At 47.1% G+C, this 144,179-nt stretch overlaps 4 protein-coding genes and 1 pseudogene across 4 annotated transcripts; 3 read left to right on the top strand and 2 right to left on the bottom strand.

Moving 5' to 3' along the window:
* Positions 1-42,465: 42,465 nt before the first annotated feature.
* On the bottom strand, positions 42,466-43,933 carry LOC123131160 (protein PELOTA 1-like). The gene has a single exon (XM_044550895.1). The coding sequence runs from the start codon at positions 43,778-43,780 to the stop codon at positions 42,635-42,637; it is 1,146 nt and encodes a 381-aa protein (XP_044406830.1). The 5' UTR covers positions 43,781-43,933; the 3' UTR covers positions 42,466-42,634.
* Positions 43,934-69,866: 25,933 nt separating this feature from the next.
* Positions 69,867-93,404, bottom strand: LOC123129750 (sugar transport protein MST4-like; annotated as a pseudogene).
* A 1,809-nt stretch (positions 93,405-95,213) lies between these two features.
* LOC123131158 (uncharacterized) lies at positions 95,214-105,285 on the top strand. The gene is made up of 2 exons (XM_044550892.1): positions 95,214-95,430; positions 105,011-105,285. The coding sequence occupies exons 1-2, from the start codon at positions 95,265-95,267 to the stop codon at positions 105,253-105,255; spliced, it is 411 nt and encodes a 136-aa protein (XP_044406827.1). The 5' UTR covers positions 95,214-95,264; the 3' UTR covers positions 105,256-105,285.
* Positions 105,286-105,766: 481 nt separating this feature from the next.
* On the top strand, positions 105,767-106,456 carry LOC123131159 (phylloplanin-like). Its single transcript, XM_044550894.1, has one exon. It carries the CDS (start codon positions 105,775-105,777, stop codon positions 106,099-106,101), a length of 327 nt encoding a protein of 108 aa, XP_044406829.1. The 5' UTR covers positions 105,767-105,774; the 3' UTR covers positions 106,102-106,456.
* Positions 106,457-128,482: 22,026 nt separating this feature from the next.
* On the top strand, positions 128,483-129,648 carry LOC123131157 (phylloplanin-like). The gene is made up of 2 exons (XM_044550891.1): positions 128,483-128,701; positions 128,828-129,648. Exons 1-2 carry the CDS (start codon positions 128,536-128,538, stop codon positions 129,166-129,168), a joined length of 507 nt encoding a protein of 168 aa, XP_044406826.1. The 5' UTR covers positions 128,483-128,535; the 3' UTR covers positions 129,169-129,648.
* The last annotated feature ends 14,531 nt before the right edge of the window (positions 129,649-144,179 follow it).

The following is a 144,179-nucleotide window of genomic DNA, read 5'->3' as shown; positions in this document are numbered from 1 at the left end:
AAAAGAGTAGCCATCTCGAATTAAACGAGATCCCGATACAATGTTCATGCTCAAAGCTGGCACTAAATAACAATTATTAAGGTTTAAAACTAATCCCGAAGGGAGATGCAGAGGTAGCGTGCCGACGGCGATCACATTGACCTTGGAACCATTCCCGACGCGCATCGTCACCTCGTCCTTTGCCAGTTTCCGCTTATTCCGCAGCCCCTGCTTTGAGTTACAAATGTGAGCAACTGCACCGGTATCAAATACCCAGGAGCTACTACGGGCACTAGTAAGGTACACATCAATTACATGTATATCACATATACCTTTTGTTTTGCCGGCCTTCTTATCCGCTAAGTACTTAGGGCAGTTCCGCTTCCAGTGACCGCTTCCCTTGCAATAAAAGCACTCAGTCTCGGGCTTGGGTCCATTCTTTGGCTTCTTCCCGGCAGCTTGCTTGCCGGGCGCGGCAACCTCCTTGCCGTCCTTCTTGAAGTTCTTTTTACCCTTGCCTTTCTTGAACTTAGTGGTTTTATTGACCATCAACACTTGATGTTCCTTCCTGACTTCTACCTCTGCTGATTTCAGCATAGCAAATACTTCAGGAATGGTCTTTTCCATCCCCTGCATATTGAAGTTCATCACAAAGCTCTTGTAGCTTGGTGGAAGCGACTGGAGGATTCTGTCAATGACCGCATCATCCGGGAGATTAACTCCCAGCTGAGTCAAGCGGTTATGCAACCCAGACATAGTGAGTATGTGCTCACTGACAGAACTGTTTTCCTCCATCTTACAGCTGAAGAATTTGTCGGAGACTTCATATCTCTCGACCCGGGCATGAGCTTGGAAAACCATTTTCAGCTCTTCGAACATCTCATATGCTCCATGTCTCTCAAAACGCTTTTGGAGCCCCGGCTCTAGGCTGTAAAGCATGCCGCACTGAACGAGGGAGTAGTCATCGAAACGTGCCTGCCAAGCGTTCATAACGTCTTGTTCCGCAGGGAGAACGGGTGCGTCACCAAGCGGTGCTTGTAGGACATAATCTTTCTTGGCAGCTATGAGGATGATCCTCAGGTTCCGGACCCAGTCCGTATAGTTGCTGCCATCGTCTTTCAGCTTAGTTTTCTCTAGGAACGCGTTGAAGTTGAGGACTACGTTGGCCATTTGATCTACAAGACATATTGCAAAGATTTTAGACTAAGTTCATGATAATTAAGTTCAACTAATCAAATTATTAGTGAACTCCCACTTAGATTAGACATCCCTCTAGTCATCTAAGTATTACATGATCCGAGTTAAACTAGACCGTGTCCGATCATCACGTGAGACGGACTAGTCAACATCGGTGAACATCTTCATGTTGATCGTATCTTCTATACGACTCATGCTCGACCTTTCGGTCTTCTGTGTTCCGAGGCCATGTCTGTACATGCTAGGCTCGTCAAGTCAACCTAAGTGTTTGCATGTGTAAATCTGTCTTACACCCGTTGTATGTGAACGTCTGAATAAAACACCCGATCATCACGTGGTGTTTTGAAACAGCGAACTGTCGCAACGGTGCACAGTTAGGGGGAACACTTCTTGAAATTATTGTGAGGGATCATCTTATTTACTACCGTCGTTCTAAGTAAACAAGATGCAAAACATGATAAACATCACATGCAATCAAATAATAAACGTGACATGATATGGCCAATATCACACAGCTCCTTTGATCTCCATCTTGGGGCTCCATGATCATCTTGTCACCGGCTTGACACCATGATCTCCATCATCATGATCTCCATCATCGTGTCTCCATGAAGTTGCTCGCCAACTATTACTTCTACTACTATGGCTAACGCGTTTAGCAATAAAGTAAAGTAATTTACATGGCGTTTCTTGATGACACGCAGGTCATATAAAAGAATAAAGACAACTCCTATGGCTCCTGCCGGTTGTCATACTCATCGACATGCAAGTCGTGATTCCTATTACAATAGCATGAACATCTCATACATCACATATAGATCATTCATCATTCATCACAACTTTGGCCATATCATATCACAAACCACTTGCTGCAAAAACAAGTTAGACGTCCTCTAATTGTTGTTGCAAGTTTTACGTGGCTGAATTAGGGTTCTAGCAAGAACGTTTTCTTACCTACGTTAAAGCCACAACGTGATTTGTCAACTTCTATTTACCCTTCATAAGGACCCTGTTCATCGATTCCGCTCCAACTAAAGTAGGAGAGACAGACACCCGCCAGCCACCTTATGCAACTAGTGCATGTTAGTCGGTGGAACCGGTCTCACGTAAGCGTACGTGTAAGGTTGGTCCGGGCCGCTTCATCCCACAATACCGCTGAAGCAAGAAAGGACTAGTAACGGCAAGAAAGTTGACAAATCTACGCCCACAACAAATTGTGTTCTACTCGCGCAAGAAGAACTACGCATAGACCTAGCTCATGATGCCACTGTTGGGGAACGTTGCAGAAAACAAAAATTTTCCTACTCGTTTCACCAAGATCATCTAGGAGTTCATCTAGCAACGAGTGATTAGATGCATCTACATACCTTTGTAGATCGCGCACGGAAGCGTTCAAAAGAACGGTGATGATGTAGTCGTAATCAACGTGATCCAAATCACCGATGACCAGCGCCGAACGGACGGCACCTCCGCGTTCAACACACGTACGGAACAGCCACGTCTCCTCCTTCTTGATCCAGCAAGGGAGGGAGGAGAGGTTGAGGGAGATGGCACCAGCAGCAGCACGACGGCGTGGTGTTGATGGAGCTGCAGTACTCCGGCAGAGCTTCGCTAAGCACTATGGAGGAGGAGGAGGTGTTGGGGAGGGAGAAGGAGGCAACCAAAGGCCAAGGCGTTCAGGTATGAAGTCCCTCCTCTCCCCCACTATATATAGGGGTGCCAAGGGGGGTGGCCGGCCCTAGGAGATCCAATCTCCTAGGGGGTGCGGCGGCCAAGGGGGGTTTCCCTCCCCCCAAGGCACCTAGGAGGTGCCTTCCCCTCCTAGGACTCTTTCCCCTTTAAACCCTAGGCGCATGGGCCTATGTGGGGCTGGTGCCCTTGGCCCATTAGGCCAAGGCGCACCCCCTACAGCCCATGTGGCCCCCCGGGACAGGTGGACCCACCCGGTGGACCCCGGGACCCTTCCGGTGGTCCCGGTACAATACCGATAACCCCGAAACTTGTCCCGATGCCCGAAACAGGACTTCCCATATATAAATCTTTACCTCCGGACCATTCCGGAACTCCTCGTGACGTCCGGGATCTCATCCGGGACTCCGAACAACATTCGGGTTACTGCATATACATATCCCTACAACCCTAGCGTAACCGAACCTTAAGTGTGTAGACCCTACGGGTTCGGGAGACAAGCAGACATGACCGAGACGACTCTCCGGTCAATAACCAACAGCGGGATCTGGATACCCATGTTGGCTCCCACATGCTCCACGATGATCTCATCGGATGAACCACGATGTCGAGGATTCAATCAACCCCGTACGCTATTCCCTTTGTCTATCGATATGTTACTTGCCCGAGATTCGATCGTCGGTATCCCAATACCTCGTTCAATCTCGTTACTGGCAAGTCACTTTACTCGTACCGTAATGCATGATCCCGTGACCAGACACTTGGTCACTCTGAGCTCATTATGATGATGCATTACCGAGTGGGCCCAGTGATACCTCTCCGTCATACGGAGTGACAAATCCCAGTCTTGATCCATGTCACCCAACAGACACTTTCGGAGATACCCGTAGTCTACCTTTATAGTCACCCAGTTACGTTGTGACGTTTGGCATACCCAAAGCACTCCTACGGTATCCGGGAGTTACACGATCTCATGGTCTAAGGAAAAGATACTTGACATTGGAAAACTCTAGCAAACGAACTATACGATCTTGTGCTATGTTTAGGATTGGGTCTTGTCCATCACATCATTCTCCTAATGATGTGATCTCGTTATCAATGACATCCAGTGTCCATAGTCAGGAAACCATGACTATCTGTTGATCAACGAGCTAGTCAACTAGAGGCTCACTAGGGACACGTTGGTGTCTGTTATTCACACATGTATTACGATTTCCGGATAACACAATTATAGCATGAATAAAGACAATTATCATGAACAAGGAAATATAATAATAATGCTTTTATTATTGCCTCTAGGGCATATTTCCAACAGGCACCTCTTTTCACCGGCAAGTTTAAAATCATAGTTGATCTCTTTAATAGCCCAGTATGCCTTATGTTCTAGTTCGAGAGGTAGGTGACATGCTTTTCCATAGACCATTTTATACGGAGACATACCCATAGGATTTTAGTATGCAGTTCTATAAGCCCATAATGCATCATCAAGTTTCTTAGACCAATTCTTTCTAGACCTATTAACAGTCTTTTGCAAAATTAATTTGAGCTCTCTATTGCTCAACTCTACTTGACCACTAGACTGAGGGTGATAAGGAGATGCAATTCTATGATTAACATCATATTTAGCAAGCATTTTATGGAAAGCACCATGAATAAAGTGTGAACACCATCAGTCATTAAATATCTAGGGACTCCAAACCTCGGGAAAATAACTTCCTTAAGCATTTTAATAGACGTGTTATGATCAACACTACTAGTTGGAATAGCTTCTACCCACTTAGTAACGTAATCAACAGCAACTAAAATATGTGTGTATCCATTAGAGGCAGGAAAAGGTCCCATATAATCAAAACCCCAAACATCAAACGGTTCAATAACAAGTGAATAATTCATAGGCATTTCTTGACGTCTACTAATATTACCAATTCTTTGACATTCATCACAAGACAAGACAAACTTACGGCAAGGTTTACATCAGGTCTGGTACACAGCATGGCATACATAATAGAACCTATGGCTGAGGCATAGGGGATGACACTCATCTCTTCTATCTCTGCTGCCGTGGTCGGACATTGAGTTGAGCTCAATTTCACACCTTGCAAAACAGGCAAGAATCCTTTCTTGGACTGATCCATTTTGAACTTCTTCAAAATCTTATCAAGATATGTGCTTTGTGAAAGACCTATGAGGCGTCTTGATCTATCCCTATAGATCTTGATGCCTAATATATAAGCAGCTTCTCCAAGGTCCTTCATTGAAAAACTCTTATTCAAGTAGGCCTTAATGCTGTCCAAAAGTTCTATATCATTTCCCATCAAAAGTATGTCATCTACATATAGTATGAGAAATGCTATAGAGCTCCCACTCACTTTCTTGTAAACACAGGCTTCTCCATAAGTCTGTGTAAACCCAAACGCTTTGATCATCTCATCAAAACGAATGTTCCAACTCCGAGATGCTTGCACCAGCCCATAAATCGAGCGTTGGAGCTTGCACACCTTGTCAGCATTTTTAGGATCGACAAAACCTTCCGGCTGCATCATATACAATTCTTCCTTAAGGAAACCATTAAGGAATGCCGTTTTGACGTCCATTTGCCAAATTTCATAATCATAAAATGAGGCAATTGCTAACATGATTCGAACGGACTTCAGCTTCGCTACCGGTGAGAAAGTCTCATCATAGTCAATCCCTTGAACTTGTCGATAACCCTTAGCGACAAGCCGAGCTTTATAGATGGTCACATTACCATCCGCGTCTGTCTTCTTCTTAAAGATCCATTTATTTTCTATGGCTCGCCGTTCTACGGGCAAGTCAGTCAAAGTCCATACTTCGTTTTCATACATGGATCCTATCTCGGATTTCATGGCTTCTAGCCATTTGTCGGAATCCGGACCCGCCATCGCTTCTTCATAGTTCGAAGGTTCACCATTGTCTAACAACATGATTTCCAAGACAGGGTTGCCGTACCACTCTGGTGCGGAACGTGTCCTCGTGGACCTTCGAATTTCAGTAGGAGCTTGATCAGAAGTATCTTGATCATTATCATTAACTTCCTCTTTAGTCGGTGCAGGTGTTGGGTAACGTTGCAGAAAACAAAAAATTTCCTACTCGTTTCACCAAGATCATCTAGGAGTTCATCTAGCAATGAGTCATTGGATGCATCTACGTACCTTGTAGATCGCGAGCGGAAGCGTTCAAAGAACGGGGATGATGTAGTCGAACACGACGTGATTCGAATCACCGGAGATCCTAGCACCGAACGGACGGCACCTCCGCGTTCAACACACGTACGGAACAGCCACGTCTCCTCCTTCTTGATCCAGCAAGGGAGGGAGGAGAGGTTGAGGGAGATGGCACCAGCAGCAGCACGACGGCGTGGTGTTGATGGAGCTGCAGTACTCCGGCAGAGCTTCGCTAAGCAATAAGGAGATGGATGAGGTGTTGGGGAGGGAGAAGGAGGCAACCAAAGGCCAAGGACTCAAGGTATGAAGTCCCTCCTCTCCCCCACTATATATAGGGGTGCCAAGGGGGGGTGGCCGGCCCTAGGAGATCCAATCTCCTAGGGGGTGCGGCGGCCAAGGGGGGTTTCCCTCCCCCCCAAGGCACCTAGGAGGTGCCTTACCCTCCTAGGACTCTTGCCCCCTTGAACCCTAGGCGCATGGGCCTATGTGGGGCTGGTGCCCTTGGCCCAAGCAGGCCAAGGCGCACCCCCTACAGCCCATGTGGCCCCCGGGGATGGGTGGCCCCACCCGGTGGGCCCCCGGGACCCCTCCGGTGGTCCCGGTACAATACCGATAACCCCGAAACTTGTCCCGATGCCCGAAACAGGACTTCCCATATATAAATCTTTACCTCCGGACCATTCCGGAACTCCTCGTGCCGTCCGGGATCTCATCCGGGACTCCGAACAACATTCGGGTTACTGCATATACATATCCCTACAACCCTAGCGTAACCGAACCTTAAGTGTGTAGACCCTACGGGTTCGGGAAACAAGCAGACATGACCGAGACGACTCTTCGGTCAATAACCAACAGCGGGATCTGGATACCCATGTTGGCTCCCACATGCTCCACGATGATCTCATCGGATGAACCACGATGTCGAGGATTCAATCAACCCCGTACGCTATTCCCTTTGTCTATCGATATGTTACTTGCCCGAGATTCGATCGTCGGTATCCCAATACCTCGTTCAATCTCGTTACCGGCAAGTCACTTTACTCGTACCGTAATGCATGATCCCGTGACCAGACACTTGGTCACTCTGAGCTCATTATGATGATGCATTACCGAGTGGGCCCAGTGATACCTCTCCGTCATACGGAGTGACAAATCCTAGTCTTGATCCATGTCACCCAACAGACACTTTCGGAGATACCCGTAGTCTACCTTTATAGTCACCCAGTTACGTTGTGACGTTTGGCATACCCAAAGCACTCCTACGGTATCCGGGAGTTACACGATCTCATGGTCTAAGGAAAAGATACTTGACATTGGAAAACTCTAGCAAACGAACTATACGATCTTGTGCTATGTTTAGGATTGGGTCTTGTCCATCACATCATTCTCCTAATGATGTGATCTCGTTATCAATGACATCCAGTGTCCATAGTCAGGAAACCATGACTATCTGTTGATCAACGAGCTAGTCAACTAGAGGCTCACTAGGGACACGTTGGTGTCTGTTATTCACACATGTATTACGATTTCCGGATAACACAATTATAGCATGAATAAAGACAATTATCATGAACAAGGAAATATAATAATAATGCTTTTATTATTGCCTCTAGGGCATATTTCCAACAGGCACCTCTTTTCACCGGCAAGTTTAAAATCATAGTTGATCTCTTTAATAGCCCAGTATGCCTTATGTTCTAGTTCGAGAGGTAGGTGACATGCTTTTCCATAGACCATTTTATACGGAGACATACCCATAGGATTTTAGTATGCAGTTCTATAAGCCCATAATGCATCATCAAGTTTCTTAGACCAATTCTTTCTAGACCTATTAACAGTCTTTTGCAAAATTAATTTGAGCTCTCTATTGCTCAACTCTACTTGACCACTAGACTGAGGGTGATAAGGAGATGCAATTCTATGATTAACATCATATTTAGCAAGCATTTTATGGAAAGCACCATGAATAAAGTGTGAACACCATCAGTCATTAAATATCTAGGGACTCCAAACCTCGGGAAAATAACTTCCTTAAGCATTTTAATAGACGTGTTATGATCAACACTACTAGTTGGAATAGCTTCTACCCACTTAGTAACGTAATCAACAGCAACTAAAATATGTGTGTATCCATTAGAGGCAGGAAAAGGTCCCATATAATCAAAACCCCAAACATCAAACGGTTCAATAACAAGTGAATAATTCATAGGCATTTCTTGACGTCTACTAATATTACCAATTCTTTGACATTCATCACAAGACAAGACAAACTTACGGGAATCCTTGAAGAGAGTAGGCCAATAGAAACCAGATTGCAATACCTTATGTGCAGTTCTATCTCCAGCATGGTGTCCTCCATAAGACTCGGAATGACACTTGCGCAGGATCTGTTCCTGTTCATGCTCAGGTACATAACGTCTAATAACACCATCTACTCCTTCTTTATAAAGATGTGGGTCATCCCAAAAGTAATGTCTCAAATCATAGAAGAACTTTTTCTTTTGCTGGTATGTGAAGCTAGGTGGTATAAATCTAGGAACAATATAATTAGCGTAATCAGCATACCATGGAGTACTACGAGAAGTACTTATAACATTTAATTGTTCATCAGGAAAGTTATCATTAATAGGTAGTGGGTCATCAAGAATATTTTCTAACCTAGACAGGTTGTCTGCAACGGGGTTCTCAGCTCCCTTTCTATCAACAATATGCAAATAAAATTCTTGAAGCAAGAGAACCCATCTAATAAGTCTAGGTTTAGCATCTTTCTTTTTCATAAGATATTTAATAGCAGCATGATCAGTTTGAATAGTTACTTTAGAATCAACAATATAAGATCTGAACTTATCACAAGCAAATACAACTGCTAAGAGTTCTTTTTCAGTAGTAGCATAATTTCTTTGAGCATTGTCTAGAGTCTTACTAGCATAATGAATAACATTTAATTTCTTATCAACTCTTTGCCCTAGAACAACACCTACAGCATAATCACTAGCATCACACATAATTTCAAAGGGTAGGTTCCAATCAGGTGGCTGAACAACAGGTGCAGAGACTAATGCTTTCTTAAGTATTTCAAATGCTTCTACACAATCATCATCAAAGACAAATGGTATATCTTTTTGCAATAAATTAGTCAGAGGCCGAGAAATTTTTGATAAGTCCTTAATGAACCTCCTATAAAATCCAGCGTCACCAAGGAAACTTCTTATACCTTTGATGTCCTTGGGACACGACATCTTTTCAATAGCATCAACCTTGGCTTTATCAACTTCAATACCTCTTTCAGAAACTTTGTGCCCCAAGACAATACCTTCATTAACCATAAAGTGGCACTTTTCCCAATTCAAGAGAAGATTAGTTTCTTCACATCTCTGCAAAACTCGATCGAGATTGCTCAAGCAATCATCAAAAGAGGAACCATAGACGGAAAATTCGTCCATGAAAACCTCACAAATCTTTTCACAAAAGTCAGAGAATATAGCCATCATGCATCTTTGAAAGGTAGCAGGTGCATTACATAAACCAAAAGGCATATGTCTATAAGCAAAAGTACCAAAAGGGCATGTAAAAGTAGTCTTTGATTGATCTCTAGCCGACACTAGTATTTGGGAGAAACCAGAATAACCATCTAGAAAGCAATAGTGTGTATGTTTGCATAATCTTTCTAGCATTTGATCAATAAAAGGTAAGGGATACTGATCTTTCTTAGTAGCTTTATTTAATTTGCGGAAATCAATTACCATCCTATAACCTGTGATAATTCTTTGTGTAATCAATTCATATTTATCATTAGGAACAACAGTAATACCTCCCTTCTTAGGGACACAATGGACAGGACTTACCCACTCACTATCAGCAACGGGATAGATTATACCTGCCTCCAGAAGCTTTAGTATTTCTTTTCTTACCACTTCTTTCATTTTAGGATGCAGACGTCGTTGAGGATCACGAACTGGTTTGGCATCTGCTTCCAAATTTATTTTATGTTGACATAGAGTGGGACTAATGCCCTTAAGATAATCAAGAGTATATCCATTAGCAGCACAGTGCTTCTTCAGAGTTTTCAATAATCTTTCTTCTTCATGCTCTGAAAGGTTAGCACTAATAATAACATGATATATCTTCTTTTCATCAAGATAAGCATATTTAAGATTATCAGGCAAGGGTTTGAGCTCAAACACGGGATCACCCTTGGGTGGAGGAGGATCCCCTAAAATTTCAACAGGCAAGTTGTGATGCAGAATAGGTTCCTGTTTAAAGAATACTTCATCTATTTCCCTTCTTTCATTCATGAATATATCATTTTCATGGTCTAGCAAATAGTGTTCTAAAGGATCACTAGGAGGTACGACAACAGAAGCAAGACCAATAATTTCATCCTTACTAGGTAATTCTTCCTCACGATGTTGTTTACTAAATTTAGAGAAATTAAACTCATGAACCATATCATCCAAACCAACAGTAACAATATTCTTAGTGCAGTCTATGGTAGCATTGACAGTATTTAAGAAGGGTCTACCAAATATAATTGGACAAAAGCTATCTTGCGGAGAAGTAAGAACAAGAAAATCAGCAGGATATTTAGTTTTCCCACAGAAGACTTCAACATCTCTAACAATTCCAATTGGTGCAATAGTATCTCTATTAGCAAGTTTAATAGTAACATCAATATCTTCTAACTCAACATGTGCAATTTCATTCTTAATTTCTTTGTATAAGTCATGAGGTATAACACTAGCACTAGAACCCATATCACATAAGCCATGATAACAATGATCTCCTATTTTAACAGAAATAACATGCACGCCTACCACAGGTCTATGTTTATCCTTATCACAAGGTTTAGCAATTCTAGCAGTTTCACCTTCGAACTGAATAACATGCCCATCAATATTATCAGACAAGAGATCTTTAACAATAGCAATATTATGTTCTACTTTAACTTGCTCAGGAGGTGTATAAGTTCTAATATTGCTTTTACGAACAACAGTTGAAGCTTTAGCATGATCCTTTATTCTAACAGGGAAAGGTGGTTTCTCAATGTAAGAAGTAGGAACAATAGGATCATTATAAGTGACAGTCTTTTCTTCAACTCTAATAGGTGTAGCTACTTTTACTTCTATGGGAGGATGATATTTAAACCACTTCTCCTTAGGGAGATCAACATAAGTAGCAAAAGATTCACAGAAAGAAGCTACTATCTCAGAGTCAAGTCCATATTTAGTGCTAAACTTATGGAAAATATCAGTATCCATAAAAGATTTAACCCAATCAAACTTAGGTGTCATACCTGACTCCTTACCTTCGTCGAGGTCCCAATCTTCAGAGTTGCGTTTAATTCTATCCAATAAATCCCATCTGAATTCAATAGTCTTCATCATAAAAGAGCCAACACAAGAAGTATCGATCATGGTGCGATTGTTTTCAGAAAGCCGAGCATAAAAACTTTGCATAATTATTTCTCTTGAGAGCTCATGATTGGGGCATGAATATAACATTGATTTAAGCCTCCCCCAAGCTTGAGCGATGCTTTTGAAGGAAATATGCCCTAGAGGCAATAATAAAGTTATTATTTATTTCCTTATATCATGATAAATGTTTATTATTCATGCTAGAATTGTATTAACTGGAAACATAATACATGTGTGAATACATAGACAAACTAAGTGTCACTAGTATGCCTCTACTTGACTAGCTCGTTAATCAAAGATGCTTGTGTTTCCTAACCATAGGCAAAGAGTTGTTATTTGATTAACGGGATCACATCATTAGTTGAATGATCTGATTGACATGACCCATTCCATTAGCTTAGCACCCGATCGTTTAGTATGTTGCTATTGCTTTCTTCATGACTTATACATGTTCCTATGACTATGAGATTATGCAACTCCCGTTTACCGGAGGAACACTTTGTGTGCTACCAAACGTCACAACATAACTGGGTGATTATAAAGGAGCTCTACAGGTGTCTCCAAAGGTACATGCTGGGTTGGCGTATTTCGAGATTAGGATTTGTCACTCCGTTTGACGGAGAGGTATCTCTGGGCCCTCTCGGTAATACACATCACATAAGCCTTGCAAGCATTGCAACTAATGTGTTAGTTGTGAGATGATGTATTATGGAACGAGTAAAGAGACTTGCCGATAACGAGATTGAACTAGGTATTGGATACCGACGATCGAATCTCGGGCAAGTAACATAATGATGACAAAGGGAACAACGTATGTAGTTATGCGGTCTGACTGATAAAGATCTTCGTAGAATATGTAGGAGCCAATATGGGCATCCAGGTCCCGCTATTGGTTATTGACCGGAGACGTGTCTCAGTCATGTCTACATTGTTCTCGAACCGTAGGGTCCGCACGCTTAAAGTTACGATGACAGTTTCATTATGAGTTTATGTATTTTGATGTACCGAAGGTTGTTCGGAGTCCCGGATATGATCACGGACATAACGAGGAGTCTCGAAATGGTCGAGACATAAATATTGATATATTGGACGGCTATATTCGGACACCGGAAGTGTTCCGGGGTAGTTTCGGATAAAACCGGAGAACCGGGGGGGGGGTTACCGGAACCCCCCGGGGGTTTAATGGGCCCCATGGGCCTAAAGTGGAGAAGAGGAAAGGCAGCCAGGGCAGGCCGCGCGCCCCCTCTCCCCCTAGTCCGAATTGGACAAGGAGGGAGGGGCGGCGCCCCCCTTTCCTTCCTCTCCTCTCTTCCTTCCTTCCCCCTCTCCTACTTGGACAAGGAAAGGGAGGGGAGTCCTACTCCCGGTAGGAGTAGGACTCCTCCTACGCGCCTCCTACTAGGGCCGGCCGCACCCCCCTTGGCTCCTTTATATACGGGGGCAGGGGGGCACCCTAGAACACATAAGTTGATTTTCGTGATCGTTCCTTAGCCGTGTGCGGTGCCCCCCTCCACGATATTACACCTCGATCATATTGTAGCGGTGCTTAGGCGAAGCCCTGCGATGGTTAAACATCAAGATCGTCACCACGCCGTCGTGCTGACGAAACTCCTCCCCGAAGCTTTGCTGGATCGGAGCCCGGGGTGCGTCATCGAGCTGTACGTGTGCCAAGAACTCGGAGGTGCCGGAGTAACAGTGCTTGGATCGGTTGGACCGGGAAGACGTACGACTACTTCCTCTACGTTGCGTCAACGCTTCCGCTTCGGTCTACGAGGGTACGTAGACAACACTCTCCCCTCTCGTTGCTATGCATCACCATGATCTTGCATGTGCGTAAGATTTTTTTTGAAATTACTACGTTCCCCAACAGCTTTCTCCTTCGCGAGGCCAGAAATTATATATATAATTGCGATCACGATGAACAAGATGCATAGGGTAATACTTTTGATGAAATTCCAGCTTCAATCTTTTATAGTCCCATGATCTCATATCATCACATAGCCTATACCATATCAATGCGTCTCCCTTCAAAGATAAAGGGAAGACCTTCTTCTTAGCAACATCATCGGGTATACCTGCAAGCTTAAATAATCCACAAACTTCATCCACATATATTAAGTGCTCATCACGATGCTTTGTTCCATCTCCTGTAAAAGGATTAGCTAGCAGTTTTTCTATCATACCCGAAGGATACTCGTAAGGAATTTCATTTTCAAAAGGTTCAGTAGGTTGAGGAGCAACTCTTTGCTCTACTGGACGGGGTGAAGATACCCCGAACAAGCCCCTCAGAGAATTACTTTCCATAGTAACAAGTGACAGTAAATTTCAGCACACTATATAAATTTTTCCTTACCAAATTCCACCTACCAAAGGCGCTACACTCCCCGGCAACGGTGCCAGAAAAGAGTCTTGATGACCCACGAGTATAGGGGATCTATCGTAGTCCTTTCGATAAGTAAGAGTGTCGAACCCAACGAGGAGCAGAAGGAAATGATAAGCGGTTTTCAGCAAGGTATTCTCTGCAAGTAATGAAATAAGTGGTAACAGATAGTTTTGTGATAAGATAGATTGTAACGAGCAACAAGTAACAAAAGTAAATAAAGTGCAGCAAGATGGCCCAATCCTTTTGTAGCAAAGGACAAGCCGGAACAAACTCTTATAATAGGAAAAGCGCTCCCGAGGACACATGGGAATATCGTCAAGCTAGTTTTCATCACGTTCATATGATTTGCGTTTGATACTTTGATAATTTGATATGTGGGTGGACCGGTGCTTGGGTGCTGTTCTTACTTGAACAAGCATCCCACCTATGATTAACCTCTATTGCAAGCATCTGCAACTACAACAAAAGTATTAAGGTAAACCTAACCATATCATGAAACATATGGATCCAAATCAGCCCCTTACAAAGCAACGCATAAATTGGGTTTTAAGCTTCTGTCACTCTAGCAACCCATCATATACTTATTACTTCCCAATGCCTTCCTCTAGGCCCAAATAATGGTGAAGTGTTATGTAGTCGACGTTCACATAACACCACTAGAGGCTAGACAACATACATCTTATCAAAATATCAAACGAATACCAAATTCACATGACTACTCATAGCAAGACTTCTCCCTTGTCCTCAGGAACGAACATAATTACTCACAAGCATATTCATGTTCATAATCAGAGGGGTAATAATATGCATATAGGATCTGAACATATGATCTTCCACCAATTAAACCAACTAGCATCAACTACAAAGAGTAATCAACACTATTAGCAACCTACTAGCACCAATCCCAGACTTTGAGACAAGAATTGGATACAAGAGATGAACTAGGGTTTGGAGATGAGATGGTGCTGGTGAAGATGTTGACGGAGATTGCCCTCTTCTGATGAGAGGAGCATTGGTGATGACGATGGTGATGATTTCCCCCTCCGGGAGGGAAGTTTCCCCGGCAGAACAGCTCTGCCAGAGCTCTAGATTGGATCCGCCAAGGTTCCGCCTCGTGGCGGCGGAGTCTCGTCCCGAAAAGTTCCTTCCTATTTTTTTCTCATCGAAAGACCTCATATAGGAGAAGATGGGCATCGGAGAGCCACCAGGGGGCCCACGAGGGAGGGGGGCATGCCCTAGGGGGGGGGGGCGCCCCCCACCCTCGTGAGAAGGGTGTGGGCCCCCTGGCCTTCATCTTTGGCGTGGATTTTTCTTTATTTCTTTTAAGACATTCCATGGAGTTTCAGGACTTTTGGAGTTGCGCAGAATAGGTCTCTAATATTTGCTCCTTTTCCAGACCAGAATTCCAGCAGCCAGCATTCTCCCTCTTTATGTTGTAAAATAGGAGAAAATAGCCATAAGTATTGTGACATAAAGTGAAATAATAGTCCATAATGCGATAAATATCGATATAAAAGGATGATGCAAAATGGACGTATCACCCCCGAGACTTAAAGGAGTTGAAACAACTGATTTAAGGATCAATGTACAACCAGGTGCTTACGGAGAAGAACGCCTAACTAGCTCAGGAACTAGAAAAGTACCAGTGCCAGCTGCTTGCTGCCAATGCCGAACTGGAGAAATATAAGGCATCTCCCGGTAATATTTCCCTCTATCAAAAATTAATAATGATACACCGATAGTGTGAATCTGGGTGCTTATCTTTGTGTTGGGTCGTTAGACCAAGTACGAGGGCAGCTGGACGCCGCTCGAAGCGAAGAACATGGAGCCAAAAAGCTACCAGCAGTGGGCGAGCGTGTATTGACAAAAGTCGTTCAAGATAAAAAGAAACTCCAGGATTCGAACACCGAACTGGGCGAAGAACTGAAAGATGGGCGAGCTCAGCTAGCCGACTCTATGAAGGAGAACAAGAAGCTGCGAGGCGGCATATTCAGTACGTGACCGCTTTTATCTTATAGCAGTTTGGAGGTAACGGTAGCTGATATAGCTGTAATTGCAGGTGTATTGACGAACCGCCCCAAAGAGGAGGTGTCCGGATCATCAAGTGATCTTCTGCAAGGGCTGTCGCAGTTGCACGAGCAAGCTCGGCAGGCGATGCGGAGTGTAGCCAAGGCTTTATGTCCATCCGACTCCCCTCCAGGAAGCATGGAGAAGCTGGTAGAGCTGTTCAAGGGAGCGTGATGGCGTATCCGGCTGTGGAAGATATCGGCCTGCTGAGAGGGTGCGCGAGAGGCCTGGGCCATGGTGAAGATGCAATATACCAAGCTGGATCCTAATCACATGGCTCGTGTCGGACCGCTAGGGCCAAATGGGGAAGAAATTCCCATTAGTTTAGTATATGACCAAGTAGAGGTGGCTGCCAAATATTCCTAACAGGATTGTAAGTTAGACTGCATGTTGGAAGGTGTAGAGGAGGAGGAGGTGTTCGAGTCCAAGTGACCGTGTACTTCCCTCATCTAGCTGAATTGTATATCATTTGTCATGGCAGACCTTTTCGCTTCAACCTCTGGACCCGAAGGTGCGGAGTGTTTCCGAATACTGTCGCGGCCGAATAGGCCGGGGTATGCCTGGAAAACTAGGCGTAGGGGTCATAGTTGCTTGAACAGACAAGTTGTATCCGGCTAGCTATGTTATATTACATTGATATCGTAAGAAACATCTTCCAGAGAGAATAGTTCCGTTAAGGGTTCCTTTCCCTGGGTGTGCATGCATTTAATGCGCATGTCCGAATTGTGATGTGAGCACCACAGTTGGTATAACTTCTGAGGGTGCACAATGGAGTGAGTTTAAAAACATCTTTAATTCATCGACTGAATATTCCCTTAAGAACGCTAGCTTTCGGCTTCACCCAGTCTGAGGTACACATCCGGATGACCCAGCAGTAACAATCGCAGAGGTGCTCCCTTTATGCCCTAGCCGAACTAATGGGAACGTAGGGCATAAGCATAGGAGCCAGGCAACCCAGCTTGGCCAAAACTTAAGTCATCTCGATGCATATAGTGGTAAATAAAAGGTACATATGGAAAAACTCATATGTGAGGAGCTTGATGCTCAAGGAATGACAAGAAACTCTATCCAAGAAGCCCCCAGGTACAAGTGGCGTACGCATTTAAAGATGTATGTGCCAATGGTGTGTGGTCTAGCCGTACCAAAGCTTTAAAGCAAGAAAGAATAAAGTTATCAGAAAGGAGAGAAAAAATAATGGAAATTACAGGGGAGGAGGAGACGAACAAGGGGTTTGGCGCTAGGCATAGAATCTTCGGAGTCTGGCCGCGTTCCAGGGGTTCGGCTTGAGGCGGTTGTCTGATGCATCACGAAGACGGTATGCTCCTCCAGTGAGAACTTCATCAATTATGAAGGGACCCTCCCATTTGGGCTTGAGTTTGTCCTTTTTCTTCTCCGACAGGCGTAGAACGAGTTCGCCAACGTTGTAAGTCTTGGCCCGTACTTCTCTGCTTTGATATCTTCGAGCCTACTGTTGGTAAAATGCTGAACGGGCTTTTGCGACATCGCGTTCCTCCTCCAGGGCATCTAGGCTGTCCTGCTGATCAAGCTCGGCTTCTCTCTCTTTGTACATATGCACTCGAGGTGAGTCGTGAATAATATCACAGGGCAATACGGCCTCTGCGCCATACACCATGAAGAAAGGTGTGTATCCGATAGTATGGTTGGGTGTGGTCCGTAGCCCCCAGAGTACGGAGTCGAGCTCCTCAACCCAGTGCTTGTCTGATTCTTTCAAAGACCACACTAGTCTGGGCTTGATGCCGCTCATAATAAGACCATTGGCTCGTTCGACTTGACTGTTGGTTTGTGGGTGGTAGACGGAGGCGTAACCGAGTTTAATACCCAGATTAGTGCACCAGGTTTTTACCTCCTCGGCTGTGAAATTGGAGCCGTTGTCAGTGATGATGCTGTGTGGGACACCATAATGGTGCACAACACCGGATATGAAGTCTATCACCGGGCCAGACTCAGCCGTTTTGACTGGTTTAGCCTCTATCCACTTAGTGAATTTGTCCACCATAACCAGCAGATATTTTTTCATATGGCTTCCCCTTTTAAGGGCTCCAACCATATCGAGTCCCCAAACCGCAAAAGGCCAAGTGATGGGGATTGTTTGTAAGGCAGTGGGGCCATATGGCTTTGATTGGCAAAGAGTTGGCATCCAACACAATGTTGGAAAAGGTCCTGTGCATCTGCTCAGGCGGTCGGCCAATAAAACCCTGTACGGAAGGCCTTGCTAACAAGGGCCCGAGCTGCGGCGTGGTGACCGCCGAGTCCGGCATGAATTTCAGCCAAGAGCTGCCGCCCCTCTTCCTCGGATATACATCGTTGAAGGACTCCGGTGGCGCTTTTCTTGTAGAGCTCTCCATCATGAACCTTGTAGGCCTTTGAATGCCGGACAATGCAGCGGGCCTCATTCTGGTCCTCAGGAAGCTCTTTCCTGTTAAGGTAGGCCAGGAAGGGTTCGGTCCATGCGGCAATGACTGCCATGATGAGATGCGCCGATGGTGTGATTTCGGTGGCTGAGCCCTCGACGACGTCGGTGTTTCCGGGATCTGATGTTATGTTTGGATCTGGACTAGTATTGTCGTTTTCCCCCTGCCACACCACGAATGGCTTAAAGAGCCTTTCCAGGAAGAGATTAGGTGGGATGGGGTCACGCTTAGTACCGATACGAGCAAGAGCATCCGCCGCTTGATTACTTTCTCGAGCCACATGATGGAACTCGAGCCCCTCGAACCGGGCTAACATTTTTATGACTGCGTTATGATACGCTGCCATCTTTGGATCTTTAGCGTCAAAATCTCCATTTATTTGAGATATTGCAAGGTTTGAGTCCTCGCGTACTTCTAGGCGTTGTATGCCCATGGAGACAGCCATCCGAAGACCATGCAATAAGGCCTCGTATTCGGCTGCGTTATTGGAGTCTATGTATAGTATTTGGAGAACATACTGGATGATGTCTCTAGTAGGGGATGTTAAAACAACACCCGCTCCTAACCCTGCCAGCATTTTGGAGCCGTCGAAGTACATGACCCAATTGGAGTATGTGCCGTACTCTTTAGGGAGTTCGGCCTCTGTCCATTCGGCGACGAAGTCGGCCAGTACTTGGGATTTGATAGCTCGACGTGGTTTATATGTAATGTCAAATGGGAGGAGCTCAATGGGCCATTTGGCAATCCAGCCCGTAGCATCGCGGTTGTTTATTATGTCATTGAGTGGTACTTCGGAGGCCACCATGATCGAACACTCCTGGAAGTAGTGACGGAGCTTTCGGGATGCCATGAAGACTACGTATGCTATTTTTTGATAATGAGGGTACCGGGATTTGCATGGTGTAAGGACAGTAGATACGTAGTATACTGGCTTCTGAAGCGGGAATTTATGTCCGTCCTGTTCTCGTTCAACGACGAGTATGGCGCTCACCACCTGATGTGTTGCCGATATGTATAATAAAATCGGTTTGCCAGCGTTTGGTGCAGCCAGGATTGGATTGCTCGCAAGAAGGGTTTTTATTTCCTCTAGTGCGGTTGTTCCCGCGTCCGTCCACTCTAAGTGGTCAGTTCGCCGTAGAAGGCGATAGAGTGGCAGTGCCTTTTCTCCCAATTTGGAGATAAAGCGGCTTAGAGCTGCTACGCAACCCACGAGCTTTTGAACTTATTTAAGGTCTGTTGGCTTAGCCAATTGTGACAAAGCTCGGATTTTGGCTGGGATTGCTTCAATTCCTCTATTGGAAATGATAAAGCCCAGTAGTTTTCCAGCGGGGATGCCGAAGACACATTTTTCCGGGTTGAGCTTAATGTCATACGCTCGGAGGTTGTCAAATGTAAGACGTAAGTCATCTATTAGTGTTTCGACGTGCCTAGTTTTGATGACGACGTCATCGATGTAAGCTTCTACTGTTTCGCCAATCTGTTTCTCTAGGCATGTTTGAACCATGCGTTGGTATGTGGCGCCAGCGTTCTTGAGCCCAAAGGGCATGGTGTTGAAGCAGAATAGCCCATATGGGGTGATAAATGCTATTGCGGCTTGATCGGACTCCTTCATTTTGATTTGATGGTATCCAGAGTATGCATCGAGGAAACATAGTGAGTCGTGTCCTACGGTGGCGTCGATAATTTGATCAATGCGGGGGAGGGGGAAGGGATCCGTAGGGCAAGCCTTGTTGAGGTCTTTGAAATTGATGCACAGGCACCAGGATTTGTCCTTTTTTGGTACCGTCACCAGGTTTGCCAGCCAGTCCGGATGTTTGTTTCTCTAATGAATCTGGCCTCGATGAGTTTGGCCAGCTCCTCCCCCATGGCTTGTCGCTTGGGTTTGGAAAAGCACCGCAGTGTTTTCTTAACCGGTTTAAACCCCTTTAATATATTGAGGCTATGTTCGGCCAGCTCGCGTGGGATCCCTGGCATATCTGAAGGGTGCCAGGCGAATATTTCCCAGTTTTCCGCAGCAATTCTCGTAGTGTGGTGTCAACTGTTGGGTTCAGTTGAGCTCCGATAGATGCTGTCTTCTTGGGGTCCGTTGGGTGGACCTGGAATTTGACTATTTCTTCTGTTGGTTTGAAGGAGGTGGATTTAGGGCGTTTGTCGAGGATCACGTCATCCCTGTCCACCGTGGAGCGCAGTGCAGTTAATTCTTCAGCCGCGAGGGCTTCGGATAGTGCCTCCAGGGCCAGAGATGCTGCTACCTCTTTTAGCACTGCGTTGGTTTTCCCCGAAGAGGAAGGGGTGATGCAGCAAAGTAGCGTAAGTATTTCCCTTAGTTTTTGAGAACCAAGGTATCAATCCAGTAGGAGGCTACGCGCGAGTCCCTCGCACCTGCACAAAACAAATAAATCCTCGCAACCAACGCAAATAGGGGCTATCAATCCCTATAGGGCCACTTACGGGAGTGAGATCTGATAGATATGATAAAGATAATATTTTTGATATTTTTATGATAAAGATGCAAAGTAAAATAAAGGCAAAGTAAATAACTAAGTAGTAGGAGATTGATATGATAAATATAGACCCAGGGGCCATAGGTTTCACTAGTGGTTTGTCTCGAGAGCATAAGTATTCTACGGTGGGTGAACAAATTACTGTTGAGCAATTGACAGAATTGAGCATAGTTATGAGAATATCTAGGCATGATCATGTATATAGGCATCACGTCCGAGACAAGTAGACCGACTCCTGCCTGCATCTACTACTATTACTCCACTCATCGACCGCTATCCAGCATGCATCTAGAGTATTAAGTTAAAAACAGAGTAACGCCTTAAGCAAGATGGCATGATGTAGAGGGATAGACTCATGCAATATGAAGAAAACCCCATCTTGTTATCCTCGATGGCAACAATACAATACGTGCCTTGCTGCCCTTACTGTCACCAGGAAAGGACACAACAAGATTGAACCCAAAGCTAAGCACTTCTCCCATTGCAAGAAATATCAATCTAGTAGGCCAAACCAAACTGATAATTCGAAGAGACTTGCAAAGATAACCAATCATACATAAAAGAATTCAGAGAAGATTCAAATATTATTCATAGATAGACTTGATCATAGACCCACAATTCATCGGTCTCAACAAACACACTGCAAAAATAAGATTACATCGAATAGATCTCCACAAGAGAGGGCTAGAACATTGTATTGAGATCCAAAAAGAGAGAATAAGCCATCTAGATACTAACTATGGACCAGTAGGTCTGAGGTAAACTACTCACACTTCATCGGAGGGGCTATGGTGTTGTTGAAGAAGCCCTCCGTGATCGATGCCCCCTCCAGCGGAGCTTCGGAACAGGCCCCAAGATGGGATCTCATGGATACAGAAAGTTGCGGCGGTGGAATTAGGGTTTTGGCTCCGTATCTGATCGTTTGGGGGTACGTGGGTATATATAGGAGGAAGAAGTACGTCGGTGGAGCAATAGGGGGCCCACAAGGGTGGAGGGCGTGCCTAGGGGGGGTGGCGCGCCCCCTACCTCATGGCCTCCTGTTACGTGTCTTGATGTAGGGTCCAAGTCTCCTGAGTTGTATTCGATGAGAAAATCACGTTCCTGAAGGTTTCATTCCGTTTGGACTCCGTTTGATATTCCTTTTCTTCGAAACCCTAAAACAGGCAAAAAAAACAGCAATTCTGGGTTGGGCCTCCAGTTAATAGGTTAGTCCCAAAAATAATATAAAAGTGGATAATAAAGCCCACTAATGTCCAAAACAGTAGATTATATAGCATGGAGAAATAAAAAATTATAGATACGTTGGAGATGTATCAAGCATCCCCAAGCTTAATTCCTGCTCGTCCTCGAGTAGGTAAATGATAAAAAGAAATTTTTTGATGCGGAGTGCTACTTGGCATAATTTTAATGTAATTCTTCTTAATTGTGGTATAAATATTCAGATCCGAAAGATTCAAGACAAAAGTTCATATTGACATAAAAATGATAATACTTCAAGCATACTAACAAAGCAATTATGTCTTCTCAAAATAACATGGCTAACGAAAGTTATCCCTACAAAATCATATAGTTTGGCTATGCTCAATCTTTACCACACAAAATATTTAAATCATGCGCAACCCCGATGACAAGCCAAGCAATTGTTTCATACTTTTGTCATTCTCAAAACTTTTTCAATCTTCACGCAATACATGAGCGTGAGCCATGGATATATCACTATAGGTGGAATAGAGTGGTGGTTGTGGAGAAGACAAAAAGGAGAAGATAGTCTCACATCAACTAGGCGTATCAACGGGCTATGGAGATGCCCATCAATAGATATCAATGTGAGTGAGTAGGGATTTCCATGCAACGGATGCACTAGAGCTATAAGTATATGAAAGCTCAAAAAGAAACTAAGTGGGTGTGCATCCAACTTGCTTGCTCATGAAGACCTAGGGCAATTTGAGGAAGCCCATCATTGGAATATACAAGCCAAGTTCTATAATGAAAAATTCCCACTAGTATATGAAAGTGATAACATGAGACTCTCTACTATGAAGATCATGGTGCTACTTTGAAGCACAAGTGTGGTAAAAAGATAGTAACATTGTCCCTTCTCTCTTTTTCTCTCATTTTTTTATTTTTTTATTTGGGCCTTTTCTCTTTTTTTATGGCCTCTTTTCTTTCTCTTTTTTTATTTTTCGTCCAGAGTCTCATCCCGACTTGTGGGGGAATCATAGTCTCCATCATCCTTTCCTCACTGGGACAATGCTCTAATAATGATGATCATCACACTTATATTTTTCTTACAACTCAACAATTACAACTCAATACTTAGAACAAAATATGACTCTATGTGAATGCCTCCGGCGGTGTACCGGGATATGCAATGATGCATGAGTGACAAGTATGAAAGAATTATGAACGGTGGCTTTGCCACAAATACTATGTCAACTACATGATCATGCTAAGCAATATGACAATGATGGAGTGTGTCATAAACGGAACGGTGGAAAGTTGCATGGCAATATATCTCGGAATGGCTATGGAAATGCCATAATAGGTAGGTATGCTGGCTGTTTTGAGGAAGGTATATGGTGGGTGTATGAAACCGGCGAAAGGTGTGCGGTATTAGAGAGGCTAGCAAAGGTGGAAGGATGAGAGTGCGTATAATCCATGGACTCAACATTACTCATAAAGAACTCATATACTTATTGAAAAAATCTACAAGTTATCAAAGCAAAGTATTACGCGCATGCTCCTAGGGGGATAGATTGGTAGGAAAAGACCATCGCTCGTCCCCGACCGCCACTCATAAGGAAGACAATCAATAAATAAATCATGCTCCAACTTCATCACATAACGGTTCACCATACGCGCATGCTACGGGAATCACAAGCTTCAACACAAGTATTTCTCAAATTCACAACTACTCAACTAGCATGACTTTAATATCACCATCTCCATATCTCAAAACAATTATCAAGTATCAAACTTCTCATAGTATTCAACATACTCATAAGAGAGTTTTATTATTAATCTTGCATACCAAGCATATTAGGATTTTAAGAAAATTACCATGCTATTAAGACTCTCAAAATAATCTAAGTGAAGCATGAGAGATCAATAGTTTTTATAAAACAAATCCACCACCGTGCTCTAAAAGATATAAGTGAAGCACTAGAGCAAAATTATATAACTCAAAAGATATAAGCGAAGCACATAGAGTATTCTAACAAATTCCAAATCATGTATGGCTATTTCAAAAGGTGTGCAAAGCAATTATGATTGTGGTAAACTAACAAGCAAAGACTCAAATCATACAAGACGCTCCAAGCAAAACACATATCATGTGGTAAATAAAAATATAGCTCCAAGTAAAGTTACCGATAGAAGTAGACGAAAGAGGGGATGCCTTCCGGGGCATCCCCAAGCTTTGGCTGTTAGGTGTCCTTAGATTATCTTGGGTGTGCCATGGGAATCCCCAAGCTTAGACTCTTTCCACTCCTTGTTCCATAATCCATCAAATCTTTACCCAAAACTTGGAAACTTCACAACACAAAACTTAAAGTAGAAAATCTCGTGAGCTCCGTTAGCGAAAGAAAACAAAAGACCACTTCAAGGTACTGTAATGAACTCATTCTTTATTTATATGGGTGTTATACCTACTTTATTCCAACTTCTCTATGGTTTATAAACTATTTTACTAGCCATAGATTCATCAAAATAAGCAAACAACACACGAAAAACAGAATCTGTCAAAAACAAAACAGTCTGTAGTAATCTGTAGCTAGCGCAAGATCTGGAACCCCAAAAATTCTAAAATAAATTTCTGGATGTGAGGAATTTATCTATTAATCATATGAAAAAAATAATTAACTAAATATCACTTTCCAAATAAAAATTACATCAGTTCTCGTGAGCGCTAAAGTTTCTGTTTTTTACAGCAAGTTCAACAAGACTTCCCCCAAGTCTTCCCAACGGTTCTACTTGGCACACACACTAATTAAACACAAAAAACACAACCAAAACAGTGGCTAGATAATTTATTTATTACTAAAAAGGAGCAAAAAGCAAGGAATAAAAATAAAATTGGGTTTCCTCCCAACAAGCGTTATCGTTTAACGCCCCTAGCTAGGCATAACAAGCAAGAATAGATCTAGGTATTTCCATCTTTGGTAGGCAATCCATAAGTGGCTCTAATAATAGATTTATAAGGTAATTTAATTTTCTTTCTAGGAAAGTGTTCCATGCCTTTCCTTAATGGAAATTGGAATCTAATATTTCCTTCCTTCATATCAATAATTGCACCAATCGTTCTAAGGAAAGGTCTACCAAGAATAATAGGACATGAAGGATTGCAATCTATGTCAAGAACAATAAAATCTATGGGCACATAATTCCTATTTGCAGCAATAAGAACATCATTAATTCTTCCCATAGGTTTCTTAATAGTGGAATCCGCAAGGTGCAAGTTTAGAGAGCAATCATCAAAATCACGGAAACCTAACAAATCACACAAAGTCTTTGGAATCATGGAAACACTAGCACCCAAATCACATAAAGCATAGAATTCATGATCTTTAATTTTAATTTTAATAGTTGGTTCCCACTCATCATAAAGTTTTCTAGGGATAGAAACTTCCAATTCAAGTTTTCTTCATAAGACTGCATCAAGGCATCACCGATATGTTTAGTAAACGCTTTATTTTGACTATAAGCGTGAGGAGAATTTAGCACGGATTGCAACAAGGAAATGCAATCAATAAAAGAGCAATTTTCATAGTTAAATTCCTTGAAATCCATAATAGTGGGTTTAGCAACATCTAGGGTTTTAATTTCTTCAATCCCACTTTTATCAAATTTAGCATCAAGATCAAAAGATTCAGAATTCTTGGAACGCCTTCTAGGTAAAGGTGGATCATATTCAGTCCCATCATTATAAAGATTCATATTGCAAAACAAAGATTTAAGAGGGGACACATCAATAACTTTTAGATCTTCATCATTATTTTCGTAGGAACTAGAAGAACACGCTTTTATAAAGGCATCTTTCTTAGCACGCATCCTAGCGGTTCTTTCTTTGCACTCATCAATGGAAATTCTCATGGCCTTGAGAGACTCATTGATATCATGCTTAGGTGGAATAGATCTAAGTTTCAAATAATCAACATCAAGAGCAATTCTATCAACGTTCCTAGCCAAATCGTCAATCTTAAGCAATTTTTCTTCAATCATAGCATTAAAATTCTTTTGCGAAGTAATAAATTCTTTAATATTAGAATCAAAATCAGAGGGCATCTTATTATAATTTCCATAAGAGTTGTTGTAGGAATTACCATAATTATTAGAGGGATTACTAGGATAAGGCCTAGGATTGAAATTTCCTTTATACGCGTTGTTACCAAAATTGTTCCTACCAACAAAATTCAAATCCATAGATTCATTATTATTCTCAATCAAAGTAGACAAGGGCATATCATCAGGATCAGAAGAAATACTCTTATTAGCAAATAATTTCATAAGTTCATCCATCTTTCCACTCAAAACATTTTCTATCGCATGCACCTTTTTAGTAGATCTTTTAGTATGCCATTGAGAATAACTAACCATAATATTATCTAGGAGTTTAGTTGCTTCTCCTAAAGTGATTTCCATAAAAGTGCCTCCAGCGGCCGAATCTAAAATATTTCTAGAAGCAAAATTTAATCCGGCATAAATTTTTTGTATAATCATCCATAAATTTAAACCATGAGTAGAGCAATTACATATCATTAATTTCATTCTCTCCCAAGCTTGTGAAACACTCATGACCAAGTTGCTTAAAGTTCATAATATCGTTTCTAAGAGAGATGATCTTAGCGGGAGGAAAATACTTAGAGATAAAAGCATCTTTGCACTTGTTCCATGAATCAATACTATTTTTAGGCAAAGATGAAAACAAAGCTCTAGCACGATCTCTAAGCGAAAAAGGAAATAGCTTCAATTTAACAATATCATTATCCACATCTTTCTTCTTTTGCATGTCACACAAATCAACGAAGCTATTTAGATGGGTAGTGGCTTCTTCACTAGGAAGGCCGGAGAATGGATCTTTCATAACAAGATTCAGCAAAGCAACATTAATTTCACAAGATTCAACATCGGTAAGAGGAGCAATCGGAGTGCTAATAAAATCATTGTTGTCGGTATTGGTGAAGTCACACAATTTAGTATTACCTTGAGCCATCGTGACAAGCAAGCAAACTAGCACACAAGCAAACAAAAAGCAAGCGTACAAAAAGAGGCAAATAGAGAAGGAGAGGGAGGATAGAGAGAGAGGGCGAATAAAACGGCAAGGGTGAAGTGGGGGAGAGGAAAATGAGAGGCAAATGGAAAATAATGTAATGCGGGAGATAAGGGTATGTCATGGGTACTTGGTATGTTGACTTTTGCGTAGACCTCCAAGGCAACGGCGCAAGAAATCCTTCTTGCTACCTCTTTTAGCACTGCGTTGGTTTTCCCCGAAGAGAAAGGGATGATGCAGCAAAGTAGCGTAAGTATTTCCCTCAGTTTTTGAGAACCAACGTATCAATCCAGTAGGAGGCTACGCGCGAGTCCCTCGTGTTGGAAATATGCCCTAGAGGCAATAATAAAATGGTTATTATTATATTCCTTTGTTCATTATAATTGTCTATTGTTCATGCTATAATTGTGTTATCCGGAAATCGTAATACATGTGTGAATACATAGACCACAACACGTCCCTTGTGAGCCTCTAGTTGACTAGCTTGTTGATCAAAAGATAGTCATGGTTTCCTGACTATGGACATTGGATATCATTGATAACGGGATCGCATCATTAGGAGAATGATGTGATGGACAAGACCCAATCCTAAGCATAGCTCAAAGATCGTGTAGTTCGTTTGCTATCGCTTTTCTGAATGTCAAGTATCATTTCCTTAGACCATGAGATTGTGCAACTCCCGGATACCGTAGGAGTGCTTTGGGTGTGCCAAACATCACAACGTAACTGGGTGACTATAAAGGTACACTACAGGTATCTCCGAAAGTGTCTGTTGGGTTGGCATGAATCGAGACTGGGATTTGTCACTCCGTATGACGGAGAGGTATCTCTGGGCCCACTCGGTAATGCATCATCATAATGAGCTCAATGTGACCAAGTGGTTGATCACGGGATCATGCATTACGGTACGAGTAAAGTGACTTGCCGGTAACGAGATTGAACGAGGTATTGGGATACCGACGATCGAGTCTCGGGCAAGTAACGTACCGATTGACAAATGGAATTGTATACGGATTGATTGAATCCTCGACATTGTGGTTCATCCGATGACATCATCGAGGAGCATGTGGGAGCCAACATGGGTATCCAGATCCCGCAGTTGGTTATTGACCGGAGAGTCGTCTCGGTCATGTCTGCGTGTCTCCCGAACCCGTAGGGTCTACACACTTAAGGTTCGGTGGCGCTAGGGTTGTTGAGATATTAGTATACGGTAACCCGAAAGTTGTTCGGAGTCCCGGATGAGATCCCGAACGTCACGAGTAGTTCCATAATGGTCCGTAGGTGAAGATTTATATATAGGAAGTCAAGTTTCGGCCATCAGGAAAGTTTCGGGGGTAATCGGTATTGTACCGGGACCACCGGGAGTCCACCGGGTGGGGCCACCTATCCCGGAGGGCCCCATGGGCTAAAGTGGGAGGGAAACCAGCCCCTAGTGGGCTGGTCCACCCCCCTTGGGCCTCCCCCTATGCCTAGGGTTGGAAACCCTAGCGGTGGGGGGCGCCCCACTTGGCTTGGGAGGAAGCCACCCCCTTGGCCGCCGCCCCCCTTGGAGATTGGATCTCCTAGGGCCGGCGCCCCCCTAGGGACCCTATATATAGTGGGGGGAGGGAGGGCAGCCGCACCCTAGCCCCTGGCGTCTCCCTCTCCCTCCCGTGACACTCCTCCCTCTCCCTGAGCTTGGAGAAGCCCTGCCGAGATCACTGTTGCTTCCACCACCACGCCGTCGTGTTGCTGGATCTTCATCAACCTCTCCTTCCCCCTTGCTGGATCAAGTTGGAGGAGACGTCTTACCAACCGTATGTGTGTTGAACGCGGAGGTGTCGTCCGTTCGGCACTACGTCATTGGTGATTTGGATCACGACGAGTACGACTCCATAAACCCCGTTCTCTTGAACGCTTCCACGCGCGATCTACAAGGGTATGTAGATGCACTCCCCTCTCCCTCGTTGCCTGATGACTCCATAGATTGATCTTGGTGATGCGTAGAAAATTTTAAAATTCTGCTACGTTCCCCAACAGTGGCATCATGAGCTAGGTCTATGCATAGTTTCTATGCACGAGTAGAACACAAAGCAGTTGTGGGCGTCAATATTGTCAATTTGCTTGCCATTACTAGTCTTATCTTGATTCGGCGGCATCGTGGGATGAAGCGGCCCGGACCGACCTTACACGCACGCTTACATGAGACTGGTTCCACTGATTGACATGCACTAGTTGCATAAGGTGGCTGGCGGGTGTCTGTCTCTCCCACTTTAGTCGGATCGGATTCGATGAAAAGGGTCCTTATGAAGGGTAAATAGAAATTGGCATATCACGTTGTGGTTTTGGCGTAGGTAAGAAACATTCTTGCTAGAAACCTATAGCAGCCACGTAAAAGCTTGCAACAACAATTAGAGGATGTCTAACTTGTTTTTGCAGCATGTGCCGTGTGATGTGATATGGCCAAAAGGATGTGATGAATGATATATGTGATGTATGAGATTGATCATGTTCTTGTAATAGGAATCACGACTTGCATGTTGATGAGTATGACAACCGGCAGGAGCCATAGGAGTTGTCTTAATTTATTTATGACCTGCGTGTCAACATAAACATCAAGTAATTACTTTACTTTATTGCTAAAGCGTTAGCCGCAGTAGTAGAAGTAATAGATGACGAGACAACTTCAAGAAGACACGATGATGGAGATCATGATGATGGAGATTATGGTGTCATGCCGGTGACAATGATGATCATGAAGCCCCGAAGATGGAGATCAAAAGGAGCAAATGATATTGGCCATATCATGTCACTATTTGATTGCATGTGATGTTTATCATGTTTTACATCTTATTTTCTTAGAACGACGGTAGCTTAAATAAGATGATCCCTTGTAATAATTTCAAGAAAGTGTTCCCCCTAACTGTGCACCGTTGTGAAGGTTCGTTGTTTCAAAGCACCATGTGATGATCGGGTGTGATAGATTCTAACGTTCGAATACAACGGGTGTAAGCCAGATTTACACACGCAATACACTTAGGTTAACTTGACGAGCCTAGCATGTACAGACATGGCCTCGAAACACGGAAGACCAAAAGGTCGAGCATGAGTCGTATAGAAGATACGATCAACATGAAGATGTTCACCGATGTTGGCTAGTCCGTCTCACGTGATGATCGGACACGGCCTAGTTGACTCGGATCATGTTTCACTTAGATGACTAGAGGGATGTCTATCTAAGTGGGAGTTCATTGAGTAATTTGATTAGATGAACTTAATTATCATGAACTTAGTCTAAAATCTTTACACTATGTCTTGTAGATCAAATGGCCCACGCTAATGTTGCCCTCAACTTCAACGCGTTCCTAGAGAAAACCAAGCTGAAAAACGATGGCAGCAACTATACGGACTGGGTCCGGAACCTGAGGATCATCCTCATAGCTGCCAAGAAAGATTATGCCCTAGAAGCACCGCTAGGTGACGCACCCATCCCAGAGAACCAAGATGTTATGAACGCCTGGCAGTCACGTGGTGATGATAACTCCCTCGTTCAGTGCGGCATGCTTTACAGCTTAGAACCGAGGCTCCAAAAGTGTTTTGAGAGACACGGAGCATATGAGATGTTCGAAGAGCTAAAAATGGTTTTTCAAGCTCATGCCCGGGTCGAGAGATATGAAGTCTCCGACAAGTTCTTCAGCTGTAAGATGGAGGAAAATAGTTCTATTAGTGAGCACATACTCAAAATGTCTGGGTTGCATAACTGCTTGACTCAGCTGGGAGTTAATCTCCCGGATGACGCGGTCATTGACAGAATCCTTCAGTTGCTTCCACCAAGCTACAAGAGCTTTGTGACGAACTTCAATATGCAGGGGATGGAAAAGACCATTCCCGAGGTATATTCAATGCTGAAATCAGCAGAGGTGGAAATCAAAAAGGAACATCAAGTGTTGATGGTGAATAAAACCACTAAGTTCAAGAAAGGCAAGGGTAAGAAGAACTTCAAGAAGGACGGCAAGGGAGTTGCCGCGCCTGGTAAGCAAGCTGCCGGGAAGAAGCCAAAGAATGGACCCAAGACCGAGACTGAGTGTTTTATTGCAAGGGAAGTGGTCAGTGGAAGCGGAATTGCCCCAAATACTTAGCGGACAAGAAGGCCGCCAACACTAAAGGTATATGTGATATACATGTAATTGATGTTTACCTTACCAGTACTCGTAGTAGCTCCTGGGTATTTGATACCGGTGCGGTTGCTCACATTTGTAACTCAAAGCAGGAGCTGCGGAATAAGCGGAGACTGGCGAAGGACGAGGTGACGATGCGCGTCGGGAATGGTTCCAAGGTCGATGTGATCGCCGTCGGACGCTACCTCTACATTTACCTACAGGATTAGTTTTAAACCTCAATAATTTTTATTTAGTGCCAGCTTTGAGCATGAACATTGTATCAGGATCTCGTTTAATTCGAGATGGCTACTCATTTAAATCCGGGAATAATGGTTGTTCTATTTGTATGAGAGATATGTTTTATGGTCATGCTCCGCTGGTGAATGGTTTATTCTTAATGAATCTCGAAAGTAATGTTACACATATTCATAGTGTGAATACCAAAAGATGTAAGGTTGATAATGATAGTCCCACATACTTGTGGCACTGCTGCCTTGGTCACATAGGTGTCAAACGCATGAAGAAGCTCCATGCCAATGGACTTTTGCAGTCTCTTGATTACGAATCATTTGACACGTGCGAACCATGCCTCATGGGTAAAATGACCAAGACTCCGTTCTCAGGAACAATGGAGCGAGCAACCAACTTATTGGAAATCATACATACTGATGTGTGCGGTCCAATGAGTGTTGAGGCTCGCGATGGCTATCGTTATGTTCTCACCCTCACTGATGACTTGAGTAGATATGGGTATGTCTACTTAATGAAACACAAGTCTGAGACCTTTGAAAAGTTCAAGGAATTTCAGAGTGAGGTTGAGAATCAACGTGACAGGAAAATCAAGTTCTTGCGATCAGATCATGGGGGAGAATACTTGAGTCACGAATTTGGAACACACTTAAGAAAATGTGGAATAGTTTCACAGCTCACGCCGCCTGGAACACCTCAGTGTAATGGTGTGTCCGAACGAAGTAATCGCTCTCTATTGGATATGGTGCGATCTATGATGTCTCTTACCTATCTACCGCTGTCATTTTGGAGCTATGCTTTAGAGACTGCCGCATTCACTTTAAATAGGGCTCCATCGAAATCCGTTGAGACGACACCGTATGAATTATGGGTTGGGAAGAAACCTAAGCTGTCGTTTCTAAAAGTTTGGGGATGCGATGCTTATGTCAAGAAACTTCAACCTGAAAAGCTCGAACCCAAATCGGAAAAAGGCATCTTCATAGGATACCCTAAAGAAACTATTGGGTATACCTTCTACCTCAGATCCGAAGGCAAGATCTTTGTTGAAATGGGTCCTTTCTAGAGAAAGAGTTTCTCTCGAAAGAAATAAGTGGGAGGAAAGTAGAACTTGATGAAGTATTACCTCTTGAACCGGTAAGTGGCGCAGCTCAAGAAAATGTTCTTGAGGTGCCTGCACCGACTAGAGAGGAAGTTAATGATGATGATCATGAAACTTCAGATCAAGTTGCTATTGAACTTCGTAGGTCCACAAGGACACGTTCCGCACCAAAGTGGTACGGCAACCCTGTCTTGGAAATCATGTTGTTAGATAACGGTGAACCTTCGAACTATGAAGAAGCGATGGCGGGCCCGCATTCTGACAAATGGCTGGAAGCCATGAAATCCGAGATAGGATCCATGTATGAAAACGAAGTATGGACTTTGACTGACTTGCCCAATGATCGGCGAGCCATAGTAAATAAATGGATCTTTAAGAAGAAGACATACGCGGAATGTAATGTAACCATCTATAAAGCTCGGCTTGTCGCTAAGGGTTATCGACAAGTTCAAGGGGTTGACTACGATGAGACTTTTTCACCCGTAGCGAAGCTGAAGTCCGTCTGAATCATGTTAGCAATTGCCGCATTCTATGATTATGAGATATGGCAAATGGACGTCAAAACGGCATTCCTTAATGGTTTCCTTTAGGAAGAATTGTATATGATGCAGCCGGAAGGTTTTGTCGATCCTAAGAATGCTGACAAGGTGTGCAAGCTCCAACGCTCGATTTATGGGCTGGTGCAAGCATCTCGGAGTTGGAACATTCGTTTTGATGAGATGATCAAAGTGTTTGGGTTTACGCAGACTTATGGAGAAGCCTGCATTTACAAGAAAGTGAGTGGGAGCTCTGTAGCATTTCTCATATTGTATGTGGATGACATACTGTTGATGGGAAATGATATAGAATTCTTGGAAAGCATAAAGGCCTACTTGAACAAGTGTTTTTCAATGAAGGATCTTGGAGAAGCTGCTTATATATTAGGCATCAAGATCTATAGAGATAGATCGAGACGCCTCATTGGTCTTTCACAGAGTACGTACCTTGACAAGATATTGAAGAAGTTCAAAATGGATCAGTCAAAGAAGGGGTTCTTGCCTGTATTGCAAGGTACAAGATTGAGCACGGCTCAATGCCCGACCACGGCAGAAGATAGAGAAAAGATGAGTGTCGTCCCCTATGCCTCGGCCATAGAGTTTATCATGTATGATATGCTATGTACCAGACCTGATGTAAACCTAGCCGTAAGTTTGGTAGGAAGGTACCAAAGTAATCCCGGCATGGAACACTGGACAGCGGTCAAGAATATCCTGAAGTACCTGAAGAGGACTAAGGATATGTTTCTCATTTATGGAGGTGACGAAGAGCTTGTCGTAAAGGGTTACGTCGATGCTAGCTTCGACATAGATCTGGATGACTCTAAGTCACAAACCGGATACGTGTATATTTTGAATGGTGGGGCAGTAAGCTGGTGCAGTTGCAAGCAAAGCGTTGTGGCGGAATCTACATGTGAAGCGGAGTACATGGCAGCCTCGGAGGCAGCACAAGAGGCAATCTGGGTGAAGGAGTTCATTACCGACCTAGGAGTCATACCCAATGCGTCGGGCCCGATGACTCTCTTCTGTGACAACACTGGAGCTATTGCCCTTGCCAAGGAGCCCAGGTTTCACAGGAAGACCAGGCATATCAAGCGTCGCTTCAACTCCATTCTTGAAAGTGTTCAAAATGGAGACATAGATATTTGTAAAGTACATACAGACCTGAATGTGGCAGATCCGTTGACTAAACCTCTCCCTAGAGCAAAACATGATCAATACCAGAACTGCATGGGTGTTCGATTCATCACAATGTAACTAGACTATTGACTCTAGTGCAAGTGGGAGACTGTTGGAAATATGCCCTAGAGGCAATAATAAAATGGTTGTTATTATATTTCTTTGTTCATGATAATTGTCTATTGTTCATGCTATAATTGTGTTATCCGGAAATCATAATACATGTGTGAATACATAGACCACAACACGTCCCTAGTGAGCCTCTAGTTGACTAGCTCGTTGATCAAAAGATAGTCATGGTTTCCTGACTATGGACATTGGATGTCATTGATAACGGGATCACATCATTAGGAGAATGATGTGATGGACAAGACCCAATCCTAAGCATAGCTCAAAGATCGTGTAGTTCGTTTGCTATAGCTTTTCCGAATGTCAAGTATCATTTCCTTAGACCATGAGATTGTGCAACTCCCGGATACCGTAGGAGTGCTTTGGGTGTGCCAAACGTCACAACGTAACTGGGTGACTATAAAGGTACACTATAGGTATCTCCGAAAGTGTCTGTTGGGTTGGCACGAATCGAGACTGGGATTTGTCACTCCGTATGACGGAGAGGTACCTCTAGGCCCACTCGGTAATGCATCATCATAATGAGCTCAATGTGACCAAGTGGTTGATCACGGGATCATGCATTACGGTACGAGTAAAGTGACTTGCCGGTAACGAGATTGAATGAGGTATTGGGATACCGATGATCGAGTCTCAGGCAAGTAACGTACCGATTGACAAACGGAATTGTATACGGATTGATTGAATCCTCGACATCGTGGTTCATCCGATGAGATCATAGAGGAGCATGTGGGAGCCAACATGGGTATCCAGATCCCGCTGTTGGTTATTGACCGAAGAGTCGTCTTGGTCATGTCTGCGTGTCTCCCGAACCCGTAGGGTCTACACACTTAAGGTTCGGTGACGCTAGGGTTGTTGAGATATTAGTATACGGTAACCCGAAAGTTGTTCGGAGTCCCGGATGAGATCCCGGACATCACGAGGAGTTCCGGAATGGTCCGGAGGTGAAGATTTATATATAGGAAGTCAAGTTTCGGCCATCGGGAAAGTTTCGGGGGTAATCGGTATTGTACCGGGACCACCGGAAGGGTCCCAGGAGTCCACCGGGTGGGGCCACCTATCCCGGAGGGCCCCATGGGCTGAAGTGGGAGGGGAACCAGCCCCTAGTGGGCTGGTGCGCCCCCCTTGGGCCTTCCCCTTTGCCTAGGGTTGGAAACCCTAGGGGTGGGGGCGCCCCACTTGGCTTGGGGGGGAAGCCACCCCCTTGGCCGCCGCCCCCCTTGGAGATTGGATCTCCTAGGGCCGGAGCCCCCCTAGGGACCCTATATATAGTGGGGGGGGGGGGAGGGAGGGCAGCCGCGCCCTAGCCCCTGGCACCTCCCTCTTTCTCCTGTGACACTCCTCCCTCTCCCTGAGCTTGGTGAAGCCCTGCCGAGATCACCGTTGCTTCCACCACCACGCCGTCGTGTTGCTGGATCTTCATCAACCTCTTCTTCCCCCTTGCTGGATCAAGCTGGAGGAGACGTCTTCCCAACCGTACGTGTGTTGAACGCGGAGGTGCCGTCCGTTCGGCGCTAGGTCATCGGTGATTTGGATCACGACGAGTACGACTCCATCAACCCCATTCTCTTGAACGCTTCCGCACACGATCTACAAGGGTATGTAGATACACTCCCCTCTCCCTCGTTGCTAGATGACTCCATAGATTGATCTTGGTGATGCGTAGAAAATTTTAAAATTCTACTACGTTCCCCAACACCTCGCACCTGCACAAAACAAATAAATCCTCGCAACCAACGCAAATAGGGGTTGTCAATCCCTATAGGGCCACTTACGAGAGTGAGATCTGATAGATATGATAAAGATAATATTTTTGGTATTTTTATGATAAAGATACAAATTAAAATAAAGGCAAAGTAAATAACTAAGTAGTAGGAGATTGATATGATAAAGATAGACCCGGGGGCCATAGGTTTCACTAGTGGTTTCTCTCGAGAGCATAAGTATTCTATGGTGGGTGAACAAATTACTGTTGAGCAATTGACAGAATTGAGCATAGTTATGAGAATATCTAGGCATGATCATGTATATAGGCATCACGTCCGAGATAAGTAGACCGACTCCTGCCTGCATCTACTACTATTACTCCACTCATCGACTGCTATCCAGCATGCATCTAGAGTATTAAGTTAAAAACAGAGTAACGCCTTAAGCAAGATGACATGATGTAGAGGGATAGACTCATGCAATATGAAGAAAACCCCATCTTGTTATCCTCGATGGCAACAATACAATACATGCCTTGTTGCCCTTACTGTCACTGGGAAAGGACACCACAAGATTGAACCCAAAGCTAAGCACTTCTCCCATTGCAAGAAAGATCAATCTAGTAGGCCAAACCAAACTGATAATTCGAAGAGACTTGCAAAGATAACCATTCAGAGAAGATTCAAATATTATTCATAGATAGACTTGATCATAAACCCTCAATTCATCGGTCTCAACAAACACACCGCAAAAAGAAGATTACATCGAATAGATCTCCACAAGAGAGGGGGAGAACATTGTATTGAGATCCAAAAAGAGAGAATAAGCCATCTAGCTATTAACTATGGACCCGTAGGTCTGAGGTCAACTACTCACACTTCATCGGAGGGGCTATGGTGTTGTTGAAGAAGCCCTCCGTGATCGATGCCCCCTCCGGCGGAGCTTCGGAACAGGCCCCAAGATGGGATCTCGTGGATACAGAAAGTTGCCGCGGTGGAATTAGGGTTTTGGCTCCATATCTAATCGTTTGGGGGTACGTGGGTATATATAGGAGGAAGAAGTACGTCGGTGGAGCAACAGGGGGCCCACGAGGGTGGAGGGTGCGCCTGGGGGGGGGGGGGTAGGCGCGCCCCCTACCTCATGGCCTCCTGTTACGTGTCTTGACGTAGGGTCCAAGTCTCCTGAGTTGTATTCGATCAGAAAATCACGTTCCCGAAGGTTTCATTCCGTTTGGACTCCGTTTGATATTCCTTTTCTTCGAAACCCTAAAACAGGCAAAAAAACAGCAATTCTGGGCTGGGCCTCCAGTTAATAGGTTAGTACCAAAAATAATATAAAGGTGGATAATAAAGCCCAATAATGTCCAAAACAGTAGATAATATAGCATGGAGCAATAAAAAATTATAGATACGTTGGAGACGTATCAGATGCGGTTTTGTTTTCAGCACGGAGTGCTATGTCCGGATCACTAACGAGAGTGATTATACCGGTTGGTCCGGGCATTTTGAGATTCATATACCCGTAATGGGGTATGGCCTGGAAGCGTGTGAAAGCATCCCGCCCCAACAGGGCGTGATATCCGTTGCTGAAAGGGGCCACTTGGAAAGTTATTTCTTCGGACCGATAGTTCTCCGGCATGCCAAATACTACGTCAAGTCTGATTTTGCCCGCGCACCGTGCCTCCCGACTGGGAATAATTCCTCGGAAGGTTGTGTTACTTTGCTTGACGCGGCTCCTGTCTATTTCCATTTTATGGAGTGTGTCCTTGTAAATGAGGTTTAGTCCGCTGCCGCCGTCCATGAGGACCTTGGTAAGTCGAAACCCGTCCATGATGGACCGAGGACTAACGCGGCTGGCGCTCGTACTGTTCTATACTTTGGTTCATCACCGGCGTTGAATGTTATAGCCGTGTCGTTCCAGGGGTTTATTGTAGCAATTTGGCAGACTTCGGCGAGCTCGCGAAGTGCCCTTTTGTGCTTTTTTTTTGAAGAAAATGTCTCAAAGACCGTCAATACTCTTGAGTTATCGTCTTTTGGGGGGATGGCGTTCTGGGTTGTCCTTGATAAGGATGTCCTCGCTGCTCTTGGCTACCGGTCGTAGTATCCAACATGCTCTAAGGCTGTGGGTTGCCACGGTATCTGGTGTTGTATGTATTTTGCATGGGCCATCGACCCACCCTTCCAGAATGGTGCCGTGCCGCATAGCGGTTTTGTGTTTCTTGACTGTTGGACTGGGCGTGCCACGAGGGTGCACCTTTTTCACCCGTAGGGGGAGTTGAGTTGGGACCGACGGTTCCCAGCGAGCTACCTGAGTTTTCCAGGCGCTCTCCATCGCGCTGTACTTTTGTACGATGGTTGCTAAGTCAGCGAATTTCAGTATGCGACGGCGATTGATGGCGTTGAGGATTCCTTCGTCTGTGCAATTGTTGCAGAACGCTGATACTGCGTCCTCATCACGGCAATCTTTTACCTTGTCCTTGACAAGCAGGAATATTGCCCAGAAATGGTGGACCGTTTCCCGAGACCGCTGTTTTATGCTCATGAGAGCATCTATGTCCGGGTGGGTGGGTGGAATTAAATCCGAACCCCGACCTACCGATTATCCGGAGTCTGACGACCTTCCGGGCTTAACAGTTCGGGTTCCAGAAAATCTTCTGATTGTTTAGAACCGCCGTCCAATGCTATGTTCAGAGGGCTGGTCGCATCCTTTCGCGGGTGAGTATCCGGCTCTTCCTGAACAGCGATCCGAACATAGTCCGTCTTTGATATGGAAGAAGACTCGCCGTCCTGCTCCACGACCACCTGTGACGCCCCCATTCAATCGTACACTAATCATACACGCAAATGTGTACGATCAATATCAGGGACTCACGGGAAGATATCACAACACAACTGTACAAATAAAATAAGTCATACAAGCATGATATTACAAGCCAGGGGCCTCAAGGGCTCAAATACAAGAGCTCGATCATAGACGAGTCAGCAGAAGCAACAATATCTGAGTACAGACATAAGTAAACAAGTTTGCCTTAAGAAGGCTAGCACAAACTGGGATACAGATCGAAAGAGGCGCATGCCTCCTGCCTGGGATCCTCCTAAACTACTCCTGGCCATCGTCAGCGGCCTGCACGTAGTAGTAGGCACCTCCAGTGTAGTAGGAGTCGTCGTCGACGATGGCGTCTGGCTCCTAGGCTCCATCGTCTGGTCGCAGCAACCGAGTATAGAAAGGGGAAAAGAGGGAGCAAAGCAACCGTGAGTACTCATCCAAAGTACTCGCAAGCAAGGAGCTACACTACATATGTATGCATTGGTATATAATGTAAAAGGGGTATCATATATGGACTGAACTGCAGAATGCCAAAATAAGAGGGGATAGCTAGTCCTATCAAAGTCTACGCTTCTAGCCACCTCCATCTTGCAGCATGTAGAAGAGAGTAGATGGTAAGTTCACAAAGTAGCATCGCATAGCATAATCCTAACCGATGATCCTCCCCTCGTAGCCCTGTGAGAGAGCGATCACCGGTTGTATCTGGCATTTGGAAGGGTATGTTTTATTAAGTATCCAGTTCTAGTTGTCATAAGGTCAAGGTACAACTCCAAGTCGTCCTGTTACCGAAGATCACGGCTATTCGGATAGATTAACTTCCCTGCAGGGGTGCACCACATTTCCCAACACGCCCGATCCTCTTTGTCCGGACACACTTTTCTGGGTCATGCCCGGCCTCGGAAGATCAACACGTCGCAACCCTACCTAGGCACAACGGAGAGGTCAGCACGCCGGTCTAAATCCTATGGCGCAGGGGTCTGGGCCCATCACCCGTTGCACACCTGCACGTTGCGAACACGACCGGTAAGCAGACCTAGCCTCCCTAATACAAGAGCAGGCGTTTCAGTCCAATCCGGCGTGCGCCGCTCAGTCGCTGATGTCAAGAAGCCTTCAGCTGATACCAGGACGTCGAGTGCCCATAACTGTTCCTGCATAGTTGGTTAGTGCGTATAGGACAGTGGCCAGACTCAGATCAAATACCAAGATCTCGTTAAGCGTGTTATTTTGAAGTAATGGCGGATGCCGACCAGGGCCAGGCCCACCTCTCACCTAGGTGGTCTCAACCTGCCCTATCGCTCCGCCACAAAGATCCACACAGAGGGCCGTCGGGAAAGTATGTCCTTTCAGCCCCCAATCCGTGAATCAACCGCGGGTACTCAACGAGCCAACCCGACTTTAGTCACCACAAGCATCAAGTATTATGTATATAAGTATATACCCATGATCAACTCCCGAGTGATCACGACCCGATAGTATAGCATAGCAGACGGACAAGAATGTAGGGCCACTGATGAAATATAGCATCCTATACTAAGCATTAGGATTGCAGGTAAAGGTAACAACAGTAGTAGCAAAGACAGGCTATGCATCAGAATAGGATTAACAGAAAGCAGTAACATGCTACACTACTCTAATGCAAGCAGTAGAGAGAAGAATGGGCGATATCGGGTTGATCAAGGGAGGGCTTGCCTGGTTGCTCTGGCAAGGAGGGGTCGTCAACACCGTAGTCGTACTAGGTAGCAGCGGCGTCGGTCTCGGTGTCTAACGAGAGAAGAGGGGGAAGAAACAATAAATATAATGCAAACATAAGCATGACGATGGATGACATGACAATGAGGGGCGTTAGGTGTGCCCTATCGTGGTAGTAGGTGATACCGGTGAAGGGGGAAACATCCGGAAAAGTATTCCCGATGTTTCGCGTTTTCGGACAAACGGACCGGAGGAGGAAAGTTGCATGTTCGCTATGCTAGGGATGTGTGGCGGACGAATGGGCTACTTATCCAGATTCGTCTCGTCGTTCTGAGCAACTTTCATGTACAAAGTATTTTCATCCGAGTTACGATTTATTTTATATTAAATTTCAAAGTTTTAAACATTTTCTAAAATTATTATTTTATTTAATTCGAAATTCAAATAAATAGTAAATGCTATGTGTACACAGAGAAGTGTACCCAGGGGTGTAATGTGTGGCTGACAATGGGCCAAGGTAAAAGTCAACAGTGCACAGTCAGCAGTTGACTCAGTCAACTTTGACTGGTCAACACGGTTAAAGGGCCCGCATGTCATGGACTGGTGCTAAACTATTTTAACTAATTGATTTTATTTAGCAGTGGGACCCATATGTCAGTGGGACATGTGTTAAAATTATTTTAGTTAAACAATTTACCTAGTGGGGCCCCATGTAATAGACTCAAAGTGGGGTGGGTTAGTACTAGAGGGGGCTTAGTCTCTAATCTAATCAGGGTCGGTCTCCATGGCAATTGCCCAGCCGGTCACACACACACAGAATACCCATGGTGCTCTTGGCCATGGTCAAGGTCACGGCCAGCAATAGCAGCTACAACGAGAGCGGCAAGCAGCGGTAATAGGAAAGAGCATCAAGTGCGGCAAGAGTAGCAGCAGCAAAGAGCAAGGCAGCAGCGGCAGCAGCGGCAGCAGAACAACAATACAGCAGCGGCAGGTAGTAGAAAGAGGCAACAGCAGTAGCAGGTAGCAGCAAGCGCGCGCACGCGCACAAGGGCAGTGACGAAGGAAGCAGAAGGGTGAGATTAGCAAGGATGGCAAGGTGTTCCTTGGCCGAGTCGTTGCAGGATTTTGCAGCATGTAGGATACTCGGCTGAAGAAGTCATTCATAACCATGAGAAACACACTAGCGTAGTACAGTATGATTTTATTTTGTCGTGACGAAAAAAGGCACTACAGTTTGACCCTAGATTATTGCATGTTTTTACTTAGGGATAGACAATAGTATGGTTTATTTTGGTAGAACGAGACTGAATGTGTAGATCACTGGAGAGCACCTGCGTAGATACTCCTTCAGTTTCAGATAACAGTTGATTGCTTACATCCTTTGTTTTTTTTTTCCTTTTGGGTGCTTGCTATATATGAGGTACGTATCTAAATTCTTACATCATTTACCAGAGCGAGTCCATTCTGATGATATGATATATTTTTATCTTTGTTTTCTACAATTCACATGAAGTCATATCTTGTTATGAATTTGAACAGATTCACATTATGGCATCATAACTTGCAATTTCTCAGTTTCTACAAACTAAAAAAAAGTGAAAATAGAGGAGAATATGGTTTGCATAGACAACTAGTACGAGTAGATGCTAAAGGGATTTTCCGCGCTTGTGGCATCTTCCCTGCCTTTCCTTCGGCTAGATGTTTCTTATGGACTGAATTACATTGGTGGTCGACTTGAACTATATATTCACTTTGGTCACTGAACTCCAAAGTATTTGAAATGTGATCACTAGGTTTATCTTTCGAAAATACCACCTCCACAATAATTTATAAACTTTGCTTGGTTATATAAATAAACATGATATAGTAGAAATAACAAATAAGTGATCAAAGTTGTGTATTCGAGACATCTAAAACGATACATAGTTCCTAGTAGAAGAACAACAAGCAGAGCCCTTAATTATCACATCTCGATGTCGTCCAAATCAGGCATGGGAAAACGAAGAACAGCAGCTATCCCCGTGAGCTGTTCGAGCTGATTGCCGGAGACATGCATCGACGAAAAGACGCGCACCTGGCCACCAATCTTCTTCACCGATTCGGCCAAATCGACGCACTTGCGCCTAGCAGCAACGTCAGGGTTCCGGAACCAGGTGTCCGTGAGCAGGAGAGTCTGGATGGCCAGACGTTCATGCGCGACCTCGACGTGCTTGGGCCCGTAGCAAGCCCGCGCCGAGTCCTTGGTGATCATGGCGAAGAACTCCTGCAATGCCGGTACCTCCTGCGCCGCCCTCGTGTCCTTTATAAGCGACATCACGCCCGGGGCGGCCAGGACGTCCTTGAGGCTGTGCGGGTAACCCGAGGGCGCGGGCGCGAGCACGATGCGCGCCTTATGCTCCGTGATGGCTCGCAGCTCCCCTCGCCGCGCGGCCTCCAGGAGCATGTAGTCGCGGAACTGGTCCTTGGTGAAGCCCGGGCTCGCGATCACCACGCACTGGACGAGGTCAAAGTCGACGTGCTTGACGAAGGCGTCCAGGACGCGGTGGAAGAAGTCCTTGAGGGCGGTGTCGTACGCGGCGACGGCGCCAGAGCCGTGCTTCCTGGGGATGGGCACCTCGACGCGGGCTCTGGTGGCCGTGACGCTCCTCCCGACGAGAAACAGGTGGGCGAGCCCTTCCTGCATGAGGAGCACCGCGAGGTCGGCGTTGGCCCCGGTCTCGTCGCAGGATTTGCGGATGGTGTCGAGCGCCGGCCAGTCCCAGGCCTCCTTGCGGAGGAGGAAGGGCCTCCGCAGCTCGATCTCTAGGGTGTGGTACTGGCCGATCTGGACGTGCTCGTTCTTGGAGAGGTTCTTGCCGCGGACGCGCAGGACGGACCCTTCCTTGTCGTAATCCGTGGACTCGACCGCGATCTCCAGCGTCAGCTTCACGCGCTCCGAGGTGCGGCCCCAGGACTTGGTGATCTTCCGGACCGTGACGGCCTCGACGGCGTCGCCGGCGGCGATGAGGTTGTACGCGTCCCACAGGTCGTCATCCACCTCCGGCAGCAGCTTGACGGAGCCGGGCCCGTCGCGGGCGAGGCTTTTGCCGCTTTTTCCGACGAGCTTCATCGTCCAGGATCAAAGTACGCAGCGGTCTCGTTGCTCTCGAGGGAGACGGGAGACCTCTCTTGACGGCGGCGAGCGATGGATGCCAAAGCGGGGACGGAAGCATATACCAATCTGTGCTTGTTGATGTCGTCGTCGTCGTGAGTTGCGAGCGGAGCGAAGGTGTTGGATGGATCAATGGACGGACGGAGGGTGATAGCTATTTATAACGTTGGTTTCGGTTATGCCCGATCGACTCCGAGTTCGGATTGAGCAGGGTTTCCCTACCGGCCAACCCAGCTGGACACGGATGGCTGGCACGGGGAGCACGACACCCAACCACAGCCCGGTGTCGCGAACCTGGTTAGAGGTGTAGTATCTCTAGTCTCACTAGAATTCAAGTCCTTATGTTCGCATTATTTCTGAATTTATTTAAGAATTTTTGACGATGCACTTTCAGTGGGAGGAGACATTTCCGTCGACGATGAGGCGTCTACAATGACTTTGTAAATCTTAAAATGATATGCCAACTCAGTCTTTCAAAAATACTCATAGAAATAGGGTATTTGTGTACGCTCATAGGGATGATTGTATGCGCGTATATATAAACGCGACGTATGTATAAACGCTTGCATTTATACTATGTTCGAAAAAAGAAAACCACAGCCCGGTGTCCATAGCAATTTCCGTTAGGGTTACCTATTGGACCAGGTAAAATAATAAGCCAACCTAAAAGCATCAATTTACGTTTCTTTGTAAACACGGTACAGACACAAGCGCTCATATATACGCGTATATAATCACCTCTATGAACTCACACATGCATACCCTACCTCCTATGAGTACCTTCAAGAGACTGAGCCGATATATCATTTTCGGATTTTACGAAGTCACTAGGCGCCTCGTAGTCGCCGAGAACATCTCCTCCTACTGAACGCATATCGTCGGAATTTCTGCAATAAATTCAGGATAAATACAAACACCAGGACTTGAACCCTGGTGGGTGTGCACCTAACCATCTCAATCACAGGTTGGTTCTTACACTTCGCCGAGGTTATATTGGTCTTCGCAGAGTATTTCTCATACCTGACTTCATTTATTTCCCTGTAGTGCAATACAAATACGAAAATACTAACTAACAACAGTTCCATGGGAAGGGGATCACATGTGACCGCATTTTTCTGACAGTTTTAGTTGCGACGCGAGATGAAATATTGACAATTTCTGCCCGTTTTAGCCTCAAAACTTCTTTCTTTCCAGTAACCGTTATGTGTCCTTGAAGAAAATGCCATGAGTCTGTGAAAAACCTGCCAGCAAAAACGGTTTGCTTATATATTCAGAAGTTTCTTTTGTCCTCTCTTATGGAGGTAGCCAAAAGTGATTTTGAAAATGTGGTTCAATCTACTCCCTCTATGTAGCTTTCCGTCAAATTTTGATCATAAATTTAACTAATAAAAGGTTATATGTAAAAATATAGTAGTATATATTGGAAACTTCTTTCAAATAAGAATGTTACAATACAAAATTTGTGATGTCACTTGTATTTTGCTAGTTAAATTCATGGTTAAATTTTGACCTAACATAGAAGAGAGGCTAATAAATTCGGATGCTGGAAGTAAATTAGTATCGGGTTAACCTACTTTCATGGAAAGAGATCCTCTGACTTAGATCGATCTACTGCAGAGGGAAGTAGTACGCCCTGCTCCATCCGTTGGTGATCTAACGACATTCGCTGGTGGGGTACAACCAAAGCGCTCTTTTCGTTCGTGCCCACACGAACCCAAGCGGCCCAATCCTACACCATCCACCGATTCATCTCTTGCTTGAGCTCTCGTCTCGCTTCTAAAAAAACTCTTGCCTCGCCTTAGGTTCACCGTCGGGGACGAGCAGCTCCGGCAGGAAGCGAGGCCGCCTAGCCGTGGAGGAGGCGGAGCCAGCCTCTGCCCGTCCAGGGTGTGACGCCACCTAGTCGCGGAGGCAACTAAGCGCCGGAGCGAGACACGATGCCTCGGAGCCGTCGAGGCCGTGGAGCTGCGGAGCCAGCGCTGTCGACGCCGCTAAGCTGCGGAGGCCACGAAGCCAACTGTCGGAGTAATGGGCCACGGGTAGGCTAACCCGATGCTCATAACCTTTCAAGACATCGGGGCTGACCGCGCCCCTCAGAATGCCAAGGAAAAGAGCCGCCTTCTGGAAGCCGGCTGGAGAAATAGCCGGCTGCCCGTAGACGACCGAGTCCAGAAGGCGAGGTCGAGACGAGCCGACTCCTGCCAGGCGGCTTCCAGAGAAGCCAGCTCCGAGGAGTCGGCCCGCAGCCCCTTCGAAGCCCGTACCCACATCAAGGGGGACGAGGCGGGGGATGACTACAGTGCAGCCCATCCCCTCCCCTTTCTAAGGGCTGGCGCGGCCACAGTGCACTGTACCAACGAGGAGCCCCGCCCGGCGCGACACTGTTGCCATGTCAGCCCTGACGTCACAACGGGCAAGCGGAGTCCTGCTCCCACAACGGCCTGGCTGTATGGCCCAAGGACAACGGGCCCCACCAGTCAGCGAGAGTCCAGAAGACGGCGAAGAGCCCTACCAATCGGACCCAATGGGAATCGGCCCCTAGGAGTCGGCCTGCTCCTCCCACGGGCCCCACGCGCCATTAACCAGACTAGACGGGGAGTTACTACAGTAATCGCCCGCCATGACGGCGGTGCTGTAGCCATGATCCTTCGACCAAGCCCGCGTCATTAGAAGCGCGACACAATGATCAGTAGCCAGCAAGACCCCCAAGCGGTGGGTACGGCCTCTCGGCTCCGTACCAGACCAGTCGGCGGGGCCCCCCGATCGGCGGGTCTCGGCAGTCGGCGGAGAAGTCGGCGGCCGAAGAGACTGACGGCTGGGCCTACGCCCAGTCATATTACCCTTGTACCCCTGGGGGGTAGGCCTATATAAACCCCCCAGGGCACCCATGCAAAGGGTTCGGACCCATTAGAACTAGACCAGAGATATAGGTAGGAGAAAGCTAGCCTTGCCTTCTCCTACCTCCAGCATACAGCTCGAGGAGCACCCTTGTACTCACTTTGCCTTAGTGATCATGCGGAGACCCCGTAGAGCAGGACTAGGGGTGTTATGTCCTAGGAGAGCCCCGAACCTGGGTAAAGTACACTGGCGTTCGTGTCTACGCCTAATCCCGCTTCTGGGCACCGACAACGTTCTACTCGCTCCCACTATGATAAGCCATCCTTTGGCATATGTCGCACCCAACCCCCGACATTTGGCGCCCACCGTGGGGAAAGGTGCACCGTCGTCCGGAGACCTGTTCTGGACGGGAACCCTTTTCTCCCTGACGAGTGTAGCCAGCCCGGCACGCCAGACGGAGTCTGCGTCGACGCGCTGCTTGGCGCGGAAATCGCCTATGCAGCCAGTTACCTCGCCGATCTTGTCGGCGAGGTCCGCCTCTCCGATGAGCCCGCATCTGACGCGGGCACAGGCGACCCCGAGAGCCTCCTCACGGGCCTCCTCGACCAACTCCACGTCGCCAGCGAGCCTGCTGTGGACTTGGAGTCCGTCGGCTCCACCGACCCGATGCTGGTCGACTCCGACACCGCGTCGCTCGACGTGTTTCCCACCAACGTGGTGGTCTACGACGAACCGCTCCCTCGCGTGGAGAGCGGCGGAAGCACCGTCACGGAGGTACTTGTCATCGGTCATGGCGAGCGCTCCGACGGAGGTGCTCACGACCCACTTGATGCGGCACTACAAGACCTGACCGCACCCATTCCCGAAGACGCCGACGCCGAGACGCTGGAGGCGCGCCGCCTTCAGCTTGTCGAAGGCGCCAAGAAACTGGCCAGCATGAGACGCCTGTCAGAGGCCTATCAGCGCGAGATGGACCACGCTGTGGGCGGCACGCCGGCTCCTACTAGGCCCAGCCGCCTTGGTGTAGTCCAACAGCGCGGCGCGGCCATCATGAACCTGTTCGAGGCAGATCGCCCCGTCTACGCCACGCCGGCGGAAAACATCCGAGCTTCCCAAGCGGCAGCAGACGAGCTGGACAAGTTTGAGGGCAAGGAGCGTCGCTAGATGGCGGAGCGCGTTCAGCGGCTCCTCGACGCGGCCGCCGAGCAGAATGAGGCCGGCTGCCGCACCAACGCGCTGCGACGGCAGAATGACGACCTGCACCCCCGACAAGACCACGGCGCGACGTCTCGGACGCCGACCGACGGCGTCCGTGGAAGAAAAGACAATGAGCCGGCTGCTAGCCGCAGTCGGACTCCTATCACCATAGAGCGCGACCAAGACGGCCGCCCAAGAGCAGTGGAACGACGGGACGACTGTCCGCCTTCTCCCCCTCGCAGGGAAAGGCGAGTCTCCCCACCGCCTGTTGACCACCCGACGCTCGGCGACCGTCTTGGCCGCCGAGAGGGAGTCGGAGAGAATGATGCCCGCCACCGGATCGACCGTCTCCACCGATCCCTGGCGCTTGAAGAAGAAGATGAGCTGGGCCCACCATGCTTCGGCCCCCGCATTCGAGACGAGCCTTGCCCCAGAGGGTTCACACTCCCAAGAGACACGCCCAAATACACCGGCTCTGTGAAGCCGGAATATTGGCTGGTTGACTACTCCACAGCAGTCAGCATAGCAAACGGCAACAAGCGTGTTGCCGTGAAGTATGTTCCGCTCATGCTCTAGGGCACGGCCCGGACTTGGCTGAACAGCTTGAAGCCCCGCAGCATCAACAGTTGGGTCGACTTCACCGATGCCTTCGTCCGCAACTTCACCAGCACGTACAAGCGGCCTCCCAAACCTCGCCAGCTTTCCTTGTGCGTGCAAGGCCCCAACGAGTCAACTCGCGACTACCTCACGCGCTGGGCCGAGCTCCATAACTCCTGCGAGGGCGTGCACGAGGTACAAGCCATCGAATACTTCACCGTCGGGTGCCGAGAGGGCACCCTTCTCAAGCACAAGCTCCTCTGCGACGAGCCAGAGACCCTCGACGAGCTGCTGATCATAGCAGACAAATATGCCATGGCCGACTCCTCCATGAAGACGGAAATCCAAGTTAGTGCAACTGGAAAGGTGGCTCCCCAGGCTCCTCGAACCCCGGCTGGAGACGCCAGTCGGCGTCAGCAACAGAACGACCACAAGCGCAAGGCCACGCAGGCGGCTTCCCTCAGCCGACAGGTGGCGACAGTCGAAGACCAGCAGCTGGAAGGGCCGCCTCCGCCCAAATGACAGAAGGGCGGCAAGCCTAACTGGTTGCCGGCTTTCTCATATGAGCAGACTTTGGATGCTCCCTGCAAATTCCATAGTGGTGCGAAGCTGTCAAACCACACCACTCAGAAGTGCCACTGGCTCACCAGGATCATCAAGGGAGACGGCCTCATGCCACCCCCGCCTGCTGGGTAGCCTCCTCCTCCTCCCCCCCAGCAGCCGGCGGTCAGACCAGTCGGTGCAATACAAGACGAATACCCAGAAGAGCATGGAGCCTATGTCATCTTCACCAGTGTGGCCGGTGATCGACGCAGCAGGCGGCTGCGGCAACAAGAAGTAAATGCGGTAGCATCAAAGACCCCAGAGTTCATGCATTGGTCTGAAAAGCCCATCAGCTGGAGCAGAGCTGATCACCCGGAGGTGATGCCAAAACTCGGCTCCTATGCCCTGATTTTGGACGCCACCTTCACTACAAGAAATATGTCAACTTGTGACCACCACTATTGGTCACTGAATGGTTACAAATTTCCATTTGTGACCTTTTTGTGATCAAAAACATAAGGTCAAAAGCTGGCCGTCATAAACTGACTATAGCGACCTTTCTTCTGGAATGGTCGAAGACGTTTATGACCAAAATACGTCTACTGTGGCATTTTGGTCACTAGCAACATCCCCAGGCCACGTAGGCATCCAGCGTGGCAATCTGATGTAGCACAAGATTCAGCCCGGTCCAATTCGATTTTCTACATGGGCCTAGCCCAACAATTCGGCCTTTTTAATGTATTTTTTCTATCAATTGTTGGGTTGTGGCCTTTTTGTCTAAACGAATTTAGTTTTTCTTTTTTCCCCAAAAGAAGGGTCCACTAGTTAGATGGGTCCCAGTTGTCAGGTTCTAATAACATCATCAGTTGGTTGTAGCCTTTTCAGGCGCAGTATAAAGGAATACAATTTTGCCCATATATATTGTTGAGAAATTTTCATAATTTTGCTGTCAAAGCAGCATGTACACAGGAATACAATTTTTCTATCAAAGCAACATTTCAAACGTACATCATGACATCGTACATAAAAACCAGCAATAGAAAGATTACAATATGCCATTTGGCTCAGATCTTGCATGCGCAGCACCTCACATTCATGTACAGGAGAGGAGAAGGGGCTTGAGTTGTCCCGAAGGATACGCATTCCTGAAGGACACAAAAAGTAGATGTATTATTTTGGACAATAAGCTCCAAGACAACATTGTAGTATGAGAGAATTACACTGTAATATGGGAGTATTACACTGTAAAAGCAGGGGCAATGAGGTTCTGTAAACATATTACACAGTAGTTACACTGAAATTCTGGGGGGTAAGAACAACTGTAATTTTGAGCTACAATACAGAGAGATCCACTTGCATAACTAACTAAAAATCATAGGAATCAGTCAATCAGGAAGCACCACATGCTGAAATCACTAGGATTGCAAAAGTAAATTCACTGAAATTACACTGTGAGTTACAGTGTAAGCACGCTGATACTACATTGTAATTACATAGTTAGTACACTGATATTAAAGTGCAAGTAACAAAGCAAGTACACTAATATTAGACTGTAAATACACTGATATTACAGTGTAGTTACAAAAGTTAGTACACTGATATAACAGTGCAATTTACAAGGTAAGTACACTGATATTAGACTATAAAATACACTTATAATACAGTGAAAGGAAACTAAAATTCGACTGGAAATTTCAGTGGAAATCACGCACACCTGAGCTACCAGGGGGAAATCATGAGCAGCCACCTACAACTACAAAAACTACATCGCATAATCACGCAAAAAAAGCCAGATCACCTCCAACTATCATCTAACGGAAAAGGAACTGGCAGAAAAATACAGGGAAATCGACCGCTGCAACAACCAGTACACTTACCTCCAGCCAGGACAAATAGAAAAGCATGACACTGTAATATTGGGAGTATTATACTGTAAATGTAGGGGAAACTACAGTTTGGTTCTGCAACATACACTGAAATTCTGAGGTACACTACAAGTCTGGGGGTAAAAGCACACAGTAATAGAAGCATGAAATTCAGACAACAAGGGAACAGACTAGGCACCTACAAGTATCATCTAACAGCAAGGGAACATACACCACAGGCTAGCAGAAAAATTCACAGGGAAGTCAACCGCTGCAGCTACCAGTACGCCTACCTCCACCATCTACCAGACCTAGAACCTGCAACTACAAGCTCCTGCACAACACAGGCGAGCAGAATGGAGAGGGGAAATTGGGCAGACTACGAAGGGCGGACTAGAAAAACACGACAGCACCTACAACGGATCCATGAACAACAACAAACAGATGATCCACGAATCCACGACGACGAAACTCACCTAGATCTGGAACTACAAGACCACTGCATACAATTATTTGTATCTCTAGACTAGAATCAAATGATGATTAGTGTTATTATTAACTTGATGGTGGCATCTTCTAGTAGGGTACAGATTTCACACAAGACATGAAATATGAGGCAAGCAGTATCAAACAGCACAGTCACAATTGAATTATGCAATAAAACAGTAGGACATCGTGGAGGACCTTCTCATCCCGCTCTCTCTGTCGAGCTCGCTCCAAGTACTCCTCCTTGTCAAATTTCCTACGGAAAGTGTTATCCACACCTGCAGGCTACGCATCATAACAAGCAGAGGATCAGCTCAAAATTCTCAAATGCACCACACTGACTTCTCTACAGAAAAAAAATTATGAGTAGGAGCAACTCACGTTGCCGCCAGACATCTTGCCCTGTCCACTGCCAATCAGCTGCTACCTACAAATCATCACATGTACAAGAAAGATAAGAAGCAAAACATTAACCTGCAACGAATTGTTGCCGCATGACAACGCAAACAAAACATGCCTCTGTGCAACCATCAGAGAAGCTGCTCATGATGGCAGCGGGACTTGACACATTGAAACAATACACATCCCTAGGCTGAAAATTAACCAGCGCAGTAAACTACCTACAGCAGATGCATGTTTTGACATAGAAAGAAGTATGGGGCAGGGGTGCAGTTGATATGGAATTCGAATCATACATCAAAATCGATAAAGCATAGCAAAACAACACAACATGGCAGAGTATCCATCTTGTATTTAGGATTGCAATGAAACAGAGCCGAACGAATTGAACCCTAATAGTATTGCATGAAACTGCATCGAATTGAACCCTAATACGGGGCACGACAGCATAAACAGCAGGTCGTCCCATCAGTCAGACTAACACACATCGAAGGATAGCTAACCCTAGCATCTATCAGGCACCAAGGGATTATGAGGACACTAGGAAATCAGAATCAGGGGAGCACAGAACTCACGGTGAGGGGATCTGACGGCATGAGGAGGGGTGCCGAGGAGCGCTTGCCGCAGGCGTGGGGAGGGAGGAGGCGGTGGTAGCAGCCCCTAAGGCTAAGGTACCCCTCCGGCACGAAACCCTAAGCGCGCAGGCAGATTGGGGCAGGAAAATCGCAAAGGGGATCGGGACGGGAGACGGGGACGGACCTGAGCCTTGTCGGCGAGGTGGAGCGCGAGCCTGGAGACGGGGAGCGGCGCGTCGTATATGAAGGTGTGGTTGATGCACTCGTTGCGGAGGAAGCGGGAGAGGATGCGGCCGTCGGCGGTGAGGCCGACGAGCGCGACCCCGGCGTGGTCAACGACGCGGAAGACCTTGCGCTGGTGCGAGGAGAGCTCGTTGGCGGACTTGTTGGCGGCGGCGAGGTCGAGGACACGGATCAGGTCGACGATGGCGGCGTGGATCTGGGCGCTCGACCGAACTCCTTGCCGGCTTTCCCTCCCTTCTGTTCCCTTGCTTCCCTTCCCTTGGGAGAGGAAGGAGAAGGTGGGGGCGGCGGCGCGGGGGGAAGGGGAGGGTGAGATGGCCGGCAGCAGGGCTCGGGGTGGATCGGTGATTGGGAGACGAGGGGAGATATCGGGGTGGCGGCGGCGATGTGGGAGACGAGGGGAGGGTCGGGGTGGGTGGCAGATCTGGAGCCCTAGGGTTCCTGGGGTGAGAAGTTGAGGGAGTTTTTTTGAGACAAAGAGGGGGGTGAGGGATAAAGGGCTGCCGTCAGATCTGAGAGCATCCGACGGTGCTTGAGCACGATCCGCGTGACATGCCCATGGGCCAATCAGAACCCAGTACACGTTATGACCTTCTAAATTGGTCGTAATCGACTAAAAATAAGGTGTTGAACCATATTTTTTTTTCAAAAAAGGTGTTAAATCATATAAACGGTTTTATGATATGAGAAATTCAAAAAGAAACATTTTCATTGTGCACAAGGGTGCATATTGGAATGGCAAACAATGTTGCCTAAGGAAGTTTTCTTTTTCTTTGGACGAAAGAACCATTTTCCATTTTTCGAGTGCCCAAAAGGAGGGTTTTTTGTGAAGGACCTCCCAAATAATTGTTGGAAAATTGGACCAAATCATTTTTCTAAAATACTAGTTCATATTTAATGCACAGTTGACCAAATGGTTGGGTGTAAAAAGTTTTTATCCACCTATGGTGAAAAAGACAAATTCCCGTCGATTCAGTTGGAAGCGTGTCAAATTTGAACTGTAGCTGCCTCGTAGTTTGCTCTTTATTTTTTCCAAAAATCTTTTCTAGGTACATAAGTATCTATTTAATCAGAGAAACACAAAAAAAGTTCCAAGATTCAACCACTAGCTAGGAACGGTCATTCCCGCCGTTTTGACTGCATTTTGAAACGGGCATAAAAAATTAAAAAAAATCAAAAAATTGGGAAACCTTCGCATTGTATCATTATATGTGGCCAAGTTCCCAGGAAAAATAATAAACTTGTAATACGGCAATTATTTTAAAAAAGTGTTCTCAGAAACGAGCAATCACGTATGGAGATCAATGGCTTTCAAGCCAAATGATCAATCTTATGGCCACATTCATGGCATAGTTTGTTCAAATGATCTCATATTGTGCACAAGGGTGCATATTGGAATGGCAAACAATGTTGCCTAAGGAAGTTTTCTTTTTCTTTGGACGAAAGAACCATTTTCCATTTTTCGAGTGCCCAAAAGAGGGTTTTTTGTGAAGGACCTCCCAAATAATTGTTGCAAAATTGGACGAAATAATTTTTCTAAAATACTAGGCCATATTTAATACACAATTGACCAAATGGTTGGGTGTAAAAAGTTTATATCCACCTCTGGTGAAAAAGACAAATTGTCGCCGATTCAGTTGGAAGCGGGTCAAATTTGAACTGTAGCCGCCTCGTAGTTTGCTCTTTATTTTTTCCAAAAATCATTTATAGGTACATAATTATCTATTTATTCAGAGAAACACCAAAAAAATTCCAAGATATAACCACTAGCTAGGAACGGTCATTCCCGCCGTTTTGACCACATTTTGAAACAGGCATAATCAATTCAAAAAAAATCAAAAAATTGGAAAACCTTCGCATTGTGTCATTATATGTGGCCAAGTTCGCAGGGAAAATAATAAACTTGTAATACGGCAATTATTTTAAAAAAAAAGTGTTCTCAGAAACGAGCAATCACATGTGGAGATCAATGGCTTTCAAGCCAAATGATCAATCTTATGGCCACATTCATGGCATAGTTTGTTCAAATGATCTCATATTGTGCACAAGGGTGCATATTGGAATGGCAAACAATGTTGCCTAAGGAAGTTTTCTTTTTCTTTGGACGAAAGAACCATTTTCCATTTTTTGAGTGCCCAAAAGGAGGTTTTTTTGTGAAGGACCTCCAAAATAATTGTTGCAAAATTGGACCAAATCATTTTTCTAAAATACTAGGCCATATTTAATGCACAATTGACCAAATGGTTGGGTGTAAAAAGTTTTTATCCACCTATGGTGAAAAAGACAAATTCCCGCCGATTTAGTTGGAAGCGGGTCAAATTTGAACTGTAGCTGCCTCGTAGTTTGCTATTTATTTTTTCCAAAAATCTTTTCTAGGTACATAAGTATCTATTTAATTAGAGAAACACAAAAAAGTTCCAAGATTCAACCACTAGCTAGGAACGGTCATTCCCGCCGTTTTGACCGCATTTTGAAATGGGCATAAAAAATTCAAAAAAATTCAAAAAATTGGAAATCTTTCGCATTGTGTCATTATATGTGACCATGTTTCCAGGAAAAATAATAAAATTGTAATACAGTAATTATTTCAAAAAAGTGTTCTCAGAAATGAGCTATCAAGTGTGAAGATTCATGGCTTTCAAGCCAAATGATCAATCTTATGGCCACATTCATGGCATAGTTTGTTCAAATGATCTCATATTGTGCACAAGGGTGCATATTGAAATGTCAAACAATGTTGCCTAAGGAAGTTTTCATTTTCTTTGGATGAAAAAACCATTTTCCATTTTCCGAGTGCCTGAAATGAGTTTTTTTTGTGAAGGAGCTCCCAAATAATTGTTGCAAAATGGGACCAAATCATTTTTCTAAAATACTAGGCCATATTTAATGCACAATTGACCAAATGGTTGGGTGTAAAAAATTTTTATCCACCTCTGGTGAAAAAGACAAATTCCCGCCAATTCAGTTGGAAGCGGGTCAAATTTGAACTGTAACTGCCTCGTAGTTTGCTCTTTATTTTTTCCAAAAATCTTTTCTAGGTACATAAGTATCTATTTAATCAGAGAAACACTAAAAAAAATTCAAGATTCAATCACTAGCTAGGAACGGTCAAGCCCGCCATTTTGACTGCATTTTGAAACGGGCATAAAAAATTCAAAAAAAAATCAAAAAATTGGAAATCCGTCGCATTGTGTCATTATATGTGACCATGTTTCCAAGAAAAATAATAAACTTGTAATACGGCAATTATTTTAAAAAAGTGTTCTTAGAAATGAGCTATCAGGCGTGAAGATTCATGGCTTTCAAGCCAAATGGTCAATCTTATGGCCACATTCTTGGCATAGTTTGTTCAAATGATCTCATATTATGCACAATGGTGCATCTTGGAATTCCAAACAATGTTGCCTAAGGGAGTTTTCATTTTCTTTGCACGGAAAATACATTTTCCATTTTCCGGGTGCCCGAAATGAGTTTTTTTTTGTGAAGGACCTATCATATATTTGTTGCAAAATTGGACCAAATCAATTTTATAAAATACTAGGACATATTTAATGCACAATTGACAAAATGGTTGGGTGTCAAAAGTTTGATCCACCTCTGGTGAAAAAGACAAATTCCCGCCGATTCAGTTGGAAGTGGGTCAAATTTGAACTGCAGCTGCCTCATAGTTTACTATTTATTTTTTCTAAAAATCATTTATAGTTACATAAGTACCTATTTAATCATAAATACATGGTTTGGTGGCGATACGTCGAGGTTTGAGCGGTGGCCGAGGCCCCCAACTCTAGAGCGCGTAAACTCGCATGCCCGCCGCGTGGTCACTGCGTGACCGTGGCATTGTCATGTGTTCTGGGCAGCCTAGGCATGTCTAGTGGGTTGGGCACTCCCCAGGTAGGTGCTAGGAAGAAAATTACAACGTAAGATTCTCACAAGGAGACCGATCGATGCTCAAACATGAATTAGTAGCCAAGTGTTTGATTATCGGTACGGGAAATGTACATGGCTAATTGGCGTGAGTTTTGGCTGAGGATGATCAGTTACTAAGAAGACTGTCTTCACAAATTTTCAGCTCAAAAGGAGGAGCCTAGGTGGAACTTGCTTTGCAAACTACCACACTGGACAAAAATATGAATGTTGAAGCTGGGCTCAAAATAATGAATGGATTGAGCTGAAATTTGGTGGAGGATGGTTATTTGGGCATAGGAAAGCATTGTAGAAAATTGATATCATTTTGACATGCCAAAGTAGTACTTCCTTCACAGTGCTCTTCTATGGACAAAAACTTGGGAAAACTAGTGAGAGAGATTGGATGAATGAAATGAGCTAAAAATTGGTGTGGGTAAGTTACATAGGTATGGTCATGCGCTGGTAAATTTTCAGATCATTTGGGTAAGCCTAGCTAGTACTTACTTTACAAAGCTTCTCTCAGGGTAGAAACTTTGGAAATTTCCTGAGAAAGATTTACTAGGAAAATTGAGCTGAATATTATCATGTGGCAATGATTTGGGTATTGAAGAGTGCCCGAAAAGTTTGAGGGTAATAGGAGGGGTCTATATAACACTTGCTTTGCAACGTGCCAATTTGGCCATAAAATATAAATTGAACCTGGGCTCACATAGATGATTTGACTGAGCTGCAATTTGGAGGAGGATGATAATTTGGGCATATGAAGGAACTGTATAAATTTCATGTCATTTAGAGATATAAAAAAGGTACTTCCTTCACGATGCTTCTAGGTGGACAAAAACTTTGGAAATTTGCCGAGGAAGATTTGCTAGGCAAATGGAGCTGAAATTTGTCATGCGGTAATGATTTGGATAGGAAAGAGTGCCCAAAAATTCCGAGGGTAATCAAGAATATATAAATACACTTCCTTCATAAAGTGTTATTGTGAACAGAATAGGAAAATGAATATTGTTGAATTAGTTTTGAACTAGGAAAGGAAGGATTTTTACATATTTGATGAAGATATGCCCCAAAGAATTTATGAGATTTTTTGGGAATTTTGGGAATGATAGAAATATAGGTTGCTTCACAACCTAGGGCAAAAACTGCCACATGGACATGACGCATAGGCAAAACTGATGAGATGGCGCCTAGTCATCACAACCCACCACAATATACAAGGCTATGACCATGTATATTGGTCATTAACAACTAGAAATAAGGCAGCGGACTAGCACTGTTTGCTTTGTGACCATTTCGTCTAAGGAAATTATGACCTTTCTCACCAAAATGGTCGTAATGGTTTAGGGTTTGGAGCCCCCTGAACAGCTTTTGACCAATTGGTCCAAAATGGTCATAAATTTATGACCAATTCTTCGAGGGTCACTGACAGAAGGTCATAAGTTGACATATTTCTTGTAGTGCTTTGTCACGGACAAGCGAGCAGCTCGCTTCTCCCGAGTCCCGATAGACGGCGGTAGCAGCATTAACATCCTATACAAGGATACCATTGAGAAATTAGGAATCAGACAGAGGCAGCTTCAGCCCAGCTGGACAGTATTCCATGGCATAGTTCCTGGCCTTTCCTGCTCACCAATCGACAAGATTCTGATAGACGTCCTCTTTGGAGACAAAGATCATTTCCGCCGAGAGTCAGTATGGTTTGAAGTGGTGGACCTTGAGAGCCCATAGCATGCGTTACTTGGCCGGCCTACCTTGGCGAAGTTCATGGCTATTCCCCACTGTGCCTACCTCAAGATGAAGGTGCCAAGTTCCAAGGGGATTCTGACCATAACTGGCGACTACAAGAAGTCGTCCGCTTGCGCGGCTGAGAGCAGTTGATTGGCCGAGTCCCTCGTGATCGCAGCTGAGAAGCGGCTCCTTGACCAGGTTGTGGCGATGGCAAGCAAGCAGCCAGAGATGTCGCCCGATCCCAAGGAGTCAGAAGCTAAGGGCTCGTTCAAGCCGGCCAAAGAAACAAAGAAGATACCCTTGGACCCAGAGCACCCGGAGAGGTACGCTGTCATAGGTACAAACCTCGACAGCAAATAGGAAGGCGAGCTCGTCGATTTCCTCCGTGAGAATCGGGACATCTTCGCATGGTCCCCCAAAGACATGCCAGGTGTCCCGACGGATTTCGCCGAGCACAAATTACACATCCGGTCTGATGCCAAGCCAGTCAGGCAGCCCTTGCGCCGCCTGTCAGAAGAGAAGAGAAGAGTCGTCGAAGAAGAAATTGCCCGGCTGCTGGCAGCCGGCTTCATCATGGAGGTGTTCTTTCCAGAGTGGTTGGCCAACCCGGTCCTTGTGCTGAAGAAGAACAAGCAGTGGCGTATGTGTATTGATTACACCAGCCTCAACAAAGCATGCCCCAAGGACCCGTTTGCTTTACCAAGAATCGACCAAGTAATAGACTCCATAGCCAGATGCGAGTTGTTGAGTTTTTTGGATGCATATTCAGGATACCACCAGATCAAGTTGAACCCGGCTGACAGACTGAAGACCACCTTCATCACGCCATTTGGAGCCTTCTGCTACTTGACTATGACGTTCGGCTTGAGGAATGCCGGCGCCACCTTTTAACGTTGCATGCAGAAGTGCCTCCTCAAGCAACTTGGTAGAAATGCCCATGTTTACATGGACGATGTGGTGGTGAAGACGGAGATGCGTGGAACGGTGCTAGAAGACCTCAAGGAGACCTTTGAGAATTTGCGCCGATTTCAAATCAAGCTCAACCCAGAGAAATGCGTGTTTGGAGTACCAGCTGGCCAGCTTCTTCGCTTCCCGGTCTCCGAACGTGGCATAGAATGCAACCCTGTGAAGATCAAGGCCATTGAGAGGATGGAAGTACCCAGCCGACCGCTGGACGTACAGAAGTTCACCGGCTGTTTGGCATCCATCAGCCGATTCATCAGTCGCCTGGGCGAGAAGGCTCTCCCCCTATACCAACTCATGAAGAAGACCACTTTTTTCAAGTGGAACCACAAGGCTGACGAAGCTTTTCTCCAGTTGAAGAAGATGTTGACCACTCCACCTGTCCTGGCGGCTCCGACTCCTAAGGAGCCCATGCTCCTATACATCGCCACCACCAGCCGAGTGGTCAGCACAGTCATCGTGGTAGAGCGCAAGGAGGAAGGCAAAGCCCTACCAGTCCAGAGACTTGTATATTATTTGAGCGAAGTACTGTCGACCTCTAAGCAAAACTACCCCACTACCAGAAGATGTGCTACGGTGTGCACTTTACCGCCAAAAATTGAAGTCGTACTTTCAAGAGCATCCAATCACTGTGGTCTGCACATCTCCACTGGTCGAGATCATTGGAAGCCGAGATGCTTCGGGCCGAGTGGCCAAATGGGCCATAGATCTGGCCCCCTACACCATCTACTACCAGCCTCACACCGCCATCAAGTCACAAGCGCTGGCCGACTTCCTCGTCGACTGGGCCGAGACCCAGTACTTGCCGTCAGCGCCTGACTCCACCCGTAGGCGGATGCATTTTGACGGCTCCAAAATGCGCACCGGCTTGGGAGCCGACATCATCCTCACCTCTCCCAAAGGCGACAAGCTCAAATATGTGCTGCAAATCCACTTTGCCGCCTCCAACAACGTCGCCGAATACGAGTCACTCATTCACGGGCTCCGGCTTGCCAAAGAGCTCGGCATTCGCCGGATCCTATGCTATGGGGACTCCGACTTGGTGGTCCAGCAGTCGTCAGGTGCTGGGACGCCAAAGATGCAAGCATGGCGAGCTACCGCTTCCTCATACATCAACTCAGTGGATATTTTGAGGGATGCGAGTTTCTCTATGTGCCAAGAAACGACAACGACCAAGCAGACGCCCTGGCACGAATCGGCTCCACCGATCAAGCAATACCAACCGGCGTCGCCCTTCAGCGCCTTCTCAAACCGTCTGTGAAGCCATCACCAGAGTCAGATTCTATCTTTGTGCCGGCTCCTCCCGAAGCAGTCGGATCCGATTTGAGAGCTCAATCAGCCGACACAGGAGTTCTGATGGACGGCTCAGGGGTCGCAGCAGTCGCACCCGGCCCGGGGACTTCAGAATCCAGCCCGGGGACTGCAGCGACTAGCCCGGGGACTTCAGAACTCCACCCGAGGACTGCACCAATCGGCCCGGAGACTTCATCAACACAGCAAGCGGCTGCCGACTCCAACCCGCCGCCTCCCGACCCAACCGCCCTTGTCCAAGTTGCAGTCCTGACAGTTGCAGAAGTCGCATCACCTTCATGGGCCTAGCCCATCCTCAGTTTTTTGGTGAACAAAGAGCTACCAACTGATGAGATCTCGGACCGGCAAGTGCAACGTCGGGCAGCAGCCTACACCATTGTCAACAGAGAGCTCGTGAGGCGCAGTGTCACTGGTGTCTACCAGCGATGCGTGGAGCTGGAGCAAGGCCAAGCGATTCTCAAAGACATCCATCAAGGCGAGTGTGGCCACCACGCGGCTTCAAGAGCACTCGTTGCCAAAGCCTTCCTCCATGGCTTCTTCTGGCCGACTTCTCTTGAAGACGCCAATGAATTGGTCCAAAAATGAAAAGGGTGCTAGAAGTTTCGTTCCAAGCCACATCAGCCGGCTTCTGCGCTCAAGACAATTCCCATCGCCTGGCCCCTTGCTGTCTGGGGCCTGGACATGGTGGGACCATTCAAAACAGCGCGAGGTGGCATGACCCATCTGCTTGTCGCGGTGGACAAGTTCACCAAGTGGATAGAGGCCAAACCAATCAAGAAGCTAAATGGTCCGACTGTTGTGACTTTTATCTCCGACATCACCATCAGATACGGCATACCGCACAACATCATCACCGACAATGGCACAAACTTTGCCAAAGGCTCCTTGGCCCGTTTCTGCGCGACGCAGGACATCAGACTGGACTTAGCGTCCGTTGCCCATCCGCAGTCAAACGGACAAGTAGAGAAAGCAAACGGCCTCATCTTGTCCGGCATCAAGCCTCGACTGGTCGAGCCTCTGGAGCGTTCGGCCGGCTGTTGGCTCGACGAGCTATCGACCATCCTCTGGAGCCTGCGCACAACTCCAAACAAGTTAACCGGCTTCACGCCCTTCTTCCCCATCTACGGTGCCGAAGCCGTCATCCCAACGGACATAGAGTTCGAATCCCCTTGAGTCACCATGTACACCGAAGAGGAGGCAGAAGAAGCACGTCAAGACGGCGTCGATCTGGTGGAAGAGGGCCGGCTGTTAGCACTCAGTCGGTCCAGCATCTACCAGCAGAACCTGCACCGATATTATAACCAGAAGGTCAAGCCGAGATCTTTCCAAGAGGGAGACCTTGTGCTCCGGCTGATCCAGTGAACAGCCGGTCAGCACAAGCTCTCAGCACCTTGGGAAGGCCCCTTCATCATCAACAAAGTGCTAGGCAACGAATCCTACTACCTGATCGACGCTCAGAAGCCTCGAGCACGCAAGAGGGACGACTCCGGCAAGGAGACGGAACGATAATGGAACGCAAACCTCCTCCGAAGATTTTACAGTTAAAGCAGTATGTACCACGCTACCTTTTGTATTAAGTACGAAGACTCTGGGTCCCCCGAGACGAGCTCGGGGACTGCCCTCTTTTATCTATATGATAAGAATCATGCCCATAAGTGTGTTATTTTTTATGCCGCTTGGCACCGGGTCCGACTAGGCGGCCCGGGGACTTGCCGCCTTGCACTACGAAATGCTTCCTGCAGCCGGACAAGTAATGTCTGGCACCTAAGCCGTCTCCTGCCAGAAGCCGCGGCTCGCAGAGCGACTGGACGGTGGGCAGGAGTAAGGTAGAAAGGGTGCCGATATGAAAAATGGCTAAGGACACAAGCATGGGCATAGTCTAAGCCGGCTTCCCACCTCTTAAGACCGACTGTTGAGCAGCCGGCTCGCCGTGTTCTACTTAACTTGCCAAAGAACTCTAAACAGCTAAGTACTTGCCTTCCCAACAGAAGCTAAGTACTTGATCCAGCAACAGTCCGCAGAGCGGCTGTCTGACTGGTCAGACAACAACCAAGGGAAGGCGGCAAAGGAAAAAAGCCAAAGAGCAACACGCAAGAAGGGATAGAACTCGGAATATATTTACATAGCAAGGCCCTTGGCCAATCTTCAAACAACATTCAAGATACACCCCGCGGGTGGAATTGTGCAAATTAATAAGTTCATCGAGACACCGATAAGCAGGTATAAAAAAAAGAGGTAAAGTGGCAGCCTAGGAAGCAGCAGGTGGGCTTGGTGGAACGGCGGAATCGGCGGCGCCGGCTGGTGAAGCGGCCGGCTGGGAAGTCTCCGCTTGGTCGCCTCCAGTGGTAGCCGGCTCGGTTGGGCATGGCTCATTGTTGGAGGTGCGGTCGAGCTGAGGCTGGCCGTCCGCTCCAACTTTCGGCGCCTCCCCTTCGCCTTCCTCATCCGCCCCGCCTTCTTCCTCGCCACTAGAGTCGATCACCTCTGCTGAATCCTCGCCGTCAGCCAGATTCATCCCGAACCATTCTGGCGGCGCCTCGTCGCCATTCTCAGCCCGCTCCGGGACGAAGACACTGGTGTCAGTGTACTCGGTGATCGACGCCGTGTGCTTGACGAGGTCATCTTCCACGACCGCCAACTCCGCCTGAGCTTCTAGCCTTAACGTGGCTAGCTGGGCTAGACTTAGCCCAGGATACCATGCCTTGACGAACTCTAAGGACTGGCGCACTCCAGCCGGGGCCGAAGAGCCCTTCCATGCTTCAAGGCGGCCGGCCGCTGCCTCCAGCCAGTCGGTAGTCCGACTTGGGGTGCGCGGTGCCGGCATGTCCAGCCACAGGGCGGCGATCGCCTAGGCGCCGACATGTTGAAGCCGGCGCATCATCCGGTGAGCCGGCCGAAGACGAGCCTCAATGCTCAGGATCTGCTCGTTAAGGGTTCGAGGGGAGTCAGCGGAGATCTTCGCGCCATCTACCCTCCGCCCTTCACGATCGGCCTCGATGGCTTGGTTGGCGGCGTCCGAGTGGCCACAGAAGAAGTCTGCCAGGATAGGAAGGCAAAGAGCCAAATTAGAAGATTAGAAGCCGGCTCGACCAACAGCCGACAGCTCAAAGAAGAAAAGTGAGGAGAGGCTCACCGTCGACGAGATCCTCGATCTCATGGAAGCCGGAGGACAGAATCGCCTCCTTGTCGCTCCAGGAGGATCGCTCGGACGCGAATTCGGCAAGGAGGACGGGCTCCTTGTCCTCCGCCTCTTTCTGGGCCTTCTTGAGCAGCTCCTTCTGCTCCGCCAGCGGCGTGGCTAGCCGGTCGCGCTCCTCAGCCAGCTGGCCGCACTCCTCCTCCTTGGTGTGCAGGGCGGTGTTGGCCTCGCCCAGCTGCTGCTGCAGGGCGGCGTTGGCTTCTGCAAAAGAAATAAGAGAACAAGGTGTTAGTCACCAACAAAACAAAGAATAGTTGTCGGGGAGATCCGGCATGACTGCTCAGCATTCGGCCCGAATCTCGGGGACTATAACCTGCGGGTGCGCCAGCGCGCCCCGCAAAGAAGGAAGAGGACTCACTCCGGCTTTCCGACAAGTCAGCGGTCCGCTTGGCCAGCTCCTCGACATTGCCGTTGAAGGTGGTCACACGAAGATTGTGGTAGTCCTGTGACAAAATTTCAGACAAGTATTAGTACTTGGAACTCGCCGATCAGAGTTCCGAGCCGCCTGCTTAGCAGCCGGCCTGAATCTCGGGGACTACACCCAGTGGGTGCGCTGGCGCGCCCTCATCGAGAAGAACAAGAAACAGAGACAAAGAAGAAGGGAACGTTCCCGGACGACTTCTCGTGATGCCAGATACGCCTTGGTGCAGTTCTTGATGGCATCACCCTCGGCTCGGAGCTTGGCTTGGACATCCAGAAGCGCCCGGTTCAATGGGCCCGTCCCGCCTCCCCGCACCCACCCAGTGGGCGCGGCGCTCGTCGCTTCGGTGTCTGGGATCGTGGAGCTCGCGGCGCCGGTCTCCAGAGGGCGCGGCGCCGAAGCCGCCTTCGCGAGACGGCGACGCGTCGGCGTGCCGACTGGAGAACTAGGCCCGCCACCACCTCGTCTTCAGTCGGCGGCACCGGTGGGTCCGCCGGTTGCTCACCTTGCGCGCTCCCAGATGGCGGCGGTGGCGGCACGATCACGTCCGGCGTGGCGGTATCGCCGCCATCCCTCTCCATGACCAGGTTCTCGCCGCCGGCCTCCCTAGTCTGTGCCGTGAACTCCGGGGGTGGCAGCGCGGAGTTCAGAGGAACGACAAAAACCGCCGATTGGCGGTGCGCGGCTTCTTCAGCTCGCTTCTTCACCGCATCGGTGACCTCGGCCTCCGCCAGTCTCTACTTGGCGGCGGCCTCCGCCTTCTTCAGGCGGGCGGCTTCCTGCTCTTCACGCACCTCTCGTGCGTTCCGCTCTGTTCCCTCCCGGAGGTTGGTGGCAGGGTTAATCCGCCGAGTGGTGGCGGAAGTCTCCGCCGACCCCATGATGGAGGCGGCAGCGACCTTGTCAAGACAGAGGGGAGCCCTGGACCCAAGGGCGGCATGCAAGCAAACTCAGACAAGATCAACTAAAGAAAAAATGAAAGTGCAAGAAAGGTAGCACTTACGCGGAGACCAGCAACGGCTTCTTCACTTCCTTGCAAAAGCGGTGGGCCTTTGCGGCCGCCTCGTCCTGCTTGGTCGCCGCGGCCGAGCCCTTGGGCTTCTTCGGCCGGCTGCCGAACAAGCTCGGCGCGGCCCTGCGCTTCTTCGCGCCGCCTTGGGCGTCCGACGCGGCAGAAGAGCTTGCGCCGGGCTGGCCGGCTCCTGGCTGGTGGCGTGGGGCGACCTCCTCCGCGTCATCGTTAGGCCAGTCCTCGAAACTGGCCCCGAGCCTTGGGCCGCCCACTTCGCTGCTTCCTCTCTCGGCATCGTCCTCCAAGTCTACGGCCCCCAAGTCGGGGTCGTCAACGTCGCTCTCCGCCCGGTCGGGGAGGAATTCGTGGGCTGGCCCCACGGTGTCAGCTGTTGGATGAAGCAGGGGGTTCTAACCAAAGCCGATTAGTCAAATTGAACAAGATGGACTCGGCGGCAAAGGAGTCAAAGAAAAAGGAAAAGAAACAACTCACCATGGGCGGAGGGTTGGCGCGTGAATACGGCTCCTTGCCGAACTGCCACTCTCCCGTGAGCTCGCAGTTCGTAAGGTAGTTCACCATGTGAGCTACCTCCGCGTGAGGCATCTCCTTGGTGCACAGACGACTCGGGTCCCGATGCCCGCTCATCTGGCAAATCATGTGGGGGAGACTTTGGAGTAGGAGCACTCGGCGCTCCACGAATGCGACCAACAAATCCGGCACGGTCAGGCCCTCCGACTGCGTCAGCACTCAGAGTCGCACAATGGCGCCGGCTCCAGTGGGCGTCAGCGTCCTGGTCCGATACAACCAGTTGGGCTGCCTCCCAGCCGGCGGACCGGCTACGTAGGCCGGCAGATTGACCCAGTCACCCTCCGCGAAGACGCTCTTCACATAGAAGTACGACCGCTGCCACATTTTCACCGACTTTATCAGCCGGATGGGGGGAAACGGGTTGTCGGCCCCCGACCTCCGCACGACGATAAACGCGCCGCACTGAGCTGGCACGCCTACGGCTTGGGTGCCGAGCTTGGAGTAGAAGAACTCCCCCCAGAGCTCGATGGTGGGGAGAACGCCGACGGAAGAAGCCGCTCACCGGAAGGCCAAGGCCGCGTAGGCAGTGCGAGCGGAAGACGACCCGCTCGCCCTCCTCTGGCGCCGGCAAGATTTCCTTCTTCGGCGCGAGGCGGACCCTCACGAAGTCCTTGCCGGGCAGCCGCCCTGTCATGCGGAGGAAATCTATGTGGTCATCGTGGACCTCCGAACCGTCCTAGGTGCCGGAGTGCACCGCGGGGGGGGGGGGGGGGCGTGGCGGCGGAAGAAGAGCTCATCGGGAATGGGTCACCGCGGCTCTCGGCGTGGCTTGGGGCGCGGCGGCGAGAGAAAGAAGAGGAGGAAGCAATGAGGAGCAGGGGCGCGCGTGTTCTGCCGCTCCCCCTCCTCCCCCTACTTATAGACCGGTGGGCTGCGAAGCCGAGGGGGCGGGTGTGGGATTTACTGCGCCCACTACCCCAAGCCCCCCACGTTTATCACACAAAGTTACTACGCGCAGTAACACCGCGAGAATCTCAACCGTCCGCCCTGGCCGCAGCGGATCCGCTCGCGTGCCATGGCATGGTAGTGGTGGGCCCCGCCTATAGGCGTGTCCCGTCGCGTGCGTGGGTGGGAAGACTGGCCCGACCGCACGTCGCCACGTGACAGGCCCGAAACGGGCGGCGGCCCGGAAGCTTAGCTAGCACGCCACTTGGATCCCGCCGAGGCGTTCGAAATTTTTTGGACAAGTCAGATTGGGCGAGTCCGACTCTTGCCAGTCGGCCCGGTAGAAGACGAACGAAGCTTCCCCTCAAGCACCCGGAGAAAGGAAACTGTTGAGGCTCCTCGACCAGTCGCCCGCGGCACCTCACCAGCTTCGGGGACTACTGTCGGAGTAATGGGCCACGGGTAGGCTAACCCGACGCCCATAACCTTTCAAGACATCGGGGCTGACCGCGCCCCTTAGAATGCCAAGGAAAAGAGCCGCCTTCTGGAAGCCGGCTGGAGAAATAGCCGGCTGCCCGTAGACGGCCGAGTCCAGAAGGCGAGGTCGAGACGAGCCGACTCCTGCCAGGCGGCTTCCAGAGAAGGCGGCTCCGAGGAGTCGGCCTGCGGCCCTTTCGAAACCCGTACCCACATCAAGGGGGACGGGGCGGGGGATGGCAACAGCGAAGCCCATCCCCTCCCCTTCCTAAGGGCTGGCGCAGCCACAGTGCGATGTACCAACGAGGAGCCCCGCCCAGCGCGGCACTGTTGCCATGCCAGCCCTGACGTCACCACGGGCAGGCGGAGTCCTGCTCCCACGACAGCCTGTCTGTATGGCCCAAGGACGATGGGCCCCACCAGTCAGCGAGAGTCTAGAAGACGGCGAAGAGCCCTACCAATCGGACCCGATGGGAGTCGGCCCCTAGGAGTCGGCCTGCTCCTCCCACGGGCCCCACGCGCCATTAACCAGACTAGACGGGGAGTGACTACAGTAATCGCCCGCCATGATGGCGGTGCTGTAGCCATGATCCTTCGTCCAAGCCTGTGTCATTAGAAGCGCGGCACAGTGATCAGCAGCCGGCAAGACCCCCAAGCGGTGGGTACGGCCTGTCAGCTCCATACCAGACCAGTCAGCGGGGCCCCCCGATCGGCGGGCCCCGGCAGTCGGCGGCCGAAGAGACTGACGGTTGGGCCTACACCCAGTCATATTACCCTTGTACCCCTGGGGGTAGGCCTATATAAACCCCCCAGGGCACCCATGCAAAGGGTTCGGACCCATTAGAACTAGACCAGAGATATAGGTAGGAGAAAGCTAGCCTTGCCTTCTCCTACCTCCAGCATATAGCTCGAGGAGCACCCTTGTACTCACTTTGCCTTAGTGATCATGCGGAGACCCCGTAGAGCAGGACTAGGGGTGTTATCTCCTAGGAGAGCCCCGAACCTAGGTAAAGTACGCTGGCGTTCATGTCTACGCCTAATCCCGCTTCCGGGCACCGGAGACGTTATACTCGCTCCCACTATGATAAGCCATCCTTTGGCATATGTCGCACCCAACCCCCGACACCAACGCCGTCAAGGCTTCCGCGGGCCATTTGCTCTGTTGCTTGAATTAGGTCTTGCTGTACGAATTTTTTTAGAGTAACAACAGAAAAGCTCTGTATGACTGAACTAGTGTTATACTATGTTGTAGTTCTGCTATAGAAGCTCTGTTGTTATGCTAGTTCTGCTGAATTGATCAGATTTGAATGGTACTTGTACATGTGTAGAGTTGAACAGACTTAAATGGCAAATGCTCATGCTTTCTTGAATGTTTGTTATGACTGAAGAATAGTTCCAGTAAACTACTTGTGCCTATGCAGAAAAGAACAAACAATTTGTGTGTGTGTGTGTGTGTGTGTGTGTGTGTGTGTGTGTGCAGAATAGAACAGAACTGAATTGAAGAAAGAAAGGTGCATAATCCATGCCATGCTTCTGCAAACACTTCCCCAACGGCCTCTCCCATTGCAACATCTTGATCTTTATAAAATGTTTTAGGCCCCTTTCCTTTATGAGCTATTAGAAAGGCCTCAAACAACCACTTGAAGGACGCAAATGTTTCATCATACATGAGAGCAGCACCAAAAACTACAGTTTCTCTAAAATGATTGAAACTGAGGGCACTTTGTTAAATAATCCCTTTTGTCTTGTGATCGAAGACCCTCATTTGCACAAACAAATCTACATGATGTAACCTTGCCATCGCTTGGCCTTTTGTTTGTATACCATTTTCTTGCTTCAAATCCTTTCTGTATACTATAAGTAAGCCCAAATGACCAAGCCTCAACTGAAATTTTGAATTCCATGCCAACATGAGGTACCAAACTAGGCAATACTACTCTGTAATGTAAAAACAACATGAACATTAGACTTGTGGAAGTGTATAAAAAATATTGGGAGTAATACCTTTAAACGTCGATCAATTTTATTCATGTGTTAGGTGTCGAGAGAAAGGACTATGGAGACTTACCTGAGCTTGGCGAGCAGAGCAGTAGTCCCCACCGGGCGCGAGCGATCTCCTTCCAGTGAACTTTCCCGCCGTTTCTGTAATCCTCGCTCTTTTTCTATGGCCTCTTGCACCCTTTTCCCCTTGCTTCCCTCGCTTGCGTCGCGTTGGGCCGCATGGGCCGGTAGCTTTGCTGGTGAACTGAGCGACAAAGCCCGTTCTACGTTCTTGCCATCGGATGGCCAACGGACGGCGCACGCCGTACTACTTCCCTCTGCAGTAGATCGATCTAAGTCAGAGGATCTCGTTCCACTTTGATATACACACCTGAGTGTATATCCAACATGTTATTGACAAATGGACAATTAACCGCGGGCATAGAATAGCTAACACTGTGATCTAGTGGAAGCACCTATTTTGTTAAGGAGCTCCTGAAATTGAGTTACATGATGCCATACAATATTTGAAATGTATTTTAATATATAAGTGAAAAACTAATAATCATAAAGATCCCAATCCTATACAAACTCTAATTCGTTGATGTGACATTTTCGCTACGACATCAAGCTCTCATACTTCTTTTCGTGAGAATGAAGAAGCTATGGGGTACTCCCCACTATTTGCGCTCCATGGGCTATCATCGATCATAACTGTGCAGACGGCTGGAGCACCAAGATATGTTTGTGTTGCATGTAAGACCCAAGATTTGCGAAATCTTGATTTTGACTTGTTTACAAAATAAAGCTACACTGGTTGATGTCACTTCATTCTACAAACGAATCAAATAATGACACCGTCGATGGCGTTTCCTCCTCGCTGATGACGTGGTTGTCACCTCCATCATTCATTAATTGCTTTCAGAACCAGTGTAGTTTCCACACTCTTTCAGCCATCTCCTCGATGGGAATGTTCTTTGTTTCGGGTTGGAAGAAGAGGACGAAGAGCAACATGATGGCAACACAAACGGAGAAAAACACAAATATGAAGTACTTGAGGTGGCAGAGCATCGAGAGGAAGACCTGCGCAAAGACGTATGTGAAGAGTAGGTTCATGCAGACACTGATGCTCTGCCCCGCGGAGCGCGTCTCGAGCGGGAAGGTCTCGCTCGGGATGAGCCACCCGAGTGGGCCCCATGACCAAGCAAAGGAGGATACAAAATTGCAGATGATGATGACGACTAAGGGAGTCCTGGATTAGGGGGTATCCGGACATCCGGATTATATCCTTTGACCGGACTCTTGACCATGAAGATACAAGATTGAAGACTTTGTCCCGTGTCCGGATGGGACTCTACTTGGTGTAGAAGGCAAGCTAGGCAATACGGATATGTATATCTCCTCCTTTGTAACCGACCTTGTGTAACCCTAGCCCCCTCCGGTGTCTATATAAACTGAAGGGTTTTAGTCCGTAGGACAAGATACAATCATACCATAGGCTAGCTTCTAGGGTTTAGCCTCTCCGATCTCGTGGTAGATCAACTCTTGTACTACTCATATTATCAAGAATAATCAAGCGGGATGTAGGGTTTTACCTCCATAAAGAGGGCCTGAACCTGGGTAAAACATCGTGTCCCCTGCCTCCTGTTACCATCCGCCTTATACGCACAGTTCGGGACCCCCTACCCGAGATCCGCCGGTTTTGACACCGACATTGGTGCTTTCATTGAGAGTTCCTCTGTGACGTCACCATAATGAAGGATGCCTCGTCTCTTTGTTAAGAACAACATCACCGCCGGGGGAGCCTTGGCTGTCGGCCAAACTCTCCGGCTAGGCAGTTTCATCATGACCGCCCGTTCGGCTGCCGCCCCGACGATGACTTCTCGGGTCATCAAAAACAACCTCCACGTCGGCTCAGAATTCGCCGAGCTGATGGATCCAATGGAGCTCTCTTCCCTAAACGAGCTCTTGGATCGCATCGCTGCCTTGGGAGTCGCTACAGACTATGATCGGATTGGGCTTAAACCCGATCAAAGGGAGATTAACTCTCCACCGGTCACCCACCATGTTGCGGTGGTAGAGGAACAATGCGGCGATTCCTCTTCTATCTTGAGGACTAACTATGTCCGGATTCCTGAGCTCTCCAAGCCGGATACCCGTTTACGGGAGGACATCACCCAAGCCCTGAACCTAGAGTCAGGCAGTAGGCCAGACTTACCGGGCAACATACCGGAACCCGAAATTCCAATATTGGAAACACCTCGGCCCCTGGGTCTCAGATTGGGTAGGGGTTCGGACTCAATTCCACCCACCCACCCAGACATAAACGATTTTTCCCACATCAGGCAAGAGCCCCATGAAATAGTACATCATTATTGGGCCAGATTCCTCCTTATGATGAACAAGGTTAAGGACTATCGCGAGGAAGACGCAGTCTCATTTTTCTGCAATAATTGCACGGACAAGGGAATCCTTAACGCCTTAAGTCGCCGTGACATATCACGCTTCACTGACTTGGCATCCATAGTACGAAAGTACTGTGCGATGGAAAGCGCCTAGAAAACCAAAACGAAATTTTGGGATAATCCGGCTAAGAATATACACCAGGTCCGAAGTAAAAGTGTTGGAAATATGCCCTAGAGGCAATAATAAAAGGATTATTATCATATTTCCTTGTTCATGATAATTGTCTTTTATTCATGCTATAATTGTGTTATCCGGAAATTGTAATACATGTGTGAATACATAGACACCAACATGTCCCTAGTAAGCCTCTAGTTGACTAGCTCGTTGATCAACAGATAGTCATGGTTTCCTGACTGTGGACATTGGATGTCATTGATAACGAGATCACATCATTAGGAGAATGATGTGATGGACAAGATCCAATCCTAAACATAGCACAAGATCGTATAGTTCGTTTGCTAGAGTTTTTCCAATGTCAAGTATCTTTTCCTTAGACCATGAGATCGTGTAACTCCCGGATGCCGTAGGAGTGCTTTGGGTCTACCAAACGTCACAACGTAACTGGGTGACTATAAAGGTATACTATGGGTATCTCCGAAAGTGTCTGATGGGTTGACATGGATCAAGACTGGGATTTGTCACTCCGTATAACGGAGAGGTATCTCTGGGCCCACTCGGTAATGCATCATCATAATGAGCTCAAAGTGACCAAGTGTCTGGTCACGGGATCATGCATTACGGTACGAGTAAAGTGACTTGTCGGTAACGAGATTGAACGAGGTATTGGGATACCGACGATCGAATCTCGGGCAAGTAACATATCGATTGACAAAGGGAATTGTATACGGGGTTGCTTGAATCCTCGACATCGTGGTTCATCCGATGAGATCATCGAGGAGCATGTGGGAGCCAACATGGGTATCCAGATCCCGCTGTTGGTTATTGACCGGAGAGCCATCTCGGTCATGTCTACATGTCTCCCGAACCCGTAGGGTCTACACACTTAAGGTTCGGTGACACTAGGGTTGTAGAGATATAATATGCAGTAACCCGAAAGTTGTTCGGAGTCCCGGATGAGATCCCGGACGTCACGAGGAGTTCCGAAATGGTCCGGAGGTGAAGAATTATATATAGGAAGTGTAGTTTCGGCCATCGGGAGAGTTTCGGGGTTCACCGGTATTGTACCAGGACCACCGGAAGGGCCCCGGGGGTCCACCGGGTGGGGCCACCCATCCCGGAGGGCCCAATGGGCTAAAGTGGGGAGAGGAACCAGCCCATAGTGGGCTAGTGCGCCCCCCTTGGCCCACCCCATGCGCCTAGGGTTGGGAACCCTAGGGTGGGGGGCGCCCCACCTGGCTTGGGGGGCACTCCACCCCTTGGCCGCCCCCCCCCTAGGAGATCCCATCTCCTAGGGCCGGCGCACCCCCTAGGGGGCCTATATAAAGGGGGGAGGGAGGGGGCAGCCGCACCCTTGAGTCTTGGCGCCTCCCTCTCCCCTGCTACACCTCTCCCTCTCGTAGTAGAACGGCGAAGCCCTGCTGCGGTGACCCTTGCATCCACCACCACGCCGTCGTGCTGTCGGATCTTCATCAACCTCTCCTTCCCCTTGCTGGATCAAGAAGGAGGAGACGTCACGCTGACCGTACGTGTGTTGAACGAGGAGGTGCCGTCCGTTCGGCGCTAGGATCTCCGGTGATTTGGATCACGTCGAGTACAACTTCCTCATCCCCGTTCTTTGAACGCTTCCGCGCATGATCTACAAAGGTATGTAGATGCAATCCGATCACTCGTTGCTAGATGAACTCATAGATGGATCTTGGTGAAACCGTAGAATTTTTTTTGTTTTCTGCAACGTTTCCCAACAAAAAGGGTGCACTATCATAAGACACCCGAGTTAGTTACAAAGAAACAAAAACCCTCTACAGGGCATGGAACCGTATTGGAGGGATGGCTTAACGGACCCTGCAAAATTCATAGCACAGCGGATACCATACCAACGCACAGCCTTAGAGCATGTTGGATACTCCGGCAGGTGGCCAAAAGTGGTGAGGATCTTCTTATCCCAAATGCTACAGAGCACCATCCCGTGGATAACAATACGGTATTAACAGTTTTTGAAACCTTCGCATCAAATAATAGGCGCAAGCGAACACTCCGCAGCCTCGCCGAAATCTGCCACATAGCAGCAATGAATCCATGGAGTGACATGGCTATTACCTAGTGATGAACCTAAATTCCGAACTGCCCGAGCACCAGCTGCACTGGTCCTCAGTCCAATTGTGGACGACTTTCGACTCACCAAAGTACTCATGGACGGCGGCATTGGATTAAACCTCATCTATGAGGAAACTCTTCAAAAAATGGAAATAGACTGGAACCGCATTGATCAAAGCAGCACAACCTTCAGAGGAATCATCCCCAGTAGGGAAGCACGCTGTTCTGGGAAAATCACACTAGATGTGGTATTCGGCACGCTGGAGAACTATAGGTCCAAAGAAATTACATTCCAAGCAGCCCCGTTCAGTAGTGGATACCACGCCCTTTTAGGACGGGACGCGTTCACGATCTTCCAAGCCATACCCCATTATGGGTACATGAAGCTCAAAATGTCCGGGCCCAACGGAATCATCACTCTTGCTAGTGATCCGGACACAGCACTCCACGCCAAAAACAAAACAGCCGCATTGGCCCTCGAGGCATTATCCGAAGCCCTCTCGGCCGAGGAATTAACTGCGCTACGCTCCATGGTGGACAGGGACGACGTAATACTTGACAAGAGATCCAAGTCCACCTCTTTTAAACCAGCGGACGAAATAGTCAAATTCCAAGTCCACCCAACGGACCCTACAAAAACAGCCTCCATCGGGGCACAATTAAACCCCGTCGTGGACGCCGCACTATGAGAGTTCCTACATGAGAATTGGGACATATTCGCCTGGCACCCCTCAGACATGCCAGAAATCCCACGCAGGCTGGCCGAGCACAGCCTCAATATCCTAAAGGGATTCAAGCCGGTCAAGCAGGCTCTTCAGCGTTTCTCTGAACCTAAGAGATAGGCTATGGGAGAGGAACTAGCCAAGTTATTGGAGGCCGGATTCATTAGAGAAATAAAACACCCGGACTGGCTAGCAAACCTGGTGATGGTACCAAAGAAGGACAAATCCTGGCGCCTATGTGTCGATTTCAAGGACCTGAACAAGGCTTGCCCAAAGGATCCCTTCCCCCTCCCCCGCATTATCAAATTATCGATGCTACCGCAGGACACGAGTCATTGTGTTTCCTCGACGCATACTCCGGCTACCACCAAATCAAGATGGCGGAGTCCGACCAAGCTGCAACGGCATTTATCACACCATACGGCCCATTCTGTTTCAACACAATGCCTTTTGGGCTCAAAAACGCCGGCGCAACGTATCAGCGCATGATTCAGACATGTCTGGAGAAACAGATTGGCAAAACAGTAGAAGCATACGTAGATGATGTGGTCGTCAAAACCAAACACGTGGACTCTCTAATAGACGACTTGAGGGTCACATTCGACAACCTCCGAACATACGGCATCAAGCTCAATCCGGAAAAATGCATTTTCGGCGTGCCAGCCGGAAAGCTCCTGGGTTTCATTGTCTCTAGTAGAGGAATTGAAGCTAATCCGGCCACAATTCGAGCTTTGTCACAGTTGGCTATCCCAATAGACCTCAAGCAAATCCAGAAATTAACTGGATGTGTGGCGGCTCTAAGCCGCTTTATCTCCCGCTTAGGAGAAAAGGCATTACCCCTTTATTGCCTCCTTCGGCGCACCGAACACTTTGAGTGGACAGACGCCGCCACAGCCGGCTTGAAAGAAAAAAAAGCATACTGGCACCCAACTCAATCCTGGTCGTGCCAAACATCGGCGAACCAATGCTGTTGTACATTGCGGCAACTCATCAAGTTGTAAGTGAAGGAAATATGCCCTAGAGGCAATAATAAAGTTATTATTTATTTCCTTATTTCATGATAAATGTTTATTGTTCATGCTAGAATTGTATTAACCGGAAACATAATACATGTGTGAATACATAGACAAACAGAGTGTCACTAGTATGCCTCTACTTGACTAGCTCGTTAATCAAAGATGGTTATGTTTCCTAACCATGGACAAAGAGTTGTTATTTGATTAAGGGGATCACATCATTAGTTGAATGATCTGATTGACATGACCCATTCCATTAGCTTTCCATTAGCTTAGCACCCGGTCGTTTAGTATGTTGCTATTGCTTTCTTCATGACTTATACATGTTCCTATGACTATGAGATTATGCAACTCCCGTTTGCCGGAGGAACACTTTGTGTGCTACCAAACGTCACAACGTAACTGGGTGATTATAAAGGAGCTCTACAGGTGTCTCCAAAGGTACATGTTGGGTTGGCGTATTTCGAGATTAGGATTTGTCACTCCGATTGTCGGAGAGGTATCTCTGGGCCCTCTCAGTAATGCACATCAGTTAAGCCTTGAAAGCATTGCAACTAATGAGTTAGTTGTGAGATGATGTATTACGGAACGAGTAAAGAGACTTGCCGGTAACGAGATTGAACTAGATATTGGATACCAACGATCGAATCTCGGGCAAGTAACATACCGATGACAAAGGGAACAACGTATGTTGTTATGCGGTCTGACCGATAAAAATCTTCGTAGAATATGTAGGAGCCAATATGAGCATCCAGGTTCCGCTATTGGTTATTGACCGGAGACGTGTCTCGGTCATGTCTACATTGTTCTCGAACCCGTAGGGTCCTCACGCTTAAGGTTTCGATGACAGTTATATTATGAGTTTATGAGTTTTGATGTACCGAAGGAGTTCGGAGTCCCGGATGAGATCGGGGACATGACGAGGAGTCTCAAAATGGTCGAGACATAAAGATCGATATATTGGACGACTATATTCGGACATCGGAAAGGTTCTGAGTGTTTCGGGTATTTTTCGGAGTACCGGGGAGTTACGGGAATACGGGGGAAAAGTATTGGGCCTTATTGGGCCATACGGGAAAGAGAGAGGGGCTGCCTAGGGCAGGCCGCGCCCCCCCCCCCCAAGGCCTAGTCCGAATTGGACTAGGGGAGGGGCTGCGCCCCCTCCTTCCTTCCCTTCTCCTTTCCCCTTCCTTGTCTCCTACTCCTACTACATGGAAGGAATCCTAGTTGGACTAGGAAAGGGGAATCCTACTCCCGGTGGGAGTAGGACTCCCTAGGGCGCGCCATAGAGAGGGCCGGCCCTCCCCTCCTCCACTCCTTTATATACGGGGCAGGGGGCACCCCATAGACACACAAGTTGATCTTCGTGATCGTTCCTTAGCCGTGTGTGGTGCCCCCCTCCACGATATTACACCTCGGTCATATTGTAGTGGTGCTTAGGCGAAGCCCTGCGACGGTTAAACATGAAGATCGTCACCACACCGTCGTGCTGACGAAACTCCTCCCCGAAGCTTTGCTGGATCGGAGCCCGGGGATGCGTCATCGAGCTGAACGTGTGCAAGAACTCGGAGGTGCCGGAGTTAACGGTGCTTGGATCGGTCGGACCGGGAAGACGTACGACTACTTCCTCTATGTTGCGTCAATGGTTCCGCTTCGGTCTACGAGGGTACGTAGACAACACTCTCCCTCTCGTTGCTATGCATCACCATGATCTTGCGTGTGCGTAGGAAAATTTTGAAATTACTACGTTCCCCAACAGTGGCATCCGAGCCTAGGTTTTATGGTTTGATGTTATATGCACGAGTAGAACACAAGTGAGTTGTGGGCGATATAAGTCATACTGCTTACCAGCATGTCATACTTTGGTTCGGCGGTATTGTTGGATGAAGCGGCCCGGACCGACATTATGCGTACGTTTACGCGAGACCGGTTCTCCCGACGTGCTTTGCACATAGGTGGCTTGCGGGTGACAGTTTCTCCAATTTTAGTTGAACCGAGTGTGGCTACGCCCGGTCCTTGCGAAGGTTAAAACAGCACCAACTTGACAAACTATCGTTGTGGTTTTGATGCGTAGGTAAGATTGGTTCTTGCTTAAGCCCGTAGCAGCCACGTAAAACTTGCAACAACAAAGTAGAGGACGTCTAACTTGTTTTTGCAGGGCATGTTGTGATGTGATATGGTCAAGACATGATGCTAAATTTTATTGTATGAGATGATCATGTTTTGTAACCGAGTTATCGGCAACTGGCAGGAGCCATATGGTTGTCGCTTTATTGTATGCAATGCAATCGCGCTGTAATGCTTTACTTTATCACTAAGCGGTAGCGATAGTCGTGGAAGCATAAGATTGGCGAGACGACAACGATGCTACGATGGAGATCAAGGTGTCGCGCCGGTGACGATGGTGATCATGACGGTGCTTCGGAGATGGAGATCACAAGCACAAGATGATGATGGCCATATCATATCACTTATATTGATTGCATGTGATGTTTATCTTTTATGCATCTTATCTTGCTTTGATTGACGGTAGCATTATAAGATGATCTCTCACTAATTATCAAGAAGTGTTCTCCCTGAGTATGCACCGTTGCGAAAGTTCTTCGTGCTGAGACACCACGTGATGATCGGGTGTGATAGGCTCTACGTTCAAATACAACGGGTGCAAAACAGTTGCACACGCGGAATACTCAGGTTATACTTGACGAGCCAAGCATATACAGATATGGCCTCGGAACACGGAGACCGAAAGGTCGAGCGTGAATCATATAGTAGATATGATCAACATAGTGATGTTCACCAATGAAACTACTCCATCTCACGTGATGATCGGACATGGTTTAGTTGATTTGGATCACGTGATCACTTAGAGGATTAGAGGGATGTCTATCTAAGTGGGAGTTCTTAAGTAATATGATTAATTGAACTTAAATTTATCATGAACTTAGTCCTGGTAGTATTTTGCAAATTATGTTGTAGATCAATAGCTCGCGTTGTTGCTTCCCTGTGTTTATTTTGATATGTTCCTAGAGAAAATTGTGTTGAAAGATGTTAGTAGCAATGATGCGGATTGGATCCGTGATCTGAGGTTTATCCTCATTGCTGCACAGAAGAATTATGTCCTTGATGCACCGCTAGGTGACAGACCTATTGCAGGAGCAGATGCAGACGTTATGAACGTTTGGCTAGCTCAATATGATGACTACTTGATAGTTTAGTGCACCATGCTTAACGGCTTAGAATCGGGACTTCAAAGACGTTTTGAACGTCATGGACCATATGAGATGTTCCAGGAGTTGAAGTTAATATTTCAAGCAAATACCCGAGTTGAGAGATATGAAGTCTCCAACAAGTTCTATAGCTAAAAGATGGAGGAGAATCGCTCAACTAGTGAGCATGTGCTCAGATTGTCTGGGTACTACAATCGCTTGAATCAAGTGGGAGTTAATTTTCCAGATAAGATAGTGATTGACAGAATTCTCTAGTCACCATCACCAAGTTAGTAGAACTACGTGATGAACTATAATATGCAAGGGATAACTGAAACAACTCCCAAGCTCTTCGTGATGCTGAAATCAACGAAGGTAGAAATCAAGAAAAACATCAAGTGTTGATGGTTGACAAGACCACTAGTTTCAAGAAAAGGGCAGAGGGAAGAAGGGGAACTTTAAGAAGAACAGCAAGCAAGTTGCTGCTCAAGTGAAGAAGCCCAAGTCTGGACCTAAGCCTGATACTAAGTGCTTCTACTGCAAAGGAAGTGGTCACTGGAAGCGGAACTACCCCAAGTATTTGGCGGATAAGAAGGATGGCAAAGTGAACAAAGGTATATTTGATATACAGATTATTGATGTGTATTTTACTAGTGTTCATAGCAACCCCTCGGTATTTGATACTGGTTCAGTTGCTAAGAGTAGTAACCCAAAATGGGAGTTGCAGAATGAACAGATACTAGTTAAGGGTGAAGTGACGATGTGTGTTGGAAATAGTTCCAAGATTGATATCATCATCATCGCACACTCCCTATACTTTCGGGATTAGTGTTGAACCTAAATAAGTGTTATTTGGTTTTTGCGTTGAGCATGAATATGATTTAATCATGTTTATTGCAATACGGTTATTCATTAAAGTCAGAGAATAATTGTTGTTCTGTTTACATGAATAAAACCTTCGATGGTCATACACCCAATGAAACAAGTTCGTTAGATCTCGATCGTAGTGATACACATAATCATAATATTGAAACCAAAAGATGCAAAATTAATAATGATAGTGCAACTTATTTGTGGCACTGCCGTTTAGGTCATATTGGCGTAAAGCGCATGAAGAAACTCCATGCTGATGGGCTTTTGGAATCACTTGATTATGAATCAGTTGATGCTTGCGAACCATGCCTCATGGGCAAGATGACTAAGAATTTGTTCTTCGGAACAATGGAGCGAGCAACAGATTTGTTGGAAATCATACATACTGATGTATGCGATCTGATGAGTGTTGAGGCTCGCGACGGGTATCGTTATTTTCTGACCTTCACAGATGTTTTGAGCAGATATGGGTATATCTACTTGATGAAACACAAGTCTAAAATATTTGAAAAGTTCAAAGAATTTCAGAGAGAAGTGGAGAATCATCGTAACAAAAATAAAAGTTTCTACGATCTGATCGCAAAAGTAAAATATTTGAGTTACGAGTTTGAGCTTCAGTTAAAACAATGGGAAATAGTTTCACTACTCACGCCACCTGGAACACCATAGTGTAATGGTGTGTCCGAACGTCATAACCGTACTTTATTAGATATAGTGCGATCTATGATGTCTCTTACTGATCTACCACTATCGTTTTGGGGTTATGCATTAGAGACAGCTGCATTCACATTAAATAGGGCACCATCTAAATCCGTTGAGACGACACCATGTGAACTATGGTTTGGCAAGAAACCTAAGCTGTCGTTTCTTAAAGTTTGGAGTTGCGATGCTTATGTGAAAAGTTTCATCTCGATAAGCTCAAACTCAAATCGGAGAAATATGTCTTCATAGGATACCCAAAGGAGACAGTTGGGTACACCTTCTATCACAGATCCGAAGGCAAGACATTCGTTGCTAAGAATGGATCCTTTCTAGAGAAGGAGTTTCTCTCGAAAGAAGTGAGTGGGAGGAAAGTAGAAAACTTGATAAGGTAATTGTACCTTCTCCCTTATTGGAAAGTAGTTCATCACAAAAAAATCTGTTCTTGTGACTACTACACCAATTAGTGAGGAAGCTAATGATGATGATCATGTAACTTCAGATCAAGTTACTACCGAATCTCATAGGTAAACCAGAGTGAGATCCGCACCAGAGTGGTACGGTAATCCTGTTCTGGAAGTCATGTTACTAGACCATGACGAACTTGCGAACTATGAGGAAGCGATGATGAGCCCAGATTCCGCGAAATGGTTTGAGGCCATGAAATCTGAGATATGATCCATGTATGAGAACAAATTATGGACTTTGATGGATTTGCCCGATGATCGGCAAGCCATAGAAAATAAATGGATCTTCAAGAGGAAGACGGACGCTGATAGTAGTGTTACTATCTACAAAGCTAGAATTGTCGCAAAAGGTTTTCGACAAGTTCAAGGTGTTGACTATGATGAGAGTTTCTCACTCGTATCTATGCTTGAGTCTGTCCAAATCATGTTAGTAATTGCCGCATTTTATGAAATCTGGCAAATGGATAAACAAAACTGCATTCCTTAATGGATTTATTAAAGAAGAGTTGTATATGATGCAACCAGAAGGTTTTGTCAATCCGAAAGGTGCTAACAAAATGTGCAAGCTCCAGCGATCCATCTATGGACTGGTGCAAGCATCTCGGAGTTGGAATATACGCTTTGATGAGCTGATCAAAGCATATAGTTTTATACAGACTTGTGGTGAAGCCTGTATTTACAAGAAAGTGAGTGGGAGCACTACAGCATTTCTGATAAGTATATGTGATTGACATATTGTTGATCGGAAATAATGTAGAATTATTCTGTAAAGCATAAAGGAGTGTTTGAAAGGAATTTTTCAAAGAAAGACTTCGGTGAAGCTGCTTACATATTGAGCTTCAAGATCTATAGAGATAGATCAAGACGCTTGATAAGTTTTTTCAATGAGTACATACCTTAACAAGATTTTGAAGTAGTTCAAAATGGAGCAGTCAAAGAAAGAGTTCTTGCCTGTATTACAAGGTGTGAAGTTGAGTAAGACTCAAAGCCCGACCACGGCAGAAGATAGAAAGAGAATGAAAGTCATTCCCTATGCCTTGGCCATAGGTTCTATAAAGTATGTCATGCTGTGTACCAGATCTATTGTATACCCTGCACCGATTTGGCAAGGGAGTACAATAGTGATCTAGGAGTAGATCACTGGACAGCAGTCAGAATTATCCTTAGTGAAATAAGGATATGTTTCTCGATTATGGACGTGACAAAAAGGTTCGTCATAAAGGGTTACGTCGATGCAAGTTTTTGACACTGATCCAGATGATTCTAAGTCTCAATCTGGATACATATCGAAAGTGGGAGCAATTAGCTAGAATAGCTCCATGCAGAGCATTGTAGACATAGAATTTTGCAAAATACATACGGATCTGAATTTGGCAGGTCCATTGACTAAATTTCTCTCACAAGCAAAACATGATCACTCTTTGGGTGTTAATCACATAGCGATGTGAACTAGATTATTGAATCTAGTAAACATTTTGGGTGTTAGTCACATGAAGATGTGAACCAATGACATAAAGATGTGAACTATTGGTGTTAATCACATAGCGATGTGAACTAGATTATTGACTCTAGTGCAAGTGGGAGACTGAAGGAAATATGCCCTAGAGGCAATAATAAAGTTATTATTTATTTCCTTATTTCATGATAAATGTTTATTGTTCATGCTAGAATTGTATTAACCGTAAACATAATACATGTGTGAATACATAGACAAACAGAGTGTCACTAGTATGCCTCTACTTGACTAGCTCATTAATCAAAGATGGTTATGTTTCCTAACCATGGACAAAGAGTTGTTATTTGATTAACGGGATCACATCATTAGTTGAATGATCTGATTGACATGACCCATTCCATTAGCTTAGCACCCGGTCGTTTAGTATGTTGCTATTGCTTTCTTCATGACTTATACATGTTCCTATGACTATGAGATTATGCAACTCCCGTTTGCCGGAGGAACACTCTGTGTGCTACCAAACGTCACAACGTAATTGGGTGATTATAAAGGAGCTCTACAGGTGTCTCCAAAGGTACATGTTGGGTTGGCGTATTTCGAGATTAGGATTTGTCACTCCGAATGTCGGAGAGGTATCTCTGGGCCCTCTCGGTAATGCACATCACTTAAGCCTTGCAAGCATTGCAACTAATGAGTTAGTTGCAAGATGATGTATTACGGAACGAGTAAAGAGACTTGCCGGTAACGAGATTGAACTAGATATTGGATACCAACGATCGAATCTCGGGCAAGTAACATACCGATGACAAAGGGAACAACGTATGTTGTTATGCGGTCTGACCGATAAAAATCTTCGTAGGATATGTAGGGGCAAATATGAGCATCCAGGTTCCGCTATTGGTTATTGACCGGACACGTGTCTCGGTCATGTCTACATTGTTCTCGAACCCGTAGGGTCCGCACGCTTAAGGTTTCGATGACAGTTATATTATGAGTTTATGAGTTTTGATGTACCGAAGGAGTTCGGAGTCCCGGATGAGATCGGGGACATGACGAGGAGTCTCTAAATGGTCGAGACGTAAAGATCGATATATTGGACGACTATATTCGGACATCGGAAAGGTTCTGAGTGGTTCGGGTATTTTCCGGAGTACCGGGGAGTTACGGGAATACGGGGGAAAAGTATTGGGCCTTATTGGGCCATACGGGAAAGAGAGAGGGGCTGCCTAGGGCAGGCCGCGCGCCCCCCCAAGGCCTAGTCCGAATTGGACTAGGGGAGGGGCTGCGCCCCCTCCTTCCTTCCCTTCTCCTTTCCCCTTCCTTGTCTCCTACTCCTACTACATGGAAGGAATCCTAGTTGGACTAGGAAAGGGGGAATCCTACTCCCGGTGGGAGTAGGACTCCCTAGGGCGCGCCATAGAGAGGGCCGGCCCTCCCCTCCTGCACTCCTTTATATACGGGGCAGGGGGCACCCCATAGACACACAAGTTGATCTTCGTGATCGTTCCTTAGCCGTGTGTGGTGCCCCCCCCCCCCTCCACGATATTACACCTCGATCATATTGTAGTGGTGCTTAGGCGAAGCCCTGCGACGGTTAAACATCAAGATCGTCACCACGCCGTCGTGCTGACGAAACTCCTCCCCGAAGCTTTGCTAGATCGGAGCCCGGGGTGCGTCATCGAGCTGTACGTGTGTCAAGAACTCGGAGGTGCCGGAGTAACGGTGCTTGGATCGGTTGGACCGGGAAGACGTACGACTACTTCCTCTACGTTGCGTCAACGCTTCCGCTTCGGTCTACGAGGGTACGTAGACAACACTCTCCCCTCTCGTTGCTATGCATCACCATGATCTTGCGTGTGCGTAGGAAAATTTTGAAATTACTACGTTCCCCAACAGTAAGCGCAGTGCTCATCGTCGAACGAGAAGCTGACGGACATAAATTCCCTATTCAAAAGCCGGTATACTATGTATCCACCGTCCTCACTCCAAGCAAATCACGGTACCCACATTACCAAAAGATAGCCTATGCGGTATTCATGGCATCCCGGAAGCTGAGACACTACTTTCAGGAGTGTTCGAATACAGTAGCCTCGGAGGTGCCACTTAATGACATTATAAACAACCGCGACGCTACAGGCCGGATTGCCAAATGGGCCATTGAGCTCCTCCTGTTCGACATAACATACAAACCTTGGCGAGCCATTAAATCGCAAGTATTGGCCGACTTTGTCGCCGAATGGACGGAAGCCGAACTCCCTAAAGAGTACGGCGCATACTCCAATTGGATCATGCACTTCGACGGCTCTAAACTGTTGGCTGGTCTAGGGGCTGGCGTCGTCCCGACGTCCCCAACCGGAGATACCGTTTAGTACTTACTGCAGATACTGTATACAGACTCTAACAATGCAGCCGAATATGAAGCTCTGTTGCATGGTCTTCGGATGGCAGTCTCCATGGGCATTCAACGCCTGGAGGTGCGTGGGGATTCAAACCTTGCAATATCCCAAATAAATGGAGACTTCGACTACAAGGATCCGAAGATGGCGGCCTATCGAAACGTCGTCCTAAAGATGTCAGCTCGGTTTGAGGGGCTCGAATTTCACCATGTGGCTCGGGAAAACAATCAGGCGGCGGATATTCTCGCCCGCATCGGCGCAAAACGTGACGCGGTCCCCCCAACATCTTTTTAGAGAGGTTGTTTAAGCCATCGGTGGTATGGGAAGGGGACACTGGCAACAATAGTCTGGACCCGACCAAAATGCCCGATACTGAACACTCTGACACAATCGGAGGCTCTGGCACTGAAATAACACCTTCAGTCCACGTAATAATGGCCGTCATCGCCCCGTGGACAGAACCATTCCTAGCCTACCTAACTAGGCAGGAACTTCTCGAGGACCAAAATGAGGCACGCTGCATAGTGCGGCGATCTAAAGCCTACAGGGTCCACGAGGGAGAGCTATATAAGAAAAGCACTACCGGAGTCCTTCAAAGGTGCATCTCCGAAGAGGAAGGGTGGAAGCTTTTGGCAGAAATTCACGCAGGACTTGGCGGCCACCACGCCGCAGCCCGGGCCCTTGTAAGCAAGGCCTTCCGTACAGGTTTTTATTGGCCGACGGCCCGGGCAGACGCACAGGACTTGGTCCAACGCTGCGCCGGTTGCCAACTTTTTGCAAACCAAAGCCATATGCCACCCACCGCCCTCCAAACAATCCCCATTACCTGGCCCTTCGCGGTCTGGGGGCTTGACATGGTCGTACCCCTTAAGGGAGGAACCCACAAGAAAAATACTTACTGGTCATGGTGGATAAATTCACCAAATGGATAGAAGCCAAACCTGTTAAAACAACCGAATCCGGACCGGTGATAGACTTCATATCCGGGGTTGTACACCATTATGGCGTCCCCCATAGCATCATCACTGACAACGGCACGAACTTCACGGCCGACGAGGTAAAACTCTGGTGCAGCAACATGGGCATCAAGCTCGATTATGCTTCTGTCTATCACCCACAAACCAACGGCCAAGTTGAGCGAGCAAATGGTCTTATCATGAGTGGCATTAAACCCAGATTAGTGCGGTCCTTAACAGAGTCTAACACACACTGGGTAGAGGAGCTCGACTCTGTACTCTGGGGGCTGCGGACCATACTGGATCGTAGTACCGGATATACACCCTACTTTATGGTGTACGGCGCAAAGGCAGTCCTGCCCTGCGTCATAATCCATGACTCACCTCGAGTGCGCATGTACGAAGAAAGAGAAGCCGAGCTCGATCGGCAGGACAGTCTGGACACCCTGGAGGAGGAGCGCGATGTGGCAAAAGCCCGTTCCGCATTTTATCAGCAACAGGCTCGCAGATACCAAAGCAGAGAAGTACGGGCCAAAACTTATGACGTTGGCAAGTTAGTTCTACGCCTGCCGGAGAAGAAAAAGTGCAAGCTTGAGCCCAAATGGGAAGGTCCCTTCATTATTGACCAAGTTCTGACCGATGGAGTGTACTGTCTGTGGGATGCATCGAATAATCGACTTGAGCCGAACCCATGGAACGCAGCCAGGCTCCGAAGATTCTACGCCTAGCGCCAGACTCTATGTTTGTCTCCTTCCTTTGTCCATTTTTTGAATATATATATTATCTGTCTTTTTTCTCTTTCTTTATTTTATTCTTTTTCAAGGCCTTCAAGGGCCAACTTGTGCTTCGCTTGCACATTGTAGATGCGCTAACCGCGCTCATTATACCTGGGGGCTTCTTACACAGAAGCTTAATTATCCATCTGGGCTTCATGCTGAGCACATATGTTATCCTTCCACATGTACCTTTTCTTCGCCATTATATGCATCGATATGACTTAAGTTTTGGCCAAGCTGGGTTTCCTGGCTCTTGTATTTATGCCCTATGTTCCCATTAATTCGGCTAGGGCATAAGGGAAGCACCTCTGCGATTATTACTGCCGGGTCAGCCGGATGTGTACCTCATACTGGGTGAAGCCGAAAGCTAGCGTTCTTAAGGGAATATTCGGTCGGTGAAAAAAAGATGATTTTTATTTATTTTTCACATATGCCCCCAGATGTTTTTTGCCTGCGTTTCCTCTCGCAGTCCGGGCATGCACTTTAGGGCATGCATACCCAGGGAAAGGAACCCTTAACGGAACTATTCTCCCTGGAAGATGTTTCTTAATACCCATGTAATATAACATAACTAGTTGGGCACTTGTCTGTTCAAGCACTGATGACCCCTACGCCTGGTCTCCACGCATACCCCGGTTCTTATATAACTGAGCGGGTATTCGGATACACTCCGGACTATCGGGTCTCGAGGTTGAAGCGAAAAGGTCCGCCATGACAAATGATCTACAATCCGGCTAGAAGGCATTATACATGTCACATTAATTACATAGTCATGTAGACTGACTAAATTCCTCTTCTATACCATCCAACAGGCGGTCTAGCCTACAATCCTGTTGGGAATACTTTGCGGCTAATTCTACCTGCCCATAGACTAAGCTAACGGGGATCTCTTTCCTGTCGGGCACCACAGGTCCAACCTCGGCCATGTGATTTGGGTCAGCCTTGGTATACCGCGTCTTCACCATGGCCCAGGCTTCCCTGGCACCTTGACGGCAAGCAGATATCTTCCATAATTGGAAGCGCCGTTGTGCTCCCTTGAGCTTCTCCACAAGCTCTCCAACGCCTTCTGGCAGGGAGACGGATGGCCACAAGGCCTGGGCAATACCTTGCATCACCTGTCGGACTTGTTCGTGTAGTTGTGAGAGCTCGGATAGAAGATCACCCGCAGACCCGGGCATCTCCTCCGTGGGACGACCCGTCAGCATACCTGCAAACATAACTCTGTTAGCCGGCTTCTCCGTCGTCCCCTTTATTAAGGGTTCGTTCAAGCACTTACTAAATATGCCGCGTCGAAGCCGCTTGTTCTCCTTCTCGGAGTCCGCAAGCTGGGCTCGAACATCTTTTAGTTCCACGCTCGGCTTGGTATTGGCGTCTTGGAGATTGTTTTTCTCCTGCCTGACCTTAGTCAGCACGCGCTCGCCAGCCTTTAGCTATCGTACGGCGTGCTGCTCCTCCGGATTCTCTGCGGATTTATCTGCAACATCTATTGTTAGATCTGCAGCCATGCCACATGCCATATGATACCTCTCATTATTTGAAAGAAATATTACCGGCTGGGGACTTTTTAGTTTCCTTCAATGCGGCAACAGCGGCCCGAAGTTGGGTCTTGCATTCCTCCAGCTACTGTGACAGTCGACAATTCTTCTCTGTAAGAACCTACACAATAAGATGATCCTTAAATCAGTTCTGCTAACTGTTTCAAGTCTCAGGGGCTACTGATACATATAATCGTCAGATTTTCTTACCTGTACATCCTTTACATACTGGTCCGTGGCTCTGGCTAGACCATTTTGAGCAGCACGGAGGTACGCCTCTCCAAAATTGAAGGCATCAAATGCCTCTGGTGAGAAGCAAGCGTCGTGGAGTACGGCCCGGCGACGCCTATGATTCCTGGCGCTCTCCACTTCTGAATGTGTAGCGGATAGCCTATCCGCATCCTCTGTAGGGGGACTATCCGGCGTCCGATCCATTTCGGCTTCCGCCTCTATGTCCGGTCCTGGAGCCCGACTGGTGGAAGCATGATCGGCAGCCTCACCGGACATATTCCAGCGAGCGTTTTTTCTGTTAAAGAAACATGGACATCATTACATTTCAAGAAAGACGACAACCACGGAGCAGGGTTTCTGTCATACCTCTGCGCCGGCGTCTCCGTCCTGACCGCCTTCCTTTTTGGCCTGCCCGACCTCGGTGCCTCTTGTTGGCGAGTTGTTGCGGGTTCGGCATGGCGTCCCGAATGCCTTCCCTATAAAAACACCATATGTATATGGTAGGTGAAGTGTCTAAAAGGGGATCCAAGTTTTTGGAGTTGGGATTTTTGGTTTTTCTTACGTGCGACGCAGGAAGCAGTCCGGGATAGTCGGTCGTAATGGCCACCATGGCGTCATCACAGCTTAATTGATAGAACTGCCGGTCTATCAGCTCCACGAATATGTCCGGATCTTCTTTGAGTCCGGCACCGAGGGCCCGGTCAGGGTCCTCTGGTTGTGGAGATGGGCTGCTGACCTCCCTTATGGCTTTTCGCAGTTCCTGTCGCAAAATGGCAAGGTGAGTACCTACTACAAAGAATGCGGGAAGAACGGGAGTAAGGAGATATAACTCACCCAGCTTAGAGGGTTGTACATGGAGAATCCATCCCGTGTCTTGATGCGGATGAACCCCTCTTCCTCTCCCTTGAACAATTCGGACATAATTTTTGCTAAAGCGGCAGCGTTGTCCGGACCCTTACGCCCGCAACGGGTGGCGTCATCTTCCCCGTTAAAACACCACAAGGGTTGCCCTCGATATTGAAGTGGTTGCACTCCCCGCATTATGCATATTGACATAACCTCGATTACTGTCAATCCTGATTGAGCCAGCGCTTTAATCCGGTTCATCAGGTAAAGGATTTCTCCGTTGTCTTCCTCCTGGGGGCTCCGTGGGCGCCAACTTCGGCGTTTCTTCAGAGGAGCATTGCTGAACTCAGGAAGACCCCGCCGAACAGGGTCCGGAAGGGGGACGTCCTCCATATAAAACCATTCCGAAGGCCAGTCTTCGGACGTCTTCTTCGGAGTACCGGACAGGTATCCGGTTTCGGCGATGCGCCATATTTCGGCTTCGCCCACTTGATAAAGTGACCCCTTTTGTGTATGAGGGACGAGGCAAAATAACCTTTTTCCATAGCTCGAGATGAGCCTCGCAGCCCAAGAATAACTCGCAAAGGGCATCATAGCCGGCGATGTGTAAAATGGAAGCAAGGGTGAAATTATGCAGTTGGAGGCCGTAAAACTCCAGGAGCCCGCGGAGGAACGAATGAATCGGAAATCCTAGTCCCCTCAATAAATAAGGGACAAGGCATACCCGCTCCCTCGTAGAGGGGCTGGGGAAGCTCTCCGCTTGCTCCCCGCCATTGTAGGTGGCGAGCCCGGCTCGGACGGGCACCATATACGCCGGAGGGAGAAATCCCTTAGTCTACAGTTCAACTAATCGACTGTGTGGGACTGAACACCTCTCCCAATCACCGGGCTTAGGGCTACGGGGGCGGGAGGAGGAGCTGCGGAGGTCGGCCATGCTGGAGTGGATCTTTCTGAAGCACGCTCCGATGGATTCTCGCTGGGGGAGGATGGTATGAATTGGATCTAAGAATCCTCATTCCTTTAATAGACAATTTATTTATCTGGCTAGGGGGGCGAATGTAAAAATGCCCTGGCGCCTCGCATTCATTCGACGCATGGAAGATAGCCCTTATTGGGCACAAAAGCCAAGAGGTTCAACATTTATGGGACCGGACACTGCTTAACAAACGTTCAAAATTTGGAGAAGAACCCGCCTTGCAATGCCGAAGACAACACTGCGCGCCAGACTCATCGTCATTAAAGCCTGGTTCGGGGGCTACTGAGGGAGTCCTGGATTAGGGGGTATCTGGACATCCGGATTATATCCTTTGACCGGACTCTTGGACCATGAAGATACAAGATTGAAGACTTCGTCCCGTGTCCGGATGATACTCTACTTGGCGTAGAAGGCAAGCTAGGCAATACGTATATGTATATCTCCTCCTTTGTAACTGACCTTGTGTAACTCTAGCCCCCTCCAGTGTCTATATAAACCGGAGGGTTTTAGTCTGTAGGACAATATACAATCATACCATAGGCTAGCTTCTAGGGTTTAGCCTCTCCGATCTCGTGGTAGATCAACTCTGTACTGCTCTTATTATCAAGAATAATCAAGCAGGACGTAGGGTTTTACCTCCATCAAGAGGGCCCGAACCTGAGTAAAACATCGTGTCCCCTGCCTCCTGTTACCATCCGCTTTAGACGCATAGTTCGGAACCCCCTATCCGAGATCCGCCGGTTTTGACACCGACAACGACCATGATGGCCTAGTCATGGCCGAGGTGGTCTGAGCGGTCGGTAACCCTTGTCCTCATCACCACAGCCATGGCACTAACGAGAGGAACATTTGCACGCCGGCATCTAGCAGCAATATCCGTCTCCCCACTCGGTCTACAATGTACATTGATACAAACGTTGACAATACGTTCACTGCCCCCGTGATCACTGCCGAGTAGAGTGAAGCCTCGGTCTTAAATCCCAATGTGGTGAGCAGCACCGGGGCGTAGAACATGATGGCGGTTATACCGGTCAATTGCTGGAACATCTGGAGGAGGATGGTGATCATGAGAAGGGGACGGTTGCGGCGTTGTAGGAGGCTGCGAAATGGGTTCTTGATGTCATGGGCGATGCGACTGGCCTCCACGATCTCATTGAACTCTGGCTCCACGTTGTCGGTGCCACGGATCTTCTTGAGCACAAATTTGCCCTCCTCTTGACGACTACGCTCAATGAGGCTATTGGGTGTATCGACCATGAAGAATGCACCTAGGGTGAACAACACAGCCGGGAATCCCGCGAGGGACAAAGAAAGACGCCATCCCCAAGGGTGGATCCTGCATGAGGATGAAAACCATTTGCTGGTAAGTCTATAGGCATATACACTCATTTTATGTAATGCAAAAGTTCTATATATGGTAGGAAATAAGCATAGCATGGAAGACGCCTGATGGGCAGGTACCTGTTAGTGCCATAGTTGACGAGGTTGGCGAACAAAATGCCGACAGTGATGTTTATCTGGAACAGGGAGGCCACCGCGGATTGTAATCGGTGCGATCTCTGACAAGAACAGAGGAATAGCCTGCACATGTACATGTCAGTATATCGACATCGTAATATCAAAACATGAGGTCAAGAAATAATAGGCTATTATTCTGTGTGATGGAACCTGCCCACTAGAGTTCATGTCGTAGACTTGGCATGGGTGGTCGTATTTTCTTGGATTTATTCTAGACTTTCCGACTCTATCTGTTCAGTGATCATCTCCATCTACTACAAATCTGCTATGGTGACTTCATCAATCTCAAGATCTGTCGGCTCAATCTATCGGAGGTGCTCATAAGATAAGATATGTGTGCATGTGTTCATAGGAATGTGTGTGTGTGTGTGAGAGAGAGAGAGACAGTGTTTGCATTTGCACTTTGTTTCTAGAAAAATTCTACTCATATAGTTCACTAATAATATGTCTATGATTGCACAAAACACTGATGTAACCACTAACAACATGCGTTTTGTGCATAGAACTAACCCGATCTACAGTTCGACCAAACCAATTTGTGATATACACTTCCACCAAACCAATACTTGATCCCCACTCTTGTTCATTGCCAACACTTGTTGCTCTTGAATAGTCGATATTAATGTGCAAAAATAAGAAATCAGTTTGTGAGCCCAAGATTCGTATTGCGCGTCAAGTTTTGACCATAAATCACCTAAAGAAATATACCTTATATGTAGCGAGAAGTAACACAATTGGAAAGTTGTTTTGGATCCGAATCCAACAATATATTTTTTGAGACATATAACTTACATTTTGATACTTAAATATATATTCAAAATTTAACCCAAATTATAAAGGGACTAATAAATCCCAATGGAGTATGTGTATTGAGGCTAGCTTCATCGTCAAGAACAAAAAGAAAACAATCTCATTCATTTAAGCTTCCTACTATCCTATACTTTAATTTATGGGGTCGAAAAAATACAATTTTTGAGAAGTAATTTTAGCATGTACTCCCTCCGTTCCATATTAATTGTCTCTCAAAAGAATGTATCTAACATCGAAATACGTCTAGATACATTTGTTTCAGGACAATTAATATGGGATGGGGAGAGTCTGATTAACCTGTCATATACTTCTACTCCCTCTGTTCCTAAATATTTGTTTTTTCAGAAATTTCAATAAATGAGTACATACAAAACAAAATGAGTGAATCTATACTTAAAATATGTCTATATATATCCGTATGTAGTAGTTCATTTGAAATATCTAAAAAGACAAATATTTAGAAACAGAGGGAGTAGTATAAAAAAATGTTAGATGGATAGACCACTTGCATTTTAGTTTTTGTTTGGGAGCTGCATAACATATAATTTGAAGTCCGGGAACTTTCTGACCTGGTTGGCGAAGCCAACACCGCAGCCAAGCAGGATCCTGCCGACGATGAGCATACCGAGGCTCCGCGCAGCGCCATTGAAAATGACGCCGGCGATGAAAAAGGCGCCGGCTATGCGCATAGTGGCGCGGCGGCCGAGCCGGCGGGTGGTGTAGGACGCGAAGAGGGTGGAGACGAGGCCGGCGAGGTAGAGGGACGAGGTAAAGAGCTGCAGGCCTTGATTGTCGTATCGGCAGTAGTTGCTCCCCTTGTTCTCGCGGCTCTTGCGGAGCACCGTCGGGAAGAACTCACGTTGGAAATCCTCCATGGATGTCACCCCGCCTATGCATACACATGATTTGTTAGATACACCATGGTCTTACTTGTTAATTGCTTTGTAGAACGATGTTTGTTGTACCAGAGATGCCGATGTCGTAGCCGAACATGAGCCCGCCGGTGGCCGCCGTGACGCAGGAGGTGACCACCGTAGGCGTGATCTTGGGCTCAAACTCCATGCCGGACGGCAGCGCCGAAGACGCCGAGAATCCTCCTGCCGGCATCTTGGCTCGGCGGCCGAGCTAACCTCAGATGGATTGATTTTCTCGTCCCAAGGTAGCCATGGAAATAAGACGGAACTAGGAGCCACTATCTGTGTATTTTCTTCAGGCAATCAATTCAAAGTAAATATATCACGCGACGGCTCCAGCTGTCGGTGTACACAGGGAGGCAGGGCAGGGAGACTAGTCTCCAGTCGTCGGAGAAACTTCAAACGTATTGGCTCGCTCAGCCGCTGGTCAGTCAACAGACTAGTGCTCCACAAGGAGGAGGACTCTCCATTTTTATTTAGTCCGTGTATTAGTTTTGGTCAAAGTTAATCGTTGAAAATTTTGATAAAGTTTATAAATAAAAATATTTACATAACAAATTAATATCATTAAATTTATTATTGAATGCACTTTTACATCACACCATGTAGATTTGTTATGGTAAATGTTTATATTGTTTTTTATAAACTTGACCAAATTTTACGAAGTTTGACTTCAGTCAATATTAATATACAGAGTAAATAAAAACAGAGGAAGGAACTTGTTAAAAGTCAAGTTACACGTCCCGCCAAATCAGCCTTTGCACACTGTAAAAAGTGGTAGAGCAGCTATAACCAATTTTTTTTAAAGATAACATGTACCTGTTCCTCCTTGGATGGGGATGATGAAAAAACCTCCTGATATGGGTATCATGGAGGGGCGATTCCCCCCCCCCCCCCCCCCCTCCTCAGGAGCCTGTATCGCCTACCTGCTCCCCGCCCCGGCCACCGGCGACTGACAACAACAACACGATTGAGCTATTGCAACGGCTGCCGCGTCCAGGTGCTCCGGCTGGCGAGAGGGGTTCTCGAAGATGAGGAAGGCATAACTAATGGTGGCAGCCTCTGTTGCACTCAACAAATTTATCCCCTGCCACATCACCATGACAAGCAAGCCCCCTTGTCAGATCTAGTGTCAAACATGGCAAATCGTGCGTTCAATGTTCCATTACAAGTCATCCGGCGTTTTTTTGCTAAAAAATGAATACTGATGTTTTCCATGATTACGGTCATAATTGTTCTGACAGTTGGGTTCCGGCTGCAACATTTTGGTTTTAGGACAACTGCTAAAGGTGTTGCAAATATGCAACACTTGTAGCAAAAATTTGGGGCAGTTGCAATTTTTTTTTGGCATCACATAGGTATAGGGCGTCTTCTGGAACTGTTTTTCTTTTGGCCAAAACGAACCCAAATGACATGTTTTTTGGCACAACCATGTTTTTATATCATCGGTTGGAGATGGTCTAAGACTCTAAACAGATCCAACATGGGAATGAAGCACGTACCCGGTCGACAAGGACATCGCTATAATTTCTCCCTTCTTCTTGGCACTGTTAGGCACATGAACCAATATATTCATCAATAATTCCACACGCATGCACCAATCGAGCACGCCGGCCGTGGAACAGCATCCCACCGGATCACGCGCGCACCCTACGCATGTTGTACATTCTTCTATAGGGTTGCTTATTCATCTGGCTATCATTTTGCCAATAATAAGGCGTGTCCTCGCCTTCCTAGCTCTCGCTATCAAAAATCTCTCTAGCTTGGCTTGGCATGCATGCATGCGCTGGTGCTTTACGCTGCTAGTACTACATCTCCATGCATGGTGCCCGTGAACTGATCGAGATTTTCGCTGCTTGGAGCATGCGTTAATTTGGGCGAACTTTATTTGGACCCTTCCTATGCCGACGCCGACAGCAGCGTGCCCAGCTACGACACTGCAAGCACGCGCGCAGCGATTCAGTGAAACCAGAAAGTGTTGCATTGCGGCTACCTTGGAGTAGTCGTAAAAAACCGCGGCAACTTGGCCTCCTCGCATGCCTATAAAATGGGGATCCATGCAGCAGCATGAGCCACCACACTCAACGCAGCACAACATCCTCACACAGTCACGCATACAACAAAGTGGTCGAGCGTGTCGAAGCAAATGGCAGCCAATAGCCTTCTCCTCGCCGCTCTCCTCCTCGTCGTCGTCAGCCTCGCGCCGCGCAGTGCGGAGGCGGACAAGCAGCTTCCACTGGCCCTCGTCGCCGGCGTGGTGCCATGCAGCGCTGGGAGCTCCATCAACGTGGCTACGGTTCCGCCGTTCCCGAGTAAGGAAGCACCTCTCATGCATGTTTCTTGCCTAATGACTGCAACTGTTGTCGGGCCGTCCTAACTATCGTTATCTCTACTCCTAATAGAGCAGTTGGTAGTCTCGCTTCCAGGTTTTTTTTTCGTCCTACCACTTTTGTCCGGGTTTTTTTCATAGGTTAACCGTTGTAGATTTTTTTCGTCGCCTCCCCCATTTCATCGGTTTATTTTCACTCCACGCTCTCACACAACGAAAAAAACTGAACGGATCAGAACTTTTCATACTGACGCAAATTATTTAGTAATGTCTTTATGTAAAAGAATCAATCACAATCAATCTCTAAAGATCAAATCTAAATTAATTAATCTTCATAACGTTTGTTTCCTTCCGAATCACGTCCATAACTTTCCTTCCTTATTTGGGCAGAAACTGTTTGGTAGCAGAGATTAGGAAGCTTCCTATGAGTGTAGTAATAGGAAGTTTTTTTCTTGATGATTCGTTTCCATGCATGATGATAGTAAATTAGGCCAACATTCACCACTATTTATCAACGTCATCAATCGTATCCATTCCTACCAGTTTTAAGGGAATCTGCTCGCTATGTCTTTTTTAAGGGGATCCGCTCGCTAAGTCGTCGTCGCACGTTATTTTCACAAGCAATTCCCCTAAAAAAAGGCATGGGTATTGGTAGTTGAACGCCCGCTAGGTTTTCCGCCTGTCCCATCCGCGCGCTGTGCCGCCGCCACCCGCCGAATTTCCAGCCGCCCGAGCCTGTTAACTCCGCCAGCCATTGGGTCGACTGCCCCCGCCCCAAACCCCCATCCCTGAGCACTAGCTATCGCCGCGTTGCCGCTGTTGGGGAACGTAGTAATTTCAAAAAAATTCCTACGCACACGCAAGATCATGGTGATGCATAGCAACGAGAGGGGAGAGTGTTGTCTACGTACCCTCATAGACCGAAGCGGAAGCATTGACGCAACGTAGAGGAAGTAGTCGTACGTCTTTCCGGTCCAACCGATCCAAGCACCGTTACTCCGGCACCTCCGAGTTCTTGACACACGTACAGCTCGATGACGCACCCCGGGCTCCAATCCATCAAAGCTTCGGGGAGGAGTTTCGTCAGCACGACGGCGTGGTGACGATCTTGATGTTTAACCTTCGCAGGGCTTCGCCTAAGCACCGCTACAATATGATCGAGGTGTAATATCGTGGAGGGGGGGCATCGCACAAGGCTAAGGAACGATCACGAAGATCAACTTGTGTGTTCTAGGGTGCCCCCCTGCCCCCGTATATAAAGGAGCCAAGGGGAGGGGGCGGCCGGCCAAGGAGGGGCGCGCCAGGGGGGAGTCCTACTCCCATCGGGAGTAGGACTCCCTTCTTTCCTAGTTGGAGAAGGAAAATGGGGGAAAGAGGAGGACGAGGGGAAGGAAAGGGGGGGGGGCGCCGCCCCCCTTCCCTTGTCCTATTCGGACTAGGAAGGGGAGGGGCACGCGGCCACCTCCTGCCTCCTTCTCTCTTCTCCCTCAAGGCCCATGTAGGCCCAATAACCCCCCGGGGGGTTCCGGTAACCCCCCGGTACTCCGGTAAAATGCTGATTTCACCCGGAACGATTTCGATGTCCAAATATAGGTTGCAATATATCGATCTTTATGTCTGGACCATTTCGAGACTCTTCGTCATGTCCGTGATCACATCCGGGACTCCGAACAACCTTCGGTACATCAAAATACATAAACTCATAATGAAACTGCCATCGTAACTTTAAGCGTGCGGACCCTACGGTTCGAGAACAATGTAGACATGACCGAGACACGTCTCCGGTTAATAACCAATAGCGGGACCTGGATGCCCATATTGGCTCCTACATATTCTACGAAGATCTTTATCGGTCAGACCGCATAACTACATACGTTGTTCCCTTTGTCATCGGTATGTTACTTGCCCGAGATTCGATCGTCGGTATCCAATACCTAGTTCAATCTCGTTACCGGCAAGTCTCTTTACTCGTTCCATAATACATCATCTCACAACTAACACATTAGTTGCAATGCTTGCAAGGCTTATGTGATGTGCATTACCGAGAGGGCCCAGAGATACCTCTCCGACAAACGGAGTGACAAATCCTAATCTCGAAATACGCCAACCCAACATGTACCTTTGGAGACACCTGTAGAGCTCCTTTATAATCATCCAGTTACGTTGTGACGTTTGGTAGCACACAAAGTGTTCCTCCGGTAAACGGGAGTTGCATAATCTCATAGTCATAGGAACATGTATAAGTCATGAAGAAAGCAATAGCAACATACTAAACGATCGGGTGCTAAGCTAATGGAATGGGTCATGTCAATCAGATCATTCAACTAATGATGTGATCCCGTTAATCAAATAACAACTCTTTGTCTATGGTTAGGAAACATAACCATCTTTGATTAACGAGCTAGTCAAGTAGAGGCATACTAGTGACACTTTGTTTGTCTATGTATTCACACATGTATTATGTTTCCGGTTAATACAATTCTAGCATGAATAATGAACATTTATCATGATATAAGGAAATAAATAATAACTTTATTATTGCCTCTAGGGCATATTTCCTTCAGTCTCCTGCTTGCACTAGAGTCAATAATCTAGATTACACAGTAATGATTCGAACACCCATGGAGCCTTGGTGTTGATCATGTTTTGCTCGTGGAAGAGGCTTAGTCAACGGGTCTGCTACATTCAGATCCGTATGTATCTTGCAAATCTTTATGTCTCCCACCTGGACTAGATCCCGGATGGAATTGAAGCGTCTCTTGATGTGCTTGGTCCTTTTGTGAAATCTAGATTCCTTTGCCAAGGCAATTGCACCAGTATTGTCACAAAAGATTTTCATTGGACCCGATGCACTAGGTATGACACCTAGATCGGATATGAACTTCTTCATCCAGACTCCTTCGTTTGCTGCTTCCGAAGCAACTATGTACACCGCTTCACATGTAGATCCCGCCACGACGCTTTGTTTAGAACTGCACCAACTGACAGCTCCACCGTTTAATGTAAACACGTATCCGGTTTGTGATTTAGAATCGTCCGGATCAGTGTCAAAGCTTGCATCAACGTTACTGTTTACGATGAGCTCTTTGTCACCTCCATATACGAGAAACATATCCTTAGTCCTTTTTAGGTACTTCAGGATGTTCTTGACCGATGTCCAGTGATCCACTCCTGGATTACTTTGGTACCTCCCTGCTAAACTTATAGCAAGGCACACATCAGGTCTGGTACACAGCATTGCATACATGATAGAGCCTATGGCTGAAGCATAGGGAACATCTTTCATTTTCTCTCTATCTTCTGCAGTGGTCGGGCATTGAGTCTTACTCAACTTCACACCTTGTAACACAGGCAAGAACCCTTTCTTTGCTTGATCCATTTTGAACTTCTTCAAAACTTTGTCAAGGTATGTGCTTTGTGAAAGTCCAATTAAGCGTCTTGATCTATCTCTATAGATCTTAATGCCCAATATGTAAGCAGCTTCACCGAGGTCTTTCATTGAAAAACTCTTATTCAAGTATCCCTTTATGCTATCCAGAAATTCTATATCATTTCCGATTAGTAATATGTCATCCATATATAATATCAGAAATGCTACAGAGCTCCCACTCACTTTCTTGTAAATACAGGCTTCTCCAAAAGTCTGTACAAACCCAAATGCTTTGATCACACTATCAAAGCGTCTATTCCAACTCCGAGAGGCTTGCACCAGTCCATAAATGGATCGCTGGAGCTTGCACACTTTGTTAGCTCCCTTTGGATCGATAAAACCTTCTGGTTGCATCATATACAACTCTTCTTCCAGAAATCCATTCAGGAATTCAGTTTTTACATCCATCTGACAAATTTCATAATCATAAAATGCGGCAATTGCTAACATGATTCGGACAGACTTAAGCATTTCTACGGGTGAGAAGGTCTCATCGTAGTCAATCCCTTGAACTTGTCGAAAACCTTTTGCGACAAGTCGAGCTTTGTAGACAGTAACATTACTGTCAGCGTCAGTCTTCTTCTTAAAGATCCATTTGTTCTCAATTGCTTGTCGATCATCGGGCAAGTCAACCAAAGTCCATACTTTGTTCTCATACATGGATCCCATCTCAGATTTCATGGCTTCAAGCCATTTTGCGGAATCTGGGCTCACCATCGCTTCTTCATAGTTCGTAGGTTCATCATGATCTAGTAGCATGACTTCCAGAACAGGATTACCGTACCACTCTGGTGCGGATCTTACTCTGGTTGATCTACGAGGCTCAGTAGTAACTTGATCTGAAATTTCATGATCATCATCATTAAATTCCTCACTAATTGGTGTAGGTGTCGCAGAAACCGGTTTCTGTGATGAACTACTTTCCAATAAGGGAGCAGATACAGTTACCTCATCAAGTTCTACTTTCCTCCCACTCACTTCTTTCGAGAGAAACTCCTTCTCTAGAAAGGATCCATTTTTAGCAACAAATGTCTTGCCTTCGGATCTGTGATAGAAGGTGTACCCAACAGTTTCCTTTAGGTATCCTATGAAGACACATTTCTCCGATTTGGGTTCGAGCTTATCAGGTTGAAGCTTTTTCACATAAGCATCGCAGCCCCAAACTTTAAGAAACGACAACTTTGGTTTCTTGCCAAACCACAGTTCATAAGGTGTCGTCTCAATGGATTTTGATGGTGCCCTATTTAACGTGAATGCGGCCGTCTCTAAAGCATAACCCCAAAACGATAGCGGTAAATCTGTAAGAGATATCATAGATTGCACCATATCTAGTAAAGTACGATTACGACATTCGGACACACCATTACGTTGTGGTGTTCCGGGTGGCGTGAGTTGTGAAACTATTCCGCATTGTTTCAAATGTACACCAAACTCATAACTCAAATATTCTCCTCCACGATCAGATCGTAGAAACTTTATTTTCTTGTTATGATGATTTTCCACTTCACTCTGAAATTCTTTGAACTTTTCAAATGTTTCTGACTTGTGTTTCATTAAGTAGATATACCCATATCTGCTTAAATCATCTGTGAAGGTGAGAAAATAACGATATCCGCCACGAGCCTCAACATTCATCGGACCACATACATCTGTATGTATGATTTCCAACAAATCTGTTGCTCTCTCCATAGTACCGGAGAACGGCGTTTTAGTCATCTTGCCCATGAGGCACGGTTCGCAAGTACCAAGTGATTCATAATCAAGTGGTTCCAAAAGTCCATCAGTATGGAGTTTCTTCATGCGCTTTACATTGATATGACCTAAACGACAGTGCCACAAATAAGTTGCAATATCATTATCAACTCTACATCTTTTAGCTTCAACATTATGAATATGTGTATCACTACTATCGAGATTCATCAAAAATAGACCACTCTTCAAGGGTGCATGGCCATAAAAGATATTACTCATATAAATAGAAGAACCATTATTCTCCGATTTAAATGAATAACCGTCTCGCATCAAACAAGATCCAGATATAATGTTCATGCTCAACGCTGGCACCAAATAACAATTATTTAGGTCTAATACTAATTCCGAAGGTAGATGTAGAGGTAGCGTGCCGACCGCGATCACATCGACTTTGGAACCATTTCCCACGCGCATCGTCACCTCGTCCTTTGCCAGTGTTCGCTTAATCCGTAGTCCCTGTTTCGATTTGCAAATATTAGCAACAGAACCAGTATCAAATACCCAGGTGCTACTGCGAGCTCTAGTAAGGTACACATCAATAACATGTATATCACATATACCTTTGTTCACTTTGCCATCCCTCTTATCCGCCAAATACTTGGGGCAGTTCCGCTTCCAGTGACCAGTCTGCTTGCAGTAGAAGCACTCAGTTTCAGGCTTAGGTCCAGACTTGGGTTTCTTCTCCTGAGCAGCAACTTGCTTGCTGTTCTTCTTGAAGTTCCCCTTCTTCTTCCCTTTGCCCTTTTTCTTGAAACTAGTGGTCTTGTTGACCATCAACACTTGATGCTCCTTCTTGATTTCTACCTCCGCAGCCTTTAGCATTGCGAAGAGCTCGGGAATTGTCTTATCCATCCCTTGCATATTATAGTTCATCACGAAGCTCTTGTAGCTTGGTGTTAGTGATTGGAGAATTCTGTCAATGACGCTATCATCCGGAAGATTAACTCCCAGTTGAATCAAGTGATTACAATACCCAGACATCTTGAGTATATGCTCACTGACAGAACTATTCTCCTCCATCTTGCAGCTATAGAATTTATTGGAGACTTCATATCTCTCAATCCGGGCATTCTGCTGGAATATTAACTTCAACTCCTGGAACATCTCATATGCCCCATGACGTTCAAAACGTCGTTGAAGTCCCGGTTCTAAGCCGTAAAGCATGGCACATTGAACTATCGAGTAGTCATCAGCTTTGCTCTGCCAGACGTTCTTAACGTCGTCAGTTGCATCAGCAGCAGGCCTGGCACCCAGCGGTGCTTCTAGGACGTAACTCTTCTGTGCAGCACGGGCCATCATCTAGTTACGGACGGATAATCCTCAAGTTACGGACCCAGTACGTGTAATTGCTACCATCATCTTTCAACTTTGCTTTCTCAAGGAACGCATTAAAATTCAATGGAACAACAGCACGGGCCATCTATCTACAATCAACATAAACAAGCAAGATACTATCAGGGACTAAGTTCATAATAAATTTAAGTTCAATTAATCATATTACTGAAGAACTCCCACTTAGATAGACATCCCTCTAATCCTCTAAGTGATCACGTGATCCAAATCAACTAAACCATGACCGATCATCACGTGAAATGGATTAGTTTTCAATGGTGAACATCATTATGTTGATCATATCTACTATATGATTCACGCTCGACCTTTCGGTCTCCGTGTTCCGAGGCCATATCTACATATGCTAGGCTCGTCAAGTTTAACCTGAGTATTCTGCGTGTGCAAAACTGGCTTGCACCCATTGTAGATGGACGTAGAGCTTATCACACCCGATCATCACGTGGTGTCTGGGCACGACGAACTTTGGCAACGGTGCATACTCAGGGAGAACATTTCTTGATAATTTAGTGAGAGATCATCTTATAATGCTACAGTCAATCAAAGCAAGATAAGATGCATAAAAGATAAACATCACATGCAATCAATATAAGTGATATGATATGGCCATCATCATCTTGTTCTTGTGATCTCCATCTCCGAAGCACCGTCATGATCACCATCGTCACCGGCGCGACACCTTGATCTCCATCGTAGCATCGTTGTCGTCTCGCCAATCTTATGCTTCTACGACTATCGCTACCGCTTAGTGATAAAGTAAAGCATTACAGGGCGATTGCATTGCATACAATAAAGCGACAACCATATGGCTCCTGCCAGTTGCCGATAACTCAGTTACAAAACATGATCATCTCATACAATAAAATTTAGCATCATGTCTTGACCATATCACATCACAACATGCCCTGCAAAAACAAGTTAGACGTCCTCTACTTTGTTTGTTGCAAGTTTTACGTGGCTGCTACGGGCTTAAGCAAGAACCAATCTTACCTACGCATCAAAATCACAACGATAGTTTGTCAAGTTGATGCCGTTTTAACCTTCGCAAGGACCGGGCGTAGCCACACTCGGTTCAACTAAAGTTGGAGAAACTGACACCCGCCAGCCACCTGTGTGCAAAGCACGGTGGTAGAACCAGTCTCGCGTAAGCGTACGCGTAATGTCGGTCCGGGCCGCTTCATCCAACAATACCGCCGAACCAAAGTATGACATGCTGGTAGGCAGTATGACTTATATCGCCCACAACTCACTTGTGTTCTACTCGTGCATATAACATCAAACCATAAAACCTAGGCTCGGATGCCACTGTTGGGAAACGTAGTAATTTCAAAAAAATTCCTACGCACACGCAAGATCATGGTGATGCATAGCAACGAGAGGGGAGAGTGTTGTCTACGTACCCTCGTAGACCGAAGCGGAAGCATTGACGCAACGTAGAGGAAGTAGTCGTACGTCTTCCCGGTCCTACCGATCCAAGCACCATTACTCCGGCCCCTCCGAGTTCATGACACACGTACAACTCGATGACGCACCCTGGGCTCCGATCCAGCAAAGCTTCGGGGAGGAGTTTCGTCAGCACGACGGCGTGGTGACGATCTTGATGTTTAACCTTCGCAGGGCTTCGCCTAAGCACCGCTACAATATGATCGAGGTGTAATATCGTGGAGGGGGGCACCGCACACGGCTAAGGAACGATCACGAAGATCAACTTGTGTGTTCTAGGGTACCCCCTGCCCCCGTATAAAGGAGCCAAGGGGAGGGGGCGGCCGGCCAAGGAGGGCCGCACCAGGGGGGAGTCCTACTCCCACCGGGAGTAGGACTCCCTTCTTTCCTAGTTGGAGAAGGAGAAGGGGGGAAAGAGGAGGAAGAGGGGAAGGAAAGGGGGGGCGCCGCCCCCCTTCCCTTGTCCTATTAGGACTAGGAAGGGGAGGGGCGCGCGGCCACCTCCTGCCTCCTTCTCTCTTCTCCCTCAAGGCCCATGTAGGCCCAATAACCCCCCGGGGGGTTCCGGTAACCCCCCGGTACTCCGGTAAAATGCCGATTTCACCCGGAACGATTCCGATGTCCAAATATAGGCTTCCAATATATCGATCTTTATGTCTCGACCATTTCGAGACTCCTCGTCATGTCCGTGATCACATCCGGGACTCCGAACAACCTTCGATACATCAAAATACATAAACTCATAATGAAACTGTCATTGTAACTTTAAGTGTGCGGACCCTACGGTTCAAGAACAATGTAGACATGACCGAGACACGTCTCCGGTCAATAACCAATAGCGGGACCTGGATGCCCATATTGGCTCCTACATATTCTACGAAGATCTTTATCGGTCAGACCGCATAACTACATATGTTGTTCCCTTTGTCATCGGTATGTTACTTGCCCGAGAATCGATCGTCGGTATCCAATACCTAGTTCAATCTCGTTACCGGCAAGTCTCTTTACTCGTTCCGTAATACATCATCTCACAACTAACACATTAGTTGCAATGCTTGCAAGGCTTATGTGATGTGCATTACCGAGAGGGCCCAGAGATACCTCTCCGACAAACGGAGTGACAAATCCTAATCTCGAAATACGCCAACCCAACATGTACCTTTGGAGACACCTGTAGAGCTCCTTGATAATCATCCAGTTACGTTGTGACGTTTGGTAGCACACAAAGTGTTCCTCCGGTAAACGGGAGTTGCATAATCTCATAGTCAAAGGAACATGTATAAGTCATGAAGAAAGCAATAGCAACATACTAAACGATCGGGTGCTAAGCTAATGGAATGGGTCATGTCAATCAGATCATTCAACTAATGATGTGATCCCGTTAATCAAATAACAACTCTTTGTCTATGGTTAGGAAACATAACCATCTTTGATTAACGAGCTAGTCAAGTAGAGGCATACTAGTGACACTTTGTTTGTCTATGTATTCGCACATGTATTATGTTTCCGGTTAATACAATTCTAGCATGAATAATAAACATTTATCATGATATAAGGAAATAAATAATAACTTTATTATTGCCTCTAGGGCATATTTCCTTCAGCCGCCCCAAGCTCCACGCCACCGGGAACGAATCAAGCGCCGTCCCGACACCGCCGTCGCCGGCCCAGCACCTCCAGCCTTGCATGGACAGCTTCAATGTGCAGTCTCTCTTGCTGCCTCACCTTCTGCCAGCGCATGCAGCGGCGGCGTTGGACGCGTGCGTGCTTGCTAGCTTGCTCTCCGTGCGTACGTACTTGCTCTGCGTGCGTCGCACCGGCCAATGCGCATGATGCGTGTGTGCCTGCTTTTCTGTATGTGTATGCCAGTGTGATGCGTGTGTGCGTTGCTGTGTGTGTATGATATAGATGGCCCGAGTATGTGCATGCTGTGCTCTGCTCTCTGCTGATCTATGTGTTGGTGCTCCTGCTATATGTTCATGCCATACAAATGAAATTTCTGTTAATCTTCTGACATGTTGAGTTGGTTCTCTCTGTCTTCTGAGGAGGTGAATGCAAAGCAGTCTATTAAGCCAGGCACTATTGCTGAGCTAAATTGACAAAAAAAATATTGGTAGTTGTAGTTTAAGTAGTAGCGAGTTGTCTGATATGTATAAAGAGCCCGTTGCAACTGAGCCCGTTGCTAAATTGACAAAAAAGGTCGTCAGTGTCACTTGATATATATGAGAATATTAAATGTATTATTAACATGATTAATATTGAACTTTTAAAATTAATGTGGCCCCGTTGCAACGCACGGGCGTTCTTCTAATTTGACTTGATTTTCGGCTCCGGGCAGACGTCGTCGTCCACATGGTGTGCAGCGGCAGGGTGGTGGCCGGTGCCAAGGCGGACGAGAGAGGAGCATTCACCATGAACATGGGAACGATCACCTCGTCGCTGCTCGCCCCTCTGCTCGGCAACCAGTGCAAGGTGGTGGTGGTCACCCCGCTAGCCGCGTGCAACGCGTCCCTGGCCAGCGTCACCGGGACGCTGGCCGCACCGGTGCAGCTCCTGGATGCTGATAGCGGCGGCGGCCTGGGAGGACTTGGCAGCCTGATTGGCCTCATCGGCCAGATCGTGGGCGGCCTCCTCGGTGGCATCCTTAACATCATCCCTTTGCCCTTCTCCGTCGTCTAGATGCATGCTACATCGATCACCGGCCGGCGCCCTTATCCATCCATGGCACGGCTGAATTATAACTACGTAAGGAGGAATCAATACGTACGTATATAGGACCAACCTACCGATGGACCCAACTATATGTCCCCGCTTTATTATGTGTGTATGTAAATCTACTCCTGTGGTGTACGTACTACGTATGTGTATGTTTTACCGCTAAGAGGCACATAAGTAAACCAATAGTATTGCGTAATACTCTGAGAGTGTGTCGTGTAATATAAGCGATGTTCGTTTGTGCAAAATAAAGCTACGTGTGTGATTGTAAATGTGATTGGTTAATTAACTGCTTATATATCAGCTTACTTCTCCGTGGCTCCCGTACAAACTACAAAGTTGCGTCTAAGGCCTTGTACAATGCAAGATGTTTAGAGAGGTGCGTAGTATTCCCTCCGTCCGAAAATACTTGTCATCAAAATGAATGAAAAAAGATGTATCTAGAACTAAAATAAACCGAGTTTTTTTTCTTCTTTAGCAACGATGCTTATTTCTATAGGAGAAGTGCCTAATTAAGCGTCTATCCTGTATAAATAAGCACTGATGCTTAAGAAAAATTTGATTTATTTCTATAAATACCTCTCTAAGCACCTTGCATTGTACAAGGCCAACTGGCACCATGCAACTGAATCTTCCTTGGTCCCTCAAGTCTCAAAACCGGATAATTTGGTCCTAAATAAGATTTTGAGCGCGTTGACCGGGTTTGACCGCCACAAAACCGCCTGATGAACAGTAAATCAAAAAAGTTCAAAAAATCAGAAATTTATTGGGGGTCTAATATGCTTATATGCGACCAAATTTTCATGGTCTTTTGACACTCGAGGACCTCGTGGCAAAAAAATAAATCTGCATGATGTATAGTAAATTCAAACAAATTCTGAAATTTTTTAGGTCCAATATTCTTACATGTGCAAGGTGCGACCAGAATTTTGTCATGAAATGACATCGGACAGGCTCTAGGAAAGCAACAAGTTTTGGCTATTTTTTTCTGAGCGAAAATTTGTTTTTTTGCCACGAGCACCTCAAGTGCCGAAAGACCACGGAATTTTGGTTTGACCTTACGCATGTAAGTATATCAGACCCCAAAATTTTTTAGATTTTTTTGAATTTTTTATTTTTTCGAATTTACTGTTCATCGGACGTAGATGTTTTTGTGCCACGAGCTCCTGAGTGTCAAAAGACCACGAAAATTTGCTCGGACCTTGCGCATGTAAGCATATTCGATTCTTCAAATTTACTGTTCATTAGGCGGTTTTGTGGTGGTCAAACCCTGTCAACGTGCTTAAAATCTGGTTTAGGAATAAACTTATCCGGCTTTGAGACTTGAGGGACCAAATGTATATCAATATTTTTTGAGGGACCAAGTCTATACTTTTTGGAAACATGACGGACCAAAAACATACTTTTCTCTTTACTTATTTTCAACAAAAAAGACCCACATCTACTACGAAACTTTATAAGTACAAGGCACCCTAAATAAAAAAATTATATCGAAGGCCATGCATCATCAAACAACCGCTAACGCCGCCAGAACGAGTCGTCGACGCGCCGTTTTATCACTGCTCACTACCAGAGTCGGTTTGACCTTGTTAATAACATTTAGCAAATCTTATTGCATGTACCCCCGTCGCACTTTTGAACCCTCCAACTCTTGATGTCGCGCTCAGACGGCTAGAAAGCAGGAATTTACGCCAAAGCACTGTCGACTCTGTCCCGGCGGACAAATTTGAGGAGGATAGGAGCCCCACCCTCCGCCCGAGCAAGGTACATTTGCCTACTCTGTTGTGAGTTGGCTACATTATTACATCAGCAGGAAAATGGCGTGAGCTTAGGGGTAGCATGTAGTTACTGGGTTGGTGCTCCAGCAGGTGCAGCTCCGGGGAGAGCTGGACAGCCATGAAACTGAGGATGCTGCGTTGTTGTGCCTTGGCTTTCGTGTTGTCGTGATTGGTTACCCAGAGGCAAAACCTACCGCCTCCATAGTAGCCGACCTCGGCCAATTGCCCGCGTGTTCTATATCCAGCGCGCCACAACTGCTCAGAAGGGTATGCTTCCGGCCAGGTCGCGACGACCGCCGGCGGCCTGACGTCCATGTCAACGGCGCAAAAGGGATTCTCATCGTAATGACCATCTAACGAACGAATGCCGAATAGCAGCCGCCGACCGGTGCCGAGGAAGTCCGGGACTAGCACGCCCCTCCTGTTGATGGGCAGCTGCCAGGCGCCCTCCGCGCGCCACCGGCGGTGTGCCGTGTGATAGGAGTAGGTGCCCTGGTAGCGCAAGGAGACCCAGACGCGTGCGCCCGACACAAAGTAGGCCTTGACTTCCGCCCGGCGGCAGGGAAGACCCGGTGGGTCCGAGTCCGGGACGGCGCTCCAGGCCCAGCGACTGCCGCCGCCAGGGCTAGGCTGCTGCTGGAGAGTCTCGAACCGGGGCGCCAAGTCGTATCCGGGCAAGGCGGAGATGGCGAAGAACATGCGGCAGCCCACGGGGACTAGGAACACCAAACGCTTGGCGGAGGTCATGTCGGGGCCGCGGGAGAGCGCGGTGCCGTCGTAGAGCACGGTCCATCCGTTGGCGCCGACGCCGGCAATGAGGTCGCCGCACGGAGAGTCCGAGAACACCATATACTCTTTGGGGTTGATTTTCTTAAAGCAGACGGCGGGGTCGGGCAGGCTGAGCAGCGGCAGTGGCGGCGGCGGGCAGTCGACGTCGGCCTGTGGCTGGGGTTTCTCCTGGGAGGAGAAGAGACGCCTGAGGTCGAGGTTGAAGAGGAGGTAGCCTCCTTCACTGTCGTCCGGCGCCGCCACAAACAATTGGGTGCGGTAGCGCTGCGAGGCGGCCATCGCCATGTATCGAACTATCGATCTCTCGACTCCTCCACGATTGATTTCGAACGATCTGCAAACGATATATAGTACGTAGTCTCTTTTATGGAGCCCGCCTTCGGATTGGACACAAACGGTTGCCGGCCGCTAGATTAGAACGAGCCGTCGACGCTCTTTTTTTAGGTGGTTTCCATTTCCCGTACTAACGGGTAACGGGTAACGGGTAACGGGTCCTGGTTGCCTGCCACGTCTCAGTGTGCGCAACGGGGCAAACGCACGAGCGCACCTCGCGCGGAGCATCTCCAGACCAAACTCGCGACTCTCTTCATCAAGTTAAAAAAAAACTCCCAGGGGTACCCATGATTCGGCAAGCGACCTGAATCGGCCTGCGCCCAGCATGCGTTTTTGCAACGCAAAAGTCGCGCGCTAGTATCTACTTAAGAAGAATGTTCTTTTTGTATGGACCAGTATTACAGATGAAGCTTTTGTGACATTAAAACAAGCACTAGTATCTGCTCCTGTCCTAGCCTTACCAGATTTCACTAAACCCTTTATGATTGAGACTGATGCCTGTGAATGTGGTATTGATGCAGTGCTCATGCAACAAGGGCACCCACTAGCATTTGTCAGCAAAACATTGGGGCCCAAGAATAGAGCTCTCTCAGTCTATGAAAAAAATATTTAGCTATTTTGTTTGCAGTGGACAAGTGGAGGCCTTATTTACAAGTGCGGCATTTTACTATCAAGACAGATCAGAGAAGTCTGGCTCACCTGCAAGATCAGAGATTGCATACAGTGTAGCAACAGAAGTGTCTTACTAAACTGTTGGGTTTGAACTACCAAATTCAGTACAAGCAAGGTACAGATAATACTGCAGCTGATGCATTGTCCAGAAGACCTCCAGACCAGTCCCAACTCTTCTTAGTGTCTAGTAATCAACCTCTTGGTTGCTTGAGATCATGGATAGTTATCAGAAGGATGAGAAAGCCATGGCTATAATGTAGCAATTAGCTATTCAACCAGCATCTAAACCCCCCTACAGTTTGGTAAATGGATTACTTAAATATAAACAGAGCATATGGGTGGGTCCTGTTCCTGCTTTGCATCAGAAATTTTTTGCTGCTTTCCATGATAGTCCCTTGGGGGGGGGGGCATTCAGGATTCCCAGTTACATACAAACAAATTCATGCCTTGTTTTCTTGGTTGGGTATGAAAAAGTTCATTCTGGCTCAGGTGCAATCTTGTTTGCTCTGTCAGAAAGCTAAACCAGAGAGGGTTCCTTATCCTGGGCTGCTATCTCCATTGCCAGTACCACATCAAGCTTGGCATACTATTTCTATGGATTTCATTAGTGGTCTTCCTCAATCTTCTCAGTTCAACTGTATTTTGGTGGTAATTGATAAGTTTTCCAAGTATGGTCATTTCATTCCCTTGAGACATCCTTTTAATGCTCAGAAAGTTGCAGAGGTGTTCTTGGACAATGTTTATAAGTTACATGGGATGCCAAAGTACATTATCTCTGACAGAGATCCAATATTCACTAGCCAATTTTGGAAAATGTTGATTGCTAGAACTGGGACTCAGTTGAATATGAGCACAGCAAATCATCCTGAAACAGATGGTCAAACTGAGAGGGTTAACCAGCAGGTGGAGTGCTATCTCAGGTGTTTCATTAGTGCTCAACCTCATAAATGGAGTAAGTGGTTGTCCTTGTGTGAGTTTTGGTATAATTCCAATTGGCATTCTGCTTTGGGGAAGTCTCTTTTTGAGATCCTGTATGGGTACACACCAAGATATTTTGGTGTTAGTGAGTCTGATACAATTGCACCAGTGGAAATGCAAGAGTGGTTGCAATCTCGTCAGGCGATTACAGAGACAGCAAGACAGCATCTGCTGCGAGCACAACATCGTATGAAAAACCAAGCTGACAAACACAGGTCTGACAGAACGTTTGCTGTGGGAGATCAGGTGTTCCTGAAAATGCAGCCATATGCTCAATTGTCCTTGTATTCCAGGGCAAACCATAAGCTTGCTTTTAAGTTTTATGGGCCATTCCAAGTTTTGGAAAGGATAGGGGACAAAGCATATAAGTTGGATCTTCCTGCAACTAGCCGCCTGCATCCTGTGTTCCATGTTTCACAGCTGAAGAAGTTCCTACCCCGTGATGCTGTTGTCAATCAGTCCTTGCCTACACCCCAAGCTGCACTTCAAATTCCGGTCCAAGTGTTGCAGCGTAAGGTATGTCAAATGGGTCGCCGGAGTATCGTCCGAGGACTGGTTCAGTGGTTTGAGTCTTCGCCAGCTGATGCTACGTGGGAGGATTTGGAGTTTCTCAAACAGCAATTCCCCCGTGCTCCGGCTTGGGGACAAGCCGGCTCTCAAGGAGGGAGGATTGTCAGCAACGCACAGGTGCAGGATACTGAAGATCACCACCAAGCGGCAACAGAGCCCGATACTGTTCACCATCCGGTAAGCGAGGAATGAACAGCAGAGAACCAGGCCTCGAGCGGGCCTGCCGCGCGGCCCACTCGAGTGAAGATGAAGCCCAGGTGGAACGGTGGCCCTGAATGGATTCGGTAGTTAAATAGCACTGTATAACGTTCGAATTGGTTGGCTTTGGACTGGACGGCGGCTGCGGCCGATTGTAATGACTCTGTAGCTGTGAGGGAGGTTGGGAGGAAATACACGCTACCGAAATTCTCCATTCCACCATGAACCCTAGCTGCTAGTTGTAGATCGATTCCCATCCTTACACCTGTGTTTTGGCTTTCGGTTTGCATATTTTTTCGCCCCTGGGCGAGATGGACGAAATTCGGCCATTTCAAAATTTTCGGTCAAATCCCGGACGAAATTACAAAACCAAAATTTGAATTTTAAAGGAAATTTGACCGAAATCTGGACGAAATTCGGCCGAAATTTTTGAAAAAGGCAGAGCAAAAGTATAGCAGTCCAACAACACTAAGGAGTACATATATAAATGTTTACCAAACTTTGCGTCAGTCCAACATCACCATCAGCTCCAAAAGAAAAGATTGAAACAAGTACAGGAAGAGGCTGCAGAGTTCAGGAGTTGTCGATGGATTTAGCTACAACCCGCAGAGGTCAGCAGCAGGGCTGGCCGTCGGGATGGCTTGAACGGGGCAGGAGCAGCAGGATCGAGCAGGGAGGCAGGCGGCGACGAGTGGAGGAGTCGCGTCTGGGCGCAGCGCAGCGCCGCCGCCGCCTCCGCGGACACAGGAGGAGCGGGGATCGTGATTTGTCTAGGGTTCAGGCATGGTTCGATGCTTTTAAGTTAGGCAAACCGTGGGGAGGCCCCAGAAGTAGGATTGGGCCAAAAAACGTTCAAACTGGGCCGAAATTTTGGGCCGGCACAGATATTTACCGAGCCCAGGCGAGATGGACGAAATTCGGCCGAAAATTGATTTTTTCGGCCGAAAATCAAAACACAGCCTTACACACGGGCAGCCGAGCATGCGTTCACGTCGCGGCGTTCCGAGGTGCATGCATGTGGCGCCTTGCGCGCTCGCCGCCGGCGTCCGTGCAGCCCAAGGTCCGCACGCACGTACGAGTACGCTGTACCTCACCTCTCCGGCAAAATGCCGCGCTGCGGGCTCGCTCAATCGACCTTGTTTCCTTCCCCGGCTCCGGTCAGCACCGCCGACGAATCAATATCTCGCGCGTACGACGACCTCCTGTCCTCATGAATGCTTTTCCCACGTCAATCGCAAAACGAAGCACAAAGATCCATCCCCACAACCTCGATCGGCTCAGTTCGATCCGATTCGATCGCTATCCGCGCCGGCAAGCGACCTGAATCGGCCTACGCCCAGCATGCGTTTTTGCAAAGCAAAAGTCGCGCGCTCCGGCTGTGGCACCATGCATGCATGGGCCTTCCTTCACCTGCCGCGCGCAGGGAGCTCTCTCTCCTCCCACTGCTGGCTGCTGCGCTGCGGACGGGCCTCGCCGGCGACCCTACTCAATCCATCTCTACGGGCTCGATCGATCGCCTCCTCCCTCCCCGGTCAGTGGCAGTGGCAGTGGCAGTGAAGCGGCTGCGACGTCCATTCCGTCCGGCAGCTCTCCCTCTCGATTCCTTCCTCGCGCCTACATGTAGCTTTTGAAGGGGATGGATGGATGGATGCACCAATGGACCAGAGCTTATCTTTCTTGTCCGTTGGGCTCTTCGCCTGGTTTTTCTTTTTTCTTTTCAGAGAGAATCACTTGCAATAATATATATATATATATACGGTCGGAGCACCAAGGACAACGGCGTCCGTCCGTCCGTCGTCCAAGGCTTCTTGTGTCTTCCCGCCGGCGATGCCCACCGTAAGTACGTGCGGATCCAGGTACATGGAACGAGGAGGCATCGATCGAGGTTTGATCTTTGCGGCTGCCGGGTGCGCGCGTACGTGCAGTCTGAAACGACCGACAGACAGAAAAACGTCGTCTTTGAACTTTAAAGGGTAGCGGCGAGGCTATCATCTCGTCGACGGACGAAGATGGAGCGCAGCAGAGCTCACCATGCATGCCATCGGAGCTGCAGATGCCACCGTTGCCGGCCATGAGCTCTCACTGCCGCGTGCTCCTGCTTCACCGGTGGCCTCTTGGAGACCAAGGACGCCCTGCAGCACCGCCGGCGTTGCGCAAGTTTCGTTGCTGGCCGGTGGGCACCTCCAAGTCTGGCATTATGAGGCCGAAGCAGACACGGCGGGGCGAGCTAGTAGCTAGCTGCGGACGACCACCACCATGGCCGGGGCGACGTGTTGACGTACGTCCTTCCCCGCAGTGCATGCGCACTTGTGGAGCGGGACGTTAATTAGCTTAGGCCAGCGATGGCCACCGTGCGTGGCGAGGGAGATCTACCGATCGACCACCGCGCACCCAGCCGAGCCGATGAAGTCGAAGCCACCTCCATGCACCGTTGGACAAAAGTTTTGACCTTTGGGTGCGTGCGCTCGCTCGTCCTCACCCGTGGCGTGCGTGCAGTCTGACTCTAAACTCTGAAAACGACGACCGCAACAACGGCAGGCTAGGCTATCGTGCACGAGGTCCGTCCGAGCTCACCTTGCCGATCGGAGCCGTCGCCGTGGCCGTGAGCTCCCGCCTTGCGCGCTCCTCCCACTGCCGCGCGCCTGATGCTTCGCCGCCGGTGGCCTCCCTCTTGGACACGAAGGACGTTCTTTTCTCCACCACCACCACAACCAACTGGTGGGCTCGACGTACGACGATGCCGTCGGATGCCGGCCGGCGTCTCGCACGTGTTACTGGTGGTGGCATCTCCAAGTCTGGCAGCATGACGAGGACGAAGAAGAGACGGCGGGAAGAGGTAGCTACCCCTACTAGCTAGCTGCAGACGACCACGAAGGCGCCGGCGATGTGGATGGCCTTCCCGTGCCGGACTCGAGGCCGGCAGGCCCTTGGCGAGGATGACCGATGAGGGAGACGCCGAGGACCCGGAGCGCGCAGTTGTTGTTCCGGAGCGGGTCGCTTAGGGAGAGGAGCTTGGTGATGCCGAGCGTCGGTCACCGCGCAGCCGAGGAAGTCGAAGCCACCGTGATGGACCTCAACACCGGCCGGCCGCCGGGGGTGGATCAGTCGGGACTCGGGAGGGCTGGTCTCCGGGCGGCCGGAGGGGAAGGAAGGAGGGTGCGGTGGCCGCCGCCGCCGCCGCCATGGGGGAAAAGGTTTGACCTTTTGCCCCTGCATTCGCACGCCACGCGGCGGGCTTCGGCTTGGGAACGCAATGCCGTCCTCGATCCCTCTCCTTCTCTGAAAATCTCCATTCTCGAGAAAATAAAAGAGCGCATGTCGAGACGGCGAAGCCCGTTCCAACAACTTAGCTCGCTCCTCGTTGCTCACTTTCCTCTCCTCCAAAGTCACCTTTCTCTCCTCGGTCGCCACCCTTCTCTCCTCGGCCGTCAACCTCCTCTCCTCGGCCACGGCATCTTGGTTCCTTGCCATTTTTCTCATCTCATTGGCTTCGACCCTTGCCTTCACAATAGCTTCCATAACATTTTTGAGCTCATCATCTCCTTCCCTCTTCTTCTTTTGGGTTTGGTCTTTCTTGCACCCACCCGGTCGTTTTGGCTTCGAGTATGAAACCGAGTTGGGTGTGGGGCTTCTCTTGCCGTCATCACTTGATGCATCATCCTCCTCCTCATCATCATCATTCTCAATTGCTAGCTTCCGTTTGTTGCTCAATTTCAAATCCTCCAAACCAACACGCTTCTTCCATTTCTCATCATCCTTTAACACTTCAGAGCAATGAGGCGAGGTAAAGACCCTGCCTTTCTTGATCTTCTCCTTCTTGGTTGTCCTTGTCTCTTTTTTGAACAAGTTTTGTGCAATGTTGTTCTACAAGAAAAACAAAACAAGTTAGCACTTCAGTCACCAAAAACAAGTATGATGAACATATATGAGATGCCACTTACTCGATCATCCTCATTTGTGCCACTTGGGTTAATCTTGTCAACTGCCTTTTGTACGGCCGCCCACTTTTGACAATCCGCGTTGATTGTCGACCATCGGGACCGAAGTGATCTCTCGGAGCGGTCAATTCCACTCAAGTTGTGAGCATCATAGTGTTCTTTCATTCGCCCCCAATACGCGTCTCTACTTTGATCACCTCCAATGGATGGATCCCTCGACACTTGCAAATAAGTATGGCATAGTAACTTGTCATCGTTGGTTGAGTAATTGCCCGCTCTTCCTTTCGGCGCCTCGACAATTCCCTCACCCTCCTCGTCCACCTCAAACTCATGGTCTTGGAAATGGATGTCATTGGTTTGAGACCAATGCGAATTGTTGGACCCAACACCCATAGTGGACATGTATGCATGATCATTGAGACTACAAAGTTTTTTGAACAATGCAAATAAGCTATCTATATGTGATGATGATGCATTGAAAAAATAAGAAGAAAAGAAAAGTTGGAAATTTTTTCACCTTGGGGGCATTTCGTCCAACACGTGGTGCGCGTCGGCGGCCGGCTCAACGAGTGAGCTCGCCGGCGCTTCGGAAGCCGCCGCGGCCGTCGAACGCCCTGCAAGCTTTTTTCCCCTCGCCTTTGTGATGCCGGAGCCGTCCGCCGCCTTGTTCTTCTTCGCGGATGTTTTGCCCTTCTTCGTCCGCGCCGCATTGGGTACCTTCTTCGACGGTGCGGCGGCGGCATGGGACGGCGCCGGCGCGACGCCACCCGGCGCCATGGTCATCCGCGGCGGCAAGAAGAGGCTGCGCGCGAGGCCGACGCTCGGCGGAGCTCCGGCGGTGGCGACGCCAGCGCTCGCCGCGCTAGGGTTTCCGGCGGCGGCGGCGGCGACGGCGGGGTCGCGGCTGTGTAGCGGGGTGAGCTGGGCGCCGGTGTGCGCGTCCATGGGTGGGTGGCAGGGCGCCGGCGCCGGCGCGCGCGGGGCGTAGGACGAGGAGAGGAGAGAGTGCGGCGCGAGCGCTCGAGTGTGCCGCGCGCTGTAGCTGGCGCCCCAAATACACCGCGCGGCTAAGTGTTTTTGTCCGCGCGCCGTTTTTGCGCGCCCGCTGGAGCGACCCGCCGCGTTGCGCGCGCGCTAAAACGGCATATTTTGCGGCACGGCGCTAGTTTAGCGCGGCTGTTGGAGATGCTCTAACCCACTCTAACTCAAATAAGCACCCCTCCCACCGGGATAGTTGGGTTAGATGGAATTAACCCACTCTAACCCTACATGTTTGGATACTTTTGGGTTATTTAAGCCCCCAACTAACCCAAACTAGCTCTAACTCCATGATCCAAACAGGGCCTGTGTAGTCAATTGACTACACAGGTTAGTGGAAAAAGCATCATATATAAGCACAAACCATGAAAAAAATACAAAATTCATAGAAATACATATATCTTGACTACACAACATTGAGTTGACTACACATGATTAAAATCCTGGCACCGCCAAGTGGATGAATATCAATGACGTTCTCTCTCTCTCTCTCAACAAATTCATCAATTACCATTACATAAGGCATGCTGCAAATGCTACGTACTACTACCGTCAAAAGTATTTTGAACAAAGTTTCGTAAATAATCATAACCACCATCTATTCGGATCGATGATTAAAATGCTTCCATGAAAATAGCAGTCCTAAAAGTTGGCGCCCTTGTTCGATTCCCCCCTTCTTCTCACCCACCAAGGCTAAATATGCTCGTCTCTCTTAATTTGTCCGACAACGAGAGAGTCGGCCATCATTTACGATGTAAAAAGCCACACATGTCATGTCCACTCGCTACAATTCTCGCCTTCCTCTCCTCCCTACGCTCTCCACTATAGCACGCGCCCACCACCATGTTCCCCTGGTTTCATGCCGGCCAACAGCATAAAAATGTCGGTCCCAATTTGTTTGTTTGTGGAGTTAGGATACATTTCGAGCTAATTATGTAGTAAATGATTATTTTGCTTAACTACATGAGCATATTAAATGTCATTGGTGGGACATATTTTACACAAAAAAATATAATCGTGCATGCAACACGTTTCAATTGCGACGAGTCATGTTCAAAACTTAGGTACATGCCCACAAAATACTATTTGTAGTATCTCGAATATAGAGACATACGGGTTATGTTCGCCAACCTTAAAATCGGGCATGCTTGGTCCCTCTCTACTCGAAACGGTTCCATTGATGATGTGTCTTTTTTTGTCAGAATTGGCACATGACAGTCTCTTGGTTTTGCCACATCATATTCTTGTCCCTCATCAATTTTGAAGCCGCTGACGACCTTCACTAACTCGACGCCGGAGCGCAACCGCATCCCCTTGGCGAGGCTGAGGGAGACTCCAAGGGCACGTACTGCACATGTGTGGGGATAGGTGGTCGGTGATGTCAGCGATGGCCATTGTACGTGACGTGCCAAGGGAGAGCGAGCCGAGGAAGTCGAAGCCACCGTGATAGATCTCAAGACCGGTCGGGCCGCCGAGGGCGGCTTGTCAAGAGGGCTGGTCTACGGGCGACCAGAGGGGGAGGATGAGGGTGCGGTGGCCGGAGACTCCATCGCCACCATCCGGGAAAAGCTTTGACCTTTTGCGGGTGCATGAACACGACACTGGGCGGGCTTGGGCTCGGGAACGCAATATAATCTTCACGTAAAGTGGATGAAGATCAACGACTTTTTTTTGTTACGAATCTTTTCCTTTTGCGGCGACAATCTCTCTCTCACTCTCTCTCTCTCTCTCTCTCTCTCGACTCTCTCTCTCTCTCTCAACAAATTCTTTGACAACCATTACACTGCCATGCGACATATGCTAGCTACTTGAGTACTCCTTCCGGTTCTTTTTAGTTTGCATATAAGATTTGGTCAAAGTCAAACTACACAAAAGTTTGACCAAAGTTATATAAAAAATATCAACATCTACAATACTAAAGCTATATGGTACGAAAATTCATTCAATGATGCATCTAATAATATTGATTTCATACTGTGATTGTTGATATTTTTTCTTATAAAATTAGTTAAACTTTACAAAGTTTGACTTTGACCAAATCTTATATGCAGACTAAAAAGAAATGGAAGGAGTTATAAAGTTGGCAACATATTTGGTGAATCCTACCTAGTTCGTGTGTCCGTGTAGCCATTCCGTTTCAACCCCACGATCTAAATCATGAGCATCATGTGCAGCCTAGGAACTAATTACATTTACATGCCTGCTTTGTAACTTGACAACCATCTTAATTCACAGAAACCCCCCAAAGTTTTTTAACCAGGAGCGCCCCGACTGCCTCTGTTCGTCTTGCGCCGCCGCCGCCGCCGTCGTCGTGTGCCTCCGATTTCTGTCGACTCGATCCCAACGTCGTCCGGCACCGACGAGAGGCAGGTAGCGTCCCAGTCTTATACGTGCTCGTCTGATCCCACCCACGTTAACAATCGGCAAACGCCCTATGCATCAGTCTGCTCTGCTCTGCATGTACTTCTCGATCTAGACTTATCTCCCCTATAACTGGTAATACTTTGCTGCAGCGTCAACTACCGATGAGCAATTAGTAAGTACAACGATGTCATTTGCAATCAGCGACACGGAGAGCATCAAAAGTTTAAGGTAAAACTACACACAGATCAAGTCCTTGTGCATACACGTGTGAGTGTACGTAGGTTTAAAGGCTAATCATGTGGCCATGTGTGCAGCAGTATGGATCCAATAAATAGCGTTCAAATGCATATGAGACATGGAGGATTTAGTACACCCCAAAAGAACACTGACGTACCCCTCTTTGTAAGTTCAGTTTGCACTAACAACTGAAACTATGCATGAAGTTCTTATTCCGGTTTACTCTTGACATTGCAGTCTTCATCTTTTACACCTGAGTGTGATGAGCACTTGAAGCCTAAAGTGGGTATGACATTTGAAGGACTCGAGGCAGTAGAGAAGTTCTACAAGGCATATGCACATGAATCAGGTTTTGGTGTTCGAATCGGACAACAGAAAAAGATTGATAATAACGTGGTCCGGACTAAGCGTTTCATGTGTAATAGGGAAGGATTCAAGTCAAAAGATAGTAACGAGACAGATGACCCCTTGAAGAAAAGGCGTAAGCAAACAAATACGCGATGCGGTTGTGATGCCCATATCTTTGTTAGACTTTGTGGGGACAACACCTACAAGATAGACTCATGGGTTGAGCACCATGTTCATGGTCTTGTATCACCTAATAAGCGGCATTTGATCAGATCGAATCGTACAGTTAGTGAGAGGGCAAAGAATACTTTATACACATGTCATAAGGCAAGCATTGGAACCTCTCAGGCATATAGGCTCCTGCAAGTTAGCGAGGGCGGAATTCCGAATGTTGGCTGCTCAAAGAGGGACTTGCAGAATTACTACCAAGCACTCAGGTATAAAATCAGAGATGCAGATGCTCAAATGTTTATGGCCCAATTAGCTAGAAAGCATGAAGTGAATTCAGCATTTTTCTATGATTTTGACGTGAATGATGCGGGGAAGCTATTGCGTGTGTTCTGGGCGGATGCCACAGGCAGGAAGAACTATAGTCACTTTGGTGATGTCATATCCTTTGATTCTACATATACCACTAATCAGTACAACATGATATTTGCACCATTTACCGGGGTTAATCATCACTTACAAAGTGTATTTTTTTGCTGCTGCATTCTTATCAAATGAGAAGGATGAGTCATACATTTGGTTATTTGAGACCTTCTTAAAAGCAAGGAGGGATAGCACCTAAACTCATCATAACCGATGAAGCCACTAGCATCAAGAATGGTATTGACGAAGTTCTTCCAACCACCGTTCATAGGCTGTGCATGTGGCATATAACGGAAAAGGTTCCAGAAAAAGTTGGACCTATGATTAGAGAAGATTCTGAATTTTGGACGAGATTGAACTCATGTGTTTGGGGTTCGGAAACTTCAATAGAGTTTGAGTCACAGTGGAATTCCATCATTAAAGATTTTGGATTGGAGGAAAATGAGTGGTTGAGTAAAAGGTTTAGCATTCGACATAAATGGATACCGGCCTACTTTATGGATATATCTCTAGCGGGCATTCTCTGAACCACTTCAAGATCAGAAAGTGCAAATTCCTTTTTTAACCGCTTCATTCATCGAAGGCTTGCTTTTGTTGAGTTTTGGCTTAGGTTTGACACAGCTTTAGAATGCCAGCGTGAGGAAGAATTAATGGCAGACAACAGAAGCATACATACCACCCCGCAACTATTTACGCCATGGACAATGGAGAAACAGGGTAGTGAGGTATTCACATATGAGGTGTTCGAGAAATTTCAGCTACAGGTTATTGCTGCTAGAGACCATTGTTGTGTTCAGAGTATTACACAAGGTGTGGGGGTACAAAATGTGACCCTGAGAGGTCAATCTGGTAAGATTAGGGAGGTTTGCTATGACATTGGAAGCATGACAGCAAATTGTTCGTGCAAGTTATTTGAGTCACTCGGTATTCCATGTCGCCATATTATCCAAGTATTGAGGATTGAAAACCAAAATGAGCTTCCTAGCTACTACATTATGAAAGATGGCAGAAAAGGTGCAAAAGGTAAAAATAATAATGCATGACAACCAATTTCTTATTGTTATTCCAAAATCATATGACTAACAACATTCTTTTGTTTTGCAGGGAGAATGTTTATGATGAACATGGGAACCTACTAGAAGAAAAACCCATGGATTCACTTGATGCGGCCACAAGAAAGAAGATTTCAGGTGTATGAGATAAGATGGAAGAGCTTATTCAAAAGGCGAAACATTCAGATGAAGTATTGGACTTCTTAACATCAAGTGTGATGAACATTGAGGCACCTTTGGACCAAATGATCCCTGCAGCCACCCAAAGCACAAGGCAAGAGGAATATGAGGCTTTTATTGGTTGTAATATTCCCACTGAAGTTCATATACATCCGCCGACTGATGTCCGTACCGTGGGGAGATGCAAAAGAATAAAGCGAGGAAAGGAGATCAAGGAGGGGGGTCAAAAAAATAAGGACAAAGAAGGCAAGGCAAAGGTCGCACGCTTGTGTAAGACATGCAAGCAAATGGTATTTCATGATAGTCGTAATTGTCCAAGCAAAAAAGAAAAAGGGAGTGTGACTGTGCAAGATATGCAGCCAAATGGTGCTTCCTGATATGGTCCAAGCAAAAAATGATTTTATCTATGTTATCATGTACACTCTGATGTACTGAATTATGTAATCGATGCGAATTTGTGTCGTGTCAAATTATAGTTGACTTGATTTCTGAGAGGTTTTGATGCTTGTCAAATTGCTACAGAGTATCAGACATATTTATCAATTTTAGACACTTTTACCAGCTATGCAAGCATGATTAAATTTCTTTTTAATATTAAAACTTGTACTGTGTGGCAATACTGCATGTTTATTTCCTCCCTTATTTTTTGATCAGACTTGCATTCCAGTAGAACATTGTGAAGTTTGTAGATGTTCAGAAACCGGACATAGCCATCCCTAGGCCACTTTTGTACTTCAAAAGCTTTACTGAAAAGCTTATGCTTTGAGCACATGACTGAGATGGTCACCTGTTTTACTAACGCATAACTGAATTAGTCAGTAGCCTTCTTGGCAACAGCAAAGATGACATTTTATTTTACAAAATGCCAAGCAAACTAACAGGGAAAAGCTCAACCAGAGCCTCTGATCTGAACCCGCTACTGCCATTCATTATGCTGCAAATATTGATACAGTTTACTTGATACGGTCATTTGCACTAATAATGTGCATGTCAGTCGGCCGAATGCAACAGGACAGTACTTGCACAAGTACAGCTGTTGCTGAGTACAGCCTACGTCCTGGAAACGAGACGCTACAACTTCCTATGAAGGAATCATCTCGGTCGGGGTAGACCATCCAGGAAGATAGCGCCTGATATGAGAGGCTTCGTCACCGGAGCCGAACGACGACAGTTTGTCATGGCCTGGCCGTCGAGACAACTGCCTGGGCCGCTTCGTCGCCGGCGGCGAACAACGTCAGTTCGTCATAGACTCGCTGTCGAGACGTCCGCCTGGTTCGCTTTGTCACCGGCGCCAAACAACGTCGGGATCGAGTCGGCGGAAATCGGAGGCACACGACTACAGCGGCGGCGGCTGTGGCGCAAGACGAACAGAAGCAGTTGGGGCGCTCCTGGTTAAAAGGATTTGGGGGGTTTTCTGTGAATGAAGATGGTTGTCAAGTTATAAAGCGGGCGTGTAAATGTAATTAGTCCCTAGGCTGCATGTGATGCTCAGGATTTAGATCGTGGGGTTGAAACGGAATGGCTACACGGACACACGAACTAGGTAGGATTCACCAAATATGTTGCCTATAAAGTTTGGCAAATAACCACCACCTATTCGGATGGATGATTAAAATATTCCCATGTAAAAAACTAGCTCCAAAAGTTGGCGCCCTCACTCGATTCCTCCCTTCCCCCCACCAAGCATGAGTGAAATGTGCTCATGTCTCGCTTAATTCATCTGACAACGAGAGTTGAGAGAGTCGGCCGTCGTTGACGATGCAAGCGAGACATACCATGTCCACTCGCTACAATTCTTGGCTTCCTCCTCTCTACCCTCTACACTGTACACTGTAGTACGCACCCACCGCCAAATTCCCTCGGTTCCATGCCGGCCAACAACATAAAATGCCAGTCCCAGTTTGTTTGTTTGTTATATGTGGAGTATGATGCATTTCTAGCTAGTTATATAAATTGTTATTTTGCTTAACTACATGAACATATTAAATGTCAGTGCTGGGACATATTTTATATAAATAATATAATTGTTCATGCAACACATTTCAATTGCGAGGAGTCATGTTTTCACAGTTTAGGTGCACACAAAATACTATTTTTAGTATCTCAAATAATAGAGTCGTATGGATTTCATCCGTCAACTTTAAAACAGGGCTTGTTTGGTCCCTCTCCACTCGAAACCATTCCGCTGATGATGTGTCTTTTTTGCCTAAATTGGCACATGACAGTCTCTCAATTTTGCCACATCACATTCTTCTCTGGCCATCATCGTTCTTACCTTTCAGGGTGGTTGGCATGTCAGGGTGTCGCCACTTCCTCTTGCGTTGGCATGAGGGCTGCTTCACCTCTAACGGTCGGCATCAGGTGGCGACGTGTGCAGTTGCATGTGCACGACGACGACTAGGTCTTCAATGTCGTCGACACCCGAGATGAATGGAGAGCTTAGACGTAATGCACCAACACCACTTTGTTTTGCATAAAATGATAAAAATTCAAAAGAATATTTTATAAAAATAATTGTTTGAGTCGGATATTATGTTATCACTTGTCCCCCTTCAATACTCCCTCCCTTCCGGTTTAGATGGCTCAAATGTTGCTTGGTTGAGATTTTTTGGTTATTTCATTTATTTTAGGTATTTTATATTGATTTTAAATAGCATACACAATATAGTACAACAACATTGTGAAAACACCCACCTAGATTGAGTCTACAACTCATACCCATGGCAGAGTCATTGTTGATCTGCCCAGAACCACATAAAATCATAGGACAATATGAGTGTATCACTATATTAAAGGCAACCAACATATATCGACACCATGGCAGTTTCCATGGCATGGTCTAAATTTGTCTCGGGAAGCGAGAAGTGGGAACGACGAGATCTGTATGATGGTGTCATGCGGAGAGACCTATGCCATTTCTTTGGTGGGGTCCCTATTTTCGAGCCATGAGCTTGGTTTGCTTCAGTGTGGAAAAATGAAGGTAGTTTCGTTTGCATGGGACTACATCGTCCACACATAAACCCGCTTTCGTTCCTGCTACTCCCCCTCCCCTCTAGGCCCTCTCCCCAATCTTCACTGCTTAAATTTTTTGGGCCTGGCTCCTACTTTCATTGTTGCCCGAATTTCATATAGAATTTTTTAGGTTTCACTCCCCGTTCCATTCTCGATCTAATTATGTGCCGAAATATTTAGGGTTTGACTGTCATTTTTTCTCCCGCCTAAGAAATAGATAGACCGCTTTCACATAAAATAACGACCGAGCATGTGATGGGTGCGCGTGCATGAGGCTATCTAAAAGTGTTGATAGAAAATAACGGCCGCACACCGTTTGTGTGCCTCCTGGCCTATCCGCTCATTCCACAATGGTGCACATTCAGCCTATTTCAAAAAAGTTGACAATTTGTGTGTGCAAATGTTTTTTCCGTCCAACTTGATTAATTTATTGTTTGAGAAAGAAAAAAAATCGATAGAAATGTGACCCCGATAGGCCGGCCCAAACGAAATTAGAGCATCTCTAAGAAATCCCGTATAAGTTGACCCTTAAAAACACATATAAGGTGCACTATGAAACATTTTTACGGTGCGAAATTGCCCCGGGCAGAGCAGACCTTATAAATAAAACTGTATCCCACTATAGCCCATTTTTTCTTTCTTTTTTTCCCTTTTCCCTTCCTTCCGTCTCCAGCCACGGCGTGCCTCGGCCCGGCGCCGTTTAAAAATTAATTTAAGGGCCAATCGAGTTTTACCGGATCTGCTAGGCGTCGTTTTTTTGACCGAAACTGTAAACACGAATTTTTTTATAGGTTTGACCGCTTTTAAGGGGTCTGCTAGAGATGCTCTTAGACCTCGCGTGATCGGCTCAATAGAGGGATCGACCTCGCGTGATCGGCTCAATAGAGGGGTCTGCTAGACGATGTTTTTACCCAGGTTCAGGCCCTCTCGATGGAGGTAAAACCCTACTCCTGCTTGATATGAGGGGTGCCGGTCAGTCCGGGCGTTTGAGGCCCGTTTGAGGCACCCGTCTGGGTCAGATTTTCGCGACCGGGTAGTAACCGGGTGGCCCGCCCTGGCGTATGAGGCGGGTTTGAGAGGTCCGGTTGTACATGCTCTAATATTTATGAAAATAACACAACTACTACGCTTTCATAACAGAAATATGATGAATTTTGAGACAACATAAGGATTGTTTAACAAACACACATACTTCAGTAGCCAAAATATGCTTATTTTTTAGACTATTCGTGTTCGGGAGAAAAATTATTACCGAGTGAAAAACAATGGATCCTCTTTATCTGATTAAATTTAATGTACTTGCCAGAAAAATCAAGTCATGTACTCCCTCTGTAAAGAAATATAAGAGCGTTTAGACCACTACTTTAGTGATCTAAACGCTCTTATATTTCTTTACGGAGGGAGTATGACATATCAATCCAAGATTACCAATTTCCAATCCATATGGCGTCATCATTTTTTTATGTGAATTGATACATGTAGAGTTCTTTTCAGAGTTTTTTTAAACTTTAATAGGACATGGTAGGTACCAACGTGATTTGATGCTTTGGTTTCAGAATATAATAACACACATATTTTATCAAAACTAACAAAATGAAGTTTCTAACATATACCAATCATAATTGATATGTCGCTGCATGATAAATTAGGAGTTGATAAGTTCATATAGCTTACATTTTCTTATGAGACATCACCGATTGACTATATATGCTATACTTGGTCTTCAATGTGTGCTGGCATAAACGTCCCATGCAAGTGAGCTACATAGAAAGTCAGCATGATTTTGATTAGAATACCCCATTATCCAAGAAGTAATGAAAAAAATCAATCCTAATACATTGATCAGGGCATATATATTATTACAGAGAAACCATGGTTATCTATATTGATTTTCCGAAGAAAACACCATGCTTCAATGGCAACATAAAGATAAATTCAGTGAGCTAGAAATCTATTAAGAGGCAAATCAATTCCATGCCAACAGAAGTAAAGAGTCAAATTGTACCTGCAATGTGTGATCGTACTGAAACTGGAGGTAGCAAAAATTATTTACAGGTTCGAGATAAATAATATAGATCTTATTTGTGATATGCATATGGCAATATAAGATTACTACTCATTACTAAAATAATATGAAAATCACAAAAAGGAAATACTATTGCATATTATTTGAAAGAAACCAACAAACTATAGATTATGTGGTTGCAATTGCAGGAAATTTTAGTTTTTCCTGTACATAAAAATTTTAGTACTTTTTTCTATTGATATAGGCAGCAGAGCTACTGTTCCTTCACTAAAAAATGCAGGAAAATTTCATATGGATGTCTTATATTGCAAAATCATCGATATGGATTCTTTTTGGAATACAAGAAAGAATTCATGAGTAACCAGAGTGCCGCATACAATTTGCAGTTAGAGAGCTTACATTTAGCATGGGTAACAAGTAACAACTTGCTAGAATGATGCTGATTTGAACAGATCAGTCCATGGGTCATTGACTGGAGTGATCAAGGAGATGCTGAGAACCATGGAGGAGCACAAAGTCACGATGTATATCAAACAGAGCGGCACATATCCTAGCGAAAGAGGGATGTGGTAATTAGCTTTGTAAAGCATGGTTGCATATACCACCAGAATGTGTATCAGACTTTGTAGTAGCTGAACGCCATTGATAAAGAACCACAAAGCCCTTCTGAAAAACAACTTAATTCCCGTCTAAGAAACATTTGCAGCAATAATCTGTGTCAACAAAAATAGTACAAGACATAACCAAGATATCAAGATCGAACTCGAGATCCAGACCAAGAACCCAAGAAAATTTGAGAGAGAGAGATAAGAGGAGGAGCTTACGGGTGGTTGCGCTCCCAATCCAGACCAAGAGGAAGAAGTCGAGGCTGTGGACCAGCAGTAGAAGGCCTCGATGGCAAAAGGGTTCTCTTGTGTGGAGCTCGGTGTTGAGCAGCGACAGGAAAGAGACGTCCGTCGTGCTGCTCGGAGACGGAATCCTCGCACACCTCCGCCGATGAGGGGTCAATGGCATAGGCTGATATGCACATGCCTGGCAGCAGGGGAAGAAGAGGTGGATGTCAAGTGTACCGACGTGGAGGACCTGCGGAAGGAGACACAGAGAGGAAGATGGGCTTCCCACCGCCGCCTCCTTTATGGCCTCTACACGAAGAGCCCCGTTGTCCCAGCAGCAGCAGTGCCGCCCCACCACCACTCTTCCTGTATGGCGCTAAGGGCAGGTCCGCCGCTGCGCTCCTTCCTTTCTCTCTGCTATCTCTATCGCTTCGACGACGGGCGGAAGGGACGGGATGGAAGGCATCCCCTTCCCTAGATCCAGACGACAAGGGACATCGGGTCACGAACTCACGATGCAGCTCATGGGATGGATGGCGAGCACAGGCGGCGATGATTTTCCTTCGAGAGAGACGGGATCGGGAGCGAGGGGGCTTGGGGAGAGATGGGGGCGTGCGACGTGTGTGTGCGCGTGTGGCGGCAGTTTTTTCGGCGATGGGTGGTGGGAGCGTGCGCTGGTTTTTCTTTTCATGCGATGAAGGGGAAGGACGAAGGGAGGTGTGGGGATTGAACGAGGTTGAACCATCACGACGTTCGATCCCCCTTTAATAGTAGAGAAGATTTGTTGAAGATGCTCTAAGACTCCCAACAGATCCAACATGGGAATGAAGTGCGTATCCGATCGACAAGGACATCGCTATAATTTCTCCCTTCTTGGCACTGTTAGGCACATGAACCAATAATTCCACACGCATGCACCAATCGTGCACGCCGTGGAATGGCATCCCACCGGATCACGCGCGCACCCTACGTACGCATGTTGTAGATTCTATCTATAGGTTGGTTATTCGTCGTAATAATCTGGCTATCATTTTTGCCAATAATAAGGCGTGTCCTCGCCCTCGATCGTAGCTCTCGCGATCAAAAATCTCTCTAGCTTGGCTTGGCATGCATGCGCTGGTGCTTTACGCTGCTAGTACTCCATCTCCATGCATGGTGCCCGTGAACTGATCGAGATTTTTTGCTGCTTGGAGCATGCGTTAATTTGGGCGAACTTTGGACCCTTCCTATGCCGACGCCGACAGCTACGTCACTGCAAGCACGCGCGCAGCGATTCAGTGAAACCAGAAAGTGTTGCATTGCGGCTACCTTGGAGTCGTCGTAAAAAACGGCGGCAACTTGGCCTCCTCGCATGCCTATAAAATGGGGATCCATGCAGCAGCATGAACCACCACACTCAACGCAGCACAACATCCTCACACAGTCACGCATACAACAAAGTGGTCGAGCGTGTCGAAGCAAATGGCAACCAATAGCCTTCTCCTCGCCGCTCTCCTCCTCTTCGTCGTCAGCCTCGTGCCGCGCGGTGCGGAGGCGGACAAGCAGCCTCCGCTGGCCCTCGTCGCCGGCGTGGTGCCATGCAGCGCGGGGAGCTCCATCAACGTGGCTGCGGTTCCGCCGTTCCCGAGTAAGGACTAAGGAAGGACCTCTCATGCATGCATGTTTCTTGCCTGAATATATGCCACCTAATGACTGCAACTGTTGTCCGGCCGTCTTAACTATCTCATTTGGCTTGATTTTCGGCTCCGGGCAGACGCCGTCGTCCACATGGTGTGCGGCGGCAGGGTGGTGGCCGGCACCAAGGCGGACGAGAGAGGAGCATTCACCATGAACATGGGAACGGTCACCTCGTCGCTGCTCGCCCCTCTGCTCGGCAACCAGTGCAAGGTGGTGGTGGTCACCCCGCTAGCCGCGTGCAACGCGTCCCTGGCCAGCGTCACCGGGACGCTGGCCGCACCGGTGCAGCTCCTGGGTGCTGACAGCGGCGGCGGCCTCGGAGGACTTGGCGGCCTGATAGGCCTCATCGGCCAGATCGTGGGTGGCCTCCTCGGCGGCATCCTTAACATCATCCCCTTGCCCTTCTCCCTCGTCTAGATGATTGGTACATTACATCACCGGCCGGCGCCCTTGTCCATCTCCGTCCATGGCACGGCTGAATTATAAATACGTAAGGAGAAATCAATACGTACGTATATAGGACCAACCTACCGATGGACCAACTATATATATATCCCCGCTTTATTACGTGTGTATGTAAATCTACTCCTGTGGTGTACGTGCTCCGTATGTGTATGTGTTACCGCTTCTAAGAGGCACATAAGTAAACCAATAGTATTGCGTAATACTCTGAGAGTGTGTCGTGTAATATAAGCGATGTTCGTTTGTGCAAAATAAAGCTACGTGTGTGATTGTAAATGTGATTGGTTAATTAACTGCTTATATATCAGCTTACTTCTCCGTGGCTCCCGTACAAACTACAAAGATGTGATTGGTTAATTAACTGCTTATATACCAGCTTACTTCTCCGTGGCTCACGTACAAACTACAAAGTTGCCTCTATGGCCTTGTACAATGCAAGATGTTTAGAGAGGTGTTTAGTACTCCCTCCGTCCAAAAATACTTGTCATCAAAATGGATGAAAAAGGATGTATCTAGGACTAAAATAAACCGAGTTTTTTCTTTAGCAACAATGCTTATCTCTATAGGAGAAGTGCCTAATTAAGCGTCTACACTATATAAATAAGCATTAATGCTTAAGAAAAATTTAATTTATTTCTATAAATACCTTCCCTAAGCACCTTGCATTGTACAAGGCCAACTGGCACCATGCAACTGAATCTTCCTTGGTCCCCCAAGTCTCAAAACCGGATAGTTTGGTCCTAAATAAGATTTTGAGCACGTTGACCGGGTTTGACCGCCACAAAATCGCCTGATGAACAGTACATCCAAAAAAAATCTAAAAATATTCAAAAAACTTCAAAAAATCGGAATTTTTTTGGGGGTCCAATATGCTTATATGCGCAAGGTGCGACCAAATTTTCATGGTCTTTTGACACTCGAGGACCTCGTGGCAATAAAAAATAAAAAAAATCTGCCGATGTATAGTAAATTCAAAAAAAATCTGAAATTTTCTAGGGTCCAATATTCTTACGTGTGCAAGGTGCGACCAGAATTTTGTCATGAAATGACATCGGACAGGCTCTAGGAAAACAACAAGTTTTGGCTATTTTTTTAGCGGAAATTTGTTTTTTTGCCACGAGCACCTCGAGTGTCGAAAGACCACGGAATTTTGGTTGGACCTTACGCATGTAAGCATATCAGACCCCAAAAATTTTCAGATTTTTGAATTTTTTATTTTTTTTTGAATTTACTGTTCATCGGACGTAGATGTTTTTGTGCCACGAGCTCCTAAGTGTCAAAAGACCACGAAAATTTGCTCGGACCTTGCGCATGTAAGCATATTTGATTCTTCAAAATTACTGTTCATTAGGCGGTTTTGTGGTGGTCAAACCCTGTCAACGTGCTTAAAATCTGGTTTAGGATTAAACTTATCCGGCTTTGAGACTTGAGGGACCAAATGTATATCAATATTTTTTGAAGGATCAAGTCTATACTTTTTGGAAACATGACGGACCAAAAACATACTTTTCTCTTTACTTATTTTCAACAAAAAAGACCCACATCTACTACGAAACTTTATAAGTACAAGGCAACCTAAATAAAAAAATTACATCGAAGGCCATGCATCATCAAACAACCGCTAACGCCGCCAGAACAAGTCGTCGACGCGCCGTTTTGTCACTGCTCACTACCAAAGCCGGTTTGACCTTGTTAATAACATTTAGCAAATCTTATTGCATGTACCCCGTCGGACTTTTGAACCCTCCAACTCTTGATGTCGCGCTCAGACGGCTAGAAAGCAGGAATTTATGCCAAAGCTCTGTCGACTCCGTCCTGGCGGACAAATTTGAGGAGGATAGGAGCCCCACCCTCCGCCCGAGCAAGGTACATTTGCCTACTCTGTTGTGAGTTGGCTACATTATTACATCAGCAGGAAAATGGCGTGAGCTTAGGGGTAGCATGTAGTTACTGGGTTGGTGCTCCAGCAGGTGCAGCTCCGGGGAGAGCTGGACAGCCATGAAACTGAGGATGCTGCGTCGTTGTGCCTTGGCTTTCGTGTTGTCGTGATTGGTTACCCAGAGGCAAAACCTACCGCCTCCATAGTAGCCGACCTCGGCCAATTGCCCGCGTGTTCTATATCCAGCGCGCCACAACTGCTCAGAAGGGTATGCTTCCGGCCAGGTCGCGACGACCGCCGGCGGCCTGACGTCCATGTCAACGGCGCAAAAGGGATTCTCATCGTAATGACCATCTAACGAAGGAATGCCGAATAGCAGCCGCCGACCGGTGCCGAGGAAGTCCGGGACTAGCACGCCCCTCCTGTTGATGGGCAGCTGCCAGGCGCCCTCCGCGCGCCACCGGCGGTGTGCCGTGTGATAGGAGAAGGTGCCCTGGTAGCGCAAGGAGACCCAGACGCGTGCGCCCGACACAAAGTAGGCCTTGACTTCCGCCCGGCGGCAGGGAAGACCCGGTGGGTCCGAGTCCGGGACGGCGCTCCAGGCCCAGCGACTGCCGCCGCCAGGGCTAGGCTGCTGCTGGAGAGTCTCGAACCAAATGCTTGGCGGAGATGGCGAAGAACATGCGGCAGCCCATGGGGACTAGGAACACCAAATGCTTGGCGGAGGTCATGTCGGGGCGCGGGAGAGCGCGGTGCCGTCGTAGAGCACGGTCCGTCCGTTAGCGCCGACGCCGGCAATGAGGTCGCCGCACGGAGAGTCCGAGAACACCATATACTCTTTGGGATCGACTTTCTTAAAGCAGACGGCGGGGTCGGGCAGGCTGAGCAGCGGCAGTGGCGGCGGCGGGCAGTCGACGTCGGCCTGTGGTTGGGGTTTCTCCTGGGAGGAGAAGAGCCGCCTGAGGTCGAGGTTGAAGAGGAGGTAGCCTCCTTCACTGTCGTCCGGCGCCGCCACAAACAGTCGGGTGCGGTAGCGCTGCGAGTCGGCCATGGCCATGTATCGAACTATCGATTGACTCCTCCACGATTGATTTCGAACGATCTGCAAACAATATATAGTCGTCTCTTTTCTGGAGTCCGCCTCCGGATTGGACACAAACTGTTGCCGCTAGATTAGAACGAGCCGTCGACGCCTCTCTTTTTTAGGTAGTTTCCGTTTCCGTACTAACGGGTAACGGCACCCGGAACCGACTCTACCCGATGAACTAGGAATAGGATCCACAGTGCGATCAACTTTTTGTTTTTTTGAGTCGCGGTGCGATCAACTTGGATAGGTACTCGTATATATCTATCCCTATAATCTCTCCCTAATAATCTTTCCCTAATAATAAATCATAAATTGACTCCGTGAGTTCACCGTCACAATACGCTTCCGCCTAATCACAATACGCTTTTACGATTATTATTTGCACCGTTTGAAGAGAACAGTAACGGTTTAGATTTAATAGTTTTTACGTAACACATATTTAACATGTATATGTGCCAGCACATTGAGTTGTCACGTATATGCATATAAGGTAAAAAAATTAAAATAGAAAAGTAGAAACTATAGCAGACTAACGGACACCTACGTCAAATTATCTGTACTAAATCGGAAACTTAGAACCATAGTCCATCACGTTTCATCCTCACAAAAAATACCTATCACGTTTTTATGTGCACCTAACGGCAGGGAGACATAAATTAAAAAACAACAAGGGAACGTGCATTACTTCAATCGGACATGGCAAGTCAAACGACCAAGCTGTAGCCAAATACGTATCAGAACTGAACACCGGTTATTAAAAAAATACAGAACACTGGCCAATATATTAAAACTGAACACCGGCCAGGCCATGTAAAAAACCTAAGCCCAATCCAAAAAAAAAGGCCCAACCACACAAGGAGTCGAGCGTGTGTGGGCTGTGGCCGGAGGCTGTGTGGAGCTGCTGAATGATGCTGTACGGCAACGATTCTGCAGAGCCACAATGTTAATTGGAGCCAAGTCGTTCATAAATTTGGACCTCAGGCTACAATGAGACAAAAATAAGAAAAATATATTCAAAACTGACAATGAAATAATTTAATACTGTGAAATAATTTATTATAATTTAGTATCGCCTAATAACAAATCTATACGTATCTCAAATATATCAATATATACGTGTGGAACTAGGGTCACTAAAGCATTCGCAAAATGCAATTCCGGCAAGCCTCTGTCTGTCGTAAGCAAAAAATTGAACCAAAAGAAAGACAAACCAAGTCACACAAATTTGGAGCTCGAAGCCAAAAAAGATTGTAAAATATATATAAAGCATATTAAAAATGTTTACATTTTTTGAAAAGAGATTTCAACCTTATTTTCGGATATCATTATGACAAGATTTACACCCAAGCTGAATACATGTATATATAAGTGTGGACTAACTCCCGATGGCGCGCGGATCTGTTCGTCATCTTGCGGTGGAGGCAGCAAGCAAGAGCACACGAGATAATGGACGCGAGCCCCACAGACGGTTCTACTGCCCCATGAACTGCATGTCAATTGCCAGCGGGAGAAGGGATTGAAACCGCGGGCCTCGGACAGCGGCGCCGTTGCTCCAGGCCATGCTCCAGGTCCAGGCCATGTCCAGACCAAAGATACGGCTGAACGGCGAGCTCGACGGCTGCTGGGTATGATGTAGGGTGGAGGCAACCGAGCATCATGCACACGCAGCAGCTCCTCGCCATGGGCTCGCGCTATCCTGGATCCAGCGATGTTTGGAGTTCCTCATCTAGCGGCAGCAGCAGTGGAAGGACATTGGCGGCGTGAGTAGAAGGGGCAGCGAGGTGCAGGGTGCACGCGGCGATGAGGCTCGGGCTGGGTGACCGTGAGTTTGACGCGGTCGTCAGGGACGGCGGGTTGGGGCGGTGCAAGACGCCAGGGAAAGCAGTGGCCGTGCACGGGGGCTCAGACGGCGATGTACTGCTGCTCGGGCGGCTAGCGGGGCGGCGGGATGGGGAGAAGGCCGGCTCTATCGAAGAAGGACACCGCCGGGTCTGTGGAAGAAGGCCGGAGGGGCGGGGGATGGGGCCCGCCGGAGGGATCCATGGCCGGCGGGATAGTGGATGTAGGGTGCGGGAGGGTGGGGTCAGCATGCCAGGAAGGGTAACGGGTAGGCAGGGGTTGGGAGGTCAGAGGACGAGGACCTAGGGCTGGAGGCCGGGAAGTTCACGGTGGCGGCGCGCTGGTGCAGATTGCGGTTGCAGCATGCTGGGTCTCGGCAGTGAGGGATGGCGGCGGCGGCGCGATGAGCAGTTGGCGGTGATGGCGGGAGGATTTGGGAAGGACGGGGTCGGGTGGGTTTTTTTTTTGTTTTTTGTTTATATGCATCGTTTGGCTAGGAAGATTTCAGATAGTGTGCCACCTCCTGAAAATTGTTTAACAAAAAAGTTCTCGGTGGCCATGAACACCCGATGGCAATGCACCTGATGGCCATGGATAAAATCATCTTTTCAACTGTCTCTTGACAGATATCTAATGGTCAACTAAATAGCCATGAAATTTTTGGGAGAGGGGAATTTTGAGTGGCATATATGGTTGAAATTTGAGTAGTAATACTCTAGAAAAAATAACAAACAAAATGTTCATGTTTTAAAAAATGTTTGCAAATAGTATAAAATGTTCACAAATTCATAAAATATTCTTGATTTTAGAAAATGTTCAAAAAAATTTAGAAGTGTTCATGAATTTGAAAAATGTTCACGATTTCACATATGTGCATGAGTTCAAAAAAATGTTCATGATTTCAGGAAAAAAATGAGAGTGATGGTCTATCTCGATGATGCAGCAAAATATGGTCATGCCATTGAAGATTATATTTTTTTTCTCCTGGTGCAACGCACGGGCCCTTTTGCTAGTTAATAATAAAGCACGGAGTGAATCTGTCGGGTTCACCGTCGCGGCTTTTTTACACAAAGGTCCCTGCATTTTTAGGCAATTAACCCGCAGTCTATCAGTAGTCGGCAAAACGAATCGTTTTTTCTTTTTTTAAATTAAACCCCTTGACTTTTGGCCGCAGCACGCGGATGGATATCGACGACGAGGGCGACCAGCCATGACCGGTCTTCTGCAGGAGCTGCCGGCGAGGTGGCTCGGGCAAGCTCGGCCAAGAGGCGCTCCAGTGATGGTGGACTGCAGGTGTAACGCCCTCGATGCGGTTATATCTCCCACGTGTTGAAGCACGACTTAGAGGCATAACCGCATTGAAAGCAATGTCGCAAGTGAGGTAATCTTCACACAACCCATGTAATACATAAGGGAAAAAGATACATAGTTGGCTTACAATCGCCACTTCACACAATTACATGAATAAAGCATTTCATCATCCAGATACAATCAAGGTCCGACTACGGAACCAAAATAAAAGAAGAACCCCAAATGCGACAAGATCCCCGATCGAGCCCAACTGGGCTCCACTACTGATCAACTAGAACGGAACAACACAAAGGACAAGATCTTCAACGAGCTCCACCTGAGTTTGGTTGCGTCATCTGCACGGTCTCATTGGCACCTGCAAACTGGTTTTGGAAGTATCTGTGAGCCACAGGGATTCAGAAATCTCGCACCCTCGCGATCAAGACTATTTAAGCTTATGGGTAAGGTAAAAGGTATGAGGTGGAGCTGCAGCAAGCGACTAGCATATATGATGGCTAACATGCGCAAATGAGAGCGAGAAGAGAAGGCAAAGCACGGTCGATAAAAGTATGATCAAGAAATGATCCTAGACAACCTACGTCAAGCATAACTCCAACAACCGTGTTCACTTTCCGGACTCCGCCGGAAAGAGACCATCACGGTTACACACGCAGTTGATTCATTTTTAATTAAGTTAAGGTTCAAGTTATCTACAACCGGACATTAACAAATTCTCATCTGCCCATAACCGCGGACACGGCTTTCGAAAGTTCAATCCCTGCAGGGGTGTCCCAACTTAGCCCATGACAAGCTCTCACGGTCAACGAAGGAATAGACCTCCTCCCGAGACGTTCCGATCAGACTCGGTATCCCGGTACAACAAGACATTTCGACAGGGTAAAACTAAACCAGCAACACCGCCCGAATGTGCCGACAAATCCCGATAGGAGCTGCACATATATCTTTCTCAGGGCACACTCAGATGAGACTAGCTACGAGTAAAACCAACCCTCAAGTTTCCCCGAGGTGGCCCCGCAGCTCAGTTCGGACCAACACTCAGAGGAGCACTGACCCGGGGGGGAGGGGGTAAATAATGATGACCCTCAGGAGCGCGACTCCCAAGGGAAAAAGAGGCTAGGTGGCAAATGGTAAAACCAATGTTGGGCATTGCTGGAAGAGCTTTACTTAAGGCGAACTGTCAAGGGGTTCCCATAATAGCCCAACCGCGTAAGGAACGCAAAATCCGGGAACATAACACCGATATGACGGAAACTAGGGCGGCAAGAGTGGAACAAAACACCAGGCATAAGGCCGAGCCTTCCACCCTTTACCAAGTATATAGATGCATTAATTAAATAAGATATATTGTGATATCCCAACAAGTAAACATGTTCCAACAAGGAACAAACTTCAATCTTCACCTGCAACTAACAACGCTATAAGAGGGGCTGAGCAAAGCGATAACATAGCCAATCAACGGTTTGCTAGGACAAGGTGGGTTAGAGGCTTGGTTCAACAATATGGGAGGCATGATAAGCAAGTGGTAGCTATCGCAGCATAGGCATAGCAAAAGAGCGAGCAAAACTAGCATAGCAAAGATAGTAGTGATTTCGAGGGTATGATCATCTTGCTTGAAATCCCGCAAGGAAAAAGAACGGGTCCATGAAGAAGATAAACGGATGTAGACGAACGGGTCCTCACAAACGCGATGTTATCGGAATCAACCCGAGGAAGCAAACACCGGAAAAGAAGCACACACCATAGTAAACAACCAACACATGAACATGGTATGATATGCGGGATGCGGTATGCGATGCATATGCATGATTGGACAAGGAATGCATAAACCTAGCCTCAACTTGTAAATCTAAGTGTGCCACTGGAAAGGTGAGACGAAATCGCTTGAAAACGATATAAAGAACACCGGAATCGGAGTTACGGTTTGGAAATGGCAAGCGATTCAAATATGACACCGGTCTGCGATTTACAGCAAATAGGCATCTAAATGCAATAAGATGAACATGCTACAGCACTCAAACATGGCAACAAAATACATGGCAGGGAAGCATTCAAGATGCTTAACAAAAGTCTAGCACTGAGCTACGGCCAATTCATCCATTAACAGGTTCAAACAAGCATGGCAAAAACGCATATGAAAAACAGATCTCAGACTTAGTGAAATTAACACTTGTCTGAAATTCCAGACCAAATAGCACTCTTCGGAGCAACAAAACTACATGCTACAGGACCTGAACATGGCAAAGTAAAACATGGCATGGAGATACTCAAATAGCTTAACAAAAGTCCCTTAGTGACCTTGAGCCAAAAGGGATCGGAAAATATACTAACAAGCATGTGAACATATCAAAAGCATAATCAGTTTCCAGACTTAGTGAAAACTGGCACATGCTGAAACATAACTCAAGTAGGTATGTATGCGAGCTCAATGCACTCACTACGGAGCAAGTCATGGCAAGAAAAGCATACATCCATTAAGAAGGCACAAAATTCAAGCTAGACATGGCACGAACAATAGCATAGCATGCACGGATCAACTACAACATCATCGGCAAAATCGCAAACAAGTTGACGATCTGCCCAGATTCACAACGAAGCAAAAGTAGAGCTCGATTGACTCAAGCTAGGTTGCTCCATAACTGCAAACAAAAGCATGGATGGATAGAGCACTACAATATTAACAAAACTCCTTTACTGATCATCCTCAAAAGAGGCACGGATCACTAGGAAACAACATGAACATATGGCATCATGAGATAAACGATCCCAGGACTTAGTGAAATTACCAAGTCCCTGAAAACAGAATTACCGAGTGCCTCACTTTGCAAGCTTGCACTAGTCACCACACACATCACAAAAATACATGGGTTGCACCTCTGGAAAGATGACAAAACCCTTAACAAAACATATGTAGAACATCAAGGCATATCATGCACACATTAATCATGGCAAAAATGACAAAAACCTAAATGGAGTAGCAGATCTGACAATTATCTCAAGTAGCACTCTTCTAACAGCATTTCGGGCATCAAGATGAACTCAAATGAAAATGATGCAATGGAATGAAATGATGTACTCTCTGAGGCGAACATTTTGATATGCTATATGCATGAATCGGAGCCACGGATGCAAAGTTACGGCACGAAGAACATGGGGATATGGATCTGGGAATTTTGGGGACTTAGTGAAAATTATACCCTCTGAGAAAGTCAACCCGGGACGGAGACGTGCGGGATGGAGGGATCCAGGCACGGCGCGTGGTGTTTGGTTCGGGGAGTGGTGGATCTGATCCCGATCCATGGGATCTCGCCGGAGACGATGGAGATGGCCGGACTTGGAGGAGATCGCCGGAGTAGGCGTGCGGCGGCGGGGATGGCCGAGTCCGGCCGGCCGGGGCGCCGTGGAGGAGGCCCGCGACGGTGAGAAGAGGCAGCCGAGGCGGAGCCGGCAAACTGGGCGGCGCCGTTGGAGCTTGGTGGCGGCGGCGGAGGTCGCCGGTGGGGTGGCGCTCGCCGGCGCGGGCATTGATGCGCTGGGCGGCGGAGGAGGAGGGCCCGCCCTGGCGGCGGCGGCGGGGTGCCCAGGCGCGGGGCGGCGCGGTGCCAGCAGAGGCAAGCGGCGGCGCATCGGGCCCGGAGGGCCGCGGTCGGGCACGCGGGCCCGCGGTGGGGAGGCGTGGGGCGCCGGGACGCGTGGCGGCGGTCGGTTGGCTGAAGGCGGCGGCGAAGCTGAGGTGGCACGCTCCTATTGGTGGGAGTGAGGTGGCGGCGGGTGGTGGACACGTCCGGCGCGGCGTGGACGCGTCCGGCGGCGCAAGAGGAGGAGTTTTAGGGTTTCATCCGCGAATTTCGGGAGGGGAGCACATATTTATAGGTAGAGGGAGCTAGGAGAGTCCAAATGAGGTGCGGTTTTCGGCCACGCGATCGTGATCGAACGACCGAGATGATGGAAGAGGTTTAGGTGGGTTTTGGGCCAAACTGGAAGGGTGTTGGGCTGCAATACCCACGAGGCCTTTTCGGTCCCTCGGTTAACCGTTGGAGTATCAAACGAAGTCCAAATGGTACGAAACTTGACAGGCGGTCTACCGGTAGTAAACCAAGGCTGCTTGGCAAGTCTCGGTCCAACTCGGAAATGTTTAACCCCCACACATGGAAGAAAGGTAGAAAAGACCACCGGAGGAGAACGGAGCGCCGGATTGCAAAACGGACAATGGGGAAAATGCTCGGATGCATGAGATGAACATGTATGCAAATGAAATGCACATGATGACATGATATGCAATGCATGACACGCAAGCAATGACAAGGCAACAACAGCGAATAACTGGACGACACCTGGCACATCGGTCTCGGGGCGTTACAACACTCCACCACTACGAGAGGATCTCGTCCCGAGATCTAGGATGGTACCGGGGGGAAAACGGAAGAGAAAGAGAAGAGGTAAAACTAAGTTGCTTCTTTGACAAACGAGTGAAACGATGAACCTTGAAAAGGTTAAGCCATATCGAGAAAAGAATACAACGAAGATAAATGAAGTTGAAAGCACTCCGGTAGGGAAGCGGAATAAGGAATTACATATTCGGACAACACTTCGGATGAAAAGAGATGAAAGACTAGATAAAATGAAAGAGCTTGAGCAAAGGGGCACAACACTCCGGTTAAGATGATAAACATGATGAGGACAAGAAAAAGGTTTGAAAAGAGCAGCAACACAATTCCTCCGGGAGAGAGTAATAGAAGATAGATGATTAAAATAAAGAATGAAGAAGAAAATGCCAACTTCTGACACAAAAGAGCTTGAGAAGGCCTCCTTAGGAAACGGGTCGAGCGGAGTTGTTGGAAAACCAACAACGAAAGGATAAGCTTGATATGGTCTTGTGGAGTACATCTCAAATTATGAGGTGACAACCTGCCACTCACGGGAAAAGAATTGGATTGGAATGAACAAGGAGACGAGAAACTTATCACCGGAAGGATATATGAAGAACTTGGATCATATATGAGCACAATTATAGCCACAATCCTTAGGGAAGGCTTTTGGTGAAATATAACCCAAGATAAATCCAACGAGGAGGTTGATGGATTTAAAATATCTCATTCTTGACAACATGTTAATCATGAAAACATGACTCAAATTATCAAAATGACATAATACCACCTCCAAGAATATGGAAGACAGAATTGCACTCCGGATAGCAAGAAGAAGAAAGCTAGAACTTCTTAGAAGAGAATCTTGATGAAAAGCTTGGAGAAGGAATTAACTCCTTGATGAACCAACATGTAGAACTCCATGAAAAACTCCGGTAAACAAAAGGATGATCAAACGGAAGAAAAAAAAGAAGTTGAAAACACAAGGTGAATCCTTGTAAAGATTTTTGATAGATCTCCGTGATAATTAGATCTTGGAACTCCGGGAAAGAAAAGATAAGGCATCTCAAACTGAGAATATGATATGATGAACCACTCCAGAAAAAAAGAAATTACTCATTCGGATGAAACAAGAATAAGAATTACATTATGCTCGTCCTTCATCAATTAAATTGATGACAATCAACAGATTTGGCACACTACTTATTCTCGTATCAAGGATTAAGAGAGATATAACATAAACTTGAGAACGTCTTCAACGAACCACCGGTAGGATTGGAACAACAAATGAATTGATATGATGAACAAGGAAGAGAGATCTTGAAAGAACCACCGTAAGAATTGAAAATGATCGAAGTAGGGGTGCATCACCGGTAAGAATTAGCAAATGAACGAAGGTGCTTGAGACAAACTAGATACATGAGAACGAAGAGATCAAGAACTGATTAGAGGATATTTGATTGATGCACGGGCAAGATAGGAGAATGATAACTGACAGCTGAGAATGAATAAACCTGAATTGATGGACTCCGGATAACAAACTGAGAAGACTCTTGAATATCTCCTGATGGGTGAAAAATATTCTCACAATCGAAAACAATTTTTGAGAGGATGGCAACAAGCTAGCACCATGAATCTTGAAGAGAATAGAGCAAGATTAAAGAGAAACTCTTCTTCGGTCTTCAAAATCTGAGAATTATGACGAGAAACACCACCATGAATTGTTGAGGCACACCGGAAGAATCAAAAGCGAAGAGATTGAGCCAACGATGAAAAGAATTTGAAAGATCTTGGAGAAATACATTTGACTGATGATAAATCATTCTTACGTCAAACTTCGAAAAGAAAATTTGAGGATAGCTCCGGGAAAATAAGAAGAGTCAGGTAAGATCCTGGGAAAAAACCTATGGGTTAGGGCCCACTCAAAAGAAACATCATTGAAAAGATTAAAAGAGAAGTTGCACCGGTTGAATAAAATAGCTTGAATGAGATAACAACCTCGAAAGAGCTTGAAATGATTACGAAAGCAGAGTGGAAACACGAATCTTCTGAGATATCTTGAGCACTCCGAAACAATAGAATGGCAAGCGGGGAAGATTAAGAGGTGCACTGACATGAGAAAACATTGAAATACAAAAAAGAATATGATCAACACCGAAAGCTTGAATTGAATCCACCGTAGAAGGAAAAGGGTGGGTGGGCGGGAAAAACAAAGGCAACTTGGAGATGGATGAAACAAATAGCGTTGAGAAGAACTGATACTTGATCTTGCGGATGTTGAAATGATCGGATCCAGTTGAAGAGAAACACACTGGTTGAAAAGGATTGTCATGACAATCTCGATGATCAAGAAGGATTTGTATTCACATAGGAATATGAGAACACCACTTAGGAAAGGTATGGAATCAACACTTGACATTGAAGCAACTCGAATACCACAACTCGAAACAAAACAAAGGATTGGCTTGCCGAATAAACCGGAACAAACATATGATAGAGATTTCGTCCGAAGTTTTCGTGGTGGGGCCTACACGGGCTCGATCGTATAGCACCATCATGTACAAGGCAGTGCACATGACATACGAAGCGTCCCCGAGTCGGCATAGCCAAGGACTCTTTAAGACACAACGAGACCACTGTAAAACCGACCGTGAATAGGCGGACCACTAGACGTCGAACCCCAATTTCATATCATACATCTGTCGGAAAGATATCCTAAGAGCTACTTGAATTCCCACCTATGAAACTCCCGAAATTTTCCGGTTATGCAATCAGGTGTTGGGGATACAGGGGAAGCATAATATCTCACCCAAATCTAGCAAATCCTACATCCAGCTGTATCCATCCTTCAACACATAACCAAGAAACCTTCGGAAATCATCTACCTCAACCTTCGAAAAGCATCCGTTATACAAGTTATGGCAATACTCCCGAACTCCCGCCCCAGTATTGGGTGGCGTCGAGGTTATCTCACCAACGAACTGCATAAAAGAGATTTTCGATGTCGGCGTACTAAACTCAGGTATTCCAGAACTGCAACGATAAAATTATGACGACAACACCTCAGAGCTCAACTCCCCGGGACACTTCCACAAAACCCCTGACAGGAGGCACCAAGACAATGTTCTCATCATAAAACCATCGGAACGATTCCAAGATACCCGCGTGATCCTAAAAAAATTCGTGAAATTTGAGAAGAGAAGAGTCAAAACTCTACGTCAGGATGCCTTACCAGAGACTGGGGAGTAAAAAGAATTCCTAAACTCTCCGACATATAATTCCTAGAAGACTCAAGACATTTTTCTAGACACAACTCGGCCGCTAAAAACGATCAAGCAATGGGGCTCCTAAGGTCGGGGAAGGCTCTGATTACCAACGTGTAACGCCCTCGATGCGGTTATATCTCCCACGTGTCGAAGCACGACTTAGAGGCATAACCGCAATGAAAGCAATGTCACAAGTGAGGTAATCTTCACACAACCCATGTAATACATAAGGGAAAAAGATACATAGTTGGCTTACAATCGCCACTTCACACAATTACATGAATAAAGCATTTCATCATCCAGATACAATCAAGGTCCGACTACGGAACCAAAATAAAAGAAGAACCCCAAATGCGACAAGATCCCCGATCGACCCCAACTGGGCTCCACTACTAATCAACTAGAACGGAACAACACAAAGGACAAGATCTTCAACGAGCTCCTCCTGAGTTTGGTTGCATCATCTGCACGGTCTCATCGGCACCTGCAAACTGGTTTTGGAAGTATCTGTGAGCCACAGGGACTCAGCAATCTCGCACCCTCGATATCAAGACTATTTAAGCTTATGGGTAAGGTAAAAGGTATGAGGTGGAGCTGCAGCAAGCGACTAGCATATATGGTGGCTAACATGCGCAAATGAGAGCGAGAAGAGAAGGCAAAGCACGGTCGATAAAAGTATGATCAAGAAGTGATCCTAGACAACCTACGTCAAGCATAACTCCAACAACCGTGTTCACTTCCCAGACTCCGCCGGAAAGAGACCATCACGGTTACACACGCAGTTGATTCATTTTTAATTAAGTTAAGGTTCAAGTTATCTACAACCGGACATTAACAAATTCCCATCTGCCCATAACCGCGGGCATGGCTTTCGAAAGTTCAATCCCTGCAGGGGTGTCCCAACTTAGCCCATGACAAGCTCTCATGGTCAACGAAGGAATAGACCTCCTCCCGAGATGTTCCGATCAGACTCGGTATCCCGGTACAACAAGACATTTCAACAGGGTAAAACTAAACCAGCAACACCGCCCGAATGTGCCGACAAATCCCGATAGGAGCTGCACTTATCTCTTTCTCAGGGCACACTCAGATGAGACTAGCTACGAGTAAAACCAACCCTTAAGTTTCCCCAAGGTGGCCCCGCAGGCAGCTCAGTTCGGACCAACACTCAGAGGAGCACTGGCCCGGGGGGGGGGGGTAAATAATAATGACCCTCAGGA

This window comes from Triticum aestivum, chromosome 6A, assembly GCF_018294505.1.
Source record: "Triticum aestivum cultivar Chinese Spring chromosome 6A, IWGSC CS RefSeq v2.1, whole genome shotgun sequence".
Lineage (NCBI taxonomy): Eukaryota > Viridiplantae > Streptophyta > Magnoliopsida > Poales > Poaceae > Triticum > Triticum aestivum.
The sequence above is the reverse complement of the archived record's forward strand: the minus strand, read 5'-3'. Positions and strand labels throughout refer to the sequence as shown.

Coding starts and splice junctions, on each gene's coding strand:
- LOC123131157 (XM_044550891.1), top strand. CDS start 128,536: ATGGCAACCAATAGCCTTCTCCTCGCCGCTCTCCTCCTCTTCGTCGTC. Junction 128,702..128,827: donor TGCGGTTCCGCCGTTCCCGA/GTAAGGACTAAG, acceptor GGCTCCGGGCAG/ACGCCGTCGTCCACATGGTG.
- LOC123131158 (XM_044550892.1), top strand. CDS start 95,265: ATGGCAGCCAATAGCCTTCTCCTCGCCGCTCTCCTCCTCGTCGTCGTC. Junction 95,431..105,010: donor TACGGTTCCGCCGTTCCCGA/GTAAGGAAGCAC, acceptor TATTGCCTCTAG/GGCATATTTCCTTCAGCCGC.
- LOC123131160 (XM_044550895.1), bottom strand. CDS start 43,780: ATGAAGCTCGTCGGAAAAAGCGGCAAAAGCCTCGCCCGCGACGGGCCC.
- LOC123131159 (XM_044550894.1), top strand. CDS start 105,775: ATGGTGTGCAGCGGCAGGGTGGTGGCCGGTGCCAAGGCGGACGAGAGA.